Raw genomic sequence first — 143,401 nt, 5'->3', positions numbered from 1 at the left:
ATGAATGGGAAGGAGGCTCACTGAGAATCAGTGAGGGTGTGCAAGAAAAAATGGAAAAGTCTTCAGCTGCTGGCAATGATAGAAAAGGAGGAGGGAATTCCACAGTGGGGAGGGAATTCCACAGTTTTGGCACCATGACAGAGAAGGCCTTTTCTCAGGTTGCCACCTGGCTAACAGTGGGGGCACCTGAAGGAAGGCCTCTGAAGATGACCAGAGTAGATGGGTAGGTTCATATGGGAGAAGCGGTCCTTAAGGTATGCTGCTGGCACCATGTCATATAGGGCTTTAGAAGTCAATTCGAGACCCTTGCATGCTGATAGCTTTTGTGAAGTTAGACAAAATGCTGGTTTTTAAAATGACACAAGACTCCTATGTACTTTTCCTGCAGCAGATTATCAAGGGTACCGCTCTGATAAAAGGTGCTTGGTATTCCTTGAGGGGGCTGGATAAGTTGAAGCACTGCTTTCAGATATATTCACCCGGGCAGGGCATTACTACGAGAGGTCTGAGGCCAATGCCATCTTCCATTTCATGCACCAGAAGTGTGCATGGGAGCCAGCATGGTGTAGTGGTTAAGAGCGGTGGTTAGGAGCAGTACACTCTAATCTGGAGAACCGGGTTTGATTCCCCACTCCTCCACATGAGCGGCAGACGCTAATCTGGTAAACCGGGTTGGTTTCCCCACTCCTGCACATGAAGCCAGCTGGATGACCTTGGGCTAGTCACAGCTCTCTTAGAACTCTCTCAGCCCCACCTACTTCACAGGGTGTCTGTTGTAGGGAGGGGAAGGGAAGATGATTGTAAGCCAGTTTGATTATTCCTTAAGTGAAGAAGAAGAGTTGGTTTTTATATGCTGACTTTCTCTACCGCTTAAGGCAGACTCAAACCGGCTTACAATCACCTTCCCTTCCCCTCCCCACAACAGACACCCTGTGAGGTGGGTGGGGCCGAGAGAGCTCTAACAGAGCTGTAACTTGCCCAAGGTCACCCAGCTGGCTTCATGTGTAGGAGTGGGGAAGCAAATCCAGTTCACCAGATTAGCCTCTGCCACTCATGTGGAGGAGTGGGGGATCAAACCAACTTCTCCAGATCAGAGTCCATTGCTCCAAACCACTACACCATGCTAGCAGAGAGTCAGCGTATGCTGGTAGAGAAAGTCAGAATATAAAAACCAACTCTTCTTCATCTGCTCTGCTCCTTGTTTCCTTTCTCCTGTTTCTTGGAATGGCTTTCCTTCTGGAAGAAGGGTGTCAAGATCTGTTCTTAGGGCTTTGTTTGAGCAGCTGGGAGGCAGCATCCCCTTGCCTGTGTCTGCTCTTGGTGTTTGGCGTGTTTCACATTTGAAGGCAGCCACGTTTCTCTTGGGGTGCTGAGTGGCTGGAGATGGGAACAGGGTTTGCTGGTTTACACTAGTAGCCAGCCCAGAATCCTGTCTCTGAATATATGAATATAATTTTAACACACTTATAAGGGTTGCATATATTTGGTTGAATGAAACCTCATGGTCTGTGTGTATACACAATACCAAAAGCTGAGGGAAAATTTGCCCCATAGTCCAGAAAAAAGGTAAAATGGTTCCAGCTAGAGAAAATAATTTAATCCTTTCTGCCTTCACTGTAGATCAGTCGTATAGAAATTGTAGTCAAGCCCAGTTGAGATAAAGAGGGTCTGAGGTAGAATAATGATAATATTGGGGATTGTTACATGGGGAAGAGAGCTGGAGACCTAAAGTTGCTCCTAATTAACATCAGATGACCAAAAAAAGTCTGAATGAAGCCCTGAGTGGGGTAAGTGTAAAATAACTGTCAAGTGAAAAGCAATGTATGCGATCTGCAGCAAGCACCAAATCTTATGCAGAATTACTCGTCTAAGCCCATTGAGTAACTCTACGTAGGATTGCATTGTGACTCCCATTTCATAGCTGATCAGAAAGAACAGGAGTTAAAACAGGAGTGACACAAGTCTAGCTAGCAATAGAAGTGGCGGTAGCCAATAAGGTCATCCAGATCATAATCTACTAGCAGTGCTGTTCCTAATATTACTACCTTTGAATCATAAATCCAGGAGTTTTGCAGAAGTGTAATTGGCAGCACCCCTGACATGGATGACCCAGGCTTGCCCGACCTTGTCATCTCTCAGAAGTTAAGCAGGGTCAGCCCTGGTTAATACTTGCATGGGAGACCATCAAGGAAGTCAAGGCCTGCAGGCCGTGGCCGACCGCCTTTCTTCGTAACTCTTGCCTTGAAAGCCCTCTGGGGTCACCATCCACTTTCCACCATCACCACAATTGGCAACAACAATGCGATTTTAAAACACTGCGCAAAGTATTTCACTCGTTCTGAAAAGAAAATGTTGCATAAAAAGTGATTAAAGTTGGAAAAAAAGAGGGGGGAATCCTCAGGGAAAATGTGGCTTTTTTTGCTGGGGGAGGGCTCACATGTCTAGGAGTCTACAGGGCAAAAGAGAGCATGCATACATTACCTAGGGATGTTAACCTAATTATTTGTGGGGCAGAGATGCCCACTCCACCCATGCATTTTGTTTCCTCCCCCCTTTTTTCCCCCACGGGTGAGATTTAGTTCATTATTGTTGCTGTCCACTTTCTGGAAGGCTGTTTTAAAGGTTGCCTGACATTACCCTATCCAAGCCTAGAAGCTGTTCTGATTGTGGGGGAAATCACATGGACTTCTTAGGGCAATGTTACATTAGCTGGAGGCATTAGCACAGCACTGGAATTTTTGTTCTTTGCCAAAGAGCAGAGCTGAGCTGTACATGTGGACTGGGAAGGAATAAGTAGTGGTGTAGCAGGAAAGAGGCCAGGGCGATACAGGGATTGGAAACATGCAGGTTAGCCTGGTTGCCGAAACTTTCTGACAGTAGCTAATAGCCAAATCTCCAGCAAGATTTCATAAGAGAATGCAGTTATGTACTGTACCAAGGTGGCAGCTGGAGCTTGTCAATGGCCTCTCAAAGCCTCTCTTGCTACATGGAGATAATCTCAGAGGGGTGCAGAACTGGCCTGAGGGGCACAGCTTTTAAACAGATCAGTTTCTTGAAAGAAATGCAACTGACAATTTATATATTTTTTATTTTAAGATAAGTACCACAACAGTGCTATGGAACAGAATTAATTATAACATCTTCTAAAACATTTTGTGCTTTTATTTTTTCTACAAGACATCTGTTTTTCAAAAAATGGTGGGGGCACAAGTAGTTGGCCTTGCCTAGGGCGCAAAAATGACTGGCACCGGCCCTGGGTGTGAGTGGCAGCTCCTCGTTCCTTATCGACATAGCAAGAAAAGCCATAATTTCTTCTGGCATTGTGGTACACATACTTCTTACATGGAGACAATCCATGTAAGTCATTATGAAAAGTTGTCATGTATGCGGTGGCTCTCTGTGAGCTGATGGGGTTGAAAGAGCTATAAGTATGGCTGTTGGCTGAGGCAGTTCTTTGCGTATGCTTGTATGAATCTCCTTTGGAGACTAGGTGGTGGTGGTGGTGGAGAAGGAGGACTCAAGAGCATGGAGATAAAAGATGTAGAGTTGGTTGGGGCTGAGGGCTCAGGGATAGGGTTGCCAACCGCCAGGTAGTTAGAAAAAAGACTCACACCACTGTTAACCAGAAATGTAAGAACAAAACAGGGTCGGCCCAAATATCATATAACAAAAGCTATAGTCAAAGTTAACAAATACAAAACACAAGCAAATGTGAAAACAATAGTGCAACTATATACATAGATACATGGATGTAAGGCTGTGCAACAGGACAGCAATTGCAAACAAAAGCTCAATGGCAGTCTCCAAAAAATGGAGACTGCCATTGAGCTTCTCGTTCCAATCCTTGACTTACTTCTCATTCCTTTTTTGGAGACTGCCATTGAGCTTTTGTTTGCAATTGCTGTCCTGTTGCACAGCCTTACATCCATGTATCTATGTATATAGTTGCACTATTGTTTTCACATTTGCTTGTGTTTTGTATTTGTTAACTTTGAATATAGCTTTTGTTATATGATATTTGAGCCGACCCTGTTTTGTTCTTACACAACTGCCAGGAAGTAGCAGGAGATCTCCTGCTAATACAACTGATCTCCAGCCGATAGAGATCAGATCACCTGGAGAAAAATGGCCGCTTTGGCACTTGAACTCTATGGCATTGAAGTCCCTCCCCTCCCCAAACCCCGCCCCCAAAATCTCCCGCCAGTGGCAAAGAAGGACCTGGCAACCCAACTCAGGGAGGAAGACTATGTTAGCTGTTGAGGGTGTGAAGTGCTGCTCAAAATCTCAAAATCAAGAATAATCAAAGCAGTATTTTTATTTATTAAAAATTCTTCTGAACCATCACCAGATATTTGCGTGCTTCTGAATTATAGCTGGAAACGTTGCCTAAAAAAAGAGACGAGAGTGTGATTTCAGATGCTGTTGCAGAAGGAACAGAAAGCGGAAGAGCCTCTGACTTCCTCTGCAACACTTTCGTGTTTGCAATCGAAGGTTAATCTCTCTCCCTGACAGAGAAATGCGCAGGTGCCTCACGCAAGGACGCTATTCACATGCTAGGGGGGGCAGAAATTGTATTTCAAAAGTGATGGTGTCACCGAGGAACCAAAGTGTGAAGTGTTTGTGCTTGATGGCGACTACTCCTGTCTGAAGTGTTTATAATCCTGTTTGTTGAAAGAATGCATTAAGGTATTGGACTGCCATGACAGAAGAGACACTGGAAAATTATGGTTTGGGATCGTGTGATTCGTGAACAATAGAGTGGTGTGTCCCAGAGAAAATAAGTAAAGCATTTGCCTGCAATCTTCTCTCCCCTCACCCCACTTATATTGGTCTTTATATGGTCCCATTGCTGAATTCTAGGGGAAGCAGAAACAGGAAGAGGCCAGGCCTTGTGTTCCTGAACCATGGCTTCAGACATTTTATTTGCGTCAGCCTTGCAACCCACATCAGTGATGCTTTGGAATGGCTTGACGTGGGTCGTAAGGCAAAGCTGACATAAAACAGGCATTCATACCATTCAAATATAGGTGACATTAGTCCAACGGTTTGTGGGGCTGAATATATTGGGTGTAGCGCTCCACTAGGATTATGGTAGCACCTGCGAAAGGTCTTCCACTGAGCTGCTTTCCCTGATGTCTTGATCAGTCACTCGATCCAATGGGATTGTTTTGACTACTAGCTGTTTCACCTAGAGCAGGGATCCCCAGCGTGGGGGACTATGGGTGCCGTGGTGCCTGTCAAAACCTTTCCTGGTGCCTACCAAGGGTTTTTAGAAAGGGCCAGGTGGGGCTTTTGCCCAGCAAGGCTTCTCATTGGCCATTGGAGAACTGATTGGCTATGCAGATTTTTCAAATGTTGCTTCGGCAGCATCAGCCATCACAACGCAAGGCTCTTCACTACATGACTGGAGGTGAGCTGCGCTTACGCAAGAACATATTTGTAAGCCGTGTGTTCCCAGAGTGTAGCTTCCCGACAAGGCTTGTGGTAGGACCAGATCTCTGTGTGATTACTTTTCTTGAGGTACTTTGCACTGGGGTAGAGAGAACCAGCATGATTTGTGTGTATTTGATATTTGAGTGCAAGCAGTTTTTCAAAGGAAATATTCAGATTTGAAACATGCATGCTATCCTTGTAATCAGTAAATTCACGTTATTTTGTACTTGAGTGTTGTATACTTGATTACAAAATATTCCAAGAGGAGGCCTCCAGGGACATTCAGAGTCATCTTCCTTTTGGCTAAATATGTGTAAGATGACCCTCTACCCAAATCTTATATACACAATATTGCTTCTTGCTGTGCTTAACTTTAATTTGCATGTGAATTTTAAAGTGCCCTCTGTTCTTGATGTCTTCCTTATAGGGGCTGTGTCTAGAGCTGGAATACCGAAGGGTTGGCTAACAGATAGGGTCTGTGCTAAAGCCTCTGCCCCCCCCCCCAGCTTCTGTTGACATTTCAGCCCTCCGCTTGGATTTTGTGCTCCAACGTGGAGCTTTTAAATCAGCTGCTGCACGTCAGGGTGTGGGCCGGCGATGCCTGAACTGCTGGGAGAGAGGTTGCATCAGCTAGCAGGCAGCGCTCTGCTTTTCTCCTGGAGCTGATGTGGCTCGTCCTGGCGGCAGCTCTGCCTCAGGATTGGTGGCTGCAGAGGAGTCACGTTCTTGCTTCAGAGAGAGTTTCAGGAATTAACTCTCTGTGTCCTGCAGTTGCCTCTGTCTGAAACCGCCCTTCTGTCCCTGCCTGGTATTTTGTTCGTGAAGAGCAGGTACAGGCTCTCTAGCTGTCGGGACTGCTGAACCTTGTGCATGGCTGCTTTAAGAAACAGTTCCTGAACTGCATGTCTTCTCTGGGAAGCCAGTGCTAGGGGACGGAAGGTGGGAAGTAGGGCCCTCCATGTGCTGCTCTCCTGTACTCGGCTGGATTTCTCGTGCCCTCTCCTCTGCATCCATCATTCGTCGTCTGGACTTAGGATTCATCTGTATCTCTAGCTGAGATCACTTCATCACTATTATAGTAGTAGTGACCAGAGTGTTGACTTGGGAAGCCCTAAGTCAACCCTTCATCCTTCCACCCCACCCACACACTGGTAGGACTTAGTGTGTGGCCTTGGGCAAGTCACAGGTAAGCCTACGTCACAGGGTGGTTGTGATGCTAAAGATCTGAGCATCTTGATGGAAGGCAAGAAATAGATTTAGCAAGTAAATAAAATCTAGGCAACCATAACAGAAAGGGATGCAAGTTACTTACAATGTAACCCTAAGCAGAAGTGCACCGTTCTAAGTTCACTGGAATCGATCTTAAATGGGTATAACTCTACATAGGATTCCATGGCTAGTGTTGCCTAGAAAAGAAACAGAAATAGGGTGAATATCTTGCCCTGCTTCCTTTCTCTACTCCCAGTGCAATGAAAGACTCTGAGTTTGAAGTCACACCAGTATCTGGTTTTGCCATGGAGGGCTGTGTCATCATTGTGGAGTTTCCATGTGACATATATCACCAGCGTGCAGAAACTGTAGGAGATTCACTGTTCAGAGAGATTAATACAGGATTCATTTTTCTCTTGCAGACACGGTTAGTTCCGTCAGGCTGTTCACCATGCTGTGCCGAGCTGCTCTACTCCCTTCCCTGCGATCCCCAGGTCGATTCTGGCGGCAGTCTGATGTAGCTGGTTGCCATCCTTGTATGTATCAGGAGGGGACTTCAGGGGTCCTTCTGTTATGCTGAAGAGGTGGGATAAACTCAGACACTAAAGTTTGGGCAGGATCTGGTGCCTGGATGGTAGTGGACTGCTGGCCAGAATGGCAGAACGGTGGCCTGTGTGTACTCTGCCCCCTAGTGTCCTGCTGAAGCATTGACCCAGAGTGAAGAAATATAACAGTCTGTGTAGTTCTTCTGTCTTGATTGGTGTTCAGTCTAAGCAGTACATCCCTTCTCTGAAGCTGGAAAATGTTGAGCTTAGTTCCTTCTTCCCTTTTCCAGCTTATTGTCACTTGTTATGTGCTATTGCCCTCACATTGCACAAACAGGAATACTGGTCAAAAATGTGCACGAGGTTGAGGGACTTGCTGGGATTTCTCTTGTGCCTGCAAGCATTTATATAGGTTTTCATGCTCGCTGTTGAAGCAGCTGACACTGTGAAAGGATAAGCTCACAATGAGTAGAAGGAATCAAATGTGCTTTTCTTTGACAGAAGCAAGTTGTGGCACCACAGTTCCCAGAGATGTGACAAGGTGGCCCATACCCTTGAACATTTGTCGGTTCTCGTTTGGGTTGTGCTGTTCCCAGATTCTAGTCCCGCCCTTCACACAGTGGGGTGTATATGTTTGAGTAATATATTAAAAAACTCAACCCAAATCTCGCCAAATTGTCCTCAGAATATTGTGATCTCCATTAGTAATGGAGTAATTCCCTCAGCAAAGAAGCTGGCTACTCCCAGAAGTTACTTGGGTTGATGTTTTCTCAGACTTTTAAAAGGCTAATACTTGCCAAGCGCAGGATGATACAGATATTTTCAACAGGGAATTGGAAAAGGGAAGAAGGATCTACCGCTAGGTATGTTTACCTGATGATTTTACTGTGTTCCAATTATAGGTTTACTGGCTCCTAACCTGGTGTTAACGAATAAGTCTGCCCGAGGCTGGAGTAACATCCCATTTATTACCGTCCCTCTCAGTCGAACCCACGGCAAGTCATTTGCTCACCGCAGTGAGCTGAAGCACGCCAAGAGGATTGTAGTGAAGCTAGGGAGTGCTGTGGTGACGCGAGGTGATGAATGTGGCTTGGCCTTGGGGCGACTGGCATCCATTGTTGAACAGGTAAGTAAGGGAGACAGTTTTGTGGGTGGTTGGCCATCTGCTCTCATGAACCAAACCCTAATGGGGGGGATTCAGTGGTAGGTATAGGGAAGCACTTAGAGGGGAGCCAGTGGAGCAGGTGTTTGGTTGAAGAAAACACTCAAATGCTATTAGTAAACACAACACAAATGCTATCCGTAAACTTGCCTGTGATACCAGCAATAGTCAAGGAGAAACTACCACACCTTGGTCCCAAAAACTTGTATTGCTGTCTAGACATAGTAGCCACTGTCATGTAAAAAGGTAAAGGTCCCCTACGCAAGCATCGGGTCATTCCTGACCCATGGGGTGACGTCACATCCTGACGTTTACTAGGCAGACTTTGTTTTTACGGGGTGGTTTGCCATTGCCTTCCCCAGTCATCTTCCCTTGACTCCCAGCAAGCTGGGTACTCATTTGACCAACCTCGGAAGGATGGAAGGCTGAGTCAACCTTGAGCCGGCTACCTGAAACCAACTTCCGTTGGGATCGAACTCAGGTTGTGAACAGAGCTTGGACTGCAGTACTGCAGCTTACCACTCTGCGCCACGGGGCTCCTCACTGTCATGTAACCAGTGGGTATTATAAGGAGACTTATTCCAAAGCATAAAGTTGAGATTGTCCGTAATGCACTGAGGCAGTCTTCCCCCCCCCCCATTTTAATTTGCCTTAGGTTCTTAGGCAGTGCCAAATGCTTCTATCTGAAGGGAAGATAGAAAAGATGATATTCTTTGTGCTTTGTTGTATGTAGTTGTTCTGTGGAAAAGCTTTTCTGCAGTCTAAAAAAGCTGGGTGTGGTGGCCTTTAAAACATACAAAAGGAGGAGGGCTCAGAGACCAGTCTTACTTCGGGCTTCTTTTTGGCCTGCAGGTATCAATGCTGCAAAATCAGGGCCGGGAGATGATGATCGTCACCAGTGGGGCAGTGGCCTTCGGAAAGCAACGGCTTCGCCATGAGATCTTGCTTTCTCAGAGCGTGAGGCAGGCACTCCACTCTGGCCAGAACCAGCTCAAGGACATGGTGAGTCACCGAGAGTGATGCCCTTTTTGCATCAATGGCAGCAGCACAGGCACCATCATGGCTAGCTGACGTGTTCTCTGCCTTTTGACCCGTGCAGGCTGTTCCCATGCTGGAGGCTCGAGCCTGTGCTGCTGCCGGTCAGAGTGGGCTGATGGCTCTGTATGAGGCCATGTTCACACAGTACAGCATCTGTGCAGCGCAGGTAAGAAGCTTTGTATGTGTTTCACGATCTCTCTGTCTGCCTTCTAATGGCTGTCTCTGGATTCTTGACCTCCAGAATGGATGCTTTTGGGCACTGAATGGATTTTTTTTTTTTTTACATTCTTGCATCTGAAATCTGCGTGTTCTGCATTTAATTGAAATGTGTGAGCTTCTCCCACCCCAGTTCCATTTGGGAAGGGAGGAAAATGCTTCCTGGATCTCCTTTCCACTCTGATCTACTTGCAGCCAGTGCTTCTATTCTTTATCTGCCTTAACACACACAAACATGCAAAAGCATCAGCCAGTCCAGTCCATCTCATATGTCACTGTTGTAGGTATGGCATTAAAACCATGAGCATAACAATGGCTATTCAAATGCTCAAAGAAAATCAGTACAAATGATGTGGTTATGCATTTGCATCCCCAATTCATAATATACATCCTTAGTGGCTCTTTGCTTTGTTGACATTGGTGGTGGATATCTTTTGTCAGAACAGTTCTTTTCTTCTTTCCAGATTTTAGTCACGAACTTGGATTTCCACGATGAGCAGAAGCGTAGAAATTTAAATGGGACATTGCATGAGCTACTGCGGATGAACATTGTCCCTATCATCAACACGAATGATGCCGTGGTTCCTCCCCCAGAGCCAAACAGTGACCTACAGGGGGTAAATGTGGGTAACAATTTCAGTGGGTGGTTCGTGTTTGCTGGCTTGCGGATCTGCTAATGCACTAACATTGGACTGCAGTGCATGCTAACATCATCATACCCTGGATTTGTCCGAGGTAACTGTTACATTATGGTGGTGAGTGGACTCCAGTGGTGCCGGCATGCTTGCCTTGCTACTTGTGGATGCAGAGCATTGAGTGGGATTGTGTTTTTGGTGTTGCTTGCAAAGCTGGGTGTTGACTCGATGCTGCTAGCATGGTTCCACACTGCACATGCAAAGTGCCACTGGCATTATGGCTTGCTCTGCTGTGAACTGGTTGGGTATGTGGCCTTTCTTACCTGACCAGTTTTGCTGACTTCTGTGTGTATTCCAGGTGATTAGTGTGAAGGACAACGACAGTTTAGCAGCGCGGCTGGCTGTGGAAATGAAAACTGATCTACTCATAGTTCTTTCAGATGTTGAAGGTATGCAAGTTGTTCCATAACCATGCTTATTGCAGAATTCTACACTGCGAAGAAACTTTCCTGGGAATTATTTATAGGTGGTTAAGATATCTATGATTGCCATGTGCTCAGGTGTAAGGCAGTGTGCATAAAATACATCTGCAAAGGAGGGAAGTACTTAAGGGCTAACGCACTCACTGTTTGAAAGGTTTGTTGAGACGTTTTATTGATTCATGATCACACCTTCCCCCCCCCCTTTGGTGGTGGAACCGTTTCGCTGTCGCTTAATCCACGTGGCTTCCAGAAACACTTATAAGGCGATCTTTTTCCTTTCTCCGTTTCCCAGATGGCTTCCCCTGAGGTGCAGATAGCTTTAAGACGCTGTTTATTTCCCCACCCCTCTTCCATCCACACCCACTGTGAAGCCCATGTCCCCTCCCCTTTCCCTCCGGTGGCCATTTTCTGAGCCTTTAAAAAAAAAAAATGCACTTGGAGTAATGTTGGATCGTTCCTCTTCTTTTTAAAAAAGGGATCAGGATGTCAAGCATGGTGTTTAAAGCCTGCAAAGAAGCGACCCATTCTCCAGCCAGTCTCTTTTGTTTCTGTTGTTACAGAGGAGGCTGTACTTGTTGCTTTTGTTCTGGCCGCAGTAGAATGATTGTTTCAGTTTTTTCTCTCCCCCTCCCCCATTTTGCTCCTGGTGCAATATCCCCAAGGTAAGATGGGAATGATTTCCTGCTTTGAGCAGTCTTTTGTCCCTTTGAGTGTAGCTTTTTAAAAAATAAATCCTCAGGCACCCGACTGTGCCTAAAGTGAACTAAAAAAAAAAGTTACAGAGAAATTTGGAGAGCAGTTATGCAAGCTCTCTGAGCAGGGAAGACTGTGGGACTGCAGTTTTCAAATGCAGCAACGGGAGAGAGTTCCTTGCTTGGTCTTGCTGCCTCCCTCCTATACAAGTTCTGCCTGGCTTCTCACGCTGCTTGCCCCAATTTGTATGTGCTTGTGGACATTTTTATAGGGACAGCAGGGGGTCTGAGGGGAGATGCAGTCCCCAGGCTGCAGGCTGCCAGGGTGAAGTTTGCAAAAAATTAAAAAGGGGAGAAGGGGAGCTTGTTGCACACCCACGACGACATGAATTATGCGACGCTCCCCGGGGGGAAGTGCAGACAGGCAGTTGTAAATACAGCGATGAATTTAGCCAAGGTGCGTGGGGGAAATCTGACTGCGCAGCCAAGCCACATAGTTCGACCACGCTAATAATTTGGAGTAAATTAATGGTGCAGTAAGCCTCCTTGTCATCTTATTTCTGCCAATAAGAAACGTAAGTGTAGATTATTATTACTTGATTGGAATTAAGGTGGCAATTTCCCTAGTGTACATGACCTGAAAACAAGCAGGTATTACTTTTGCCTCAGTAGCATCTTGTTCATCCTTTTGGTTCTAAATTCAGACTCTTGCTTTTTGTTTCTTAATGCCTTGGCTTGTGGGGAATGGCTAGTACCTTGATACTGACAGTGCAATCCCTACTGTGCAAAGCACTGAGCTGTCTCATGTTTTTTCGTTGGATCAGTGTGAAGAAGCATAATTGTACCTAATTTCATCCTCCTGTTTCAGGTCTCTTTGATAGCCCCCCAGGATCAGATGATGCAAAACTGATTGACATATTTTATCCTGGAGATCAGCAGTCCGTGACATTTGGAACCAAATCACGGGTTGGGATGGGAGGCATGGAGGCCAAGGTTGGTCCAGCTTCTCTGTCTTTTGCTTTGATTTGTGTTTCTATTGATCCCTTTATTCCTGGGGATAAAACCATACTTTTGTTTCCTGTGCTTGTGGCCAAGAGAGACTGAGGCTGTAAGCTGGTTGGAATAAGGTTGCCTCTGGCTTTATGGTGTGCACTGGGAGTCTTGATCCTTGATGAGTGTCTAGATCCTTTTATATGTTGAGGTTTCTGTGTTATGTACTTTTAAGTCACTTCCAACTTATGGTGACCCTGCGAATTAACAACCTCCAAAGCATCCTATCATTAACAGCCTTGCTCAGGTCTTGCGAAATGAAGGCCAAGGCTTCCTTTATTGAGTCAATTCACCCTATGTTGGGTCTTCCTTTTTTCCTGCTGCCTTCAGCTTTTTCTAGCATTACTGTCTTTCCCGGTGAGTCTTGTCTTCTCATGTGTGACTAAAATATGATACCCTCAGTTTAGTCATTTTAGCTTCTAGGGAGAGTTCAGGCTAGATTTGATCTACAACCCACCAATTTGTCTTTTCGGCGGTCTGTGGTATCCATAAAACTCTCCTCCAACACCACATTTCAAAGGAATCAACTTTTTTCCTGTCAGATTTTTTTCACTGTCCAACTTTCACACCCATACAGGATACTATAGTATGAATTATCTTGATCTTAGTTGCCAGTGACACATCCTTACGCTTAAAGATCTTTTCTAGCTCCTTCATGGTTGCCCTTCCCAGTCTCAATCTCCTTCTGATTTCTTCATTGCATTCTCCCTTTTGGTTGATGATGGAGTGAAGGAATAGAAAATCTTTAACAGTTTGTGTGTTGATAACATTATATGAATTTAATTCTAAAGTACAGAGCCTCCCATTCTCCAGCAGGGCACACAAGGAAAGTTAACAAATAGAGATGTGCGTTGGTGACCATGTGGATTTTTGTAATGCCCTCCTTTGTAGGTGAAAGCTGCCCTGTGGGCTCTCCAGGGAGGCACCTCAGTAGTGATTGCCAACGGAACCCACCCCAAGATCTCTGGCCATGTCATCACAGACATTGTAGAAGGGAAGAAAGTTGGCACTTTTTTTTCAGAGGTGAAGCCTGCAGGTAAGTTGTAGTTCTCTGGGCTGCAGTTGCTGGGAAACGAAGAATGGTGCTCAGTCACAGTAGATAATTTTCAGGAGGCTACAGACCATGCAGCTGTAGGCCAACTTTGACTATCGATCCCAAGAGGCACGAAAGAATGACATGGAAGTTGAAAAAAATATGTCTGGATTTGTGGGCCTCTGAATTCTGTCAAAAATGATCAAAGGGGACTTTGTTATATTTCGATATCTGCCACATTTTTATTCCACCCTTCCTCTGAGGTGTTCTGGGCAGTGTATGTGGTTCTGCCGTGCTCCACTTTATCCCCACCACAGCCCTGTGAAGCAGGTTGATCTGATAGAGAGTGACTGGACCAGGGGTCACACTGTGAGCTCCCACGGCTGAGGGAGGATTGTAAGTGAGTGAGGCATTCATGTCAGTGAGGCACTCGAACCAGTACAACCCAGTGTACTGGTTCGACGGAAAAAGGGTTGTTTCTTAAACATGCATCTCTTGTCAGCGGGTTTAGGAAGGGGTTAAACCTTTGGAGCAAGCGGTGGCTGGAATCATCATAGCGATGGTGGTGATGTTATCTCCCCCCCCCCGTTTTTCTCTTTGTAAAGGCCCAACAGTGGAACAGCAGGCTGAAATGGCTCGAACAGGAGGCAGGAGTCTAGCAGCACTGCTGCCCGAACAGGTACCAGCCCACTGGCTCCCTTTGTATGTTTGAAGGCTTTAATATGCATTGCCTAGTTAATAACATATGCAAAAGGTGGGCAGCAGTCCAAGACAAAGGTCTACAACATCAAGAAATGTTAAAAAGAAAGCTTTTCCATTTATAGCAGGGTAAAGAGACATTTTGAGGAGAAATACAGGAGCATTTGCAATAGCAAACAGGGTTCTAGTGATAACTTAAAGACTAATAAGATTTAATTCTAGCATAACATTTTGTGGACAAGTCTCTGCTTTATTAGATGTGGCCACTACACTATCACATCTCTAGGGGAGGAGCTACTGTGCTGCATCTGATGAAGTGTTTGCTAGTCTAGAAAACAGTATGCTGGAATAAAATCTTATGGTACCTTAAGGACTAACAAGATGCCTATTTATTTTTGCTGAAACAAGCTAACACAGCTAGCTCTCTGCAATTATTTGCAATGGGAGCTTTTGAAATGAAGCTTTGTTTACTACTATAAGAGAGGATAGATTACTTATGTTTACTTTGACTGGTGAAAGCATACAACTTAGTATCGTTCTGAAATGTGTTAACATTTTTCCACTCAAAATCATAATAATCAATATCTAATGCTAGAGATGGTGTGCTATAGATCATTCCTGCACTGTTTGCGACCCAGCAAACTGAATGCAGGCATTCACACAGGCATGGTTGCTGGCAGGCCTTTATTAGTGTCCTGTTTTTCTGCTTACAACGGCAGAAGAGCTGTCCCATACTCAGCATGCCAAACTACATGATCTGTTTTTTGCCTGCTGGGTCATCAGTATACAGACTTGAAACCGAGTGTGTTTGGTGAGGTTCCAGCAGCCTACAGAACAACTCAGGAAGCAGAATCCATACCTTGAACTCTGCAGGCCTCTTGAAGCACAAATGGCTACTTCGGTTGCTGTGCTTTTTATGGCCTACATCCACTTCAGCAGAAACTGCTGACTGAATTGTCATGAAAACCTATTAGCAGGCAGCTGCTGGGGCGATGAGGCTGGTTTGGAGCAAATTGGGTTGCAGATCAGACTGTTTGGGTTACTTATTAGCAGTGTGACTGAGGACTAGATGAAGAACTTTGGGGTTAAGATGAGAAAAAGAATGGCCTGGCAGTGCAGCGAGAGAATGGAACATGCAGTGGAGAAAGCTGGAAGTGCCCCCTGTGCTACCACCTTGACAGGGTAGCTTGTCACACTTAAATGCTTTACATTTCATGTGTTTCTTCCTACAGAGAGCAGAAATTATCTATCATCTTGCTGACCTTCTGACTGACCAGCGAGATGAGATTCTTCAGGCAAACAAAAAGGATTTGGAGGAAGCAGAGAATAAAGGTACAGTGGTCATAATAAGGAAACTGAAATATACACTACACTGATGAATGTGAGGTGGGAACAATGTACTGTCAGGCTGAGGAACGATTTAGGAAGTGTCTGGAACTGCCATTCAGAGATTGGAGAGGGTGAAGAGGCTGGCAGGCTGGCATACATGTAGCCTGACTTCCTGGCTTCCTGCTTCAATTTCAGGGAGACTGGCTCTGCCTTTGTTGAAGAGACTCGCTCTGTCCACCTCCAAACTGAATAGTTTGGCCATTGGGCTGCGTCAGATTGCAGCATCTTCACAAGATAGCGTTGGCCGTGTTCTCAGAAGAACGCGAATAGCAAAGGATTTGGAACTGGAACAAGTGACGGTGCCTATTGGGGTCTTATTAGTGATCTTTGAGTCCCGGCCTGACTGTCTTCCACAGGTATGTGACATAAGTCAGCAGGGAGAGTGATCTTAATAAAGTTGGTGGGAGGGATTTATTATTTTGGGCATTTCTCCCTCTGTTATTGTGGGAAGGAAAAGACATGATATTAAAGTATTGGCAACCCAGGTCTGACACTGTGGACATGGTTGGCTTCAGTTCAGGGAGATCTAATTCCAGTCTCTCTCTTTCCTGACAGGTATCTGCTTTGGCTATTTCCAGTGGAAATGGCTTATTGCTTAAAGGAGGAAAAGAAGCGTCGCACAGCAACCAGATTCTTCATCAGCTTACTCAGGAAGCCCTTGCCATCCATGGTGTTAAGGATGCAGTGCAGCTGGTGAGTCTTAGAAGCCAAAAGAAGGGAGGGGGAAACACTGATGAAACAAACCAGGAAGAGAAGCAAGATTCAGTGTTCTTGAAGAAAAATTGAAAGGCCAACACGTCTTGATTTAACATGTTTCTTGGTGTCCAAGCAAAGAAATATCTAAGGTTCTCTCTGTGGAAAAAGGGCATTATTAATTGTTTGTGAAGATGGGTTTTCTTTTTAGTTACTGAAAAGTGTTGGGCTTCTTAGCACTGGCTTGAGAGTCTTCTCTCAGTGCTTAGAAACCATCTTTTCTGCTGGGTTCGCACCACAAAGATAGTTTTTCTGGTCAAGGCAGCAATCCTAGATCTGTTCGCCTTTTGAGCCTGTGATGTATTTAGGGTTCTTCCAGAACACATACATCTGTGACTGTTTGCCTGCTATTTTGGTGCCATTTGCCTTGTCCCTCTAGAGCAGGGGTGGGGAACCTTTTTCCTGCCAAGGGCCATTCGCACATTTATAACATCTTTCGGGGGCCATACCAGGTGTAGATCTCCCGTGGGGGGGGGAAGAGGCTAGGGTTGCCAGGTCTCCAGCCACCACCTGGAGGTTGGCAACCCCAGGGGAGGCCACCCAGAGAAGGCCTGCAGGGCACCCCCCCTCCCCCCTCCCAGGTGGGAGGGCAGCCAGCGGTGGGCCCCAGAAAACGAGGCGCCAGGGGGGCACAGCCCACAGTCAATTGGCAAGGGAGGAAGGGAGGAAGGAAAACAGAGAAATAGGAAAAGGGAGGGAGGGAGAAAGAGAGAGAAAGGGAGAAAGAAATGGAGAGAGGGAGAGAAAGAAAGAAAAGGACGGAGGGAAAGAAAAAAAAGGACGGAGGGAGACAAAGAAAGAGACAGAAAAAGAGGGAGGAAGAGAGGGAGAGAAAGGAGAAAGAGTGACAGAAAAAGAGGAAGAGAGAAAAGCCTCCCCCCACACACACACACCGGCGCATGCCGGCCTGTGCCACCGGGCCCCAGCCACCCCACCTCCCCTGCCCACACACACCTGGCGGCGCACGGAGCACCAAGCAACCGGGCCCCAGTCTCCATGCACTCCCCCCCCCCCAGAGCTCCGCGGCAGGGTTCCCATGGCAGGGTTCCTGGAGCTCCCGAGGGCCACAAAAAATGTCCTCGGGGGCCGCATACGGCCCCCGGGCCTGAGGTTCCCCACCCCTGCTCTAGAGTCCAGATGTTTAACAAATCACTTGTACTTGGTGGTCATGTTTTCGCTTGTGTACACAAGACTACTTGACCTAAAATAATTGGGCACCTTCTTGTTGTTGTGAATATATTGTGTCTTTTCCCCCCAACCTGTCTTCATTCTTCCATCTCATGGTTTTATTAATATGCTTTACTTTTGTTTTAGGGAAGATTTTGTAACTTACCTGACTTGGTCTTTACAGGTCAATACCAGAGAGGAGGTAGAAGACCTGTGCCGTTTGGACAAGCTGATAGACTTGATCATCCCGCGTGGCTCATCTCAGTTGGTTCGGGATATCCAGAAAGCTGCCAAAGGGATCCCAGTAATGGGTCACAGTGAAGGGATTTGTCATGTGTACGTGGACTTGGAGGCCAGTGTTGAGAAGGTCACTAGAATAGGTGAGAGTGGAGATAATTTGTTTCTAAAGTGGTTGGGTTGTGCAGTGAGCACGAATGGTCAGTAGCATAAGTCCTTTACAGACGTTACAACTACATGTGCCAGGAGTCTGCTACAGAGAGTGTGTGCTACTCACAATGCATTTGATGTATATTATTGCCATTTTGCACGAACAAGGCAATGTGCAAATTTTCCATATGCATTCAGCTTTGCTCCACATTTGCATGGAACAATGCTGTATGTGCATAGAAAATCTCTGTGTTGTCCTAGTCACACAAAATAGCAACCATGTGTATTAGAAGCATAGTGGGTAGCTCATGCCCCTGTTGGTAAGTTCCTGGTATGTTTAGTTATAATGCCTGAAAAGAATTTCAGTTCTCCACTAATTTGCTTATTTCAGATGCTTTGCTGCACTTTCATAAACTGCAGCTGCATGTAACCCATTGCCTGTTTTTCATCCAGTGAGAGACTCAAAATGTGAATATCCTGCCGCTTGTAATGCACTGGAGACACTCCTCATTCATCGGGACTTGCTGAGAACCCCTGTATTTGACCAGATCATTGACATGCTGCGAGTGGAGCAGGTGAGGGAAGTACAGATGGTTGATGGGTGTAACCTGAATGTGGGAGAGAAGTGGGTGCATTGTGAGGTGGTGATTAAATGGGGATGTTGCAGATGCAAACCTTGAGGAATTCACAGTCTCACTCGGCACAATAGAATTGTTTTGTGCAGTCTGAGGATAGAGCATGTTTGTCTGGTGCAGGGGCCGTTTCTCTAGTGAGTCATCCTAACTTTGGGCTCCGCAAAGCTGCACTTTGACCTACATCAGAGAGCCATCAAAGATGCATGTTTGGAAAGCAGAACCCTGTTGAGGCCATCTGAGTCTGCGGTTCCTGAAAAACAGATAGCTGCTTGCTAGTCTTCTACAGCAGGAATGGGTAGAACCTTTTGGTATAAGATGGCTCCTTGCTGTAATTAGTATTCTTGAAAGAGAAGACATGATATGTTCATTCTCTAGCTCATAAGAAGAAGAGTTGGTTTTTATACCTCGATTTTCTCTACCTTTAAGGAGCCTCAAACCAGCCTACAATCACCTTTTCTTCCTCTCCCCCCAATAGAAACCTTGTGAAATAGGTGGGGCTGAGAGAGTTCAGAGAGAACTGTGACTAGCCCAAGGTCACCCATCAGGCTTCATGTGGAGGAGTGGGGAAAGCAACCCGGTTCACCAGATTAGAGTCCACTGCTCTTAACCACTACACCACGCTGGCTCTCATAGTTCACAAGAGCAGTCCTCTCAGATAAGATGAATAATCTAGTGCAGCATCCAATTTCCCATAATGGCCAGTTACATCCCTCAGAAGGCCTATGAGCAGAGCAAAAAAGCCAAATCTTTGCCATGTTGATGCCCTGCCCCCAATGACTGGTATCTAGAAGTACACTCCTTCTAAATGTGGAAGTTCCATGTATCTATCATGGTCAACAGCCATTGATGTACTTATCTTCCATTAATTTTTTGGCCTGCTGGGTCATGAATTTGCTTTTTAAAATCACATAAGCTAGTGGACATCCCTGCATCTTAGGAATTCTTTAAGTGATCTGTGCAATGCGCAAAGATAAATGCATTCTTTTGACTGACCTAAATACACTGCCCCTCAACTTAACTGTGTGCCACCAAGTATTATGGGAAGAAAAATACTCTTTCTCCATAGCCTCTGTCATACCATTTACAAAATTATCAGAGCTCTGAGCCTCTGGCCTTTAAACAACTGGACTGAAAGGAACTGATTTGTCAAGTAGACCGCCTCTTCCTGTAGGAATCCTCATGGCACTTCTGGGTCATCCTAGCAATTTCCCGGTTCCATTCCTTTGCACAGGCAAGTCAGCATGGCCACGGATTGATCTCAAGCTTTTCCTGAGAGAGCCTCCACTTTGGAACTAACTACATCCCTGAAAACACTCGGAAGGCTTCCCCTCTTATGGCCTTCTAATGTGGGTGTGAGACTGAGCTGTTTTTGGAGGAGCTTATGAGCTCAGATGTGTTTTGGCAATTAGCTCCTGTTCCTTTAGGCTTCTGTGATTTAGATATATTCCTGTTTTGTAGTTTTTACGTTATTGTCGTCAGCCACTTTGGCTTCCTTTTAGGGAGCAAAGCACATTACCAAAGTTTTTAAATAAACAGAAATATGACTGAACAGTGCCAATAGGATTTTGTAAAGGAAATGCTAGAAAAGCTGCCGTAGCATATTTGCTTCAGAAGCGGAGAAGTGTTTACAGGGGAAGAAACCTGCACTTGCAAGAGCTTTATATGGAACATACTTGGAAGAGAAGTGTGCTGTGAAGGCTTTTGTCTCCCACCAGGTAAAGATTCACGCTGGTCCCAAATTTGCCTCCTACCTGACATTCAGCCCATCAGAGGTGAAATCCCTCCGCACAGAATATGGAGACCTGGAGTGTTGCATTGAAGTGGTGGACAGCGTTCAGGATGCTATCGAACACATCCACAAATATGGGAGTTCCCACACAGATGTCATCATCACAGAGAACGGTTAGTGGTTGAGCAGACAACTCTACCTCCGGCTGTGTGTTAGAGGCTCCAGGATTGTGTCCCGTGATTAGCTTTTAAAATGTATGGCATGAGAGCCCCTCCAGATTGCACCCTCCTCTCTTGCAGCATATTAGCATCAGAGGATCTAGGCCATGGGGGGGGGGGAGTGGAGTCTGTGTCGATTTCTTCCCTTGCCTGCATTGCTCAAGTATTTGAGAGGGAGGTGGAGGTGTGGCATGAGCACTTCCCATGTGACCTGGATCTTCTGATTTTAACCAATGCATTGTGGGAGGAGCATGATACAGTAGCTGGACACACCCCAAAAGGGGAGTCAGAAGTATCCCTAACACAGGCAGTGCTACTTCTTGATATTTTCTCCTTTACAAGACTTCATGTATTTAGGAGCATTATGCTACCTGCTTGTACATATGGCAGGCTTATATTATTAAAGTACTTAAGGACAGCATGCTTAGACTTTGTTTTTCCTTTCTCAGAGAAAACCGCAGAAATGTTCCTACATCACCTGGACAGCGCTTGTGTGTTCTGGAACGCCAGCACTCGCTTCTCGGATGGCTACCGCTTTGGGCTAGGTAAGAGAGTGTGACAAGTGTCTTGCTCAGCTTGAGGACAAATGACAGAACCAGTTAGAAGCTGAAACTTTATAGCTGCAGAGGGAAGGGTCTGGCCTTCATTTTGATTCAGGCTCACCGTTGTTTTAACGATATGTTAAGGGGGTTTCCTTTTTGTTCTGTTCAAAAGCATTCTGCGTTTTAGAAACATGTTTAAAATGGCTGTTCCAAAGGACAAGTCCTGATGTGCTTGTGGCAGAGAGCGAATATGTGGGGGATAAGTGAACAGTATGCAAGAATGAGCTGACACTGTAGAAGCCTGGTTAAGGATGGCAGTTTTGAAGGCAAGAGATGCCATTTTTCAGTGTTTATCTACATTTTATTCCCTCCCTTCCTCCGGCAAGGTCAGGGCAGCATACATCTGCTCTTTTGTTTCACCACAGCCCTGTGGTGTGGGTTAGACAGAGAGACTGGCTCAGGGTCACTCAGTGAGCTTCAAGGCCAAGTAGGGATTTGAACCCTGGTCTCCCCATTCCTGGTCTGACATTGCATTGGCTCCGAGTCATTAGCTGCTTTACTTTCAGCATGTATTATGGTGCTGCATTCAAAAGTACAGAACACGCAATTCTTAAGTAGGAAAGAAATTGGCAACTCGGCATTTAAGATGGAACAACAGAAGGGTGAAAATGTGGGAGAACATGAGCTGGGAAATGTGGTCTCCATCACAAGACTGGGGAAGTAATTCTTGCTTCCATTCGTCACATCTAACGCTTCTCTTTTAACCCATGTAGGTGCTGAGGTTGGCATCAGTACGTCGCGGATCCATGCCCGTGGGCCAGTGGGCATTGAGGGGCTGTTGACGACAAAGTGGCTCCTGAGAGGAGCTAACCACATTGTTTCTGACTTCTCGGAGCAAGGAAGTATGAAGTTCCTTCATGAAAATCTCCCTCTCCCTCAGAGGAACACCAACTGAGCACCCAGGAAGAGAGTGTGATGGTTATGGAGGCTGTTACGGTTTTAGGACTGGTCTGAGAAAGGAGACGGACCTTCATGGGCCCTGTGTCTGCACCCTGAGCTTCCAGGATACTCTTGTGCGGCTATAGCGGGGACACACCAGGCCAGGCCCTGTGCCAGAGTTCCTTCTCCCATTTCTTTTGCGTTATGCAGATACAGATGCTGCAAACACCGTCACCTGGTAATGAACCTTGGCTCCTGCAGCACAACAGAGAGAACGCTGGTCCTCCTCCACTGTGCTCCAAAGTGGGGAGCTTTTCGGGTTGGTAGCGGATCTATTTATTATGCCTCTCTTTCCATTCCAAACACTTCTGAACACTTCCCCCCTCTCCCTGAGGCTTTCTTGCTTTGAGAAAACATTGGGTAGAAATTTCTGCTTCCCTTCGGAGATTGCCATGGAAATGCTGTATCAATCTGTCTTATTTAAAAATGTTGAATCCGTTTAATAAATATTCCAGGTACATAATGAATGGTCTTCAGCAAAGGAATGCTTTTCATACTAAATTGCTTTTTAATAGCTGACTGATGGGCAACAAAATCACAGCTGTATAGCACTGTGGAGGCTTTCATTATCCTTTTATGAATATTTGTACCAAATATTTTTGTTCATGCATTTTGTATGGAATCTTATTTCCCCTGATAGATTGAAAAATATTTTTCAAACGTCATGGTTTTTCTGAATAAAATTTCCTTGCAGTATGACTCTGGATTCTACATCTTTGTTCAGTAATTATTCAAGTTGTGTGCCCCATCATGAGTACAGCCTCATACTCTGGATGGATGTTACTTAAATAGCAATCTTAATGTACAGAGTGTATGTGTGTGTAAAGTGCCTTCAAGTTGCAGCCAACTTATGGCGACCCCTTTTGGGGTTTTCATGGCAAGAGACTAACAGAGGTGGTTTGCCAGTGCCTTCCTCTGCACAGCAACCCTGGTATTCCTTGGTGGTCTCCCTTCCAAATACTAACTAATACAGAGTGTATAACCATCCATTATTCATTCCTTCAAACAAACAGCATCCTAATGAGTTAAGTGTCAGTTACTCCTGTTTTAAAGACAGGGTACACAAGCTGAAATGCTCCTGATAGTGACTACCAAGCTAACTTGTGAACCCAAGCTTCTAGCACATATGCGCACATATAAGACTCTATGTGATTTGAGGGCTTTAGTGTGTATATCTGTTAACTGCTGTCAAGTTGCTTCAGACTTATGGCAACCCTATGAATTAATGACCTCCAAAATGTTACTGCAGTTCAGCTAGCTAGACCAAATGGATGTGGTGTGTTTACAGAAATCAGGCTTTGAGCATTCAAAATATAAATGTTTAATAAACAAAACTAAAAAGAGAATATAAATGCTCTGTTCAAGCATCAGACTGAACAAGGATACAAAGAAAAGGTGAAAACACACAATCCTCTCACCCTATACCTGGTACTTATTCTAAATGATGTTTAATTAGGGCAGGCTAGTATTTCTTGAAGCTGTAGCAGATAAAAGTCCATCATTACCTTAATTTTTGGTGCCTGGACTTTCCCCATTGTACCTCTCCATGTGGGCAAGTTGGAATCCCTATGTAAAGATTTAGTCCTTCATGGCTAGTGCCCAACCAAGGAGAAGAGCAAAATGGGAATGATCCTTTCCTGTGTCCTGAGAATCTATAATCTCCCCTTGGAGAGCCCCCCCCCCCATCATTCTGATCTTTCTGCCTCAAGACGAAAACTATCTGGCCATTTGGCTATCCATGACTTTGTCCCCTGAGGTGTGACATTCTAACAAGGTATGAAATGTGTGGCCTGTCATTTGCATAACCAAGAGTTTGAGTGCACTGTGCTTGAGCTATGGATGCATCATTCCTGGTACTTGTTCTCTCTGCCCACTACAGATTTGCAGAGAGGCTCCTGTGACATGGATACAGTATAAGCCAGTGGTTGAATTACTGGGGTGAATTCTAGGGTGGAGGGCATTCCTCCCCACCTATACATTAGTTGCCCTCCAGCAGAATTCCATTTTCCTACCTCCCCTCTATGCAAATGCCCTCCTGGATAGTTCTATTTTGCACATTCTCATGCCTCGCAGATTAATCCATCAACCCTTTCATAGACAGCCTGCCTGGTTTTCAGGCATGGGAAGAGGGAACCTTGTCTACACTATGTTTTATGCTCTTCCTATATTATCCTTAATCTATATATGTGTGTGAAACATTCCTATTAGCTTTGAATATACTTTTAAAGCAGACTAAGTCTAAACATTATTCTCCCCCCTCCTCTGCCTATTTTAGATTCCCGTCTGCTACCATGAGCTCAGAACAGGAAACTCCTAGCTTAACCGCAGAGAAAGCAGAAGAGGCCCAGTCTAGTTTCACAGACTATGGACAAGTTCAGCTTTCTGTCCTTTTGAACTTTCCAGGCCTTACCGGGAGACTTTCTTTGGTTCATCTTAAAAGCCATTTTATATATGCTTGCCATATCTATATATGCTGTCATAGGTGAACAGGTAACTGTGTCCATCCACCCTTTGCAGGGTGGCACCTTCAGAAGGCTTTGCTCAGTTGAGCAAATCTATCTCAGTGGAACATGGAGAAGTGGTCCTGTAGATAAGTGAGTCTTAGGCCATGAAGCCAGCATGTAGATAAGTGAATCTTAGGCCATGAAGCCAGGATGGTCTAAGACTCACTTATCTACGAGCGGTGGACTCTAATCTGGAGAGTTCAATTCCTCACTCCTCCACATGAAGCCTGCTGGGTGACCTTGGGCCAGTCACAGTTCTCTCAGAAGTCTCTCGGCCCACGTGGAGGCAGGCAATAGCAAACCATCTCCAAATGTCTCTTGCCTTGAAAACCCTACGGCGGCATCATAAGTCAACTGTGACTTGATGGCACACATGCACAGAGGCCGGGAAGAGCTTTGTAGGTAATAATCAGGATCTCAAACTGAACTAAGGATCCACTTGGTAACCAATGGAATGACTTCAGAATAGGTATAATGTGCATACTCCACCTAACTCCCAATAGTACATGAGTAATGGCATCCTGCACCAGCTGGATGATGATGGGTGGAAGCATGCATGTACTCCATCAGATGAAGAGAAGATAATGGCAAGTGCATGGACTGGTCCTGAGACACTTGTTGCTCTTTTTGACACTAATGATCGGTTAAGTTTTCTTGCATTCTGTCTTCATGTCCCCCCCCCCAACCTGCAATGCATGTCCACACATTTTCCCTTGAAATACTGTATAAACTACATGGCTAGACATGCAACAGAATGAGGTAGCAAAGTGCTGAGATGATAAAATGGACTGTATCACTTCAGGCTGTAGGTGAATGAAAGCATTATTCAGTATATGGGAGCCAGCGTGGTGTAGTGGTTAAGAGCAGAGGTTTGGAGCGGTGGAGTCTGATCTGGAGAACCGGGTTTGATTCCCCATTCCTCCACATGAGCGGCGGAGGCTAATCTGGTGAACCGGATGTGTTTCCCCACTCCTACACACGAAGCCAGCTGGGTGACCTTGAGCAAGTCTCATTCTCTTAGCCCCACCTACCTCACTGGGTGTCTGTTGCGGGGAGGGGAAGGGAAGGTGATTGTAAGCCAGTTTGAATCTCCCTTAAGTGGTAGAGAAAGTCGGCATATAAAAATCTACTCTTCTTCTTCTATTTATTATTAATCATTCACCATAAAACAGAAACCTTGCACAGCATGCAAAGAGTGAGACTAGAACTTTCCCCCTTCTGCGCTAATGTTTTAGCTACAGGGAGAAGAAATGTTAGCTTTATGCCATATAGTTTGGAATGCTACAGACCACTCTAGCACCTGATCTGGCCTTAGAAAGATATAAAATGTGCAGACTGCAGTTATATAACTTTTCCTCAGCTGGCAAGAGTTGCCTATCAGCCTGAGCTTAGCACTATTGCAGTGACCATGATGTCACATGGATATGATTGGTACCTCTAAGCTCTTGTTCAGAATGTCTGTTTGCCCATCTGCTACTTTTGCTGGCTGGCTCATAGTTTCCGTGTATTCGTGTCAGCTTATTTGTGTCTTCTACTTCGTTATAAAATGGTACCATGAACAGCTGGATAGTGAGTTGCCTGCAGAAAAAATCTATCTCAGACTCACACGATGTATAACAAGAGGCAAGAAGGTTTTCTAGATAGCTAAGCATCCCTAACAAATCCTAAGATGAAAAACAGGGCTTTTCTTACATGTTATGTCTGTGACCACAATGGGTAATGACTTCAGGTTTTCCAATATATGACCGAAAAATGAAGTTCACATTCAAATGCTTACAGCAGATGCACTAATATTCCCTTTCCTCCACTCAGGGATGGGATCTGGATGTCAAAAATATGGGTCCATATTTCTTTACAGTGTTGCTGATGATATACCTCTAGCTACATAGTGGCCCCTTCTGCTGCTGCTTCAAGCCAATGTCATTTCTTTTAATCCTCTTTAAACTTTTGTAGATAGTATTATTGTAGTGCCTCTGAAAGGATTCACAATAAGACTGTCATTGCTTGTCTTGTTAAGCCTGGGCTGGACTGCAAATCCTTCAAAAGTTGAAGCTTCTGATAGACTAAAACCAAAGATAGCAATACAACAAAAAAATGCTGTCAGCTGAGTTTGAATATCAGCAAAGAGAAAAAATGGTATTCCCAGACAATTAGGGTTTTGTGAGTTAACAAGAATACCGTGAATTATGGGTAAACATTTTTCAATGGCTTAGGAACTTTGTTCTGTATCAGAAGATAGGCTATTGAGATTGTCCAGAGCTTTGAGGTCAATGTCCAGATGACACCCAACTGTATATCTTATTATCCAAGCCGATGCAGCTGTCTAATCTCTGAACCAGCGCTTTGAGTCAATGGTCAAACAGCTAAGCTAAAAAGGCTGAAGCTGAATCCAGACAAGACACTGGTGATGCTGGTTTGGAAGGCTTATGTTTTAAAGGGGTTGAATCCACTTGTAGTAGATGGCATGAGGTTGGCATTCGCAGAGCAGGTTAAGAGCTGTGGGGTGCTCATGGACCAATCCTTGCTGTTTGACTCAGCTGACAAGGTTGCCAGGCAGTGACTGGCAACTGGTAGGAGGGTTGTGGACAGGAATATGGGGAGGGGCACAATGCTGGCTGCATCACATCATTTCTGGCAAAAAAATGACATGGGCAGCTCTAAGAATTGCTGGAAGCTCTATGGTAAAACCAAAGTAGTCAGAGGGACCAGAAGGACAGTTTGGCCTGGGCTTCAAACTCAAAGAGGGCCTCAAATTAAGATATTGATTCTGGTGGCTTTCTCACTTGGCACAAAATTCAGAAATGCCTTAGCCAGTCATTTTGCCAAACCTAAAATCATACGTGGATGTAACTGTGTTAGCTATAGCCCCCCCTTTTTTTCTTAAAACTAATACCTTTCCCTAAAGGTCCCCTGTGCAAGCATCAGGTCATTCCTGACCCATGGGGTGATGTCACATCCCGACATTTCCAAGGCAGACTTTGTTTTACAGAGTGGTTTGCCAGTGCCTTCCCCAGTCATCTTCCCTTTACCCCCAGCAAGCTGGGTACTCATTTCACCGACCTCGGAAGGATGGAAGGCTGAGTCAACCTTGAGCCGGCTACCTGACAACCAACTTCCGTCAAGATCAAACTCAGGTCGTGAACAGAGCTTTGGACTGCAGTACTGCAGCTTACCCCTCTGCGCCACAGGGCTCCTTTCCCTACTTTATTGAAATTGGGGGGTTCCCCCCTCCCATCACTGGGTTTTTCTGCCCCTGCTTTGTTCATCACCCCTGTAACAAGTTTTCCAAGCAGCTGGCAGATTTTCTAAAAGTATTTTGCAAGGTGTTTTTTTTTTAAAGGATGAGGGAGTTTCGCACACCAGTTGTTGCCCTGTTCCAGTGTGCAGGCTCAGCCAAGTGAGCAGAGCTGCTGTTTTCACAGAAGGGGCTGGGACAGTCTGGAAACACAATCCTCCAAGGCGAATAAATATAGCCCAGCCACAGATGGCGATCCGACGCCTCCGCAAGCGGCCTCCTCAAGGGCCAAGCCAGCCAGCCTGCCGGCTTTGCTCGAGGTCTCCATCTTCAGCAGGTCCTTCTGCTGCCGCCGCAGCCGTCCAATGTCGAGCCTTTGCAAAGTCACGGACTCTTTGTTCATTAGCAATTCCCGGTCAGCCTGCGCGGAGGAGCTCCTCACCGGGGAGGGAGTGACGTTCTGCATCAATGTCTCCCGGCAGCAGCCCTTCCCGACGCTCCGGCGGCTGCAGACGCTGCGGGTGCCGGTCTTCGACGAGCCCGGCGAGGACCTCTACAAGTACTTCGAGCGCTGCAGCGCGGCCATCCAGAGCGCGGCCCAGGGCGGCGGGAAATGCCTGGTGTACTGCAAGAACGGCCGCAGCCGCTCCGCCGCCATCTGCACGGCTTACCTGATGAAGCACCGCAAGCTCAGCCTCAAGGAGGCCTTTGAGGTGCTGGGAGCAAATCCGGGGGTCTAGACGGGGAGGGGCCGTGGCTCAGTGGTAGAGCATCTGCTTGGCATGCTAGAAGGTCCCAGGTTCCGTCCCCGGCATCCCCACTCAAAGGGACCAGGCAAGCAGGTGATGTGAAACCTCAGCCTGACACCCTGGAGAGCCGCTGCCGGTCTGAGTAGACAATACTGACTTTGATGGACCGAGGGTCTGATTCAGTGTAAGGCAGCTTCAGGTGTTCGTTTGGGGAGGGGCTGTGGCTCAGTGGTAGAGCATGTGCTTGGCATGCAGAAGGTCCCAGGTTCAATCCCCGGCATCCCCGGTTAAAGGGACTAGGCAGGTAGGTGATGGGAAAGACCTCTGCCGGAGAACTGCTGCCAGCCTGAGTAGACAGTACTGCCTTTGATGGATCAAGGGTCTGCTTCAGTAGAAGGCAGCTTCAGGTGTTCATTTGGGGAGGGGCTGTGGCTCAGTGGCAGAGCATCTGCTTGGCATGCAGAAGGTCCCAGGTTCAATCCCCGGCATCCCCAGTTAAAGGGACTAGGCAGGTAGGTGATGGGAAAGACCTCTGCCGGAGACCCCGAAGAACTGCTGCCCGTCTGAGTAGACAATACTGACTTTGATGGACCAAGGGTCTGATTCAGTAGAAGGCAGCTTCATGTGTGCATGCGTTAGTTCTGTTGTTTCGAGAAGTAAGGCCAGAGAACATTTCAGCGTAGACATCAGGGGAGCTCTGGATGCAAAAGGTCTTTCTCAGTATCTCCCGAGTTGCGTGCGTGCATTTTAAAGAATTATAAAGACAGTGAGGCTGCAACCCCATGGTCCCTTTCCTGGGAGTAAGCCCCATGGAATAACCAGAGGCTGAGTCGTTCTGAGCAAACTGGTTTAGAGGCAGTGTTGCTGTGGTGGTTAAGAGTGTGGGACTAGGATCTAGGACACCCAGGTTCAAATCCCCACTCGGCCATGGAAGCTTGCTGGGTGACCTTGGGCCAGTCACCCACTTTCAGCCCATCCTATCTCACAGAGTTGTTGCGAGGATAAAATAGAGGAGAGGAGAAGGCACAAATAAATAAACTAGGATTGCTCCCACACCGTGCAGTCCTAACAGTGCTTTCTTGGGAGTAAGCACTATTGAGTACAATGGGAATTACCTTTAACGAGACCTGCTTATGATTGCTCCCATAATTATCCAGACCCATTACCTGATTTACCTTACCTAATTGGAGCTCCTTCTTTCTAGTGATGGAATTCACAGGGAGTTAGCGCATGGATGGCAAGTATGCTTGAAGGTAGCGGATCCTGAAATGAAAACCTTCTGTAAATTGAAATTAGGCAGCTTGGTACAGGTGTTTTGATGCTTGTTCCATGTGCTTCATCACTGGCAAAGTATAGAATCTAACTCACCTAGAGCAATCCTAAACAGAGTTACCCTCTTCTCTATCCATTGAAGTCACTGGGCTTAGAAGGGTGTAAACCTGTTTAGGATTGCATTGTTAATCTACTGGAAAGGAGGAGAGGGCTCCTTTTCCTTATGAGTGACATAGAAGAGAGAATCCCTATACCTGCATGTACCTGAATGCTGGCACAAATTCACCAATAAGTCTTAATCAAGATACTGTTTTCTTAGCTGCAAAATTGAGTTGGGGGGGGGATAGCAAAATTAACCTACCTTATAGGGCTATGGTAAGGATTCCTGAAATAATGTATGTGAAGCTATGGAGCACCTGAGCCTCACTGCAGGAATGCTAAGTAGTAGAATTAGTAAAGGTTTAAAAACTGTTACCCTTCTGCATCCAGTCACCATAAACATGCTGTCCATGAAACCCAATTGTCTTCTCAAAATAAATTAACTAGTATTCCATGTTCCCTCTTTGGGCAAATCTTTTAGTAATTTTTGTTCCATGCGATTTCACACATCTAGCTGTTTTCCTTTTATAATATGTATTCACATTTAATGCTATGTACCAGCTTTCAATGTAGAAACAAACAGGAGCCTGGTGGCACTTTAAAGACCAACATTTTATTCCAACATCAGCTTTCGTAGACTAGAGCCCACTTGTGAGATGCAAGCTACAAAGACAGTAGGAAGAGAGGATGTAAACTGACAGACCCATGACAGCCTTCTGTATGACGCCGTGTGTTTTTTCCCCTCTCTTATAGACCGTGAAGGCTGCCAGGCCAGTAGCACAGCCCAATGCAGGATTTTGGTCTCAGTTACAAAAATACGAAGAACATTTACATATGCAGGATCAGGTGGCTCCTTCTCAAAAAGAAACTTTAGAATAAATATTGGTTTGATATCTAGGGGAGCTTTCCTTAAAATGGTATGTGCTCCAAAAGAGCCTGGAAAAGACTGTGAAAACCAGCAGTATGCCATACCATTTGCCTCATCCAGGAAACGTTCTTCAGATCTGCACAAGTTACCCTGCTGCTGAAAAACTTTTGTTTTTAGGAAAAAATATGAAGTTACAAGGAAAATGTTTCAGATTTGAGACAAAGCAATCATACTATTTTCCTTGAACAACGTGAAAACAGTCTGTGGACAGCAGGTCTATCCTTGGGGGCAGATGTGACAGTGGGAGCTTTAATCTATTGTGGAAGAGAAGGCTGAAACTTGTTAAATACCCGCTTGAATGAAACACTGCTATGTATGTTTTATTTCACTGACAATTATTATACAGTCTGAATATGTTATAAACATGTTTAGGTATTGTCATGACAATCAGTCTATATGTATCTGCTCTCAGATGAATCATGTAATATAACACCATGTTCTAAAGATCTAGACAATGAAGAGCTGCAGAATACAGAACATCTTAAGATGGTGTGAAAACTGTATTTGCTGGAATATAAAAGGAAGAGTTAATATTGTCTAAAACAATAATATATTATGTAGCTGTTTACATCTGTATTTACAATGGCCAAGAAGCAATAAACTCATGAAAAGACTGTCCCTCTGGCTGCATTGCTTTTCTCTGGACCCAGATGGTTATGTTTCACGTGGATTTGGGAGGCTTGCCCTCCTTTTAGCACCCACACCTTTTGCAAGTCTCTTTTCATTCTGGATGGTGATCTTATGAAGTCTTCCCCTGCTGGCAAGTTTTCTGCTTCAAATTCTCTGCTCCCCAGTTGTTTCCATATGTAAAATTACTGTCCCAGAGCTGCTTTTCATTGGAGAAAAAACAGATAGTAGGGCTTCCTTCCATAAATTTTTGTGCAACATATAATTTATCCCCAAGAACCTGGAAATACAGGCCTGGATATTTAATAGTGAAAAGATGAATGTGGGTAAGAAAGTATTGCGATGAAGCTGTAAAATTCCAGTCTCACTGTATATATTTATTTATGTATATGTATTCACACACACACTTAAGAATCTGGCATTCTGCAGTATAAATTAATAAGCAGCAGACAGAAACCTTATAACATGTAACAAAGATTCTGCACAAAATGCCTTTTAACATCATTGCCCATTGAGCCATGTAGCACAGTTGCTCAGAGCTGTGAGCCAGAAAGTCCCTGGTTCAAATTTCGTCTTTGCCACAAACTCATCAGGGAGCATCAAGCAACTTTCAATGCAATCCTAAACAGAATTACACCTAATCCCATTGATTCAATAGATTTAGAAGGATGTAACTGTTTAGGATTGCTCTGTTACTTTCTTGTATGTAGCTCCCCACTTGCAATAATGAGATAATACTGGCCTAACTGACAGGACTGTTGCTGTGTTTTTAGGCATTGCACACAAAAAAAAGGTCCATCCAATCAAGGCAAGAACACAGCTTGTGCACTTCGTTTGCCTCTCCTCTTTCCCCTTGCATACACAAAAGACAAATGAAGGTTTCTTAGCTTAGAAAGCCCCGAATCAAGCCCCAGTTTGCTGGTAGCCAAATACAGCCATCAGGGCAAACTGGAGTTTGTCTCCTCCCCCCAATTCTAAATTTCCTAGGTGCTTCCATTCAGATGTCAAGGTGAATTGAGGCCTGACTTAAGGTTTACCAAACTCAGAAGCCTTCAACTGCACGCCATACCCAGATGGATGGAATCACAGAAGCTCAGCAACAAGTTGTGTCTGTTCCCATTACAGAGACAAACCTTTGTTGGTTGTGATGTCTCAGTGAAAACTGCTTTCTGTGTGAAGTGCTTTGAACCTTCTAAAGAACTACATAAATGCAACTATTTTAACATTGGTTAAAATCCATGACTACTTAGCATTTATAGTCAGATTGTGCTCATTAACCCATAGTCAAAAGCAGTTTTATTCCAGAAATAATTATAAACTTACACTGCTGCAGTACAATAAGATGCAACACATTTATCTAACCAAACTCTTTCAGTTTTGGGATATACAATATAACTTCATTTCCCCCTTAAATATGTTATCATACAGCCACTTCCTATGACACTGAACAGTCCCCAGAAGGAAATTCTGTATGCATATATTACATTCTGTGCCCAAAATGAAACATTTAGAAACATAAAAACAATTACAATTCTAAACATAATCTTTGGCAGATGTGACTGTCTCCGATACTTTGTTGTAAATAAATGGTTCATTAACTCTCTGGGTAGCAGCAGAATCATAACTGTAGTTTCTGTAATTAAAAAGAGACACACATGTTTGGTAGCATTCTCTCTGATACTTGTGACATACATAACTGATCTGTATAAGTCTGAGAAAATACAAATGCAATGCCGTACATTTTTTAGCTGTTACAGATCGATAAGAAAGTAATGGGCAGACTTCCTTGTATACAGCTGGAGCTCAAAGTTGATCACAATGAATACCACTACAAACATTAGTATCCTGTTCTAGCTACAGGCGTATTGTGTGTGGAAACACATCTCTGCATGTGTTTCCCAAGCTGATGGATTATGACACATACAAACAGGACTCTATATATTTGGTTTCCTGAATTCATCCAACAGCTTGTGTCCCCCACATGGCTGCCACGGGTTCCACTGACAGACATGAGTTCTGTGCTCAGAACAATTCCCAGGTGTATATGGGCCTGATTCAGATCAGAACCATAGCATGCAGGAGAAGGGTAAGCCTTCCCTCTGCACCATTATTCAGTCCTGTGTGACAGCAAGGTAGACTTCCCCTGACTATGGAAGATCCACTGATTTAGCAATTTGTAATAATCTCTTTTCCTTTCTGTAAAATGTATTAGGGCAGCCAGGGAATAGCTTGTTGCTGGGCAGAATCTCCCTGTGTGTCTGTGAGCTAGTAACTGGGGTAAGAGTCATGGAGGGTTACAGTAAACCATAACAAGAACTGGGTGAAACTATTACTCCACTGCCGCCTCGATGTCTGGAGTGTTATCAGCCTACCCTGAATGTTGATGGGTTGTCATATCTTGAATGTGGATAAATATCCCTTCCTCAGTATGATCGGGGCTCAGAGATTTTTACTCGGTAGAGTGCTCTGGGTCGCAGCTGCCAGAATAAACTGTTTTCTTGAATAACGATCTGCAGGTCTCTCTCTCCCCCCACGAACCCCCGTTTGCCGTATCACCTGAAATACCCCCAGGGAACCAGTATTTGCCCCACTGGAGAAACATCTACTGATGGGCTACATGTGTACTGAAAAGCTACACACAAGTTTCCCCCAATGGGGCAAACAGCAGCTCCCCACATGTGCCTGGGAATTAAGTTTCAAACAAGGAACACCTAGAGAATGTCTGTCAACAGTACCTGTGGGGGCATGAGGTCTCTGAAACATGTGAATCAGCCCTCATTCTGCTCACTGGATCTCTTTCAATGGAAGGTAAAATATCACCACTCAGGAGTTCTCACCCCTCCCAATCACCTTCCCCTGCCATTGTGCAGACAGGCAGAACATTACCTTTTTGGAAAGCATTCCACCATGCTGCTGTAAGCTATGGAAGGGGGGGATAGTCTTATCGCAGCCCACCCTGCAGTTCCACCTGCTTCTTGTACATTGTTTCCGGGCATATAAATTTTTAGGCGTACAGGAAGTGTACACTGAAAAATGTAAAGTGTGACCAATAGCTGTTTGAAAACAGCTATCATAGAAGCATATCCATTAGTGAGACAGGACTGGCTTTAGCTCCCTATTGAGTACACAGTCAGGGGCCAAACTAAGGGAAATGCTGAGGCATCCATTTATGTATCTTCACAGTATTTTAAAAGGGAAATCATAGCTGTGGTGTGGGGGTTCTCTCCCATGTGGTCTCACAAACTGAAACTGACACACACCAACCACACATGCTGCTGTAAGCTATGGGGGGGGGAATAATCTTATTGCTGCCCAGTGGGCTGGTTTCCAACAGTGAAACCATGCAGGGGCCAGGGTTAAATCTTTCTCCCATGCACTGCTACCCTGTTGCTATTTGGGGGCCCATACAGCCACCATTTCCCTTTAAAAACCACATCTCATCTAGTTGGCACTCAGTGGTAAGCCAGGATTTGTTCCTGAGTATGTATGAAAACAGCCCAAAACTTCTCTAGAAAGGAACTAACAAGGCTGACTTCTGGTGGAAGTCACTCTTGTCCGAGGCACAGGGCCAGGCCCTTTACAGCCCACAATGCTTTCTCAGAAGAAAACCCCAATGTCTTTCAGTATTTAATATATTTTATATTATTTAATTTGATGTGTTAAATGTTATGAAAAGTTTTCACATAAGAGTTCACTATTAGCAATTTAACATATGTCCAGGAGAAAACAAGCAGTCCCTTAAAATGCTATCTGAACCATTGAAAACTGTGTTCATTTCATTCACAAGTTTTGCTTTTCAATACGAACAATTCAAATACCTGTGTTTCTGTTTTTTGGTTCCTTTGCATGAGAATGTCAGGAGGATCCCACCAAGCATAGAAAGCAGGGAGCCAGCCCAGCCTATGTACAGTGCATGTCCTAGTTCATATCTGGAATAAAGAAAATTGTCTAGAAGCAGCACTCAATAAAATCAGAGACGATGATTTCTTCAGTATATGGCGGTCACTAGGACAAGGATGGAGAAAAAAGAGGGTAGGAAAAGGTCAGGAGAGAAGGCTATTGCCACAGTGTGTGTGTGTGTGTGTGTGTGTGGAGGTGTTGCCAGGTCCCTCTTCACCACCAATGGGAGATTTTTGGGGTGGAGCCTGAGGAGAGTATGGATGGGGAGGGGAGGGACTTCAATGCCATAGAGTCCAATTGCCAAAGTGGCCATTTTCTCCAGGTGAACTGATCTCTATCGACTGGAGATCAGTTGTAATAGCAGCAGATCTCCAGCTAGTACCTGGAGGTTGGCAACCCTAGCGGGGGGAGTGCTTAACATATAGAAGAAGTCTGCATAATTGATTGTGATGGAGACAGGGGAGATGGGGTCAAAGTAGGAGCCTACGCTACCCTAAACCTTGATCCCACAATCTGAATTATGCAAATGAAGTCACACAATGAAGGGGGAGCTATCTGTCTCTTGATCATGCTGGAGTGAGACCATGAGACAGAATCCAGGAATGGGAAAACAGGAAGCAATAAACTGTTATTCAAACAATAATGCATGCTAACATCACCTCATACTGGGTTAATCTTTCCTAAGAGAGTTGCAGTAGAGAAAATGAGGAACCAGATATTTCTTTTAGACAATCACTATGTAATTGATGATATGCTACCATTAATTAATGTCTTCAGTTCACACAACATTTAGCCCCTACGCATTCTGGCATTGCTTAAAAATGTCCGTGAATGACTGAGTTGAGCTAACTATACAAGGAGACCCATTAACTTACTTTGTTCCAGCATAGAATGAATCAAAAAACTGAGCTGTGATCATTGATGCATACCAAGAAATAGCCACCATTGATGAGAGACCTGGAGAAACAAAATGGTTCATGTGGGTACTCTTGAGGAGCCAGAAGCACCAATAAAGCTGACATTTCTGTGCACATCTCTTTGAGCAAGGGGCTGTGACTCAATGGTAGAGAACAAACACTGTATGCAGAAGGCCCCAGATTCAATCCCCAGCATGACCAGTTTAAAAGCTTTTTAGCAGCTAATTGGGTTCTTCTGCCTCAGACCCCAGAGACCCACTGTCAGTCAAAGTAGACAGTACTGATTCAGAATCAGAATAAGCATCATATATTCAAATGAGTTTGTGTGTGTGTTAGGGTTGCCAGATCCAGGTTGGCAAATACCTGGAGATTTTGGGGGTGGAGCCTAAGGAGGTAGGGTTTGGGGAGGGGAGGGGAGGCCATTTTCTCTGGGTGAACTGATCTCTGTTGCCTGGAGATCAGTTGTAATAGTGGGAGATCTCCAGCCACCACCTGGAGGTTGGCAACCCTAGTGTGTGTGCCGTCAAGTCGCAGCTGACTTATGGCAACCCTGTAGGGTTTTCAAGATAAGAGACATTCAGAGATGGTTTGCCATCGCCTGCCTCCGTTTCAGCTGAAAGAGTTCTGAGAGAACTGTGACCGCCCCAAGGTCATCCAGCAGGCTTCATGTGGAGGTGTGGGGATTTGAACTCAGTTCTCCAGATTAGAGTCCAACCCTCTTAACCATTACACCACGCTGGCTCTTTATCAAATGAGTTTACATACGACAGATTTCTTTTATACTATATGAAAAGTAATGTTTTTGCCAAGGCTTCTGGATGGAGGGCGGTCTGGTAAACGAAGCAAATAAATAATACGAAAAAAGATTCAATCAGAAAAATTGGACACAAATACAAAAAATTAAAACAAAACAGGGTTTTAAATAGTACTCTTGATTGTTCTAGCTATTAATTGCCATAGAGAGGGAACAATATGGTAACAAGCTTGACCTTCGGTCACAGAGGCTTACAGTGCAATCCTAAACAAAGTTACACATTTCTAAGACCATTGACATCAATAGATTTAGAAAGGTGTAATCCTGTTTAGGATTGCACTGTAAATACCATACATGACAAGGAGGGTGTTAAAATAGCTGCAACAGATGTTTGTTCAGTTAGTTTAATTGCCAGGAAATTGTTTGTTTTAGAGCCCATCAGAGTTGGAAGAGATTCTCACCCCACCAGCTGAAGGGCTGAGGTAGGTGTTTGTGAACAGAAAGCACGGCACTTTATGGAGGAGGCAGAACAGCCACTGCTGGAGTGGGCTGAATAACTGTGGAGTGTCTCCCTCCCCGCTCTGGATCTAATGCAGGGTAGCACATTTACTGTCCTGTAGGAGTGCCTCAGTGCTTCACTTGAGCTCTACATACCTGTGTATCTGCCCATAAAGCCAGTGTTTCAAAAATACTGTAAGACCCCAGTGCGCTCTCTTGCAAAGGAAGCAGCCTGAGCAAGGGCCAACTATTCTCACCCCTTGGAAAAGCATAACTATATTTCAAAGTTACAAAATGTCGATATTTTTTTCTGCCCGATTCCTGGCAAAGGCAGCCTCACCTAGCCTATTTCCTTGTAAACTTTGTTAGTCAGAATGAGAAAAGTATGCAATGATTGTGTTATACTGGATCCTCTCCATGTCAAGGAAATAAAATATGTGAAGGCGAATGACAACCCCATTTAGACTACTGCCTCTCTTCCAAGTCTCTTAACAATATTGCCTCAGGTGATCACAGGGTTGCTAGGTCCCTCTTGGCAACCGACAGGAGGTTTTAGGGGCAGAGCCTGAGGAGGGAGGGGAGGGACTTCAATGCCATAGAGTCCAATTGCCAAAGTGGCCATTTTCTCCAGCTGAACTGATCTCCATCAGCTGGAGATCAGCTATAATAGCGGGAGATCTCCAGCTAGTACCTGGAGGTTGTCAATCCTAGGTGACCAGTTTACAGGGTAATAATCACATAAGGAGAGCCAGGAAAAAGGAAATGGCATTCTGGAAATCCCATTTGCATAGGTAGTTTACAGCACTAGTGGGAAAAGCTATATAATAGTTAAAAGATACAGAATGTTTGTCAAATTGTTTCAGGGGATTTCCCCCCCCCCCTACAAATCTGGGAGAATCCCTCAAGTGTGCAGAAAAATCTAAACACTTTAAAAAGACGTGAGTGAGGTTTAAAATCCCCTAGAGATAAAGAAAAACATTAGGGTGGTAGTAGGTGGCACGATCTCAGCCACTGTGGATTGCCAGAGTTGGGGTCGATGACATGGGAGGGGCTGTGGCTCAGTTGGTAGAGCATCTGCTTAGCATGCAGAAGGTCCCAGGTTCAATCCCCAGCATCTCCAGTTAAAGGGACTAGGCGGGTGGATGATGTGAAAGACCTTTGCCTGAGACCCTGGAGAGCCGCTGCCAGTCTGAGTAGACAATACTGACTTTGATGGACCAAAGGTCTGATTCAGTATAAGGCAACTTCATGGGTTCATGTGACATGTAGGGGTGGTTCCTGAGCTGCTACCAGGAGAGGGAGAAGCAGTCAGCCAGTGGCAGTCAAGAAAGGTGGGCACCAAGCACCAGTGGTGTTTTGAGTTGGAAGAGGAAAAAGGCAGTGTCAGGGCAAGGAAGGAGGAGAAGGTGATGGCAGCAAAAAGGCAGGGAAGGAAAAAGGAAGGGCAGTGGGAGAGGTAGGAAATGGCAGTACAGAGGAGGAGGAAGAAGCAGGGTACTGGGGACCAACATTCAGGAAAAAGGAGGAGGCAGCTGCAGGAGGATATGGGAGGAAAGAGGTGGGATGAAGCTGTGTTATGAGGGAGAAAGGCACCAACAACAAAAATGACAGGACACAGGAGAGAAATGAGATGTGGGAGTAAGAAATTGGAGGGAAAAGCAGAGAATTTTTGCATGAGTTTCTAATGGGTTCCTACTTATTGTTCAAATTTCCCAGATAGAGATATTCTAACCATACAGGAGGACATCTTCCAAAAGATGAGGAGTGAATGGATTTTCCCTGGGGCTTCTGGCTGGTTCCACACTGAGGATGTTCTCTGCCGTCCTCTTGCCAGTGATACTATTTTGACATTAGCTGCATTACCGTGGAAGGTTTGCACCACTTTAGATTTTTTGCTGTTTTCACACTCTTATGCCAGATATTCCCATCCACACAGGGGGATGGGGATCATGACTGCAACTTCCCCCTTTTTTTGCAGACACCTGCAGGTGTATGTTTCTGCAGCTTTTTGTTGTGAGAGCTGATATGCACTATAATGTCATTGCATGATAAAAAATTGTCCCTCTCATTAGTTTTTTTAAGCCATTACAAAATGATCTGTCTGTCTGTCTGTCTTGTCTGTCTGTCTGTCTGTCTGTCTGTCTGTCTGTCTGTCTGTCTATCTATCATCTATCTAACAGATTTGTACCCCACCCTTCCCAGCAAAGACGTGCTCAGGGCGGCTTCCAACAACAATAAATACAAAGTAATGCTAACATTAAACCATATAACTACATAACTTTAAAACTGTAGACCTACTCTAAAATTACAAGAAGGCACCCTAAACTATGTAACTCGCTCATATAGATAAGCTGTCCTCAACAGAGGAGGTTGGCTTAAAGATGGCAAAATAACAGAGATGCCAACAGGCCACTGAGAGGCCCACAGGCCTAAAGAAGGAAGGGACAGGAGGGACAGGCAGAAGGGACTAAAAGGAAAGGGAAAAGAAAGGGAGGGGAAGGAAGGCAGGCCAGTTGATCGTCTTCAACCATATACCTGGCAGAACATCTCTGTCTTACATGCCCTGCAGAGCTGAACTAAGTGCCGCAAGGTGTGTGGATCTCATTAGACAGAGAGTTCCTCCAGGCTGGGGGCAGAGCCAAGAAGGCCTTGGCCCTGGTGGTAATACTTGTCACAGTAGCATTATAGTGCTAATTTGTTAGGATACCAATTAAACAAAAACAAAATGCTGATGATGGCAGCATTTGCTGCACAGCTTGAAGGCTGGAGGAGGAAGGAGGAAGTCCCACGTGACAGGAAGGAAATAAATATCAACCAGATCATGGAAGGAGTTTCTGCTTTGCATACCCCCCAGAGCTGTGTCAGAGCAACCACCTCAGCATATTATAGGTTAACAGCACAAAGACCATCCAGATGACTAGTGAGCTTCTGTTCCACTCAACTAGAAATACATTACAGAAAGGAACAAGAGAAAGTAGGAAAGCAACTCTGAAAGAATGGGAAAACATTGGATTGTTTGGGGCACGGTGTAGAACCTCCATAGTAAGTGTGTTAATAATCGATGGTAATCATCCTACAGTTGCCCAATGTGGAACCAACCTAGTTTGAGTCATCTAGTGCTCTTCACTTTGCAGTCATCCTCTGTGGGACACTGCTTGGGTCACACTATGGTCTGGCCTGAGTCACTTGATTTGCAAGGAGCTGGTAGATGGATGTGTTCCACCCTCACAGCAGGGGTTGGGGCTGGATGGCTCTTCATTCCCTTCCATCCCCATGATTTCATTCTCTCTGCTCTTGTTAAAGGGCCTATTGATTTCTCACCTGATAAAATGAAGACCATTCCTCCTATCATGGCAATCTTTGCTTTTGTTTTTTTAGCACTGTTCCCAAGCTGAACGCACTCTAACCCAAACACTGTCACCAGAATACCAAACAGACCCAAGACGAGGGAAGTGACCATCAGGGCTCGGCATACTTGAATATAAGCTGCAACGAAAGGAAAATTGACTGAAGTCAGTTTTTGTAATAAAAGCCAAACAATATTGTACTTTATAGTCTGTTGCCATAGCAATACTTACATAGCAGAGCCCGGCTTCCTTTGCCAGATTGACTTCAGGGATGGTAGTCATGTTGGTAATCTCTCTCCCCCACCCCCTGGCCCACTGCCAAACATCAGGCTTTCTACCCAGGAACTGGAACATGGCCCTTCAATTGTGACCATGGTCCCCTTTGAGTGGCCATTTGATCCTAAGCTTCTTTGCAATATCCATGAGAACTTCTCTGGTTTTGGAGCAGAAAGGTTCTGCCATCAAAATGTGACATACTCCATTAAGGCACGAATAGTTCCCATAATAGAAAGTGAGATGAAATGGTCAATCATGACAATATCTCCAGGCTGAATTTCTTCTCTTAGGGAGCCGCAGGCAGTAGTTGCTAACACATGAGAGCAACCTTCTTCCTTTAGTGCCCACAATTTGCCACAGTAATTTATATTTGAAGGCATAATAGTATGATGTCTTCCATGCCTGCCCAGAAGCACACAGTCAACATTTGTTATCTTTCCCAAAATCAAGGCATCTGATGGCTTTTCATATGGTGTACTGGCATATTTTTCTGTTCTGCCTTCCAGTCTGTCAGGGTCATCCAGACCAAACCCCCCAATAATGCCAGTCTTCACAGGCATAAAGACAGCCATGTTTGTCAGAAGTGGGCAAGAGAGGAAGTATGGTTTCTCAGCTTTTGGCTAAGATCAAGTGTGCACTTTATAATAATGCATTGGTCAAATAAATACTCAGGATCAAAGACAAAACTGTAAATTATTTGGATATCTGATTAAGTGAAGGCAGCATCTGGGATGCAGTCATTGGAAGTATGTAAGGAATTGGCCCCAGTCTCCGAGCCAAAACCTCTGGACAACTACTTAGGGATATTTTACACATTTTGTGACAATTTCTTTGCATTTCAGTGTATGTGAATTTTTCTCTGTCCTCCTGAACCTTTTTACTGGATGGAAGATGAAGGCTGAGAGGGAAAACTGAAAATTCTAAATTAATGTAAAGGACAGCCTTCCAATGCCCTATTATTCTATGTACAATAATGTCACTAATTTCACTGGCTTTTGCTAGCTTTAAGCCATCAATTGCCATTTATGTCAATTCCTATAATCATTTCATATGTTTGCATGCCCAACAACCAACACTGCTCACACTAAGGATCAAAAAGTGTAATTCTTAACAGGCATGGAAGTAAAGATGCAAAAATGAACGTGAGTAGAGGTGAGCACCTGTGAGTACAAATACTCTGTACGCATACATCCCCATCATTTGGTGGCCATTTTGTTACTTTAGTTTAATTTTTGAAGCTATCCTTCTTCTCCTCAATTCCATGATTTCTCTTGTTCCCCTTGCAAAATCTCTGCTTTTCATATCTTGAATCTGTCCAGCTCCTAGCACATACACCTGGATTATTAGTGAATTTTGTGAAAGTCCCATTGGGGTAAATTGCCCTTTTCCTCGGCATCAGTTAACAGAGACATAGAGCTTCTAATGACATCACCACCTTTTTGACCCTTTAGAGCAGGGAGACCAGACGTGGAAAGGCTGTCATGGGGAAGCAGGAAATGCTTGAGAGCACCGTCTCCCAGTGTGTATTGATTCACCAAGTCATTTATTAAACCAATTTACCAATTCATAGAAGTTGCAGCACGTGACAAGCGGCAAGAACCAGTGATGAGAAAATCAGTGTAAGCTGCATGATTTTTATGCTTATATAACACCTTCCGTTATTTAGCTGAATTATGAGCTATTATCCGGCATTACCATCCACTTTTGTTCTGACCTGGATGGCCCAGGGTAACCTGGTCTCATTAGATCTTGGAAGCTAATCAGGGTCAGCCCTGATTAGTAACTGGATGGGAGACCACCAAGGAAGTCCAGGATCTCTGTGCAGAGGAAAACAATGGCAAACCACCTCTGCACTTTACACACACCCCATCCAATTTAATGAGGCCATGATTCCATGTGCTTGGCTAGGTAGTTTCCAGCTTTCAAAAAAAAAAGTTAGTCCACAGGTAGCACCACACAGAAACAGTTTAGCATTTTATATTGCACTGGTTTCAGCTGGAGCGAGCACAAGCTTAGCTCTCCCATGAAAATCAAATCAACATGCTGCTTTTTGGCTATACTCTAACCATTTGTATGTGGATAGAGTGCAACAGACACAGAGCGGAAAGAGAAACTTCAGCTTTGGGCATACTATTTCCTTTTTTGTTTTGTTTTGTTTTATTATGCACTCTCTAGATTCTTCAGATTGAGCCCATGCTTCAATCTAAATGACAGGTTGGGAGAGTTTTGTTCAATTAAAGTTAAGTTTTATTTAATTGTCTGAGCATGTGGACATGAATGACAACAAGGGTGGTGAGCTAGTGAAGAGTTCACCCCATAGTTCAGACCCACTATCTTTGGCAAATAAATAAATAGCAAGAGCTCCACAAAACTTCCCACATGGCCCAAAGGGCAAGGGCTATACATGCCTGGCAGCAGAAAATGGTGTGCAGACCTCAGCCACTGGGGATCAAAGTCCCAGTGGCTGAAGGGAAACAAGCAGCCAGCTTCACCTCAGCAAACACTCCTGCTATGGGGTCAGGGCTCAAAGGAACGGGGACAATGAAAAGCTCAGTGCATTCCGGCTGAACTGTTGCAGGGAGGGCAGGCTAGAGTGCCTTGGACTCAAGGGGTGAATGTGACATTTGTTCGTCAGCCCAAGGAAAGCCCCAGTAACAGCACTACTGGGGCTGAGAGAGAGAGAGAGAGAGTTTCCCATGCTTTGACCCCAAACCCTCATGGCAAATATGCTGTTCCTGTACTTTATAAATTAGACACAGTATCAGCCAGAACTAGAAAGGTATTGTTTTTCTTTTATTTCTTATTGCTAAATATGACGCCTTGCTCAAATTTTGTAAAACATCTTACATTGGTAACTGTAATCTGTTCTCTTTCTGGATTTGAATGGCAGATTACTTGAACTAGCATACGTTTGCTGATTAACAATAAAAAGAGGGCAGGTAGCCTTTAAACAGGGATGGATTGGAATTATTTATCCTCCGTGGCTGTTCTTCTCCACGACCCTACACCCAGGCATTTCCACGTTTGCTTGGAGTCTTGTAACTAGGGATACCAGCCTCCAGGTGGGGTCTGGGGGATCTCCTGCAATTACACCTAATCTCCAGACTACATATATCAGTTCCCCTGAATAAAATGGATGCTTTGGAGGATGGCCTCTATGGCATTGTACCCTGCTGAGGCCCCTGTCCTCCCCAGGCTCCATCCCCACATCTCCAGGTGTTTCCCAGCCTGGATCGGGCAACCCTACCCCCATCCCCAAGCCGGTGGCCAGGAGGGACCTGGTAACCTTACATGTAACTGACTGGGGAAAACAGGGAGAAAACTGTGTGGGGAGGAAGAGTTGGGAGAAAAATTAATGGGTGGGGAAAGGGCCCACTCATGCCAGGGCTGCTGGAGGGAGGAGTAAAGACAACATTCTGGGGGGGGGGGGTCTGGGTCACTCCTAAGCCTCATACAGTTGAGCAAGTCACGAGATTTGTTTCACATGGTGTTTGGTTTGGGTCTGAGTGGTGTAAGGAGTAGCCCAGAAGGAATTTTTGTGTGGCCCAAGGCGGCTTTCAGCAGCTCTCCCTCCTGCCCATTGATTCTCACAGTTGTGGCATTGCACCAGCGATACATTCAAGAGAGATCAATTATTTTTGCTGTCCCTGGAAAGTTCCGATCTGAGACATGTACCCCCTGTGTGACATCACAGATGATGCTGGAGCACTTCTCTAGCTTTCTGCTCACCACAGCTGCTCATGCCATGCCAATGTATGATCCAGAGATTACATTTTAGTATCCTCTGAGATATTACAAGGAATCCTGCCATTATTTATTTATTTATTTATTTATTTATTGACACCCTGCTTTTCTCCCCAGTGGGCACCCTTACTGGCTACACATGTTGCATTTCCTTTCATCATACTGAAGGATGAGTTCATTCAGGATGCTTCCCTTGGCCACCTTGAAGTAAACAAGAGAGTAACCCACACTGCATCTTAGCCCTAAAAACACACTGTCCCAAATGACTGCATGCAATGGTTGCATGGTTCAGCTGGCCTTGGATGGACTTGGCCCCCACATTTCAGATAGGTTGCCATGTGACTTCTTGCTAGGTTGGTTCAAAGCAAGTCACCAGCACTCTCACCACTAGCATATCTTTTAAGTACAGGGCGCTACTGTTTTCTGTGCAATGACAGAACTTTTATTTCCTCTCTTATCAGACATATTCCCAGCTGACTAATCTCCTTCAAGTATAATAAAAACCACTTATAAAGTAATGAAACAAATGAAGTTAGCAACTAACTGATTGCCAAGTGTCAAATGTGTGATCTGCAAGCCCAGACGGCCGTCCATTCCTGAAGAGCAGCAATTGCTGATAGTTTTACAGAGATTCATCAGTCTGTGACCCAGTCCGTTTTGTCATTCTCATATATTTGCAGTGCCATCCTAAACAGAGATATACCCTTCTAAGCCCATTGAGTTCCATCCACAAATTGTACATTTTAGCTCACTTGTTTTAATCTGGGCGATTTCATCCTTGTTAATTGGATTTCTGTGTTTTATATTCTTGAAACTTGGTAATGCAATGTTATCCTCAAGACTGAGAAAATAGATGGGATACACACATTTAAAAATAAATAAATGGCTCCACAGGTCCTCGAATAAATGATATTCTACAGGCAGAAGGCAGGGGTTTGCCACACATCAGTTCAGTCAATAAGACATTTTAATTTATGTTTAAAATAAGTATCATTGTCTGCTGTGTTATGTCAAACACAGGGGATCTCCGTTTATTGGGGGAAATTAGCTGCAGACTAGATAGAGCTATGCAAGAGGCTGGCATGGGGATCTTTTAACCAGTTCTGCTCCAGGTGAGCAAACCAATGGAAAGCAACCCAGTAACAAGGCTTTTTTGAATGTTAAGGGTTTTATTAAAAAGTAATCAAATTCATTGCACACACACACACTTCCCAACACATACAGAGCTCAGAAAATAAAGGTTTAAGAGTCCCAAGCAGGTTTATAGTTACTTTCCTGAAAAGTGAGGTCCAGAATGGCAGCAATAAAGAAAGCTTGATAATGGCCAGCACTACTAGCAAGGAAAATGATACACACAAGTACCGTGGCTAACATAAGTGGTAGCAATTTTACTGCGGCGAATGGGGCTATACTTATACCCCAAAATGTAGCTGGACATTTCCAGTGACAAAAGGCTTGATTGCTCGCGATAGGATTAATTAGGTGCAGAGAATAAGAACATCAGAAAATGATGGCTGGGACATTTGGGATTAAGTGTCCAAGCATTGAGTGATAGACTTGGAGATTAAGGTGGGGTCTGGAAGGTGAGTCAGCGAGGGCTGTGTCCTGGCAACAGGATGAGAGTAAGGGTACATCTGAATAGGGTGAAAAGGTATGGCAGGATGCCTGCATTCTACTACAGGAAAGCTATGGAAATGTAAATGGATTGTCTTTTTCTTATTTTGTCTTCATGGAGAAGCTGTAACATTCCTTTCAGGGGAGGGTATGGCACAACGTTTGCTGTTCCAGCCCTGTCAGCTTGCTTCAGCCTTGCACAAACAAGATGGATGCCAAGAGACCCTTTATTGTCTCTGGCTACATTGCACTGTGCCATCCTTTGTGCACCAGCTTGAGTCCTGTATACCGGTACTATGCGGGGTGTCCCAGGTTTGCCCAGTGTCTGTTCAGGTACCATAACAACTAAACTCATCACTGTATACATCCAGAAACATCTCTTGAAAATTCACATAGCAAAACCTAAGCAGGTATAACCTCTGTACATTTTGAACTAGAAAAATACCCACAAATTAGCTGGTGCATTCTGAGGTAGAGGGGGGAAAGTGCTTAGAAGTTTTGTTTTGGTAGGCTGAACAGTTGTGCTGCCTGCTTAGAAATGCCTCTTTTCTTCCACTTATGTCCTGTGTGTGAGTAAATATTTCAAAGATACCATAACCTTCCATAGTGCTCTATCATCTGTAGAACTGCTCCTAGACTCTGGGAAGGTAAGTATCCTGAAAATGCAGCATGTGATCTAAGAAGTAAACCACAGGATCCAAAACAGTATCTCGGAGGATACTAACATAAATTCAGGATCTTGTGCTGGCATGGCATGAGCAGGAATGCAATGGAGTGCCCCAGAATCACCTGGTCATCATTTATCACTGTATCTAATAGCAATGAGTGGATTGTGTGTGTATAAAGTGCCGTCAAGTCACAGTCGACTTATGGTGACCCCATAGGGTTTTAAAGGCAAGAGACTTACAGAGGTGGTTTGCCATTGCCTTCCTCTGCATAGCGACCCTGGTATTCCTTGGTGGTCTCCCATCCAATTACTAACCAGGGTTGACCCGGCTGAGCTTTTGAGATCTGATTAGATCAGGCTAGCCTGGGCCATCCAGGTCAGGGCAATAAGTGGATTGTACTTATCACTAAACAGTAAAGCCAGGTCACCCTCAGAAAGGGAGGGGTTTCTGTATTTCTAGGGACTCACCATGTATGCAGAAAAATGTGCATTTTGTCTGTGGTTGAGCAAGTTTCCTTACTCAATTGATAGGCCCTACTTACTATTAGAGAGAACAAGCTGGTGTCCTGTGGAGAACTGTAGGAATTTAACCACTTCCCCTTAAGACTTTTAAAGGACTTTTTTTTGTATTTCCCTCTCCAGGAGCACTGTGGTGTTACAACGTGGCTTGGTAGGGAGAGAGAATGTGAGGGGAAAGGGGAGTTTCAGGGCCACATGGTATCATGATGCAAGTGCAGATACGACAGGGGAAAGGGGGAGGAGCAGGTGTGGGAACAGCAGCAGTGAGTGGTGCAGGAACAAGTGCATGTGGATGCCATTCCCACCTGTTCCCACTCCATTTGCTGCTGCTGTGGTGTGTGTACAGTTTTGCACCCCCATGGGAATGCAGTCATAGTCCGGGCCATGACTTAACACTAAGCTTAAGGAATAGAGGGATGCCTGCTCTTAGAGATCACATATTTGATATTTGACAATACCAGCTGTGGATTTGTTTCATTGTCTTAATAAGCATTTTTATTACATATAAAGTCAATTACTCAGCTAGTCATATATCTAATTGTGGGGGTGGGGGAGAACTGATGTATCTTTTTGTTACTGCTGATGTATCTCTTTGTTACTGCATACAAAATGTACACTAAGGTCGAAAACACATGGTTGTTTTGTCTTGCGATTTTCTGGTGAATGTAGCGAATTTCTGTTGTCTAAACGCATGATCGTCTCCTACCTGCAGGACCAACCCACTTCTGTGCAAAACTTCTCCTGATTTTCCAATCCCAGTTTTGTCCCGATTATAAATAAGGAATCGCTGCAATTGCAAGTGCTTGCTGATGAGTTTCAGTGTGCGGGTTGACTCCCCTTCCTTCTGACACTCCCCATTCCACTTTCCTCCTCCCACTCCTCCATTTCCCTCTTGGGGGAACTCTGGAACATGTCTACCATTGCCCGAAATGACCATACATCTCCAGAGTGCTCCTTTGTCCTTATTTTTTTTTTAAAAAGAAATGTTTTTGAACAGTATGTCGGTTTACCAACGAAATGGATTGATGTGTGGGTGGTGCTTCAGCTTTTGAGAAAACACAGCAGTAACCAGAAACACGGAAATGGAGTGTTGTGGCTGGAAGCTTTGCCATTGCTCCCCTATACACTCACATACATACACCCCTCTGCTGTAACAGAGGCTGGGCACAGGGAAGGGGCACACAATGAAATAACGAGAGTAGGGCTCCCCCCCCTCTCCAACAATAATGAAGAGGCTCCTCCAAGCCTCCCCCCTGCCCTCAGAGATCGTTCACTGGCCAGGGTTACCAGTGCCTGCCCATCCACCCACCTCACTGCACCCAAAAGTCATGATACCTGGCTGTTTTTATTTTGCAAAGAAGGGGGAGAGGTCTAAAACCATGCTTGTTTAAAAAAAAAGAGGGTTTAATGTTGAAATGATGATATACCGTATGCCATTTAAAAATATATATTAAAAAAACCCTTGGTCAGCCCTTAACTGGCATCAGCTAGTCACAAAGGGCTGATGAAAATGATGACCACTCCCCTACTGTCCCATTGCACTGTGCATGGGAACATTCCTCCCTGATCTTTTGTGGGATAGATGCAGGACGGAGTTCACCATGCATTCAATTTTTGGATTGCAGGATAGAAAGGAGTGAGACATGACAGGGACAAACCAATGATATCCTAGCCATGTGTTAACAGCCTAAGTAATGTCAAGAAATTAATGTAAAGAAAGAATAATCAATATATCTAATTCTCAACATGGCCCCTTATGTGGATACTTAAATCTGGAGATTGGGGCCCTAAACAGACAAGGCAGATCTTTCTACAAACCTAAAAAAAACCCCAGGTTTGCAGAAAAATCTGAAATCTTTTAAAAGCCCTCAAAGAATAGACGCAGTGTCTATAGCTTTAAGAGATTAATGTCCTCCTAATCGCCATTACTAGGCAACCACAAAAGTATTGCCAATCTTCAAGCCTTGATATTTCTCAGTAAAAAGCCAGGTGAGGGTGCAGGGTATTTTCCAGGGCTGTTTTGGCCTCTGAGGGAGAACTCATCGGGGCTGGGGCTGGTAGCAACCACCAGACAAACTGCCACTATCTAACTTCCATGGCTCACCCAGGACTCGCTGCTTGCTATGGTTCAACAGCAGCCCGCCACCCCATGAAAGCCAGTGTGGTGTAGTGATTAGAGTTTCATACTAGGATCTGGGAGACCCAGGTTTGAATCCCCAATCTTCTGTGGAAGCTCATTGGGTGATCTTGGGCCAGTTACACATTCTTTGCTTAACCTATCTCATAGGTGAGGATAAAGAGAATAATGTAGGCAGTTTTGGGGCCCCATTGTGGAGAAAAGTTGAGTATAAATGACATAAATAATAAATATAACCAAGGATGGGTGGCAGATAAAAGGTAGGTTGACTGGTGGATGGGAAGGAGAGATGGAAGCAGGGAAAGATGAGGATATGGGGGTCCTTGGAGGAGAAAGGAAATTGTGTGGGAAGGGGAATGAAGGGGAAAGGGAGGTGCCTCCTACAGCTTCTAGAAGATTCCCCACTGCACAGCTGGGACTGGCCTGACTGCTGGTATAGTGCAGTTTTCCCAGGGAGAGGCTGCCAGGGGAGGGAATGCAGGAAAACTGAAGATGGGAGGCAGATAAAGGTAGATTGGCTAGCTGGTGCATGGGAAGGAAAGAAGGAAGCAGGAAAAGGGGAGAGGCTATTTGGTCTTTCAGGGAAGGGAAGAGGAAATACAGGTGGGGAGTGGGAAATGAGATGCCCCCCTGCAAATCCTTGCAGGTCCCCTGCTTGTTTCAAACAGCAACAATAAAAACCAGATTAATGTAGTTCTAGAATGCTCAAAGAACAGTTCATCAATGGCTGCTTCCACATAAAGATTAATGTCTAAACTGGAGCAGGCTTTTTGGAATACTCACACAACGTTTTCCACTTTTTATCTACTTCCCCCACTCTGCTACAATCTTTCCCAAACCTAGTTTGGTACAATCTTTTATGAAAGATTTCAGTCAACATGTGTTTCATGTGGTGTATGTGGGAAGCTGTGCATTTTCGCTGGTCCTGTCCTCATTAGTGCCATTTGCTTTGCCTCCTGTGGCTGCCATCCCGCCATCCTCCACCACCAGATGGCTTTTCAGTAATCAAATTAATAATTGACATATCACTATAATATCAAGTTACAGTGATATATTGCAGTGATATATCAATGACCAATCTTTTTTTAAAGGCCAGAAAAAGGGAACGGTGGCTGCAGGGACCTGAGGCAGGGAAGTGGGGGCAACTATTGTATGGACATTCCATTACCACCCCTAATGCCTTTGCCTTCAAAGTGGCAATGGAAGGGACATGGAAATAGTTGCTGTGTGGATACAGCCAATGTGATATATTTATTTATTTTATTACATTTCTACCCCGCTCTCCCCAACCCGAAGGTTGGAGCATGGGGTATGGGAGCTGGATGGTATAAAGAGCAGAAAAGCTGAAATGCATTTGTGAAGGCGTGAATTTGACTTTGGTCTGTAGAGATCTGGGCCTTAATCCCTGTTACCTTGGGTCTGTCATTATATTATACAGGGCCTTGGCTACCTATCCAACAGGGTTATTGTGATGATAAAATGAAGGGGACTGTTTATGCTGTCCTGAGATCTTTCGGAGGAAGGGTGGGATAAAACAGAAGAAGAAGAATACAATTAATAACAATAATAAATAGTTGTAGCTAAGTGTCTTTTCAGATGATTGTTTTGTAGTGCGATAAATGTCCAAATGTTATTTTTTTTATGGCAGGAATATCTTTCTTCCAGGAAACAAGTCAGTTGAAGAGAAATTACATTGTCCTGGTATATAAACCACAATGGTCTGTTGCTCGGAAAGTACTATTTTCCTCTCATCTAGATTGTTTATTGCAATTGTAACTGCCATGAGGGATGAAATTATACAGGTCTCATGAGGTGCTATTCGATATAGACCGCAATTCGGTAAATGTTGTTAAATTTAATTTTGAAAGCATCTTTGAAGGATGAGTGCTTCTCCACCGACCCACTGCAAATACCAGAAAACCTCCATCTTGCTCACAAATCAGAATCCTGCCATCAAAAACCCATTACCCATTCTTTTCTTTTGTTGAACACTGTATGGAGCTACTGAGGTTCAGCTCTCTCCCTTGACAGAACTAGACAATCTCCCTGGTGCAAGGCCTCCGCCAACTTGATTGTCTGGAAAGAACCTTAACCTTCTCCAGGACAAAATGTTTGCTTATATCAATGATTTTGTGCATATGTTATACATTTCCAGCAGCATGGATAACCAACGACAGCATACATTATCATTCTTTTTCAAATTAGATTTATGTATTTAGCTTAGTTACACAGAAGTTATGGGCTGCAGATCTTTTCCACATTCCTCTCCCCTCAACAGTCCCTTCTGACCCCAGGAAAATTTACTCCAAGGGTCATGGGACCCACATTGCCTAACAGCCATATGGGTCAGGAGGCTCCAGTAGGGAGGCAGAAGGGGGTAAAATCTGCCTTCTCGTCCCTCTGATGGATCTCAGATTCCAACTTTCTGATTTTCCATATTTACAATTAAAGTCCAGTTGTTACTTCAGGTATTCAATGGCTTATTTTGAATTAACAGAAATGAACAGTCAATATGCAATCAACCATTTAGCAAATGCTTATCTGCTACAGTTGCCAATGCAGTATACAGAATGCTGCCAAACCTCCAGAAAGAATAATGACAAAAGATCGATTTTAAAATTACAAATGTCCGAACATACTGGCGTCTTTCAAAGGGCTGAAATGATACATTTTGTTTAAAAGGGTAGCTGCCAGAGTCTCAAGAACATTACTTCCTTTTCATAAACCAGTCTATCTTCAGTACAGTAGCACTGTTGCATGGCCTATTTTGCATGCAAAAAAATTATTTAGGAGGAAAGCCTCATTAATATTGTTTTCTATTGAGAAGTTTTTATATATATACATATAAAAGACGTTTTTATATACATTCATCCGACAAATTATCTCACTAGATAAAGATGTGTAAACATACATCAAAGAAAAACATACCAGGAAGAGCTAGAAGCGTGCCAAACTCTCTGCAATTGGAGACACCAGTACTGTCTTCTGCACAACTGTGCCACAGGTTTTCATATATGGTGGAGGTTGTAATCACACTCCCATGTGTAGAGGAGACTTTCCAGTAACTATTTGACAAAATGGCTCCAACCATCATCCATCCACTAACACAGAACAGAAAGCCAGCAATTTCTAAAATAACAGACATGGCTGAAAATATCCACAAATATCTATCTATGTTGTATTAATATGAAACATATATTTCTCCTTTAAAGGGTACTTGCTGTCTTAGCTCCAGTTTCACTCCAAAATGAAGCTACCTTTGCTCTTTGCTCAGTCAAGTAAATGATAAGATCTATATCACAATGCTTTAATAACTGGGGGGAGTGGTTTAAGAAGGCTCCTAATTGCAAAAGATTAATAAATTAATAAATATTGAATTGGATCTAGGCTATTGTGGCAATTAACACTTATTCCATCTTCCCTCTTCATGTCATTTCTGAGTAAGGTTGCCAACCTCCTGGTGGTGACTGGAGATCTCCTGCTATTACAACTGATCTCCAGGTGACAGAAATTACTTCACCTGGAGAAAAGGGCCGCTTTGGCAATTGGACTCTCTGGCATTCAAGTCCCTCCCCTCTCCAAACCCTGCACTCCTCAGGCTCCACCCCCAAAATCTCCAGGTATTTCCCAACCCAGAGTTGGCAACTCTATAAATCATCAGGGTCCCCTAGCACACAGGAGTATTTTGTGGAGACTACTGGGCTGCAATTAGGGTTGCCAACCTCCAGGTACTAGCAGGAGATCTCCTGCTATTACAACTGATCTCCAGCTGATAGAGATCAGTTCACCTGGAGAAAATGGCTGCTTTTTCAATTGGACGCTATGGCATTGAAGTCCCTCCCCTCCCCAAACCCTACCCTCCTCAGGCTCCGCCCCAAAAACCTCCTGCTGGTGGTGAAGAGGGACTTGGCAAGACTAGCTGCAATGTTCCATTCTGCCATTGGAAAATTTACAGTGTATTCCTAAGGGGCAGTGGCGGAAACTAATGAAGCTACTATGAAACTAATGAAGCTTAAGCTTCAGGGTCCCTAATCTCAAAGGGGCCCTGAAACAACTTTGTTTTTAATGAGTGAATTTTCAAAAAAAATCGATTGAGTTTTTTTAAAGTGTTTGTTAGTAAAATAAGGCTATTTTAGTGATACAATCATAAGCCAATGGGTTGAAGTACTTAATATTGACCTTAGAATATGCTCTAATATCCATTTCATATGGCCTCAAAATGTCCCTGTAATAATTACAGGGTCAAATTGGTCAATTGGTCAAATTTCAAAATTTTCTCAGGGGCTTGCAGGGCCCGAACCCCCAGCTGTATGGGCTCACTGAGCTCGCCAGAATCTATTCATAACATGCATTTGGGCAGCTGGATCCTCGAATCCTTTGTTGGTGCATGGCTTAATAGTTCTATAGCTCGGCCCTTAGGCTAGAGCCAATCAGAACCATAAAGAGACATCTGCATTCTCAATTCAGGCTGCACTCATCTCATTTGTGCATTTTAACATCAAAAAACAGATTTTCACCTCTTTATCCTAACAAGCCCCCTCTGATGACCTTCTACCTCTCTATTAGAGAATTAACCAATACATCTGCCATAGAACAACCTCACTGAAGAAGATAACAGTAGTTACCCAGACCTTGTTGCTGGTGGGAAGGGGCTCTCTGTATGGCCCATTTTCAAGGACTCCATCTCACCGCCCTGTTCTTCACCGTTTGGGCCTTGAGGTCCTTGCAAGGGCAGCAAGGCCCTTTGGACCTTGTTAGATGTTGCCCTATTGTTGCTGGTTGTGAAGGGACCCCCATAACAGTTCACGCTTCAGGGTCACAAAAATGTAAGTCCACCACTGCTAAGGGGTCCCCAAATTAGTTTATGGAGCTGAATTACCCTTTTTCTAGCATATGTCAGAGATATGCCAGTGTAAGGGTCAGTTACACAAGCACAGGCTGCCAGAACTGCTCCACCATTTGGGCCTTGAGGTCCTTGCAAGGGCAGCAAGGCCCTTTGGACCTTGTTAGATGTTGCCCTATTGTTGCTGGTTGCGAAGGGACCCCCATAACAGTTCACGCTTCAGGGTCACAAAAATGTAGGTCCACCACTGCTAAGGGGTCCCCAAATTATTTTATGGAGCTGAATTACCCTTTTTCTAGCATATGTCAGAGATATGCCAGTGTAAGGGTCAGTTACACAAGCACAGGCTGCCAGAACTGCTCCGCCGCTCTTGGTAGCTGCGCTGCTGCACAGTGGCTGTGCACTGGGGCAACTCAGGCATAGGGCTGTATACTGGGGTTGTTGTGGGTGATTGTGAGGTGTGGCTGGAGTTAGTCCACTCCCAAATGCCTTTCAGCCCAGGAACACCCCCTGACATTGGAGCAAAGTTGTGCCAAGAAAAAACGCAGCACAGCCCATAGGCAGCCACAGAGCGGGGAAAAACAGTGCCCCCCACTGCCACACCTAGGAGCTTCCAAGCAGCTCAGGATGCCGACTAAAGAGGCACTACCAATCACCTCCTGCCTTTCCTTCCTCTACAGCACCCAATCACAGCCCCCAGCCCTTCAAAACCCACAGCAAGGATGCCTCCCAACTCAAGAGAGAGGGTGCGAGACAGCTCCCTGCCATGCGGACCTAAAGTGAGCACAGAGGCACTTTGGTGGTGGGGAAAGCCCAGAGAGGGCACTTTGCACTACTGCACAAACACCCAACTGGGAAAGCAAAGTCCATACTCTGTGGCTGACTTATCTCATTTCTGAACCCAAACAGGTACCCCATCTCCTCACCCAGGACCCAAAGGGGTAGCCATGCACTGACAGATAAGCAGGGGACTGTTCCCCCAACTTCTTTCCCCCTTGTCTGTGGCTGGGAGCCACCTTGGGAACACTGCCTTCCGCACCTGAGCCCGGCATCCAGCAGGATTGGCAAGAGCTCCAGCCCCCCCCCCCCCATTGCCCCTGCACACAAGGGAGTTTGGTGCATGGAGACTGGGCCAGAACAGCTTGGGAGGTGGGCCAAGCTTCCAGCTCTGCACTGGACTGGCAGCTCAGGCAGTTGCTGGACTCCCCCTTGGACAGGGCACTATGGGGGAGGAACCTGTCAGCACCTACCATGGAGCTCTTGGTCCCTTGTTGTGGAAGCACATGTCTGTGTTTTATCATTCCACAGGTGGAGAACCAACAGGGAGAGCTCCGGCTCCAACTACTGAGCCCCCATGCCACACTGTGTCCTGGCCACAGAAGAAGCCCGCTTTCGGAAGGCATCAATTGTATGTAGCCCGCTGCTCCTCTTCGTCGTCCACCTCATTTGGAAGCTGCCCCAGGAGATTCACACTCATTTTCCCTGAGGTTACATGGAGGTGGATTTTGGTTCTCTCAGCTCCTTTGCCCCTGAAGCCCTCCAATAAAGTGTCCTCATTGGCCACAACTGTGGCATTGTGTGTGCATGTCTGCGTGTTGTTTGAGGGTGGTTGGGGAGGCTGATTTGCATCACAGATGCTGCAGTCTGGTAGCATAGTGGATGGTACTCATCTTGCTATCTATGCTTTAACACACCAAAGGGTCCGATGCGCTCGGCCCCTAAACTTTAGGCCCCCAGCTGATACCACTCAACATGCACGGAGGGCCTGCAGGGTGCAGTGAGTACTCCTTGCAAAAATAGTTCGATTCTTGGGGCTGGGGCCACATAGGAGAGGGAAGGGTCAGCACAGAACTAGGTTTTGCCAACAATTCCAAATGATTGGGAGGACACTTGGAACGGGCTCTAAGGGTTCATGGAACATAGTTGGACCCTGTCTGTCCTGTTCCACTCATGTGGGGCTGAAGCAAGTGGCATCGTCCAATAGAAGTGCCTTGCCACCAGCAGTTGCACTGAATAGCTGTCTTTTGGCGGTGGAAAGTAATGTTGGTAAGTTTTGGGGTGCCTAACACCTCGGAGGTCGGGAAGGGCCAAGTGGATCCCAGCAACCTCAGCCCGATTTGGGTATGCTAATGAAGGTGGAAAGCAAGAGAAAGAGTTTGGGCTTCATAAGAGGCTGTTAGCAAACAAGATGAGTGTCGTGGCCATTGTGTGCGTCAGGCCTCTGGCTGGTGCCCTTGGCAAAAATGATGATCATAATGAAAAACATGGTTGCTGTGGGTGGTGTACCAGGTTCCAGCCACCTCTATTTCATCCTGGGGCCTCAGAGCTAGAAGCACCCACCATTTTTGAGGTGGGTACCTGGGACTCCACCATGGAGGGATCAGCCATCCATACAGATGTGCAGTTCCTTCCACATCCCAAAGTGGCTGGGAAGTCAGAAAATTCTGCTTCTGTAGATTTCCTTAGTCAGCAGGAATAAATCCATATCATGATGAAGCAGGACATTTACTACTCACAGAATGTGGGAATTCCTAGCTCTGAAGTCACTGTTGTCCCATCCCCCTTTCAGGGGAACTAAACAAATGTATAAAAAACAGAACAAAACCCCCTGGAGCAGGCTTTGGAAAGCCCTTCTCTCTGCCCGCAGGGGTTCCAGCGGCCATCCCGCATCCCCCTGTGTTGGCTGGCTTAGGGTGACATATGGCCATACAGGGGCTTGCAGCTGCAGTGGACAGTGCAACAGCTTGCGGCTTCCTTCCCCCTAGGCCCTTGCCAACAAGAGATGGATTGACTCAATAAAGGAAGCCACAGCCTTCAATTTGAAAGATCTGAGCAAGGCTGTCAAAGATAGGACATTTTGGAGGACTTTGATTCATAGGGTCGCCATGAGTCGGAAGTGACTTGACAGCCCTTAACACACACAGGCCCTTGCCCATGTGCCTGCAGCCAGGCTGTGTGGACGCCAAACTGAGGGGACATTGACAGGGATTGGTCCTTGTAACCAGCCCGCCCAGCAGATGGCAACTTTTCCCAATTGTTGTGGGTGCAGCATGGGACCAGGAATGGGAATGGGGTGGGGGGAAACTGGTGTGGTGGTGGTAGTGAACCCCAACAAATGGTGGAAAGACAATGGGGCTATGCTCATCCTGTGGCTGCTGGGTCATCCCTCCCCAAGGGCCCCAGAGAGCGCAGCACCCCAAAAGGCAGCCTCCCATACCTGCTCGCTCTCAATGTGCCCCCTGACATCCTGCCTGGCCATGCTTCCTCTGGCTGTTTGTTGTCCTGCCAAGGACTTCTGATAGGCCCGCCTACAAAGTGTGGTGGCAGATGTTGCCGCACGGCCATGTTGTGGAACACTGCACCGTCAGCGAAAAGCTTGGCCACTGCCAAGGGCTGCATGGGCTGGCGCCCTCCCCACAATACCTCCAAGTAATGTGGCGGCATGGTTGCTGGGAATGCTGACATGGTTGCAGACATTGAAATCCACAAAAAAATTTTTTACTTTTTTCCTGCTGGCCTCTGTGTAATAAAACCCTACAGGGAGTGGATTAGCAGCACCATAGTTATGCCATGGCCAACTGCTGTGGCGGAGACACACCTTGGGATTGCTTGGTCAAGCTATAAACCATTATTTAGCATGGATAGTTTCACAAATCCACCTCACATCTCCTGCACTAAGGCTCGTAAACATCATTTTTACAGACTGTAGTTTCTTTTAAAGGCGTTTAATGCTGGAGCGGTGGCAATGAAATGATAATTAGTGCTGAAATGTGAGTGGGAGAAGAAAGCTCAACCTAATATTTACATTGCCCCCCTTCTGCAACAATGTCTTTGTCTTCTTCCTAATAGGGGCTAAAAGCAGCCCAGGGCCATTTTCGATCAGGGAGGCTGCATTGAGGGGACCAGTTAAACCTCTCTTTTCCCATCACTGCAGCCCCAATTCAGATTTCCATCCATTATCACGCCAAAGCTGTTTTTTTACAACTAAATTAAGTCAGGAATCTGATTATGGGTGTCACGTACAATTTAGTCCAAATGTGTTTGCAATCCCTTCATGGTTTGGTGTAATTCTTGAACCTATTGATATCTATGGATCATTCCAAGTAATTAAGGAAGATGTTGAACAGCTCCAAATGTACACCAGGGACAGGGACAGGAGAACTTGAGTACCGTTTGACAGAAGGGTACAAGGCACAGGGACAAGTCAGAGAATCAAAGTAGCTTGTTGTTTGTGACATTGACTTGAAATAGCTAATTTAATCCTTGTCTGCAGGGGCCAAATAACAGCTGAATATTGCAAGTATTTTGCAGCAGCACAGACTACCATACCATATGGTAATGGCTAATCTATGGAGTGAGGGTCTGCTACACACAAAGTACCTTCTATGAAGCAACTACCACATGGATACAACTTCAAGGAACATCCATATAGTGGCTATTTCCTGTAAAAGAGGCTGCATAGACAGGTCCCCAAAGGAAACTAAGTCAGAGACCGAGGACTGTGCTACATAAAAATTCAGGTAAGAACTGAAGCATAAAACATGGCTACCATCTGAATGCTGCTTTAAATTGTTCACCTTGGCAGCTATCCCCACTAGGGTTGCCAACCTCCAGGCACTAAGCAACAAAAAATAGGGCACCTCCATGCCTGTACCAACAGGTTTGGAAATTAGCATGGGATTATGGTACACAAATGCACATAAACAGGTAGTAAATAACAAATGTGTAATAAGTGCTGAAAAACAAGACAAGTGCAGAACATGAAAACTAAGCAACTAAGTATATACAAATTCACAGGTAAGTATGAAACAGTCCTTGATATGTATCTGAAGGTAACAGTCCTCTTCTGGATTTCAAGATAATCAATTCCACAGGATATCCAATATCGGTATTACCGATATTGGATATCCTGTGGAATTGATTATCTTGAAATCCAGAAGAGGACTGTTACCTTCAGATACATATCAAGGACTGTTTCATACTTACCGGTACCTGTGAATTTGTATATACTTAGTTGCTTAGTTTTCATGTTCTGCACTTGTCTTGTTTTTCAGCACTTATTACACATTTGTTATTTACTACCTGTTTATGTGCATTTGTGTACCATAATCTTGTGCTAATTTCCAAGCCTCCAGGTACTAGCTGGAGATCTCCTGCTATTACAACTGACCTTCAGCCGATAGAGATCAGTTCCCCTGGAGAAAATGGCAGCTTCGGCAATTGGACTCTATGGCATTGAAGTCCCTCCCCAAACCCTACCCTCCTCAGGCTCTGCCCCAAAAACCTCCTGCCGGTGGTGAAGAGGGACCTGGCAACCCTAGTCCCCACCCTTCAAGCCATATACAATTGCTTGCTGTACAGATGCTCTTCACCAGACTGAGTCTACTTATAGGAGTAGCATCTTCTTTCAGTAGAATGTCTGTCTTGTGTTGACGCAACTCCATGAACTGACTACTGAGTCATGTACTTGATACAGTCTTACAGAATATTTACTTTGTAAATATTAATGATTTACTGATAATTGATTTCGTGCTAAACTGATGTATTGTCAAGCCTCCATGTTTTAATTTTCAAGGGAAAATAAAAACCTGACAGCATTTGATTAATATGTTTATTTAATAAAGCACAAGGATCAGAGAAGGAGACAAAGTCTCAAAGATTAAAGTATAATAAGAAAAAAGAGATAGAAATAATGACTTACTTAGATTATTAGTGTATGCTGGGATTATTTTCTTGATTTATTGTATGAGTTAAGGTGATGGATAGAACTTGATCATACAGTATCTAAGTTCCATAAAAATACAATCAGTGACTATGTTGCTAATAGCCATCTTGTCTAAATGGTAAACACTTTCAGCCACACTCAGGAAAAGCAAACCTTATTTCTGGAAATGCTACAGGCTTAACAATTTCAGACAGAATTGTGTAGCAAAAAAGTATTTAAAAAGTCCAAGTGTTGGTAGCATATGAAACAAATGTAAGGATTGCATAATGGAATACATATTTGTGATGAGGCATTAAGGTGTGGTTTTTTGTAACAGAATTAGGAAAGGTAGTTTGAGTATGATCATAATCAGAGCCCATTCTTCAGAAAAATCTAGCTCAGAAAAAGCTACATGTAGAATGCAAGGTTCAAATGTGCATTGCGATAGCAAGCTACATTTTATATTAGTACATTTTATAATTTCTAGAAAAGTGCTTATTTATAACGTACGAAGCATTTTTTTTAGTGAAAATGTAGTGAACAGTTCTTTAAAAAATCTTAATGGGAATAGGCTGAACTCTCTTTACTAAATTGAATTATCATATAGAAAATATGAATTAAAACAGATTCAAATGGCTGGATCACATCAGGAGTGAAAGAGTTAAAATGACCAAGTTGTAATTTCAAAACAAGCTTGTGGTAGGAGGAAATTTAAGTTGCACAGGCTTCCTTTCCTTTTCCCTCTCCATATAGTACCGGCTTGACTATTTGGTTTTTAAAAATCTGAATAACCTGTTTCTTGAAAATTGGCAATCCTAATTTCCCAGTATTAGGGACAGGTATGTTGAGAATCACCCTGACCTGGATGATCTCTTGCCTTGAAAACGGCATAAGGGTTCACCATAAATCGGCTGCGACTTGACAGCACTTTACACACACACATGATGAGATCAACAGAAAAGGAAGGGAATTTGACCCTGGATATAGGAGCAGGGTTGCATATAGAAAAAGTAGGGCACTCAACTCCAAATAACAGCTACTGCCAGATCAGGACCAATCTATTTTCAACGGTTTGTTTTTCTATTTTTATTTAAAAGTCAGGCTCATTACAGGTTACATTGTACAAACACTTCACAGCCACAAATAACAGAGAAAATTACTCAACCAGGAGAGCAAAACTAATTGCTTTAGTACAAACAGTGCAAACCAACTTCTTTATAATGGTTATTTAAAATGTCAAGTGTTGCTTTAATTATTTTTAGAGTGTGTATATAGAATTCAGTGTAGCATTATTCAGACTCAGTTTCTGACTCAGAGTATACTAGAAAAGGAAACCACTTTTCTTGAAACCTATATGAAGGTTTTTCCATTTCTCTCAGTTAAGAAGCTGTTTTGTCTGCTATCATAATTTCCATATTTTGCAGGAGAAAAGTTGCAGGTAAACCTGTTGTCCAAAGCAAAATCCCAAACCAAAAGCCACATAATACCTTTTATTAAGACCAGTGTTATAAAGCTTAATTTCATATTCAAATATACAGCTAGAGCTTTCATGACTGTATGAGACTACTGCTGTGCAGATCATTCTTTTCTTTAAAATTTGTGTTTTCAACGTTCATTTTTTCCTACCTCTCAGATAGCAAAAGAAACATACCATATTTTCCGTGTATAAGACACCCCCCTGTATAAAATGACCCCTATTGTCGGGCGGGGTGGGCGGCAACTGGTTTGAACGCCAGCCACCGGCCAGCCAGGGCGATTGGCCTCTTTCGTTGCTCGCTCTCTTCCCCGCCCTACAGCTGATGGGCGGGGAAGAGAGCGAGCAAGAGGCCGGTGGCCCTGGCCGACTGGCTTCCAGCGTTCAAACCAGTTGCCACCCACCCCGCCCGACAGCTGATGGGGGGGTCAGCGGCAACATCTTTGGGCCGGGCTTCCAGGTATAAGACGACCCCCATTTTTTTTTTTTAGAAAAAAATCATTGTCTTATACACGGAAAAATACAGTACATGTGCAAAGGTAGCATAGAGTGCAGCAAGCTAACCCTACCAGACATTGATGGAAGTCTGGTGCCGCTAGTTGGTATCCCATGGTTATTCCACAAAGGGGTTATTCTATAAAGTGACAAACACCCCCTGCCAAGATTGAGGCCACACAGTGACCTCATAAGGGTCCACAGTGATCGCCACCAATTAAGGAGCTGCGGGACACTGATGTTCTCATGAGTAACGCACAAGACTTGGGTATTTTGACACCAAATTTAATCACAGAATGTCCTATTGTTATGTCCTGTAGTTCTACATATAAAACTGTTTTGCAATGTGTATGCATGTATCCATTGAATGCTGGAGAATCTAGGTTGCACATTCAGTCTGTTCAAGAAAAATCACAGTCTAGCATTTTATGAAAGAAAAAAAATGTATACTTACTGTCTATACTTAGGAAGAAAGAGAATTTCTTACACTGAACCATGCCCAAAGAAGTAGCTGCACAATTCATCCAGAGACCTTCATAGATCCAACTTGCGATAATAATTGTGTTTGTTGAACTGGAGGTTTTCCAGCTATTGGACACAGTGGCAGCAAGTAACATGATAAAACCCAGAGCAGCCAGAAGTAATGAAGAGATCTGAAAAGATGCCGATGCCATTCTTCGATAACAAGTTTTTGAGGAGTTTTACCTCACAGGTGCTGATACCAGAGGCCTATTCTAAAAGTCGATGGTCTGGCAATAGAGATCAAACAATATGTAAGGTACATTATTCATAGCTATGCAAGAAAATAAACATTCAACAAAGGAAACAATTGTTATTCTTATGTGATATATAATGCCAAATGTTATTTTTCGGGCATGCAGTATGAATTAGATGTTTAATGCATTCACATAAGATTAATTTACACATTTCTAATATATTTTGAACCAAATAATCTAATTAGAAGATTTAAATAATTCACCACATTTGCTGAAATATATTATGTAGATTCAAATTTCCTACAAACAGAATGTTATACTTACTGTCCTCAATGTTCTAGTGCAGAGCTGCATCAGCAGGTTGTGAGGGGTTAGTTCTGGCAAACAGAAAAAGTATTTTGTAATGCTTTAGGACCTTTCCCCTTATGCTAAAAATCAAGGCTTCCCATGACTTTGTTGGCCAGGAGTTTCAAAATAGAGTAGAACCAATCAGAATGTATCCTGTTAGTACAGAATCAAAACCCTTCCAAAACACTGCTTTCCTTACAAGAATGTATGTTGTCATCTCAGGAAAATAATGCTGGGGACAAATTAGAAAATTTAGAAATTAGAAAAATTTAGAAGTTAGAAAAATTGTTAGGAAGCTATTCTAATAAACATGGTCCAAGTGGAGTCAAACCAACCCTTAAAGGCTGCAGTACATTGGCTGAAAAAAATCAAAGGAAGACTCCAGCAAGAAGCTGCTGAGTTGGTTTCATGTGCAGATTTGGTACTATCAGACTTGGACTCAGTAGGAACTTTAGTTAACTCACTACAAAAAGTAATTGTTTCTCTTTACAGATTTTACTAGACTATTCAGGTCACCTGATGTAACACACTGTCATTGTGTCAGTGCACACTGACAGTATACTCCTGAAAGGGGGATGCTATGGTGGGGTACCGTACCTTGGAGATGCTGCTATGGTGGGGTACCTTGGAGATGCGCCAGTGTAGTGCCACATCAGTGATGTGCCATGGCTGGGCACCGGCATGGCAACAATATGGGGTACTGCCAGTGCAAAAGGCTGTGCTTATAGGGGAAGGGGCAGGCCTGGGGGCGTGGGAGAAGATAGTTGGCTCCCTAAGCAGCTCCAGTTCAGGAACGAGCCTCCCAGAACAGGCAGAAAATTACACCAGCCAAAACCAGCGTGCTCTCACAACTGCAGTCTGGCCTACAAACCCTGGTGTTGCACAGAATGCCAACAGCAGCAGCAGCCAATCACACCCTTCTCCAGCAGCTGCTAAACCACTGCTCTGCACCCAATCACAGTTCCCCTAGCACTACATAAACCTGAGCTAGCATGCACCATAGGTTAGATGGTAGGGTGCACACATGGGACTCAGTCTCTAATGAGCACACTTAAGAGTGCACAGCAAAGGCACAGAGAGCGCATTTAGCACCACTGAAGGAGCAGTAAGCACTAACACCCAAGGGGGAGAGCAAAGTCCATGCTGTGTGGCTAACATGTCTTATTTCAGATTCCTTACAGCTACCCCCATCTCCAGAGACACACACTGAAGGGGTGAGCAAACTCTGACAGGGGTGACCAAACTCTGACAGGTGGACAGGGCCGGAATCCAGCAGCCCTTAGGGGTGCCAGCCTCCAGGTGGGGCCTGTGGATCTCCTGGAATTACAGCTCATCTCTCCAGACTACAGAGATCAGTTGCCCTGGAAAAAATGGATGCTTTGGACTCTATAGCGTTGTAACCCACTGAGGTCCCTGTTCTCCCCAGACACCACCCCCAAATCTCCAGGAATTTATCAAACTGGATCTAGCAACCCTACCCATCTCCCCCTCACCAGTGGCCAGTGGGGATCTGGCAACTTTGTCTACTAAGCTCTACTGAGCTGCTGGCCAAGTAACCATGGCATCTGTTGCCTTGCAGGATTGGACCCCTATGCAGCAGCAGCAGATGGAGCAGTTGCCAAGCACTTCCTTATGGGACCAGTGCCATCTGGATGGCTGCAGCATGCACCTTGGGGGAGGGGGGTCCCCGGTAAATGAAGCCCCCCCCCCATGGAAGTGGAACCACAGACCTTGCTGAGGAACCACAGGCATGGTTGTTGTAGACTTTGCCATCACTGCATGTTTCTGTTTGGCATCCATGCAGGTGGTGATTGAATAGGGAGGACGCCTTGGAGGATGACAACTGCAGGCCCTATCGCTCTGCACAGTCACCAGGTCCAGCCCAGCTCATGCAGCCTCCTGCCTTGGGCAGCTGTCCATCTGGCAATTCCTTCCCACTCACAGGCATGCTGCAATTGGGACAGCTCAGCTTGTTTCCCCACGGTCCCTGGTAGCAGCTCACAGACACAGGAGCCATTCCAGACAGAGGGGACTGGCAACCCCATTCATTGGACCGCAACAAGATTTGCTGCTCAATAAAATTCAGAGTGTTTTATAACTCTGTCCCCGCTTTTGAGTCAATGAAACCTGCGTCTTGCCCTTCCACGTCCCACCTCCTCTCCCCATCTGTGACTGCACTTTAGGGCCTCCTGAGGTGATCTCACCTTCATAGGTTAGAGGGGGTAGGTTCTCACTCAGGGAAACTATGCTGGGATTGCTGTTGTTGGCCTTTATGGTTTATTTTGTAAGGCAGCATTAGAGCTGTACATAGTTGAATTCAACAACAAAAAGAATTTGTGTCTCTGCCTTCTGTCAGTTTAATTTTTGAATCCATTTATCATGTTAAATTTTAGCTGTTTGTGGTTATTATCAATCCGGAGAAACGTTTCCATTCACTCCTGTCAGCCCCGTCTGGCCTTCCATGTGAAGAAACCTTCTGTTTGCTAACTTCAGTGGCTTATTTTGTGAAGGCACTCTAAAAAGAAAATGGAACTTCAAATGAACTTATGATTATAAGAACTTACCATCACACTTACTGTTTGGAGAAGTCCAATTGAGACTCATTGATAGGTCCGCTGAGGATCTCATTATTCTTGTTGCACATTTGTAACATGTTGTATATGTGGGTTTAAGGATTGTGTATAATTTTCTGGTACAATTGTTGTATGTTGTCACAGTGAATTTTGCTTTTGTCGTTGTATATAGTTGTATTAAGATTGTCTTTTCCAATATATATTTGTTTCAGAGAGCCTAGTAATGGTATTTTTGCTAACCTCCAGGTGGCCAGATTGGCAGGCGATGATTGGCTGCCCCTGTGTATGCCACTAAGGATGTCCTTGGGTGCTGCTTGATTGGTGGGTGCTGCTGGGGTTGCTGTGGACTCCAGTGTGCTCACTACAGCATCTGTGGCTCACACCAAAGGCATGTGTTGTTATTTGTCCCTGCAGAATGTCCATAGGAAAGTACCGGCACTGTCGCTGTTGCATTGGTGGCTGGCCTCCTCCACCTTGGTAGCTCACAGAATTGGGCTGTCCATCCTGGGAAACCAGGCCTTCTGATCTTTTTTTTTTAAATTATGCCCCTATTTGTTTGTAAATCTATATAAATCTCTCTGACAACTGAACATAATTCTTCCTGCAACTTAGGAAGTAGGCTCATGAAAGCCTGTGCCACTATAAACTTGTTTGTCTTTAAAATGCCACAAGACTCTTTTTATTTGGGCTGCAAAAGATTAACACATCTTTATCTCCGGAATGTACATACATTATTTCAGCAATCCTTACAACAACTTGCATTATATCACGTTTTCATTCCTGGTATTCCCTGGAATTCAAGGCAGCATACACAGTGTTCCTATCCACATTGACACAATTGCTGTATCATCTGCCTTTGCACCATGACATTGCAAAGTAGCCAGGCTTATTGTTCCCACATTGCAGACAGAAAAATGAGGGGAAATTAATGTCATCTTTGCAAACACGTGATCCAGTTCCATGTTCAGTGGGGTCATTTATGGGTGGGAATTTTACTTGGGGTTCGTTGCTCACTGGACTCACACTTTTCTGTTGCGACTCCAAAAATGGCTATGCACCAGCTGTCAGCAAGCCCAAATCAAGAAGCATCTGAGTCCCCACCCCTTGAAATGCTGCTTCATGATTGGCTATGGTAGTGCTTACAGTGAGAGAAACATCAATTTTCCCTCCCCTCCCCCCCAGAAACCCAAGTGCCATGTTAAAAAGCATTCTTGAAGCAAAAAACCCCCAAGGTGTCTAAAAGGAACGGGGGTGGGGACGGACCCAAGCCTCATTTTAAAATCCTTTCTTGTGAGTCTGCTCAGAAAGAACTCTGAGAAAGCAGGAAGCATTAGTGTCCCCGCCCCATGAATCACTGCTTTGTAATTGGCAGTGGTGCTTACTGGGAGAAAAGCGTCTCATCCCCCCGCCCCAGGCTTCCCTGTCCCATGCTTTGGCTTATGCATGCAGATTTCACCAGGGCTGATCTCAGGGGAGATCAAAGAGTCAGGTTATCAGAGGAACGGGAAGTCCCTGGATTTGCGAGGGGTGGCCGCGAGTTATGCATGAGTTTTCCATCTCTAATGGATGGAAAACTCATGCATAACTCCAAGGAACAACCAAAACAGACCGGGGGAGAACGTGAATGAAAGGACCCATGCATAAATGACCGTAGTGGAATGACATCTTCATCACTAGCTGATGTTGTTGCAAGAGTTCAATGACATCTTCATCACTAGCTGCCATCCTAACAGTCTTTGATTACATAAGCAGCCATACTGGTTTGCTTAGCAGGTAGTTCTTTGCCTTTTTCATCACCCCGAACATGTTTTTCAATGTTTTCAGAGCTTCTCTCTTCCTCCTCTTTTCTTTTATTAAACTTGCACATGGTTTTGAATCAAAACACATTGCAATCGACTATTGACTTAATTTTCAGGTTCTTCTGGTGTGATGGTTCTTGTGCATGAGACAGCACAGCTCTAATTCCCATATTACATAAACTTTGTATTTGTCTCCAGCAACTGATAATAGCCATGGAATGAACTCAGCATGAAGTTTAACATCCAGCCATTGCATATTAAAAACTGTCCTCTTAAAAGACATCTTCAAAATGTAATTCCCAACACTCTGAGCCCAACCTTTAGGTTGGGGAGGGCGGGGTAAAAATGCAATAAAATAAATAAATGTTGCCTTTTACAGGAGTACTTGCCTGCCTGGCAACGTAAGAGCTTTCTGCGTTAGCAGATCAGCAACAAGGAAAGAGGTGGAGCTTAAATGCTTGCAGCCCATTTCTACAATCTGCAACAAAATTTATCATGAAAGCTACAAAATTAACACAACAACCAGGATATGAACAACATATAAAGATCCACAATCCATTGAAGAACAACAAGGTGCAGCAAGCATGTCAACCTAAGTTGTATGGATTTCTCAAGTCTCTGTAAGAGTACTTTTACCATTGTAGACAATGTAGTTCGCAACATGCACAGAATGATGCCAAATTTCACTAAACAAATTCCAGGATTGTCAGCAGTTCCCACGTAAAGAAGAGTGTGGCAGAGTGAAGCAGTATAGTCACTTTTCTTTACCCTACGTGGGAATTGCTGACAATCCTGGAATTTGTTTCGTGAAGACTATGTAGACAAATAATAAATTTCTGAAGGACTGATGAAGAATTTTCAACCAAGAATTTGAAACGGCCTTATCCTCCTTGTTAAATTTGGCATCATTCTGTGCATGTTGTGAACTACATTGTCTACAATGGTGAAAGTACTCTTACAGAGACTTTTGAGAAATCCATACAACTTAGGTTGACAGGCTTGCTGTACCTTGTTGTTCTTCAATGGAATGTGGATCTTTATATGTACATATCCTGGTTGTTGTGTTAATTTTGTAGCTTTCATGATACATTTTGTTGCACTTTGTTAACAATTTTCACTCCTGTACTGATTTTCTAATCTCTGTGATACTGGTACAGTGGTGCCTATTTACCCTTCCATTTCTACAATCTAGCAGAAACAGACAAACTCAGCTGCAAGCTTTATGTTTGGGAGGAGCAAAGGGGAGCAAGACCTTGATCTCTGTAAATTATGTTTGGGAGGAGCAAAGGGGAGCAAGACCTTGATCTCTGTAAATTGCAACAGGAGCAGACAAACCCCATTTGCAAACTGTATTTTCATAGTGCACTGTGGAGGGTGTTTGTTCTCTGTGCAATCCAACAGCAGCAAAATTCATGTACAAACTTTTCACGTAATTCATCTCTGCATTGACTAGAGGCAAAAGCTTCATCTCATGTATATCATTCCCTTCACAAGCTCAACACATGGAACTGTGTGCTTAACCTTATATGTAAGGTCAATGCAGTACTGGCAGGAATGTTCTGTTCCAGTGGACAACTTGCAGGTTACCCGCAATTGTGTAATTGTCTTGTGCTGCAGCTAGTGGGTACTCTTAATAAGGCCCAGACTGAGTCAGGTTGACTCAGAGTGCAACCCTGAATCTATTTTTCTGGGGGTCCCAAGCAGCTTTCTATAGTGCTGTTTTTGCCCCCCCCCCCTCCTTGGGTACTCATTTCACCGACCTCGGAAGGATGGAAGGCGGAGTCAACCTTGAGCCGGCTACCTGAAACTGACTTCCGTCGGGATCGAACTCAAGTCGTGAGCAGAGCTTTGGACTGCAGTACTGCAGCTGACCACCCTGCGCCACGGGGCTCCCGTGACCTTTGAGCATGTACGAAAGGGGTTTTAATGAAACGGGGTCACGATGACCCGAGCGAATCACAATCACCGCAACATGGCGTCAGAGAGACCGAGGCCGCGGTGCCGTCGCGAGCCTGACAGACGCAAGCAACTCCCCCCCCCCGTCCCCATAACCCCTCTGGATCTAGAGCAACGAGATTCCCGCCAGCAGAGGAGCCGACCGCACGGGAAGACCTTCTAGGCGGCGGCGCGGAACCTTTCCGAAGGCAGCCGGCAACGCGATTGGCTCGTTCGTTTTCCTGTGACGCGTTTATGCCGCGTCAGTGCTGCCGCTTCTAAGATGGCGGCCGGAAAGGTTTGGCGACCCGGAAAGGTTATTTTAGGGGGCTAAGGAAGATGGCGTGGACCTGCTGCGCCCGCGTTTGGGTTAGACAGGAGTTATGGAGTAGCGGGATTCGGGCACGTAGGTACGCTGATACACTTCCTTCTGGAGGAGGGCGGTGGAGTTCTGGGGAAAGTGCTTGGGATAGGGGACGCTGCGGGGTTGGGGCCTTCAAAAGAAACGCGGACATAAGTGTTCCGCGTGCGGATTGTTAGTTGCAGCAAGATTGATTCATGAACACATGAAGCTGCCGTATACCGAATCAGACCCTTGGTCTATCAAACTCAGTATCGTCTACTCCAGTGGTTCCCAAAGTGGGCAGTACCATCCCCTGGGGGGCGGTGGGATTACCTGGGGGAGGCACTAGAGGTGGGTCCCCTTCAACTGTGTTGTTGGATAGGGTAGGGGGCGCAGGGGTTGAGTTTGTGGAACCAAGGGAGGGGGGTGGCCCGAAAAGTTTGGGAACCACTGCTCTACTCAGACCAGCGGCAACTCTCCAGGGTCTCAGGCTGAGGTCTTTCACATCACCTTCTTGCCTATTCCCTTTAACTGGAGATGCTGGGGATTGAATCTGGGACCTTCTGCATGCCAAGCAGATGCTCTGCCACTGAGTAGCAGCTCTTCCCCCTTCTTCTGATTCTAGCATTTCCTAGACGTCATGTTTTTAAGCAAACAAGCCTGTGGTCAGGATTCAGATTCCACACCTCTCTCCCCCCCAAAATATGTATAGCTCAGCATACTGTTTTACAGTATGCTTTGTTTATAAACATAGAGGTTTCCTGAGGACCATCATTTGAAATGCAGGATTACAAGTGTATAGAGAGGTCTGCCAACCACCAGGTACTAGCCGGAGAACTGTTATTACAACTGATCTCCAGCCGATAGAGATCAGTTCCCCTGGAGAAAATGGCTGGTTTGGCAATTGGACTCTATGGCATTGAAGTCCCTCCCCAAACCCTACCCTCCTCTGGCTCTGCCCCAGAAACCTCCTGCCGGGGGTGAAGACCTATCAACCCTATGTATAGATAAAGATAATGATAAATAGTGCTAAGACAAATAGAGTGCTGTAGTATCAGCTGAAACCAGAAGATTTCCTTGGTAGCACCGTCATCATTTAAGACAACTGTGAGTGCTTAAAAAAAAAAACCTGACATACACACCCAAAGTTAAAGAGGTAGACAAAGCAAAATCTTAAAGAAATCTTTGGAGTGCTTGAGAATATTGTTGTTTTTGTCTGATAGACAAAATGATATTTTTCAAATGCAAGAAATATTTAAAATGCGGCCCTTTTGTGTTTGCCATGTATTTTCTGGTCAGGTCTACTTTGTATACACAACAAAGAAATGGATTCAGAAGACCAGCACAGAAGAACGATTTCCAAAGGCCTAACTCAAAAGCCAGTCCCAAACCACAGAGAAGTGGTTTGTCTCCTCCGGTAGAGGATGTAATCTTTCCAACAACTTCCCATGCAGTGAAGAAGCTTGTGAAGCCATTCTTCTTCACAATTGGGGTAATAATGCTTTTAGTGTGTTAAACATTAGCTATCTATCACTGACACAACTGTTTTATTAAGAAGAAATATATAATTTGATGCAGAACATGGTTTCCTAGTTATACAGAGTTTGGATTTTGGCAGGCAGAGCCATTACAACACTATGGTGTACAAGGATGTTTATCAAAATTATCCAGTCTCTGGAAAATACAGGACACTTGTATCATACAGTATCTGGCAATTATGGAGGTTGTAGTTCATACTTAAAGGGCGGAACAACAATTCAGTAGATAGAGAACTATTTAATGTTTTTGGTAATATGCATTCTGTTTAGTTGGCCATACAGGCTGCACAACTGCTTCTTTGATTCTGTTGTGAACCTTGAATGTTTGCAGTTTTTAATTCTATACCTACTTCCCCCATGCATCTTACTGGCTTATTACATACCTTGATTATATTTATAGTTTTCAGGTTGTGCTTTTGGCTCAGCAGCTATTTGGCAATATGAAACTCTCAAAGCAAAGTTCCAGAAATATTTTGAAAATACTCGAGCAGACTGGATAGATAGGATGAAGCTACGTACAGAGCTGGACATCAGAAGGGAGGTATGAGGGACTTGTTCTATATGTTAACACAAATTCTGTTCTTGAGAAATCGTGCGTTAAAACACAGGTGCTTTGTGCTGACTGGTAAATCATCTGTTCATTGTTGTAGAAAAGTTCATTAACACTTTCCCAGTTATGTCCTTATATCCAGGGACTTGACAAGGCACCTTCACTTTACTAGTGAATCTCAAAGAATATAATTTCAGCTTTGTATAATATTGTATTGTATAAAGGGTTCTAAAAGCTGCATGGATGTGAAAGTCATAAACAGAATGTTTATTTGAATTTATGGCATTGTGTTTACTGTGTTTTGATGATTAGCAGTCTCCAAGATGGCCTTGGAACTGTAATAGGGTGCTTGTATATGTCATGAGCATGTTTCCTGCCTTCGCAGTTTACATTGTGCAGTTTGTTTGTTTATTTAGAAAACATCTGAGCCACCTCCATGGAAGCTACTGCAACTGGCTAATAAAATAAAGTATGATAAAAACACAAGTTGTTAACAATTTAAAACCTAGCCAGGGCATAAAAATAGCATAAAACATTGAGTGGCTTAAAAAGAGTCCTCAGTACTGAACTGATGTGCAGGATCAGGACTGGCAGGGTGGTTTTTTTTTTTTTAAACCATACTCTTAGCCTTGGTGGTGGAAAGTGCTGTCAAGTCATAGCTGACTTATGGCGACCTCATAGGGTTTTCAAGGCAAGAGAAGTTCGGAGGTGGTTTGCCATCTGAGAGAACTGTGACTGGCCCAAGGCCACCCAGCAGGCTTAATGTGGAGGAGTGGGGAGTCTAACCCTGTTCTCTAGATTAGAGTCTTTTCTTAACCACTACACCACTCTGACTCTTCCTCTTAGCCTTATACCCACAGAATGTTTGATTTTTAAAAAACAAGAAAAAATGAAAAGAGAATTGTCTTGTTTTCACTCCATGTGAGCATTTAATAACTTTCTGTTCTTTAGGCATTTGTGTGCTTTAATAAGCTAGATAAGAACTACAGTGTGATCGTCCATTCAAAATAAACATTTTTGTATAGTTTTATTTTTGGGAAATTCTAGGACAAGAGTATTAATTGTCTGAAATCCTTAAATTCTTCTGTACATTGAAAACTGAATGGTGTGTTGACACACAGTATGCCTCTCTCTCTCAAACACATGTATGTTTAATTCCTTGAGGTGCTGTGTACTTTGGGTATCCAGATTATGCTTTTGTGCATTCTCTTTCAGATTCACCTGTGGTGGAAATCATTGAGTGAAGGGCAGCGTGCTGTGTCAGGTTTGTGTTAGCTTACAAGTATTAGACATTCTCGGGAAGAGAGATATGGCAAAAAGGTACAGTATGTCACTGGATGGCTGTTAAACCAAGGGCAATCTTGCCTACCTACATGTTTATTTTGCTTCTCTAAGTATTTATTTTGGGATTCATATGCTGCTTTTGTCTCTGCTCTCAACCCAAAGCAGCTCCTCCCTCCCAGCCACAACCCCCCCAAAATAATTTCAACAAATGAAAAAGAGGAAACAAAAACATACAGCATGAATTCTGGGCTGGTCCTAGATCTGCTGGGGTGCTAACTCACAGCCACAGGCTGGAAGCTGTGGGTTTAAGAGCCAAGGCTCAGGAACCCTTTGGATCTTGCTAAAGGGCTCGCGTCTCTGACTTTGGCTAGGCTTTTAGTACCTTCAAGCAGGAGGGGGAACAGAAGCTCAGCTCTTGAATGTTCTAGCATAGATGTCCCCAAACACTCCTGGCCTGTATCCTATTTAATGTTATGTACACTTTTATTTCACTTGCACGTTTCTGTGTGGTATGGTGGCATATTGCAGTCAGATTACTCCTAGAGGAGTATTACTTATATGTTCAGATGGAATAATCCTTTTTCTAGGGCACTTGTACAGTTGTTAGTGCTGGTGTCAGTTGTGTGCTTAGAAAGATGTATGTATTACTAGAATGTCAGAAATTATTAGCTTTGTGTACATTAAATTTAATAAAGTCCGTAACTGAAAAATTAGCATTCCAAGAAGAAAATAGTGATGACTGCAGGATATTCCCTTTCTATTTTTTTTAGACAGCTGATTTTTTGTTTTCCTCCTGTATTTTCCTAGCCATTAGGGGGAAATTCAAGGCTCTATCACAGTCATGACTCAGATCTCTAAGCTTGTGGTTAATTTCTTAAAACTGTCATATAAAACTGAATATAATCAGATGGTGTTCTTATTTATAATCTATGCATAATGGTTTGCAAGAGACATAAATAAAATATATTTCTGCATTTTGTGCATCTAGACATGAAAGCCTTAATAGAATAATAGTCATTTTATGGTGGCTGTATTTATAAAAACTAATTAATTCTTAGACTGTATACATTGTAAACTGAATCATTTTCCTGATTGACTGCTTTATCGCTAAACTCTTTTTAAATTTGTAGGTATTATAGCAGCAAATGTCTTAGTATTCTGCTTATGGCGGGTACCTGCTATGCAGCGGATAATGGTCACATATTTTACATCTAATCCGGCTTCTCGTAAGTGTATTGTAATTAAAACATACACATTTGTGTAAATTGTGTTTTATATTGGTTTTTAATTGACACTTACATTGGTTGTATAATTTGTGGATTCGGTATCAAGGGAAGGGATTCAGCAATACACGCAGCTTAGGAATTCAGCAATGATTAAAATAATACCTGCACAGAGGTATTGGTATAGTTACTGGTATTAACACTCAAAATGAATACCTTATACATTTGAATATGTCTCCTTGACTTATGATGTATTGGCCAGGTTAGAATTGTGCATGTTTGGTATTCCTTTTACACTTGAAAGTGTAGAACTCTTCATTTCTTGAATGAACAATTCTTTAGTTGAAAAGGCAGATATGATGGAGACCCATGACCTCAAAATTGGATAGATTGCTTTCCAGGTCCATGGAACACTAGTTACCTACACCTTTTTATGGGTTGGGACTCCTGACAGCACCTCTGGGTACAGCCCTGAAAATACTGTGGAAAAGATTCTAGTTCTTATTTTAAAATAATAGTAACAAGATATCAGTCACAAGTAGTAGGATAGATTTTCTGAAGGGAGGGGTGGGCTGTGATGACAAGTGCTTGTAAAGAAGGCAAAGGCATATCTCTTATTTCTTGTTCTTGCTTGCGAAGTGCAGCCAGTGTATTTGTGCTTTATGTGAGGATTTTGCAATAAATATAAAGTAGCTAATCCGTCGAGCTTTAGTGCAGCATCTGATCCCTGCTCTTTCTAAAGAGTGTATGATATCATGAAATTTTTGGAACAGAAATTTTTCTGTATCCATACACAATCTGTCTCTTTTTACCCTAGGATTGCCCTAGGTTTGCAAAAGCATATGTCATATCCCCTGGGGTTTTTTTATCTGTACAGGAGGGCCACCCATTGCTATTAAATACATCGTAGAGATATTTCTTCCACTCCACACCCACTGTCATATAGGAGTTGGAATGCTAGTCGGTTTTTATTTTAGATGGACAACACTTAATAGTTTTGGAAACCCAGGTGTGACACATCTACACTTTCTCTTGTCAAGTTTTCTCCAACAGCTAAGTTTGTAAATTAAGAATAGGTATAGTAACAAAATGATCTAATAGCATTTCCTCTCTTTTACCTAGGAGTTTTGTGCTTTCCCATGGTGCTGTCTACCTTTAGTCATTTCTCATTTCTGCACATGGCAGCCAACATGTATGTTCTGTGGAGCTTCTCAACCAGTATAGTCACTCTTCTGGGACCTGAGCAGTTCATGGCAGTATATTTCTCTGCTGGTAATAAACTCAGAAGCTTGGTTATATTTAGATGTTTAATTTTACACTGATAAAATCACTTTATATGTGTCTGATATATAGAAAATAGTGTGTATTATATCTCGGGGAGGGTCTCTGGTTTAGTGGTAGAACACCTGTTTTGCATGCAGAAGCAAAGAAAGGGGAGCCGTAGAAGTTCAGAACACTCTTTAAAGTCCCAGAGTAAGGTGATAAGGGAAAGGAAAGCATTATTCTTCATGCGATAAATTGAGGCAACTTTAGGAGCAGGATATGCTTATCACCTTGTACATACATTCTAGTAAAGCAGGTCTTTGGAGAGGTAGCTTATAAACTTTCTGAAATCATCTGGAAGAGGACTCTGTCTCTTTTAAAAATTGCTTCTCCTTAGAAAAGTTTTAGCTGGATAAATGAGAGAGATGGCTAGTACAGAAAACAGGAATATTCAAGAACCTTAGGTTCCTCAGTGATGTTGTGTTTCCTAACTACATCTTAATTTTCCAGGTGTTGTTTCCACATTTGTAAGTTATGTCTGCAAAATGGCCACAGGAAGGTTTGGACCATCACTTGGAGCTGTGAGTCTCACTTCTGAATTCAAGCTCATCTACCTGCTTTTCAGAAAGTATTCTGAGCATAGTGTGTTAAACAGAATAGAGATATTGGGGGCGGGGGTATCAACGGGAGAGATTAATTAAATCTGGGGACTTTTCTGTAAACTCAACCCAACATCAAATAAAATACTTAGTTAGAAAAAAAATTAGGTAATTTTTTTTCTTTCCAATATATACCTTTTAAGCTATTTTCTAAAGGAATATTGTAGGAAATTTAAAATGTATGTAGCTTAGTTCTTTAGGCTTTGTTGCAGAAGAAGAGGAACTGGTTAGGCCAGCTACATTGATGACCTAGGCTTCCACAAACCCTTATGTTGAATCAAGTTCCACTGGTTTTAATTAAATATCTCCGAAGTAATGGTCACAGAGAGTTACAGTTTTACTGCTCGATTGATCCTGTGTATGCTTAGTCTGTTCTGCCCCTCTAAGTTCAAGGGGATTTATTCCTAAACAAGGCATCAGTACTGTGCAAACCTAAGACTGAACTGAACTTGGTGGGACTTACTAAGTAAACTTGGATAGGGTCAGGCTACAAGCTGGCACAGAGCTGGAAACTTAGTTGGGTTTGTCAGTGTTGCAAATAAGTTGGATATGTTGTAACTGCTGTTACAGTTTTCATGACAATGTTTTGTTATTGCACACATTCTTGGTGGTGGTGGAAAGTGCTGTCAAGTTGCAGTCGACTTAATGGTGACCCCCCCCATAGGGTTTTTAAGGCAAGAAATGTTCAGAGGTGGTTTGCCATTGCCTGCCTTTGAGTCATGACCCTAGTATTCCTTGGTGGTCTCCCATATGAATACTAACCAGGGCCTAGCTTGCTTAGCTTCCAATATCTGATGAAATTGGGCTAGCTTGGGCTATCCAGGTCAGGGCAATTTCTTCCTGACCATTTTAGATCAAAGAAGCTTTGTATCTGAGTAAAGATGTTCTGATTTCTTACGCGATTTGCCTCGAACTTTTCCATTGAAATAATTCCTTTCAAACTGCTGTGGAATACTACTGTGTTCGGGGACTTTGAAGCTAGAATAGCTGGCTCCTGCTGCATCCTTTCCTCTTCTTACATATATTCTGACTTCTTGGAGCTAGAATGGGAATTGGTATATTTCTAATCTAAAAGGAAATTAATATACTTGTCTGATGTTGCAAAATACTAATATATGGTTATGTGTTAATGTTCTTAATTTAACTTGTATTTTAATGTAATTCTAGTCAGGTGCAATAATGTCGATCCTTGCAGCCGTATGTACAAAGATGCCAGAAGCCAAGCTCGCCATAATATTTCTCCCAATATTCACGTTTACAGCTGGAAATGTAAGTACCTGTAGGAGTCCACTTTTCCTGTTTCTGCCTGTCAGTTACCTGAGCACACTTTTGTTTTATCAGTATTCCAAAATTGCCTGCAATTGTAGAGTTATTAGGGCCCCCTTGCCCTAATTATGATACAGCTTGTTGCTAGTTATTTTTTCAGTTCAAGAGACACATTTAGTGTTGCACTGTGCTCTGTGAACTAACGAGCATTGTATATTGGCATTACATTGCGGCATTTCACTTTTGAGTTGGCAGAATTCTGAAATTTCTAGCTGTTTAACAAATATGTTGCCAGGATCCATAACCCTGCTTTGGGTGTAACAATCTGCATTAGGTTGAACTATGAACAGCAGATCCCCTTGCCAGATCATAAACTGCTTTTGAAAGCTCATACCCTGCCAGAAAATATTTTTGTTAGTCTTTAAGGTGCTACTGGACTCTTGCTCTTTTCTACTACTGCTTTTGAATGTTTCCCTCATTTCTCCTCCCATCTCAGTATCAGTATCTTAGTATCGGAGATTTAATATTTTAAAATGCTGTTTTTTTTTTAAAAAGAACCATTGGAGGAAAAAGTTTAAAATTAGGGGCTCTTTCATAAGTTAACTAATGGCAGCTTTGGTACAGTTTTAATATTCCAATAGTGAGTTGTAGATTTTTTGATACAGTTTGGCTGCCAATGCTGTGCTTTCCAAAATAAAAACATAACTCTTTAATCTGCTAAAATTGGCATATATTTTGTCATGCATCTAGCACTTAGTTAGTTGGGGGGCTTTCAATCTCTTGGCCCCATTGTCCTAATTATGATACAGCTTGTTGCTAGTTATTTCCCTCACCCCCCATAATTCTTCTATTTTACATGTGTTGAGCTAAGGCTTAGAGACATCATTGTCTTAGCCCACTGAATCTGAGGTAGAAGCTAATGCTATAGTTAACACTAGATTGCAGTCCAAATCTAAGTGCAGTCCTTACACTCTTTATAAAATTATACATAGGATAGAGAAAGTGTGAACGGAATCACCCATCTGTCTCCAAGATGCCCTTTGCCTCAGAGGGAGAAAGCCTTTTCCCATAATAGTAGAACTCAAGACACCCAATGAAGTTGGTGGGCAGTAGGTTCAGGACAAAAAAAGGGAAATACATCTCCACTCAACAAATAATTAAATTGTGGAATTTGCTGCCCGTAGATGTAGTGACGGTCATGATCACAGATGTCTTTAAAAAAGGGGTAGACAGATTAATGAAGAATAGGTCTATCAATGGATACTGGCCATGGTAACTAAAGGCCAGTAACTAAACTAGAGGCAGTGAACCATTGAATTTCAGTTCTGGGAGGCAACATCAGGAAAAGGCTTGGCTTCTGTGCCTTGTTTCCTGGCCATCCAGGGCAACTGGTTGGCTGCTGTGTGAGGCCGGATGCTGGACTAGATTTGTCTGAGACAGTAGGAATCTTATGTTCTTAAAGGCTATTGCCTATGCATGGCAGAAGAGAATATTTTATGAGGAATGTCGTGTAATTTTCTTGGTTTTGATCTGCTGAAACATAAAGTTAATGTTGTTGTCTCCTGGAGTCTTCCAATGCTATACTTGTTGTTTGTTTACTTCTAGGCTTTAAAAGCCATTATTGCAATGGACAGTGCAGGACTTGTTTTCGGTTGGAAGTTTTTTGACCATGCTGCTCACCTTGGGGGAGCTCTGTTTGGCATGTAAGTTTTTAAATATATATATATTTTATGTTATATTGCTATGGCAGTGTGACACTGCTTCATACTGAAAATAGTGCTGAGAAATATAACTATGCTTGTGTTACAGACACTAAGGTATTGCTGAGATGGATTTTCAGCCAATGGCCTCATATTATTTATCTAGTAAACATTTGTTACATCTATAATGCATCACATGATGGAATTTCAGTTGTGTTTGTGTTGCTTTTAGGTGGTATGTAACATTTGGGAATGAACTTATCTGGAAGAACAGAGAACCATTGGTGAAGGCTTGGCATAATATAAGGAATGGGAGTTCAAAGAAGTGAGTCACCGTTATTGGATTTTAGAAGATGCTTGTACAGCCGCAGTATGCTACTTGAAGATCTGAAAGTGGACTAATTATTGTGCTGCCACCTAATATTGGGTACTGGGACCTTTAGATTCTAATGTGGTAACCCACACTTGAAAATAGTTGCATTTAATAGTAAATGTGGCAGAACTTCAACAATAAAGGTTTACTTTATTGCTTTATACCTGGTATTTTCTGGACTATTTTGGAGTTCCCTGTCAAGGAACTTAGATCAATGGCCCATTAGTTTAATTTTATTTTTAATCAAAAGATTATACAGTTGTAAATAATAAGCATATTATTTTCAAACCAGCAGAACAATCGCAACATTTTAAAACATGGCAACAAATGACTGCAAATGGGCAAATTGGATTATCGGCATACAGGGCTAAAAAGGATTTTTCTAAACTCATCTTTGATGTGAAAAAAAAAATCAGTTCTCATATAACTCCTGTTCTCCTTTTCCTCACCTTGTTCTTCTGCAAGTTGTGTGTTTGACTTGAGTAGTGGTTTTTGTACTAAAACATATAGCCACACATTTATACAGACCTAATGAATCGATGAATATAGGTGTTGGGCAGCAGCCTGCATTACAGTGTGATGGCATACAGCTTTAATTCCAAGCTGGACATGAAACGCAGAAATTGGTATCTTTCACTCACTTTAAAAAACACAAAAGCAGCCTTGGGTGGAAAAGTTCAGAGGAAAGGGTGAAGAAGCCTTTCAGTCCTCGTCTTAGGAGGCTGCTTTTAGTTGGGGGGAAAAAAGATTGTGGGGGAGGGAGATGGTTGTAAACTCATGTCATATCTAGTTTGACTTAGTGGGATTACACACCAGGCATTAAAATTCCGTTATAGCCTGCCGTAGTCCTAAATCTGAAAATGATCTAATGGTGATCAGATTAAATCCCATGAGAGTTACTTGAGCTTTCTGGCAACAGGTGATAAGTCTTGCTTGTGGCTGTATCCATCAGTAAAATAGAGGCAGCATTTCATAGGTAAAATAACAAAATGTAGTGAAGTGCACAAGAGTTGTGCCAAGTCGTCTATGGAGCACATGGAGAGATGGTACTCCGTTGATGTGTGCCGCACACCTAATGTCTAAAACATTGAATGGGGTCTGCTTTGAGCATTCCCAAGGCTTTCTCCATTCTCAATTAGGGTGTTTTGTTTTCTTTGGACAGCAGAGACACAAATGGCTTTTGAGATGCCTCTCATTTTTTAATAGCGGTTTCCAGTGTGGCAGGGAGGGCTGCTGTTCAACAAACACAAGCTCCAGAGCCTCCTTGCTTATGGAACTGGTTACATACATGTTGGGCTCCTGGCCATTATTGGTAAAACACCGTGACATCCTCCAGCTGAAGGGATTACCGAAAGTAAATATGGACAAATACTTCAGTCACTCAAATTGTTGATTTATGTAAACTGTGTCCGCAGTTCTAAAATGCACTTGTTTTACAAAAAGCCCCCTGACTTCCTTGGAACAACTTTGTAATAATTGGTTCTGAGATTTTCATCTAAACCTGAAATACGTCATTTGTAACTTGATTTGGCAGTGTTCAATAAGAAGGGGGAAGAGAAAAACCAAACCAGCTTTGAGCAAGAAAAGGAACACATGAGTGGGTTTTTCCTTCACTCTAGTTAAAACAGAATGCCACTTACGCAGCCTTTCCTTCCAAACCTTGCTCAAGAATCTAATGATTTCTGAAAATTAAATCCTGAAGGTATTTTTCTGCTATATCAGTAATATTTTCACAAAGCACCCATCCCAAACTGCCAAGAGGCCATTTGCCTACGTCAGATTGTTAAGAGAGAGAAATTTATAGTTTGAGGCTGAATAGACCTTCTGTTGTGTAGTTTTGATTGTCCCTACAATTAATGTTTTGCTATTATAGCAAGAACAATTTCTTCCACCTTCTCAGAACTTTAGAGTCTATTTTTATTTGTTTGTATTATACTCTCTTAGATTGGGTGTTCATGAACTGATTCATGAAAGCTGTACAGGAGTTAAAGTTACACAAACTCATTTAGGAGAAGGCAACTGCTGCAGTATAACTCATTTTCCAAAGAGTTTTCCCACTCTCTTGCTTAGTAAGTAATCCATGCAGTGTAACGTATGTACAGGAACTTTGTTCCTTTTAATACTCAGCTATTTTGCTGCTGCCAGTTGGCCCACTGAAATTGACCAACATAGGCTTTGAGATAGAAAAATCACGTCAGAAAATGTTAGCTTTAGAGTTCAGGAGGAAATCATATCCCATAGTTTTGCCCAATTAATAGGGAATGGGACAGATGTCTGCTTTTATAGTGCTCCTTTATCCTTACAATCTGGATGCAGTGGAACACGTAGAAGGAAAATCCTAATGTGTGTACTTTTTGTGTGTCACAATGAATGTTACGTATTCTTCTTTGGTAATATCAAATGATCATTTGACCAGGAATTTAAAACCAGACCTCTATTTTATGGATGGCATTCTGCAGGTTTTTAAAATAAGTTGATTGGAAGTAGCTTTATTAAGGATTAGTATCTCACAGTTGTGTATATTATGCAATAGGGGATTTTAATTATTAAAAAATCACTGAAGCTGACAGTAAAACATAATACTGTGGCATTACAGCCTTTAGTCATCTGTTAAGCAAGACATTAAACTGCAACGGTCAAGTCTCACTTCCAGTGCTTTTCTTAGAAGTGGTGACATCGGGGATGCTCTCATGTTAATACTAAAAAAGTTTGATAAACTGTAAACCATGTGAATTCTTTTGCCAAGCTATTAAATAGCAGGTCTCTATACCTTTTGTGTGGATTGTGTTTCTCATTATACTACACAGCTTGCAAAATGCATTTTCTGTAAAGTATTGTACTTGAATATAGCTGCCTAACAAAGACAAAAAGGAATGCCGATCTCTGCTTTGAGGAGGGTGCATGTGTAATTCCTGCAGTCTGCGCACATCACATTATCAGGCGCACTTCTTGTTTATTAATACTGATTCCCCTATCACAGATTACTATTTCTAGTATGCCTTTCTCACGGAGACTCATGATGAGTTACAAACCACGCAAAGCAGTTCCATCAGACAGCGCTCTACCTTACTAAAATCTCTTCGGGAGCGTGTACGTATGCATATTGAGCCGGGTCGCTTTGATTCAGGCAGCAAGCAACGCGAGGGATTTCCTAGAGAGCAGGTGGGAAAAGTCGGATGGGATGGCTGAAAGGTCAGCGGCTGGTGCTATGCCCCCCCTCCGATCTCTTTTTTGCATCCCTGGCAGATGCTGCTGCATTAAGCTCCATCTGTTAGCCCCGGTGGGGGGGGGAGTGATGGTGCACAAGGGGCATCACGTGTCTGGCAACCCCAACGAGGGGCTGATATTGTCCAAAGGGGCGGGAGGACATAAGGTGAGGAGGGAGGTGCTGCTCCTGGCAAGCGACGGGGCGCGCTGGAAGTGTTTACTAGGCGCAGGGGGGAGCGCTCCGCTCTTGCTGCAGCCTCCCTCCCTCCATCCCTCCAGCCATCCCTCTCTTTGCATGGTGCTGTCGCCATGGCCTGGCCCTGCATCACTCGCGTCTGCTGCCTGGCGCGCTTCTGGAACCAGCTGGACAAGTCGGATCTGGCGGTGCCGCTCACCCTGCACAACTACTCCGACATCGAGGAGGAGGGGGCGGGCGCGGGGGGCGGGGGACGGGTCCCAACAGGTGGCGGCGGCCGCCGCCCCCCCGCCCCTCCCCGCACGGCCGCCGCCCTGCCCGCCTCGGCGTCCGCCCCCTCGCTGCAGGGCAGCCTGGCCGGCGGCAAGCGGCCGTCGAGGAAGGGGCGAGGCAAGGAGCCCTTCGCGGCGGAGACCCAGTACCAGCAGGACTTCGGAGCGTGGCCCGTGCCAAAGCGGGGCGCCCTGCCGTGGGTCGGGGAGTGCAGGAGGGGGGGCCCCGCCGGGGCGCCCCCCGCCACCGTCCGCCCGGGCTCCCGCGTGGCCGCGCTGCCCACGGCGGAGCCAGAGGCGGGCGGGAAGCGCGGCGGCTTGAAGCAGCTGCGCTCCTCCGCCTCGCCGCCAGGCGTCGCCAAGACCACCTGCTACAGGTAGGTCCTGGGCTGCACCGCCGCGGCTTGGTTGGGGTCCAGGTGGAGCAGGGTGGGGTTTTGTTGGGGCGGTTGGGAGGGGTGTGCCCAGGAAGAAATCAGAAGGCGATTGAGACTGGGAAGGGCAGCCGTGAAGGCGCTAGAAAAGATTTTGAAGTGTAAGGATGTGTCACTGGCCACCAAGACTATTCACAGTGGGTAGCCGTGTTAGTCTGTTTGCAGTAGTCAAAAAGGGCAAGAGTCCAGTAGCACCTTAAAGACTAACAAAAATATTTTCTGGTAGGGTAGGAGCTTTCGTGAGCCACAACTGTGGCTCACGAAAACTCATACCCTACCAGAAAATATTTTTGTTAGTCTTTAAGGTGCTACTGGACTCTTGCCCTTTTTGACGACACCAAGACTAGATTCATTCGCGCCATCGTATTCCCTATTATTATGTATGGGTGTGAAGGCTGGACAGTGAAGGAAGCCGATAGGAAGAAAGTAGATTCCTTTGAAATGGGGTGTTGGAGGAGAGTGTTATGGATTCCGTGGACTGCCAAAAAAACAAATCAGTGGGTTATAGATCAAATCAAGCCTGAACTGACCCTAGAAGCTAAAATGACTAAACTGAGGCTGTCGTATTTTGGTCACGTCATGAGACGACAAGAGAAAAGACTGTCATGCTAGGAAAAGTTGAGGGCAGCAGGAAAAGAGGAAGACCCAACAAGAGATGGATTGACTCAATAAAGGAAGCCACGGCCTTCAGTTTGCAAGATCTGAGCAAGGCTGTCAAAGATAGGACATTTTGGAGGACTTTCATTCATAGGGTCGCCATGAGTCGGAAGCGACTTGACTGCACTTAACACACATACACACCTGGTAAGAATAAGGAAAGGTGGTGGCTCTGCGCATGTGAAGAGTGCGTTTGCTTCCTCATTATTCCCAAAGATCACCTCACACTTCCATGTAGAAAAGAAGCATGAAACCTGCCTGGTTTGCCACAGGTGGAGTCTGCATGACCTGTACGTGTGCCAGAAAGCTGGGGATGAATGCAGCATCCTTGCACTTGAGTACCAACAGAATAGAACATGCACATCACAGTATACATTTAGCTGTCCCTCTTATTGGTGGCAGGTGGGGAAGTACCCGGAACAGAATGTGCTTCCTGTGTGGGAAAAGAGTAAAGTGAAGTAAACCAAGTAATGATAACCTGTCACCTGTGTCTGTGGGACCAGGGGGAGGATCTTAACACTATGCTAGGCATAGAAACCAAGCGCTGCCATTTATCTCTTCCTAGTAGGGTTGAACTAGTAAGTGTTTGGATGGGAGACTACCAAAGAATACCAGGGTTGCTATGCAGAGGAAGGCACTGGCAAACCACCTCTGTTAGTCTCTTGCCTTGAACACTCCGTAAGGGGTCACCATAAGTTGGCTGCCACTTGATGGCACTTTACACACACACACAGTAGGGTGGGAAGGTTTCCTTATTTATTCCCTCTGCCACCACTGATCTCCTCCCAGCGCTTTCCTCCCGCTTGCAACACTCAAATATAGTGCCAAAAATAAATGTCACAGCTGTTGACGTTTTAAAAACACTATTTATTAAAAGGGAATGTTCCAGGAAACTAATTCCCAAAGATTACTTAATGCTCATCCCTTTTGCTTGTCCCAGTAAGAAGAGCACAGATCAGCAATGCATTTAGTATATTTTACTATATATAGAAAGCAAGTAGAACATTTCTTTCTTGCTGTTTTTTCAGATAAGCTCCATTTCCCCCATCCCCCTTTTTGGGGAGGGATGCCAATACATGGGAGCTCTATATTTCTCCAGGTTACTCCAGGTGGGCACAGCCTCCTTTTGAATTTCTAGGGTTCCCTTGCAAGGCCCTCCCCCCCAACAACGGTTGAGGCAACCTGCAATCCAGATCTTTCTCCGTCAACTGAGATTTTGAACTGACGATTTCAAAAAATGTCCTGCCTTGACCTTCCTTTCTTTCCTTTTTTAAGTGCAGAGTGGCTCATTGGGTGCCTCCTTCCTTCTATGACAATATCCTAGATTACTCATCCCTGTGGAAATCTGGCTCTTAAAAAGGAAATCTCATTTTAATTTGTTTTTAATCTTGACTCAGTTTGTTCCAGGGCAGGACAGCTGTTCTGTGCACAGCATGGTTTTGTATGCCAGCCAAGAGAATCAGGGAGGCATGGGGCACAGAAACACAAAGGACTTTATTGACAGAGCCATGGTCTTGTCTCTGGTTGGTACCAAGGATAGGAGAAGGATGTGTTCCTAAAGGACATTTGCCAGACAAGGAATGTGTTTAGGGGTGTTACAGTGCCCAGGAAGTGGCTAGGTGTTGTGATTTTAGTCTGAGTACTATGGATTGGGTTCAGCCAACTTTTTAACGCAATCTTGCCTATTTCCCTTTTTACCACAGCACCTGTCCCACATGGCTTTTGTCCATGCAGCTCCCATGATCTCCAGTCCTTTTTTTGCAATCAAAGGGGATCTCTCTTTCCTTCTTCATCAGATGAGATGTCTGATTCATAGTGGTACCAAAGTCCCTGTCTGCATTGCTTTAACAGTATTGATTATATTCCATACTATAACGACCTTAGTCTTTTGGATGGCAGAGAGGCAGCTATAAAATGCATTTAGTATATTTTTGCAGTTTACTGTTTCCGATAGTGCAAGAATATACAATTGCCTCCTCAGCTTCAAAGTGTCACTGTCCACATTTTTGTATTGATTTGATCTGCAAACTCATTTTAGGCAAGAGTATCGCCCATGGACTGGAGCAAAACGATCCAGGGCCTCAAAGACGAAACAAGGGTTCATTATCCCAGAGGATCACTTTGTGCGAGAAACTAGCTACAAGGCAGACTTTAAGGTAAATGTACTTTGCAAAACCTTTGAAATGTAGCAGTTTAATAATGTAAGTAAGATGCAACTCATGAAAACAGCTGCGCACCATGAATGATTATTTAAGTTCCAAGAATTGTTACATTGGGCTTTTGGATAAGTAAGGGATTTGGAGCCTGATTCTGCAAGGTATTTTTTGCTCCCTTTTTTGTTTGAAACAACTCAAGGCAGGTGACAATATTATTTTTTAAAATACATGTTAGAATAAGCCATATAAAGATTCAAATATGGAAAAACAACAAGTAAACAGAATCAAACAACCAGAGATCAATCAATATACAATCCAAACACTATGCAATGCCTCTTAGCTAAACAGAGTTCTTAATCCATCCCCCAAGAAGATCACTGTTCCCCACCAAGGAACCCCTTGGCTGTTCTGGTTACTTCGTCACAGAAGAGGTTTTGGAGCCCTTTGTTGTGCACGTAGACACATCTCAGAAGCATAGGGATAGTTCTTCTGCGGAATTCTTCATTGTTGGGGATATTTCTCATGCAGAGTGAGCCGGTTAACTCTGCGTTTCATCCAGTGCTGGGTTACCTTTTTCTGTCTCATCCTAACTCCAGAGGACTGTTGGGCTGAAACAACTGGTAGGACCAGGAATTGTAACCTCTCCTGGACAAAGACCTGGCTTCCACAGAAGCGTGTTTAGTTCAAGTGGTGGTAAATAGATGCACATTCCGTTGTACACCAGCGTGGTGTTGTGGTTAAGAGCAGTGGTTTGGAGCGGTGGAGATGGGTGTGCAAATCTCCAAATGGGGCCTCTAGTTGCAACTAGAGCTGAATTGGGGGCAGAATTTGGCACTTTAAAGATTAACTGATTTTATTACAGTCTGAGCTTTTGTGCACATCCAGTCAAATTTATTCATACACAAGACTGCATCTTTAAAAATAAACGAATTTTAAAAAGCCATAAGAATTCAGTTGATCTGCTAGCTACTTCTCCTCAGGGCTTAATAAACTTGGCTGTAATTCTCCTTACTGGAAGGTCAAATGGGGCTCCGCATCTTGTAACTCTTACATTGCTGTCATTTAAAAGATAGGCGATTTTGGCAAACAGACCAAGAACTAATTTTGTCTAGGACAAGAGACAGCCATCTGATTTGAATGTCTGAGTAAAGACAGCAGCATAGCAAACAATGCTGTATCTTCAAAATCACAGATATGCTGATGGCAGTCAAGACTAATCTTTTCCCAATCACCTTCAAGCACCTTTTTAGGCACCGATTGATATCTAGCAGAACAAGCCAGCCACAAAGGGTGGTAAATTAATTTGGGCAGATTGTTTCCCATTATGAAGTCCTTTTTGAAGAAGTTATGTCAAGGAGAGAACTGCTAGATCCTTCCAGAAACTGAAATCTGACTTCCCTCCTTCATTGACAATCCTGTGAGCATGCTGGATGAGGGAAAAATTAATTTAGAGCATATATACATTTATTTATTAATTTAGAGCATATATACATTTATTTATAACTGCCTCTACAGAGGTTCTTTCAGGCCTCTATTATTCAGGCCTCTAGAGATATTGCCTTAGCTGCAAAATGTCAGTGTGGACAGAGACCACAAGATTTTCAATTCAATCCTAAACAGAGTTACACCCTTGTAAGCTGATCGATTTTAGTGGGTTTAGATGGGTGTGACTCTTTTTAGAACTGCACTGTCTTTTTGTGCACTATCCAGTACAAATTGGGACACTTGCACCTCATTGATTTGTGGGATTTAAAAGTGGTTCCTTTCGGATTTTTAAAAAATCAACATTACCTGGTAGCAGATTTTCAGAAACAACATGATGCCATATTTAAGCCACCATTTAAAATAAAATAAAAGGAAATTGGAGGGTTTATTTTGTAAGGCAGCATGGGAGCTCTTTCGTAGTTGAATTCAACAACAAAAAGAATTTGTGTCTCTGCCTTCTGTCAGTTTAATTTTTGTATCCATTTATCAAGTTAAATTTTAGCTGTTTTGAGTTTTATGTGAACACGCAGCCATAACAGGGACATTATGCTGTGCATACAAACAACTGTTTAATTATCACCATATATAAGGAGCTGGTAGGGTTGCCAACCTCCAGGTACTAGCTGGAGATCCCCTGCTATTATAACTGATCTCCAGCCGATAGAGATCAGTTCACCTGGAGAAAATGGACGCTTTGGCAATTGGACTCTATGGCATTGAAGTCCCTCCCCTCCCCAAACCCCAACCTCCTCATGCTACACCCCAAAAACCTCTCGCCAGTGGCAAAGAGGGACCTGGCAACCCTAGGAGCTGGGATGCGAAATGGTTGTGGGAAGGCCTCCTGGGTTTTGGAGAATCATGACTTCTCATTTCACCCTATGTAAGAATGTTTACCTCTCCCATTTTCACCACTTGCGTGTAGCCCCCAAAAGGTCAAGATCAGTTCAAGAATACTGCTCTGCCATTGGTTGTTGTTGAAAAGACCTTGTCCATTATGACAGCCTACCTGCGGGGGCTAACATTTGAATGCTCTTCAATGTGATTGTCCCCAGTATAGTGATCCATTAGTTTTGCATATCCGTGGAGACCTCTGATGTTGGCATGCTAACACTGCATATATTTGGACAAACACATGGGGAAAGAAAAGTCCTCACACTTGAACTGCAGCATGAGTAAGGGATTTTCAGCAGCAATTGTACACAAATGAGGATATCCTTCAAAGACACTCATTTTGGCATAATGTGTTAGTATATTCTTTCCGAACCACATTGCTGTTGTCTTTGTGTGTGGGGAAATCCAAGTTCAGTTGTCTCTTGGCAATGAAGCACACTAGGTGACCTTGGGCATTATTTCTCAACCTAACCTAAACTTAAAGGAAAATGTAGCCTCTTAAAGCAAATAGTATACATGAGCTATATTCCTGCAGAACATGCATGTTTTACTACCTTAACAGAGAGATGAATTCAGTCTACAGCTCAATATAAACACTGGCTGTAACTCCAGCTACAGACTTTGAGTAACTTCTGCATGGCAAGAGACCCTTGGAATACATCACAGTACCAGGGATCCCTTTGTGGTCTTAATTTGAAGGGTTACTGGGCTCCACAACATTTATGTACATAAAAATGGGGCTAATCTGTGTCTTTCCTTTTTCTGCTCTAGATACCTGAAAGGAAGGCTAATTTCTCTCCCAACCCTTCTGCAGTTTTCCAGGCTCCTTCTCGCATCCTCAATGTATGAATCTGGATCTCATACATTTCCTGTCCAGGCAGCTTGAATGTTAAAATTGTAAAAATGTACAGCTATGCAACTTTCATGAGTGGTGTTGAGATAAGAGGAAGTATAATTCAGAGCAGCTACAGTAATTATCAGAATGTATGCATCTGTTATGAACATGTAAATCATAAAAGCACTTGAGTTGGAGACAGCAGAATATACTGTGGAGAATGACCTATTTTCATAGAAATAGGCTCATTACTGGTAGGCTGGCATCGTGTTTAAGGCACTGAATCTGGGTAGCAACAGTAGCATTTGAGATGTGCATCTGCCTAAATACACAGGTGGCAGATCAAGGTTCATAGTAAAAACCAAACCCCATATCGTTTTATGTCTGTATTGACAAAGCGTCAGTATTAGAGACTCTGAATGGCTTTTGTTCTTCTTTTACATCTGGGAACCCATCTCAGAAATTCTCTCCTGTTGTTGCAGGAACTATGGTGTCTCAAGGTCAGTAGTATGACCCTTTACCAATTTGTCCCTCAGAGCATTGTTTGTTTTTCTTGCAAATGCTGAATGGAGTTTGAGAATGTCTGGAAAAAGTAGAATTGTTATGGTTAAGCTCAAGACCTTTGGTCAAAGGAGCTAGTAAATAAATGGAATGGAATGGAAAAAGTAGAACCAAAACTCTGTCTTTCCAAGACTTCCCCAGACTAGATACTTTCTTTGTCGAAGGCTTTCACGGTCAGAGTTCATTGGTTCTTGTAGGTTATCCGGGCTGTGTAACCGTGGTCTTGGAATTTTCTTTCCTGACGTTTCGCCAGCAAACGTCAGGAAAGAAAATTCCTGGCGAAACGTCAGGAAAGAAAATTCCAAGACCACGGTTACACAGCCCAGATAACCTACAAGAACCAATAGATACTTTCTTCGTTCCCGCTTTTATCCTGACTCAGCGCATTTCGTAATGTCCTTTGGTAAGGGATGTAGCTCATGTCAGATTCTTTTTCTGTTGGAGAAAAGTACTGTCAGCATTATTAGCCTCTGTACAGTTCTGCATCATTACCAGCTGGGCTGGCCAAAATCTTTGTCCAGTCCTTTGTATTTCAAGGGTAGGTAGACATTCTCTTTATATAACAATTATTTTCCCCTCCCCTGCTGTTGAGACATTTCTGCCACACCAGAGTACCCCCGGCAGGAAAGAACTAGTTGTTATTTTGGATGTGAAAAATCTAGGATTCATCCAGAATGAATTATCATGGTCATAATGTTTCAGTAAACAAAAGAACAACCCCCTAATTTAATTAGGGGAGAGCTGGTGTGGTGTAATGGTTAAGAGCATTGGACTAGTATCTGGAAGACCCAGGTTATAATCCCCACTAGTGCCATGGAAGCTTGCTGGGTGACCTTGGGCCAGCCACAGTGTCTCAGCCTAATCTACCTCACAGGGTTATTGTGAGGATAAAATGGAGGAGAGGTGAATGATGTAAACTTCTTTGGGTCCCCACTGTGGAGAAAGATGGAGTATAGATGAATTAAATAAAGTAGAAAGTTTAGAGGTGAGAGTGACCATTTATTTTGTATCAGTGAGCCCTGCAGAGTCATACATTAAAGCATCCCAACAAAATGAAGATTCTAATCATACAAATACAACTAAAAGCACAATCTACAGTCATTAGACTGCAGCAGCAATAAATCTTTCCTAACTTCAATGGCGAACATCCAATGGACTCTGAAAGGCCTGTTATAACACCGAAAAGCCTACAAAAAGAAATTTAAATTTACTGGCAGGAGGAGGATGTATGCACTTTTTCAAAAATTGTATTTCAAAACCTTAGGACTGCTATTCTGAAGGCTCAGCTCTGCCTTTAATATCGACTGTGTGTCTGTGTGGGAAGAGTCATTAAATTTTGGAAAATGACAACAACCCACAACAGCAACTACATAAACAGCAATATTCCTGACAAAGCACCAACATTTATTGGGAAATGATAGCGCTGATGGTTTGAACTTAGATATTTTAAGTGGACCACTCTAAAGCAATGACCAACTTAAGTTGTCACAGGGCAATTTAATGTGAGTGTAAATACTGTATATAAAAGATTTTTAAAAGTATGCTTATGATTTTAATTAAACCTTTGAATGCAAGGTAGAAAATGTATTGCCTTGAAAAAATCTTACAATTATTGCTTGTACATCAGTAATGCTAGTACTAGAGAAATGAATATTGCATACAGGAATCATTTTTAAGTTACATTATTCTACCAGTGATTTAGTGTCAACACAGTTAACTTTTGTCTAGGATCTTTTGAGAATCCATTTCTTAGTGATAGTTCAGTTCCTCATAGAGCGTACATTTTTTTATCTGAAGGATTGATAAAATATGAGCTGCCAACTTACCATTTGTTTTCATTCATGTTGCCCTGACCTCAGAGACTCCAGCGCACGCATATGGACTGTCTGATATGCATGTGGATCTTCTGCTGCTCATACATGAGTTCCACTGGACTGCAGAACTGGGATGGCTCCATATGTTGCAAAAGAGCTTTGTGTATGCCTTGGAGTCCCAGTGAGATTTGGGCTGGAGCTGTCCAATCTTACACTGCCCCCCCCTTAGAATGAGGAAAATATTGCTCATAATGGACTGTCAATCCTTCATTCTTAAGAGGTTAGCTATGCACTGAACAAGAAATTATCATTAAGTGTAATTGAGAGAAATTTAGGCGTGCCCAGATTCCATTGATTGACAAGGCTAAAGTGTGTATGGATGCATGCGTATGTTGTATTGTTTTCAGTGGGCTTTAGATATGCCAAATGTGATTGAATCCAGCAACCAGGATTCCAAGAGCTACTTTAGATATGCCCAAAGGCTTGGGCATACTCAACTGGATTTGTTGTGAGTTTTTTCTTTGAACACCAGACCTACATGCCATTTTATGAACTACTTTGCAAAGTCTGCTTTAAAAGCAGTTTTTCAGGCAGCGCGATAATGGGGGTGGTCTCCTTTTGGAATGATACTTGTCCAGTCCAGACCCTCTAGCATGTTGTTCTTTGGAGCCTAGCCATCATATTTTTTAACTGGAAGAATGACAACATTGTTTCTTGCAAGTTTCATAATGTGACCATTTGTTTTCCTGTGGGTGGGGGAAGAATATTTTTTTTCAGGAACTTGGTTAAAATATTCTTGTTTGCATGTTGAATGCTGCTGAGTAAACAAGGCTGTTAGTACTGCTTGATTGATCTATTTCTGATGTCTTTATACAGCTTTTAATTAGTTCAGTTACATGTAGTCTGGAATTTTACTAAACAAACAAATTACCCTCCACACTGCCTGTTTGGTTTAAGTTGTTAATTTGTTTTTTAAAAAAGATGAAAGCAACAGTTATACATAACGTTTGTATTTTATGGAGTAAAAATAATTTAATAAAATGTATTTTGGCTACAGGTTCTTTTCTCAATCTTTAGTCTAATAGAAACTGTTGGAGTGCTAAATGTACTCAGGAGTAATTACATTTGTAATCTTTATAGATGTGCCCTGATACAGGGAACCAATAGTTTAATCAAGAGTTCTCAGTGAGAAAGGTAGGTTAAAAATGAGTTAATTAATTAATAGAAAGCTATACATCCACTGATAGTTCTTTTCTCTCCTTCCCTTGAAATGTGATCTGCTTTTGAGAAGGATGTGTCTGGTTCTGAACTTAGCCTGAACCTGCTAGTACTGATTCCCACTGCACCCCTCCAACCAGTAACAATATTGTGTGTTCCTGGAAGTTCTCCATGGGAAACCCTTTTTGCATAATAGATCTCTTGCATTAGATCAGGGCATTGATTTTCACATGGAATATGCTATCATATGTCTGATATGAAGCATAGCCCCATCCAATCACGCCCATGCCACTTTAAATAATAACTGAAGCAACAGCTGGAAGACTGTAGTTCTAGTAAGACTATGGGAAGAAAGCACAGTGGTATGGGAGGCAAGATTTGGAGTTCTATTTGCAGCATACATATAGTTTTCAAACATCGTTCTGATCAGATCCAAGCTTGTCATGATGGAGTCAGCTTGGATGTCTGCACTTCCCCCAAAGCTCCCTCTTTTTTCTTCTAGCCTTTGCATGCCATTAGTCCTCAGCCAAAGCTATTTAAAGACTGTTAAGTTTTTGTCCTTATGTTTGTGGACACTGTGCATCCTGGAATATGTGCTTGGTGGCACCACACTGTGAATACATCAGTGAGCAGGTATCTGTTATCAGATTCCCATTGCATGTATTGGATGTGAAGTGAACATTTGTTCTTCTGTGGCACTCATGAGGATATGCTCACATTGTATAGCGCAGTGCGTAGGTATAAACAAAATTAAGGCGGGGAAATGCCCTTGGAAGTCTTTCCAAAAATGGCTTCATCAACATTGTACAGAAGTAGGATTAGACAAGAGTAATATGATGCAACCCCAGTAGTGCTTCCTGCCACAGTAAATCAAAACTATGTAAAAGCATTTAATTTACGAAGTAAAAAACCCAAAAATGAAGAGGCCACTTCATACCTGGATATCACCTTCATGTATCAAATAACATTAACCTGTGTATTTGACTGTGTTCTTGTAGATGCCATAATCACAACTTCTCAATAGGTGTATAAACTATAAAGAGCTATAAACTCACTATGCCCTGGTTCTCCTTATTTTCAATGTGTGAATCAGTTCTAAGATTCTTCTCAACTCATTGAGTCTGTTCCCCCCCCCCCCCAGCCTTTGGGGAAAGGAAACAAAGGCCATAAACCACCTGGTCACTATAAAGCAGAGGAAGGTTGGACTGTGATGTGATGCATTCCCAAGTGATTGTGACATCTGATAAAAGTGCATTTAAAACTGGTTGTTTTCCATAACTGCAAAGTGCTCCAGTTGTCCCCTGTGAATTTGGTCTGAGGCTAACTCTCATCCATTTCTTTTGTTCCACCTTCCTGCTGGCACTGACACCTCTGTAACAAAGTGTGCTGTTTTGGAATAACATTGTCTGACTCTGTTCCTCTGTGTAAAACAATGAATTACTAATAGAAGTGGGAATGATGACTGATGGTCCATGTGGACAGAGGCATGATGTAGCAGGGAAGAGCTCTGCATGAACATGGCGCCTGTCAATCCTTTCCCCATTGCAAGACAGCAGAATTGGCTCAGAGCAGGAAAAAAGCATAACCCCATAATATTTAACAAAGAAAATTTATTGTAAAATGTATTTTACACAATTATACATTATAGTACAGGCAATGCAGAAGAGTTAAGCAATGGACCAATTTGGACCACCTTTTGTAAAGTAGTCTTCAACTGACTGGAAGAGTATTGCTCTGATTCAGCAGAAGCAATTTGTATATGCGAAAGTCACTTTCATCAAACTTAACCTTTACCAAAAGCAAGTCTTTAGAGTATCTGCTAGACAATGTTTCTATTTTCCAGTGAAAAGGGGAAAAAACTTAAATAAAAAATAAATTTGATGCATGTTTAATTTTGACAGAACAGATGTTCTCACGTCCAATGAGAATCAGCATTTTCATTCCCTGAAGGGTCAACAACCACTTTTCAAAAAGCAATCTATATTGTGAGGCTGAAGATCACTGTTGAAAGGATTATTAATATATGATAAATTAACTTTCCTACACGAAAAATCAAAAGATTGGCACTATAAATTATACGATAGGGCTACATGCTAATTAAGCAGCCTGGGAGTTCCATGAACTGGAAGAGGCTGCATATGGACTTTACGGCTTCTGTGTTTTTCAGAAATCTTTGTTAGTATGTGGAGTGTTAAAGTTCCTAATCTCTAAAGATGCTAATCACCACAAATACAAAGCTAGCAAAGGGCTCGAAGGAAGCAGATTCCCCTCCACTCTATTTTGTCCCAACTGCCTACTTTAATGTGGGTTCATCATTCCTATGATCAGGAATTCAAATGAAGGGGCTCTTCCCTCTTCAATATTTTCAGTCAGCAAGCAGAGTAAGGTTGGCTCACAATCAGCAAAAACGGGCAACTCTCCAACTATTAAAGCTTAATTTCTTGGCCAAGAAAAGGATCTTAGCCAATGGTAGCCCATAGGACAAAAAGGCAAAATATTATCACAGCATGAACGACAGCATTTATTGCCCAACCAAGTGACATCAGGCTGTGTGACTACTTCCCTATAGCAAATGATTTCAGATTACTGATTTATCTTGGACAATCTTCCAGATGACTCTAAACTAAACTCCCATCAATGAAGATCTATTCTAAGAGTTTACCTTGTCATCTTGCACCACAATTGGATCACTGTTCACAGCTTTAAAGTACACTTGTCCGACACTGCCATCCTAAGAAGAGTTTTACCCTTCTAAGTCCAATGACTTCTAAGGGGGTATCTGCACTGTAAATCTATGACTATGATTTTCATCTCCATACCAGGGCTGTTAACTTCCCAAAGCATCACTAGATTATTCACAATGTAGCGAATAATTTTCATACTAGAAACACATCCCCAATAACCCAGGCCATGATCTAACGGATTAATAAGAACTGTCACAGAAAGCTGATTTAGGAACAGCTACCAATTATATCTGACAGCAGTATTTGTAACTTTTTTTAAAGTTACTTTTTGTTTCTTTAATAAACTCCCCTCACAATTAGAACATTACTTTGTAGTATTCAAGTACCTTGTTACTGCAAGGTAACCTAGCTCCTCAGAACTAAAGTACGCATTCAGACACAAAGCAATTGTGCCAAGGTCCTCCTTCTAGAGTTCCTATCACTTTTCAGCTCAGATCACTGTTCTTCACTCAGTATTCCCATATGCTTGTTAGTGAGGAAGTCCAGAAAAGGAATGTTACAGATGGCTTGGTGGATATTCATCACAGTTATCTCTCTTGGTGTCCTGTGGAAAAATAAACCAAAGGAATATAAGATGACAAGCATCTGTGTAGCGCTCTGTAAGCAAATGGTAACAAAATCTATATAGGATAAACGTAGAAAATAAAATATTGCCATGATCACAGGGTTACTAGCTCCAGATTAGGAAATTCCTGGACATATGGGAGGGTGTGTGTGCATGGGGAGGGTGGAATTTGGGGAGGCAGCTTAGCAGGAATGTGATTTCACACGAGGACTACCATTTCTCCTAAACTGCATGATGAAGTCTGTCCCCCAAAGCTGCCATTTCCTACAGGAGAATTAATTTTTGTAGTCTGGAGATTAGTGGTAATTTTGGGTAAATTCCAGGCCATACCTTGAGGCTGGCAACCCTGTATGCACATGTTGAAGAGTGTACGATATAATTTACAAAATTCTTCAGTGTTATGAAATAAAAGTACTTAGGATCTGAAAAGTGCATGTGATAGGAAATCAAGTTTACCTGTTGTGAGGAGCTCTTTGATAGCCGACAGCCATTGCTTCTCTTAATATATCACTTGCTAATTGTTCTGTGGCCTGTTGAAGTTTCAAAGAGAGAGGGAGGGAGAATATAAACACCAAAGGAATATTTCTAATAATACTGTCATGTTTTATTTTAAAAAACACAGAGTATCGTACTTCCCAGAATGCTGTGTATAAGGTCACTGACCACAGAACAGCAATAGGTTTTAGATTTATTTCCTCTGTCAAGTTGAAAGCTCTACAACTTCTGGACACATCTTTAGTAAAAGTTGCCTTAATCCTACATAGTTACGACTTAATCCTACATAGTTACGACTTTGCGCCTGCAGCTCCACAAACCCCATGGCTTAATTTAAGTTTTCTGCACTTCCCTCAACAGTTTATACTTTTGAGTATCATAGTTGTGCACTGCAGAAAAAAGAAAAAAAAAGTATTGCTTACCTTTAAAAGCATATCTTCTATTACTGAGGCATAAATGTTCTTGTGCAGTTCTACAGGCTGACAAGAAATTCCAATCTACACAGCAAGAGAGAAATAATAAAATACTGTTAGTCTGGATTATTGAGCCACATCATTCCACATTTTCTTAAAAAGCTAAGCAAACTGCTCCCTGAATAACTTAAAAACTGGCTACAGAAAAGTGTTAGCATATTATTGGAATTATGGCAGAATCGTTTGCAAGTTTATTCAGCCCTAACTACTAATGAGATCTACGGGAGTTAGGCTGTAGTCCTAAATACTCATACTAGGGAGTAAGTCTCACTGATCCTAATCATAAGCATGAGTACACGTGCTTATTATTGCCCCGTTGCTCCCTAAGGAGTGTACACAGGATAACCACCTTTAAAAGGTTTGATTGTTGTTCAGAAATCCACTCAGAATTTCAGAAAGTCTGTTGCTGTGTAATGAGTTGATGCTAAGCTCTGCCAGAGAAAGGGGGTGGTAGGTTTTTCCTGCCTTCCCCAGAAATGCCCTGTGAGTGCTGAAAAGGAAGTCCCACGGGTCAGGGGGTCCATCTGGGCAAAGTAACGAACAACACAGCTGACTTAGTAACAAGAGGAAGCAGGAGAAATTGCTTCTTCTCGGCTCAGAGGGACAAAGGGCATCTTTATGATGGGTGTTTCCTTTTCCTCTTAGCTCGGGAGGCAGGAATTAATATTTAATTTTTTCCTGGCTTCCTAGGGTAAACGCCCCCTATAGCCAGTTCTATTTCCTGCCTTGATCGGGAGAGCAGCCTTTTGCAGCTCTCAGCTACTAAGGATATAGAATACCGAGCCTTACTTCTAATCTTTACTAACTTATACCTAATTTCTTTTTCCTACTATTCTCTCTACTATTATTGTTAATAGCCTTTCCTTGGGGTAGTAGGAGATAAATTTATTTTAAAAGGGATCCCTTCCCGCCAAAACAAAATGGCGGATCGACAGAACGACAATTACATTGCCTCAGCCGATTTGGACCCTAGCCTGCTATCGGCTATACCTCTTGCATCCGAAGCCATCCAACCTTCTACAAGTCAGCAAATTGGCTTGAAGGTAAAAAACAAGAAAAAATGTTACAGGTGGCGGCGGCAAGCGCAAACAGGCTGTCTCGGCCAGCAACAAGCGCGTGAAGCGCCTCATCGAAACAGCCCGCTCAGTAGCCGCGCCGCAACGAAGCGGCAAAAAAATAACGGCGGAGAGCGGCGCAAAGAGTTCAACGGAGACTGCCGCTCCCTCCTCAAATTTATTTCGGGTGCAAAGCCAGGAGTATGGCGGCTCACCTTCGCCTAAAAGCACTCCGGCTCCAGGCGCAGAGCGCGCGCCGGCACCAGACGCCCACTCCCTGCAGATTCACAGGGAACGGGCCCAGGAGGCTGGCGGCTCGCCTTTGCCTTGTGCCACTTCGTCCCTAGGCGGCTCGCCTACGAATCAGGGATGACAAGCGGCAACGGAGACCTAATCTGACGGTAGGATCTCCCTTCCCCTTCTGCAGGACGGAGGTTTAGCCTTCCTGAAAGTGGAGCTATCTTCCCTTATTAAGGACGCCTTTACTGAAGGCTTAAGAGCGGCACAGCCCACCCCTGTACAGAATTTCCCTGTACAGGGTCCACAAAGCCAGGGTTATTACAACCTACACCCCCATCCAAACCAACCCATTACAGGCACTGCTTCTGGGGCCTCATATGGGGAGGGTAAATGGCCCACTAAAGCGGCTCTTAAAGACAGTTCTGTGCAACAGACCATGCAGGGGGAAGACGGGGATGATTCTGTATATTCAGGAGATGATGACAATGACAGGGAAGATGAATTCAGCTCTGATGGGGAGGATATTATTGAACAGCCTAAACAATCCAGAGTATTCTGCTCAGAGGAATTTCCTCTATTATGGTCAAAAACGCTAGCTGCCCTCGAACTTTCAGATGACTCTGAATCCCTGAACTCTTAGAGTAAACAGGGAACCAAAGAGTTTTTTCACATGCACGACACTCCTGACAGAGTGGTACCAGTACCAGAATATTTTTTGTCCCTCATGAAGTCAAGGACAAACTTCACAGAACATCAGAAGCCATACAGCACTTGTTGGATATCAAAGCTATAGAGATAGTGCCTCTATCGGAACGCTCATCGGGAATCTATTCAGTATTCTTCACAGTTCCCAAGAGAGACGGCGGATGGAGAGCCATCCTAGATTTGAAGTTTCTGAACAGATTTGTCCCACTGAGACGTTTCCGAATGGAGACACTGAAAACTGTAACAGAGGCATTGCGACCTATGGACTTCCTAACGTCCATAGACCTCACAGAGGCATATTTACATATACTCATCTACACGAAACACCGTCACTTCCTGAGATTTCTGTATCAGGGAGTACACTACCAGTTCAGGGCCCAGGCACCCATGGTTTCCCACCTTAATTCAGATGTCAAACAACATCACCTGGAGACTTCCGGACAGACCGGATCTCCCAATACAGGGCCCAGTGTGTCATCCAGATCCAGGATGGTACAAAATGACCGTATGGGTATTGAAAGGAACAGATTGCTCAGATTAGGATACTCTGAGGACATAATTAACACTATTCAGGCCGCACTTAGACCTTCAACACAGAGAATCTATAACTCAACATGGAAGGCATTCACCAGATGGTGCAGGCGCAAAAACATCAATCCACTCAAACCACAAACAATAGGTATTTTATCCTTTCTACAGGAGGGCCACAGAATCGGATTAGTTGTCTCCACACTGAGGAGACAACTAGCATCAATAGCTACCATCGTCCCACGAGTGGCAGGCTATAGGGTGACTAAGCACCCTCACATAAAATCGTTCCTTAGAGGTATTACTCTCACCGCTCCTCCTATAAGACACAGGTTCCCCACTTGGAGCCTACATACAGTCCTGACGGCACTTACAAAACCTCCCTTTGAGCCTCTTACACAGGTCAGGATGAAATGGTTAAGGATGCAAGTCCTATTTCTCACGGCGGTAACTTCAGCACGCAGGGTATCTGAGCTAGGAGCTCTTTCTGTCCGCCCAGGACTCATCATTTTTCACAAGGACAAGGTGGTACTTAGACATGACCACTCTTTCATACCAAAGTGTAACACAAAGTTTCATAGGGAACAGGACATAATCCTTCCATTATTCTGTCCTAACCCAAAGACACCTTTAGAAAGGACTTGGCACCTATTAGATGTCCGCAGAGCACTTCATGTGTACATATCTAGAACAGAGAGTATCAGAACATCTGAGTCTCTATCAACATTTCCCAACCAAAAAAGGGTAAACCCATGTCAAGAGCATCAATTAGCTGCACCATTTCCTTGTATAAAGACAGCTTATATGGAAAGCAAACTTCCCAAATATTAATTCCTGCCTCCCGAGCTAAGAGGAAAAGGAAACACCCATCATAAAGATGCCCTTTGTCCCTCTGAGCAGAAGAAGCCTTCACGGTAAGTAGCCAAGGCTCTTTCCTCCTCACTGCAGCCGTCACACTGCACAGCTTTCTGTTCTCACTGGTTCCCCTACCTCGGTTGCTGCCTTTTCTGGGCTTACAGGGGGGCTCCTGAGGGAAGGTTGGAAAAATCCACCTCTGCAAATGCCTTCTGTAGATGTTCACAGGGCTGATCCCAATTGCTTCTGATGTGTGGGTATTCCTTCAAATTCTATCTATTGAACAGTCTCCTGAATAAAGAGGGCTGATAACTTCCAGCTCATTTCTATCAGCAATAACTGCAGAGTAAAAAACCTCCTCTCATTCTAAATCAAAGTCACAAATAATATACCAGATATATATTTACTGCACTACAACGGATTCTGACAAATCTGCAGTCAATTTTTGCCAATTTAATAGTTCTCGGAAGCAGTGGTAAATCAGCATTTTAAAAGGAGGTTTGTTAGATAAACTCACGGACAGGTCTATAAGACGTTATTAGTCATGATGGCTAAATGGATCTCCATTTCTACAGGGAACTTCAGCGTCTGGATTACAGGAGACTAGAGATGTACAACCAGGTACAGTCATTAACTCGTGATTTCCCAATAAGCACCGCTTGCTACTGATGGAACTGGAAAGCTGCACTAGTCTCATCCAGCAAGGCAATTTTTATATTCACTGTGAACTTACGTACACTCAAGGTAGCATCAGTACAGCACAATTCTAGGCGTTGAATCCTATAGACTTTTCTGCAGATTTACAAGGGAGGAGAGGTGATTTCAAACAATTCCCCTCCTCACTGCAGTGGCTTTTTGTCTACGAGGGTCCCAATCACCCCCAGCATAGCCTTTTTGTGGCTCAAACGGGACACTCCTTCCCTTGCATCTGCATGAAAGCTAATAGGATCCAACCCTAAGCACAGTTATGCAGGAGTCCGCAGTCCCATTGTGTTAAATTATGCTTGCTCCCAAGTAAGCTTGCAGAGACGGCAGCCTGCTGATGGTAAACTCAATATAAAGGCACTTTGTAAATATTAGGGCATCGGACATATCAAGGTCACAATTGTCTACTGTGATTGCCTGATCTGCTTCACCAGAGATGCTGGGGATTGAATCTGGGACTCTTTGCATGTAAATGCTCTGTCCAAGGTCCATTACTATCTTATTGTTTATAATTGGTTCTTTAAGTGGCCCAAATCTTTCAGCACAGGTTCTAGACCTTGGGAACTATATTAGGCAGCATCCTCTAGTAAATTAGGTTCCTGGAAGAGTTCTCCTTCCTGCCTCTGAATGTCTGCATATCCTGCTCATAATATGGGAGGGGAAGTTGCTTCTTAAGCTCACTTTCAATTGCCTGAAGCCTCTGTCAAAAAACTGTGATCACCTTATTTATAGCAGAGAGGTAATGTCATTTTTAAATACATTACTTTTAAGACATCAAATATTTTAACATTTAGACTTATAAAGTTGTACGTAATATTTTAGCTTCAAGTACAAAACATTTTGTTCTTGAGTCCACAACAACAAAAGGGGGAAAATGGCTTTGTAAACCTGCATTCTGCTAACAGCTCAAAACAACTGCCTGTAAGCACCAGAAGCTAAGATTTGCAGAAGTACATATCACATGGAAATATTTGGATCAGTGCTGCCAGCTCCATGACAAACCCCATAATCCTTCTGCAAAGGCCTTGGAATTTGTGATCCTGACTTTCTACGTCTACTTTCCAACTATCTAAAAGAACAGTCTTCTCCTTGTGAAACTCACCACCTGAGACCACTGTCAAACTACCCCCCCCCCCATACACACACCTTTAGAATTACAGTTGGCTCCCAGAGACAGGGCCTTTTCTGTGATTGCACCCCAAGAATGAAATACCATCCTCAGGCACATTTACCTATCCCCCAAAGTCTTGATGAAAAATAGCACAGATCTGCTTTTAACTGCTGCTCTCTATATTTTGGAATTTATGTTATGTTGTTTTACGATGGTTGTGTAATGCATATTTTTATATTGTTTACAATTAAGTATAAGCCTGTTTTTGAGGGGCAATCCTGGTGGAAACACAGGAGAGACCATTTTAAAATAAATAATAAATATCAGTTTGACAGCAAACCTTAAAAGAAGGGCACTCTTGAGTTGCCAACAAATTCAGACCTGCTGTGTCAAGAAAAAGCTAATACACTACTAACAGCTCAAGGCAATGAATAATTTCCCTTTCTCTTCTAAAGCCTTTTTCTCTACCTGTTGCGCTGTCTCGCTCACAAACTCTGATGCCGGCTGAGAAGGTAGGTAGAATTTTGCCTCCTCTTGCTTCTCCTCCTGCTCCTTTTTAATGTTTATTTTCACAGGTTCAGTAATGTTGAGAATGTCCACTTCCTCATCATTTTCCGGCTCCTGCTTGAGGAAACGCTCCAGCTCTTCAAGCTTTCGACACAACTCTTCACCAGTGGTGTAAGAAGATGAGCATTCTTTCCCAAGAAGCAATCAGTGAGAGGAATTAGAAAGAGGATTTATAAACAAATCTATACCAAGTTACAGATGTATACAATTACAAGATGTTCGGAGTTCACGTGTTCTGCAAAAAGCCCTAGCCACTACTATGCCAAACTAAAAAACATGGTCTCTACTGATAACATTTTTGCTGTCCCTCTAGCCCCTATCACCACCGTTGCCCAAAAACGATTCCTTTAAATGGAGACTCACAGCACAGTCCTAAGCAGAGTTAGAGGTCTGCTTAACATTGCACAATAAGACTGTTCAGACTAATATTTTCAGAGCATTAGACTTTAACTGTTCCAGTGGAGCTATTTCAACTATAATAGTTGGATAACCAGAGCAACATAATGCAAAGGAAAGCCATGCTTCTGTGGGTGGGTACTCTCTGTTGTGTGGAAAACAGCCTGTTTGCTCATTTTGAATAGATTAAAAAAAAAAAACAACAACCTGTAGAAATGGAGAATGGAAACACACTGTTAACTCAAAACGTTTTTAAAAGTGAAAATGATATTTAAATGCTTACATCATTCTCTTCTCCTCCTTTTTATCCTCACAGCAACCCTGTGAGGTGTGTGATGGGCACATCACCTAGTGAGCTTCCATGGCAGACTGGTGATTTAAACCTGGGTCTCCCAGACCCTACTCTGAAGCTCTAACCGCTACAACATACTGGCTGTAATAGGGTGTCTGCTGTTGGAGAGTAGCAAGCAGCCAGGCCTGGGTGAGTCATGCAATTAGGTGGTATCAAGTCACCCAGTGGTTGTAGCCAGGCTTGGCCCTGAAGAGTTCACTCTCAAAGGCCAAAACAGCCCTGGAAAGGACTCTGCCCCCTCCCCCTGCTTTTTACTGACAAAAACCAAGGCTAGAGAGCCAGCGTGGCGTAGTGGTTAAGAGCAGTGGTTTGGATCAGCGGACTCTAATCTACAGAACTGGGTATGATTCCCCACTCCTCCACATGAGCGGCAGACTTTAATGTGGTGGACTGGGTGGTTTCCCCACTCCTCCACACGAAGCCAACTGGGTGACCTTGGGCTAGTCACAGCTCTCTTAGAGCTCTCTCGGCCCCATCTACCTCACAGGGTGTCTGTTGTGGGGAGGAGAAGGGAAGGAGATTGTAAGCTGGTTTGATTCTTCCTTAAGTGGTAGGAAAGTCGGCATATAAAAACCAACTCTTCTACGTCTTCTAGAATGTTGTGAATGCCTAGCAACTGCCACTGAGGGATTCTGTTTTTTAAAGTAAGAAGTGTTCCTTTTATCGTTTTGGGATTTTTTTAACCCCCAATGTATTTTTTATTGGTTTTCAGATTTTTCTGCAAACCTAGGGCATTTTTGAGGTTTGTAGAAAGATATGTCAATTCACAGAACCAATCACTGGATTTAAGTATCCACAGATTTGGCTAACTTTGCTATTAGAATATACAAGTGGGGACCCGCAAGAAACTTGTGGAGAGGGGGCATTCTTCTGCCTTTGCTTCCTTCCCTCTCCCCCTTCTCTGTCAAAGTTTCCTCCCCTCTTTCTCCTACACCCCCTTCGCTAGCAATCCTCTCTTACCCCCCCTTTCCCCCTCATCCCTTTTATGCAAACCTCCCCCCTCTTAACCCAGCCCTTCTCAGATAATGTCCCCCCTCTCTCAGACAATTCCCCCCCTTTGCCTCCTTGCGGCAGCCAACAGCTCTACAGGTAAGTGCATTGTCTGTGAGTGCGCACACAACACTGCTATATTTTTCAGGGAATTTAAACTCCCCATTGTGTTTTTTTTTTTTAAGTTTTCAGATTTTTCTGCAAACCTGGGGAGTCCCTCAAGTTTGCAGAACGATCTGTTTTTGGTAAGTGTGGCCCCCACAGATGGGGGGCACACTTGAGAAATATATAGATGATAATTCTGCTTCCTTTTCTACTGCCCCACTTCAGGTTTCCCACAGCCTTTGTGTAGGGGATGCTTACTACAAACATGGCTATGAAATGCTCTAGACCTTTGACTACCAGATACACAGGGGTATTTTCAACAAAATCACTGCAATCTCTCCTTGTATCAAAGCTGCAAAATAAGAAGCAATATACATAGCTTTTTTGTTTTTTACCTATCCCTTAAACAAAAATACTGCATACATTGTGCAGAAATCAAGTACAGCAATATCCTGTGTGAGAATGTCCTTTTTCTGCTCTCTCCTATTCTTTTTAAAATTAATTGTCAGATGCTTTCTAATCAAACCACATTTTACTTCTGTAGCTTCAGCTGGAAACAGACAGAGGGAAACCCCAAAGTCCTTTGCTGCATTGCAAATGCTGAGTCTTTCTATTAAAATCAAATTTCTACTTCACTTACTTTAACCGCACTGACATTTGAAACCTACTTTTCCCAAAAAACTATACACTTAGGTTAAATACACACCCAACATTATGGTAAGAATGTATAACAATATATGCTTCCAGAGAATAGGTGGCTTCTGAACTACTTGTTTTGGGGAATGTGTATGTGAGGCAAAAGAGGGTGAGGCAAGGAAGTAGACTTATTTCCAGCCGACAATATAAACATATTTCTTAACAATTCAGCCAGCTTCTAACCTAACCTAACAAAACCCAATTCAAAACAACAATAAAAGTAATATATATGAACAACATTTCTTAAGTATAACTCCACACGGTCAAACAAACAGGTTGTCGTGTATTGGTCAAATCTACATTGGCACCAGAAGACTGGCACCCCCCCACCAAGGCAACTCTGAGAAAGTTATCTCCCATCCAACATAGAGAACTTCCATGGTTCTGGAATTCCTTTCTCTTACCTGGTTCACTGTCTATTTGTGTCAGTACATCCTCTATGGAGTCTTCACTCCTCAGGGTTTCTGGATCAGGTGGTGTATAGCCACGGGAACGACACCAATGTACAACCTGCTTAGTTTTCAGGGGGCTAATACTATGAAATTTCGGGTGTTCTATTATTTCTTGGAGGATTTTCCTTACTGTCAATGCTCGTTGCCACTGCAGAAATAAAAAAAGCAACACAAAACTAAGGTTTGTTTTAATATCAAGTTTTATACTCATGTTTTACAAGATGAGAGTGATAATGATACCACCAATTGTGGTAATTTAGGGAAACAGGAGCCTGAATGTTCTTCCTCAGAGAGCCAAGCAAGAGTTATGGGTTCTGTTGCAGGATTGTTATGTGGAATTACATTCTTCACAAAATATCTTAACTGTATATATCTCATCTGTAAACCAGGCTTCTTCTGTTTCTCTTACTGTACTTCCAGACCATTCCAAACAGAAGAGGTACTTCTTTTTTGGAAACTTAAAGCTCCCCTCACAGATCACTGTTTTGGCATGTTGGTAGCTATGCAACTTGCTTGTCTAGGTTGGCTTGTAGGCACTGACTTTGGATCAGCACCTTAAGAACCAAACTAAAAGTAACATGAATGGATCTTTCGTTTGTTTTTTAAGTATAAACAGTAGACCCTGCAGAGGACTAGGAGGAAGGAATTTGGAGCAGGGCTCAAGTTTAGTATGTGTTTAACTCTTCATCTACACTTTCCCCCCCAACTTCAATCACACACATACTTGTTTTAGAGAGAAACATATAGGCACCATACAGGTATTTACATGTACCTCCTTGCCATGAGGCGAGCAGCTCCAGAGGACATTGGAGGCAGAAATATGGTATATTTGTAAGAGATGGAGAGGGAAGGATTAACCTTTCCAGTGTGTTGGTACCTGTCCAAATCAGGCCCCATCCATGAATGCTATATACCAACATCCCATCTGCTCTAGCTCTAAATGCTTAAGTTTCAGGTCCAGAGCACAGGTTAGCCCAAATCCATTATATCTGGGAGAACCTTACAGGTCTGATATTTAACTTGCTAAAGGTTTGCGAGTTTGTGATGACTTTCAGAAGAAACCCCCATTTAGTTTTAGCTCATGTCATCTGAGAACAATGCCAGTCTTGTCTGGGTGCCTGCTCTGCCTCTTCACATTCTGCATACAACAGAAGGACAAAACAGAAAAGAGCAATAGCACAACAAATAAGGAAAACCAAATGAACAGCGATTTCTCAGACCTGAAGTCCAGGCAAAAACTAGGAGAGGACATTCTCTTTATAACATGATGAAGTAATAATAGAGCGGGAACATTAAATTGAAGGCGGCTTCAATCTGTTAATGCTACAGGCCTTTCTTGCACTTCAAGGGAGCTTTTGTACTCCCTGTGCAAGACCCATTAAATATTACTATGTGGACACAGCGTTACATATTATCGAGACTGAGTGGGAAAGATATTTCAGTTGATTGTTCCCCCAGCATGGTTAAGCTTACAGAGACAAAACTGATACCACTGAATTATGAAGGAAACAAAAGCACCACAACTTTTGCGCAGGGCTTTCAAAAATGTTGAAACCACTTCGCATGTATTGGCTTGGGTCCAAACAACCATGTGTGGAAGGTGTATGGATTTACCCTGTATTCTCTCCCTCCCCAAGCATCCCTTTCTACTGCTGGACAATGGGTCAGCTGCAGTGAGGAGGGGGAAGGGAGTCCCAATTCTCCCTCATTTGCAAGCACAGTTCTACTGATAAAAGAGGATGGGGGGGCAATTTCCTCCCCTTATTCTCAATGCAGCCCTCATTTGGCTTTTTGTTAATACAAGCTCTTACCAGCTTTCTGGTGGTCAAAAGTGTGTGTGTGTGGGTGGTGGTGGGGAAACATGGAAAATCCACATCCACCAGTGCCTTCCACTGACAGTTGAAACTCTAAAAGAACAATGCTGCCATTTAAACAATTATTCACATTTTAAAATGTTAAATACAACTAGAAATGAAATTCAAATTTATTTACATTTTACCGAACTAAAATCTTATAAAACAAATCTATTAAAAACACATAGCAACTTCTCGATAGACAGACAAAAGGCCTTTAGAGATTTTAGAAACCAAAACCATCCCAGCATATATGTGCCAAGTTCTCAGTCAGCCATTTCTCCTGGTTTTTAATTTTGTCAGTAGAGCAAACGAAAAAGATTACCTCAGCAGCCCTCCGTTTCCCAATATTCCAGCTATAATATTGTTCCACTGAACTGGCACAGAAAGAATTACCATCTTCAGCTAAACAGCAGGGGGGAAAACACACACACATCTCAAATATTGTCTTTTAAAGGCTCTGAAAGAAAATTCATTTTGTGATTAGTTCTTTTTGAAATCCTTCTCAAGAGAACCCCCCATGAGAGTTGTATAATGCATTTTAAAGGTAAGGAAATGAATTTTAATAGCGATCTCAAAGTGGTCACACCTCTTAATTCTGGGTGCTTTAAAGGGAGGATTAGCAATTTTCACCATGAAGATTAATCAGGAAGAACACTATATGAACAAAAAAAAGGTAAAGGTCCCCTGTGCAAGCATCAGGTCATTCCTGACCCATGGGGTGACGTCACATCCCGACGTTTACTAGGCAGACTTTGTTTACAGGGTGGTTTGCCAGTCCCTTCCCCAGTCATCTACATTTTACCCCCAAGCAAGCTGGGTACTCATTTTACCGACCTCGGAAGGATGGAAGGCTGAGTCAACCTTGAGCCGGCTACCTGAAATCAACTTCCGTCGGGATCGAACTCAGGTCCGGAGCGGAGCTTGGACTGCAGTACTGCAGCTTACCACTCTGCGCCACGGGGCTCCTATATGAACAAGGGAGTGCTTTATAGCTGAACATCCCTCAGAAGATGGGAGTCTCGTGTGACAGTCTGGCCACTGGAGAGAATTGGAAATCATTGTGGAAATGTTCTGGGAATAGAAGGAGACTTCTTCACATTTGGACGTACTGTGAGAAGAGGGCTGCCTGTGAAGGTAAATGATGACTCGGACACAGAGAAGTAGCTTGCAAAGATTTCTAGAACCAATGCTCTGGGAAACAGGAGACTGACTGAAGCAGTACTGAAGTTTGGGCGTATACTTCTTGGACAGCCAGGAGTGGTTCTCCATTGCCTTTCCTCAAAGAGAGGATGTGTAATAAGACCAGACTCTCTTAGGGGTATCATATATATACACATCATATGAGCAGCTACAAAAATTGTCAGATTTTAAACAGTAGGCATTTTGCCATAGCCAAGAGGGAGCCAGATTTTCTAATTGCTCAAAAAATGGAAACTCGTCAGCAGTGCCAGAATAAGTCACTGCACTCATTTGTAAAGTTAGGCAGACAAAAAATACTTTATAACAATGGTTTTAAACACACTGGGGGAAAATATGGAACTTTGCCCATAGAATTATCCCTTTCCAGCCTGCCATTTGGTGGATACAAGAATCCACAAATGTAATACAAGAGAAAAATACAATACTGTGTAGAGGTTATAACAGATATGTTGATAGTCATATGCAAAGACAGTGCTATTTCTTCCAAGCAGGGGGCCATGGTGATTACACAGTTTTTTAAAGAGGCAATACATTTATTTTATTTATTTAAAACATTTTAATGCTGACTTTCCACCCAATCAGGGTCTACAAGGAGGCATCCTGATCTGTTTTGTATGTTATTGCTAACTGTAAAACTTCCAAGAGTAAATCTTAGTCTACCCATAATTTACTGCTTTATTGCGATTCTTTAGGTTCTTACTTTTTTCATTAATTAATGGAACTTTCTTCACTATTGCTGTCAAGAGTTGCTGGAGGTTGTCTAAATATTCTGTCCTGTAAAGAATGAAGAGTTAGCATTTTTACAGAGTGATATATCACATGGATCTACAAACAGCAAGCATACACACAGATTGCCCGCAAGAGACCTTCCTAGGTCCATGTCTAGTTAGCAAAATTCAAACGCACGAAGGACAACCATAACATGCCTAGCTCCTGCAGATCGTTCTGAGACAAAGGGCATTTCTGCATGGATTATCTTCCCTGAATTCAATGCTTTTGGGAAGTGGCTTTTTTCTTGCTTCCCCAAAACACTGTGGTGCATTTATGCACCTCTAGGGGTTTCCTGGCTTTTCTCTGATCCTTTTCAAACCTGCTTTGCTCTGTAGTTTTGGGAAAGATCTCAGTAAAACCTAGATGCCTGCTGCGTGGGTGGGAAAAATCTGGATTTTTTTGCCCACATGGCAGTCATTTCCCTGAACCTGTCCCTGCTGGAACCTCCCCTGCCACTATGAGGCTTTACTTTTTAAAAAAATAAACAAAAAACCAGGCCTCGAATCTTTTCTGCGCCCACATTAATGTGGGCGGACTGCAGGGCATAGCTGGAGTTAGTCCACTCCCTAATAATGCCTTTCAGCCTGGGAATGCCCTGACAGTGGAGCAAAGCTGCGCCAAGATAAAAGATGGCGTAGCCCGTAGGCGGTCATAGAGCAGCAAAGAACGAGTCTCTCCCCACTGCTACAGCCACACCCAAGAGGCCCCAAGCAGTTCTGGATGCTGACTAAAGGTGCTACCAATCACCTCCCTCCCCTGTGGCGACCAAGCCCCCTCCCCAGCTCCCAATCACAGCCGCCCCCCCAGCCCTACAAATAATACTGCCAGGATGCCCTACAACTCATGAGGTAGGGAGGACAGCACAGGACACGATCTGACAGCTCCCTGCTGCGAGGACTTAGAGCAAGTGCCAGGGCACCTTGGTGGCAGGAAAAACCACAGAGTGGGCACTTAGCACTACTGGGCAAGAACTTTGCACAAACACCCAACGGGAGGGCAAAGTCCACACTCTGCAGCTGACCTTTCTCAGTTCTGAACTCAAACAGGTATCTCATCGGCTCAGACCCTACTGGTGGTGGAGTGGGTCTTTGCCCTGGGACATGCCGCCTGGATGGAGCTGTCCACCTGGAAGCACTGGAACGATTCTTTTGGCCCTGTTTGGAAATACGTGCGTACCCTCATGGCCCAGGGTGTCCCTTACAAGTGGGCAGTGACGGACGGTTTGTCTGGAGCTGAGGCCACCATGCAGGCTGTGATACTACTCATGGTAGTGAGCAGCTGCGGCACTGACGTATTGTGTGGTAACTGTGAGGGGTTCTGCTGCCCCCTCGACCCTGCAGGTGGGTTCTCCCCATGCAGCCCCCCATGCTTCCCACACCCCCATCATTTAATGACTCCTGCCATTCCCCCTGCTGGTGACTCTCAAAGTGGGGACACTGCTGTGGCCAGTGACCAAGGCAACCAGGACCCAGGTCAAGTGCTGAGGGAGGGTGGCGGCCAGGCCAACGTGGCTGCCCCTGAGCTCTGATGGGCTCTTGGATTGGCCCATGTGCCATGTGACCCAATCGGTTCTTGCTGCCCTATCTGTCATGGCCCCGCCCACCTTGCCACAACGCCTCCAAGGTAAGCTGCTGCATAGTTGCTGGCGAAGCTGACAGCTACTGACACTTGTTTCCTGCTGGCCGCTGGGTGAACAAACCCTACAGGGAGGGGACTAGTGGTGCCACAGTTATGCTGCGGTGACACAGGCACTGTCAAGATTACAAGTCTGTCAGATAGTTTGACAGGTGCAGGATAGATCAGTGAGATCTAAGGATGATGTAATCAGCCTGGAAAGTACCTGGGGAGCTAGAGAAAGCTGGCCTGATCCAGTTAGAGCCAGGTGGCTGATGCAATGCAGTAGCAATACCAGGATAATTGGATATCTACTGTGATTGGTGGCTGCGTCCACCAGGTGTATATAATGAAGTGAAACCGCAGTTCTATGCGGGATGTTATGAGCGGAGAGTGTGAAAGGAGTATCTGTATATATTTCTGCACTGTACAAATAAACTACACTTTTTCTATGTGGCCGTGGACTTTCTGATGGGTATCCTGGACAAGACTGCTAATCCGCTTGGCTTCCGCGTCAGGCACACCTCAGGATTGCTCTGTAAGTCTCTAGCCACTTCCCTTATGAAGAGATAAGGGGAAAGACTTATCTTCATAAGGGAAGGAGCTAAAGACATCCTTTATAAAAAAAAGAAAAGCAGGAAATTCGGAGAAACTGCTACAACTATGAATGTCAATATAACAATATTTTAGTGCCGATTTAAAAAAATTGCAAAAGCCTTAGTGGCCCGGGCGGCGATAGCCACTTCCAGGGGAGTTGGGGCAGAGAAACTGTGCAGAAACCTGCCATGTGGAAGCCCCATTGTGACTGTGCTTTATCTGCAGCTGCACCAGCAACGAGGAAACCAAATCCCGTCCCTATGTGGAAGCCATCAAATATGATTCAGGAAAACACGATTATTTGTTTCAATGCCCTGTTTCACAACCATATGAAATAGCTTCCAGCACCACACCCTGCCAGTAGCTGACACTGAGGCTGCAAAAGCAAACAGCATATTATCAGTGGGCCTCCTCGGATTTTTGCCTCTGCTCGGAAGGATGGGATATCTGACAGCGTTGCCTACTGACCAAGGGCCTCTGCACAAGCATCCACTCTAAGTAGTCTTCTGACATTTAGGATTAAAGCTCAGTTATTTCACCTGGAAGGAAACTTCATTTCATGCCAGCAGGGCTTGTTGTATTAGAAGTGTTGGCATAAGGAGGCTCTAGCCACTTCCCATCCCCTGAAATGTGGCCTATTAGATGGTCACCTTACTCATTCCACCCTACAGCACGGTCCCCATTGTAAAATATGGTTAGCAAGAACAAATTACCTGATGATGTAATTTCCAAGTTCAGAACTCTCTTCGGCTTTTACGGTCACCTGATTATCTTGGGAGACCACGGTGCTGCAGCTCTGTCCTGCAGAATCAGGCTCCAGCTTAACTTCAGAAGACAATCAATAGTTTAAAAAACTCTACCAGGAATTGTAAAGCCCATCAGATAGAGAAAAGCAACTCTGAGCTAGCCTCGTCCTTCAGTTGATTAGCAAAGGCTTCAAAATGCGGTGAAGCTTTACATGTATTTGTAGGCACAGAATGGAACCTGGTACTAGATGCTTACAAAAATTACTCTCTCCAGGGACTGTTTTAGTAAGCAACCAGCAACATCTGCTCTTGCCCTGGAAACTGGTGTAAAATTGGACAAATGACTGAAACAGTTTTAAAACTTCTGAACTTTCCTGTAATGACTCTGTCCAAGGCTGCTTCCACATGGGTATCTCCCCACCCCCACACACACACATGGGCAGCAGGAAGCCCCTTTAAACCAGATCGAAAATAAGCCTTCTTCAATCCAGTTTCAAGGGAAACCACAGGGTGGCTGCAGGTGAAGCATTCAAACGGATGTTCTGCCTGCAGCCACTACAGCAGGCGGGGTGGCAATGGAGCTAAGCTCTGCATCCAACACGGTGCGGGCCCATGCAACCGTCTCCCTCGCAGTCCTGTAAAGGGAACACTTCCTCTAAAGAGAAAGTGAGGGATTTCGGACTGCAAGGAGGCCTGGTGCAGCCACTGTCACATTATGCTTTTAGGCAGCTATGACAGAGGAGTAGGGCAGGGAGCAGCAAGAATGAGCCTGCGTGGATTCCTTCCCTGTCCATTTGTGCCCCACTTGCTGCTGCCACCATAGCAAGGGTGCATTTTTGTACCGCTATGTAGATACAGCCCAAATCACAGAAAGAAGACTGAAAACAAGAGGGGTGAGGGTTATGATGAACAGTAGTATGTGGAGTATTGGGGAATTGTCTTTTGGGACACATTGAACAAAGTCTCTCACACAAGCACATTTCTGTCCTATTTATTTTAGAAAACACTTTTGCTGGGGACAGCAGTTTTTACAGAAAGGCATACATTAAAACCTCATTAGCAGTATGTCTGGGCTCCCAAGCAAAGGTGTTGCTATAATTAGTGCATACACAGAAAATGCGCCACCCCAATCATCTATCTACTGTGTGTATAGCAGACTTCATCTTTAGTAAACTCTAACAGAGGAACAGGACCACAGAGGTATGACCTCTTGTCGACATCCTGTTCTAGCGGCTTTATCTGTTACTTGGGCCCTTCTGACAGAATGGCACATTTCTGTATGTGCATTTGCCAGGAACATGCCAGGTTTTGTTTTTCTCTAATGGAAACTCCACCATGGACTTGAGCCATGCTCAGTCACAGCCAGGGAACACTAAAGGATCACTTTATTACAGCAGTAGGCATTCCACAATCATTTCATCCCCCGAAGCCTCCAAGAGGTCTGATCACAGCAACAAATAATTTTACCTTTCGCAACTGGCACCACAGCAGGGCTGGAAACTACTGAAGCAGTGGAAGTTACAGGCGTGGCAGAAGACACTTTGCTGGAAGAAAGCGACTGTATCACTGGAGGGGGGAAAAGAAGAAAACTGGAAACATGGCTAGCTAGGTGCTTTTCCATACCCGGACCCTGTCTGTGTTTGACAGTTACTTTTTAAATTCTTGGTAGAAGGTTATAGTTTATTTATTTCAGAGATTTTTATGCCCCCTTTCTGGAGAAAGTTGCCACCTGCTCAAAGCCTTTTACACATAAAATCATCATAAATTATCACTACAAAAACAGAACAAACCGTTACAAAACAAGCCAAGCAACCGTGACACGCCACTTAGAACAGAAGGTAAAACTAGTCTGTGGCCTTTTTAAAACCTGGGTTTACTCAATATTAATGAAGTGCCGTATGTACCCACATCATATCAGGTCAAAAGCATTCACATATACAGTTGCCGTGTCATATTGCATTTTACCTTTGTTCACAGGCATCAGTATAGTCTGAACTCCTCCAGAAGCAGCACTCACACCCAATTGTTTGAGTTGGCTAGGCATGGTCAAAACAGCCTGCTGTGGGCTGTTCTGACCGGAGTGGATTTTTAACAACCCTAGGATGGAAGCGGTATTTTTAAAAAGTGCTTCAAGGTTATGAAGTCTGCTCTCTACTCATCAGCCCTGAAAACTACTGCCCTCCGCCCCAAAGTGGTACTGGTATTACAGTCAATGCTACATGCTGATAGTCGGAGCCAAGAAAGAGGATTTATACCTGATACTGCAGTTTTCCCAGACACAGGAGCTGGGGTCGTCACCCAAGAAGCAATGCTAACAACTGCAGATGCACTCGTTTTATTTGGAGCAGCAGAGGCTGTCTGTGCTTGGTTGAGAGAAACTTGCTGCTGTTGCTGCCCAGAGGCCTTCACTACAGAGCTCGCAGCTGGAGATGAACTGGAGCTTGCGTTGTCTCCTTGCTGCATTAAAAAGAGGAGAGATAGCAGTCAATTTCCCCCCATTTTAATGGATTCACACATACAAAATAAGAGCAGAGAAGACCAATTGGTACAAATTAGGAGAGGGGCCGTGGCTCAGTGGTAGAGCATCTGCTTGGCATGCAGAAGGTCCCAGATTCAGTGCCCAGCATCTCCAGTTAAAGGGACTAGACGAGTAGATGAGTTGAAAGACCTCAGCCTGACACCCTGGAGAGCTGCTGCTGGTCTGAGTAGACAATTCTGACTTTGATGGACCAAGGGTCTGATTCAGTATAAGGCAGCTTCATGTGTTCAATGTGTGAATTCATTCATTACTAAAGAGCAAACTGTATATTATGTGGGAGATTTGAGATTACCAGTGTAATATTAAAACACAGTTACACCCTTCAAAGCCCATTGATTTTACAGTGGACAGAAGGGTTTATTTAACTCTTCTTGCGTTCCCACTGTAGATCTCCCAACAATGTTAGCTTTACTGAAGGGGTGGGCAGCAGTTCTGAATTTAATTGATGCCCTGTCTGAGGATGAGGGGCTATTTAACTCTTTCCCTCTTACTGTTTTCTTCACTTCAATCACCCTCCACCACCAAGCAGATGTTAGCCCCGTGGGGAGAAGGGGGAAAGTACACATTGTGACTAAGACTGTGGGAAGCAGGAGTGTGTGCTTGAACGATGACTCGAAGCAACAGAAGATTCTGATTTGGTTGTATGTACTTCCTTGCACAATCCTTGCTTTTTTGAATAATTGTGCCTGCAAGTGAAGTTTAACAAACACATTTCCGACCAATGCTGCAGCTCACCTGCGCAACTCCGTTTGATGGAAGTGTCACGGCTGATGTTGTTGCTGTGGTAATCACGCCACCAGACACTCTTAGCACAGTAGTACCTGGCTTTGAGAGTGGCGATGATGCCGGCACGGATTTCAGCGCATTGTCTGATATTTTCATCAATGATGCTTGCCCACCAGAAGCTGCCTGTGAAATTAAAAAGAATGGAAATCAAAATTTCGGCAAATCAAATTTCGGCAAATTTCAGCAGATCAGCTGTAACTTGGATCCAATAGAGTATTTCTGCAGGTTGAAATTCTGTCCACAGAGCACAAGTTTCTAGTCTCTCTCCCGCCGCTGAAGCCCAAAATGCCTCCCTGCCACCACTATGTAGGGCACGACGTTGAATTAGATGAACAACTGGACAGATCAAGCAGGGCTCTTCTGATGTTCTTAGGATGGCTGAAAAACAGTCGACTTTCCAAATTAATGTGCCAGTAATCTAAGAGGTAATTCAGAGGCCCTGCTTCAGATGTGCCTGCCTTTACAGATGTGGTAAGCAGGAACAAGACTTTCTTGGCAGCACAATGCCAGCTGCACAATATACCCCAAGGACCCATGGTTGTTGCCCATTTATTCTGTACTTTTGGCATTTATTTTTATACTTATTTTTGTTTGTGTGTCTCCCCCCCCCCTTTTTTTTTTTTTTTTTTGCTGCTTTGGGAACTTAGGCTGGAAGGCAGGACAAAAATTCTTCAATAAACTAAAAATGGTACTACGAAATCAGCATGACAATCTTAGCAATTACCTGTGCAAATAAAGTAGCAGTTTTGTGTCCAGTTATTACTTTCAATGCCTGATGTCCTTGCGTAGATGATGTTCCAGTACTGGTATTACTTAGGACTACTGTCCCCGTTGCCACTTGCTTTGCAGAGCTTGGCTGAGATGGCTGGCCAACTAAAAATGTGCCCTGGACCAAAAGCAGGAAATAGCTACAGTGAATTCCCACCTCTGGTGACAAGAAAACTGTGCAGAAGTGGATTTGTGATAAAGGAGACTGATAAAGCATGACCCCTAAGACATGATTTCTGAAAAGCATTTCATTCTTTGAGTATCCCATAGCACAATCATTTCGGGTAAACAGCACTCTACGTTAAGAAAGCTGACGCAACTTGGCAACGTCTTTAACGTAAGGTGTATTCTAACTTATAGAATCAACAGCTTCTTGATCCGACGACATCTGTCACGCAACTACAGGTCAAGGCTTCGCTAAAAAAAAGGGCAAAATACAGATCTGAGACCACACCTCCCAGCCACCTCATGTGGTGCACAGAAAGAGGTAACTCGGCCTGGACTCAGACCAAGGAGGAAGTCTGCTCCAAGCTCCTTCTTGTGAGTAAAGGGGAGGTACTGTTGATTTCTGTTGCCCAGCAGTCTTTGATTTCCTCATCCCACCAGTCCCCCTCTGATGCGATCTGTTACATAAAAAAGGCTGTAGGCTAAAGTTATAGGTGCAAAGCAACATTAATCAGAGAAGTAAAGCAATACAAAGCACTGACATTAAGCTGCTTGAGATGCTTGCTACGTAAGACAGACCTGGGGAAGGGGGGAGAAGTTATTCTTTCCATGATCAGAGGCCCTTGTTTTTACCCATTGCCCAGCAATGTGAAAGAGATCTTCATGATGACTGACCTGAGGCGTTTGTTTGAGGATGTAAGAGGTGTAGGTGAGATGCTGAGATAAGCCAGTGCTTGTGCTTTGGGTTCCTCCACCTCCACTTGTGGAAGATCCTGACTGGAGATCTGGACCAAAGAACAAAACAGTCATACATACAGTGCAGCTTAGTCTTGTTACTAATTCCAGTGATGCTACAATGGAATGTTATGTGAAAAGGGTTGTTTTTTTTAGAGTAAGACTACCGCAATGCATGGGAGAGCCACAATGGAATCCCCTGATATTTTCTTATTGTTAAAAAGGAATGGCAAAGAAAAATTTAGATTGACTCTGGGGGAGGAGACAATTTATCCCTCTCACCAGCTATTTTCCTAATACAAAACTGCCTCCCAGAGCTGCAATTAGCCACACTAGGGAAAAATAAAGGTAGAATATAGATACCTGTCCTTTCCCTCCAAATGTGACTGATCAACAGCTCAAGGAGGGAGGATGGTTTCTATCAAGGAACTGGTTACTTCCCCTCACAGCTCCGCCCCAAATCCACCCCGCCCCCCACAACTGCTTTTTAATGTTAATGAAAATATTGGAAAAATCTGATCATGGATCTGTCACACAACATGCCGCTTGGCCCTCAGATGATGTGATCCCTGTTTAGCCAGACTGGACCCCCCCCCCCAAGTTCTATTAGTATGAATTATGACATTGCTACGTTTATAGCTCATTATTTCCCCTTGAATAAGACTAACTGGCGTTATTTGTAGCTCGCAGAATGGCTCCTTGTGGTATAAGCAGCAGTTTTCCTTTCCCAGAAGGATTCTTGCTGTTTGTAGTAAGGTAGAGTTTTGTGCCAGGTGGTAGATTTGCCAAGTTTGCCAAGTTAGTGGCCGGTAACTGCAGTGTTGCCATCACTAGAAGGAAAAAAAGAAAACATTTTCCAGGTCTCCAGAAACCAAACCTTTGCCAATACTCTCTCAGTAGGGACAAAAATCAGTAATAGTAGCAGCAAATTTTCAATGATGTTTTGTACGAGGGGACAGCTGTGTTTTGTTTCCCTGTTACTGTGCAACTGCCGATAAAATGCGACGGCAATGGGGGCTTCCACATGGCAGGTTTCCCTCTAGTTTCCCTGTTCCAGTCTCCCAGCAACAGCCATTTTCCCTACCCTAGGTTTCCAGGACCTTTTCAAATACTGGCAACTGAATATCATTATATCAATACAACATTACAACAGTTTGTGCATCAGGTTCTCTAAATTCCCAGTTTTTTTTTTCTAAAAAGGTTTCTAGCTCCTTTTGTTGCAGGAATGTGCATTTCTCCTTATATCTCTGCAACAAAAATGCTTACTGTTTTTAAAACAAAAACTGGGAATTCAGAGAACCTGTTACACATGGTGTTATAATATTATATGAATATAGTGACATTCAAATGCTGATTTTTTAAAAAGCTCCCCAGTAGCAGAGGGAAGAAATGGCTTCCATGAGGACAGGGAAGCTGAACTTTCCCACACACTTGGCAACCAAGAATTTTCTCAAAACTTTACAACAAAGCATGTTTAAGAAAGATCGGAGAAAGCCAGGAAAACCCTGGAAGGCGCATGAATGCTGTGTGAAAGCAAGAAAAAACCTGCTTCCCAACAGGCCTGAATCTATGGCAGACAACCTGCATGGACACAGTCAATATCAGTGATTTTGTATTTACTATATTTTACAGTACGTGCAAGTTTAATCTGTCAATCATGCTGTGATGACCACCACTTTGATAACGCAGTTTTTATATTTGGATGAATGTGAATGTTCATTTAGCCATGGCAGAAAGAGAAGCAAATTGTTGCTTTATAAAACTCTAATGGTGCAATCGTATGCAGATTTTCTCTAGTCTAAACACTAAAGTCAATGAACTTACACAGGAGTAACCCTACACAGGACTGTGTTGTAAGCATGTGTACCACATGTCACTTGCAATAACGGAAGATTCTATAGAGAACGATCTTGTAGCACAACAAGACAGGAGGTCAGATCTAGAGAATAAGAGAGGATACATACCAGAGAAGCTCCTTGTCCAAAAACAGTAGAACAAAAGGAGAAAATGGCAAAATGGATTTAAGGAGCAAAGATCTTTAATAGCAGGAGAGCCACAAAAAGGCAGCAAGCAAAAGCTCAAAGGAAACACAAGGGGTCTGCATTGGGCAGAGACAGTTGAAGAACTGGAAGATTTGCTTAGGGGAAAAAACATTTTTGGACATGGAATTCATGCCTCTTACACTTTTAGTGGGGAAAGATACAGAAACATACTATTACATGGGTGTGACCTGGTGTTCATTTCATATGATCCACTGTCCCTAGGCAATAATGACAACATAGCTAGGCTAGTGCAAACAGGCTCTTTCGTAGTCCCACCTAGCAATTAATGCAGATCCCCTCCTAAGCTCCAAACACTGATGTATTTAAAAGAACCATCACTGCTTAAAGGTAGTTTCCCTGTGCAAGCACCAGGTCATTACTGACCCATGGGGTGATGTCCCATCATGTCGTTTATTAGGCAGACTTTGTTTATGGGGTGGTTTGCCATTAGTCATCTACACTTTACCTCCAACAAGCTGGATACTTATTTTACCGACCTCGGAAGAATGGAAGGCTGAGCCAACCTTGAGCTGGCTACCTGAAACCGACTTCTGTCAGAATTGAACTCAGGTCATGAGCAGAGCTTTGACTACAGTACTGCATCTTACCACTCTGCGCCATGGGGCTCCTTAATCCAGTGTATTTAAAAGGATCACCGCTGCTTAATCCAGTGGTTTCCAAAGTGGGTGATACTGCCCCCTGAGAGTCAGTGGGATTACCTGGGGGGAGCTAAGAAGCAAGGGGCAGCAGGGGGGCACTGGAGGTGAGCCCGTTCAACCACATTATTCACTTTATATTTGACCGGGCCATGGCACAACGTTGGCAAATGGCACTCCAAGTTTCTGCCTCTGCATATTGCTGAAATCGGTTGGAAACTATAGGAATTTTTAGTAAATACATCACCAAAGTAGGTGTGTGCATATCAATAAACCCGAACAGAAAATAAACCTGAAATTAGCCATTTCAGTAAATTTCCAGTTCAGGTTTACCGAATGCACAAACCTGGGGAGAAAGCTGAAGCCGAACAGGCAATTCCGGAAAAAGCTGAATAATTATTTGGCTTTTTGCAGGTCCTGGGTGTGTGTGTCATTTTTGGAGGTAGACCCCCCCAAATTCACAGCGTAGCTTGAAGGGACTGTTCTTGCACAAACCCCAAAGTTTGGTGAAGATTGGGTCAGGGGGTCCAATTTTATGGGGTTTGGAAGGGGTCACCCCCCCTCCTCCATTGACAACCATTGCAAAGTCTTAGTGGGTTGTGCAAACCGCTGTTCAAAATAATGCTGTTTATAGGGTAGCGTAGCGGGCACTGGGGATGAGTTTATAGAACCAAGGTGGTGGTGGCCTGAAAAAATGTGGGAACCACTGGCTTACTCCTTACTAGTTAGTCCCATAAAATCATTTGTGAACATTAAAAAAATCACTTTACCTGATCCTTGGGATCCACTTTTTGGAACTCCTGTTGATGTAACTTGAGCCTTTGTTAAAGTCTGCACAGGCTGGGCAAGAATGGTTCCCCCGCCGCCACTCACAATTGCTTTGGCTACTCCTTGCGTTACAACTTGTTTTGTGCCAACTGTCTTTGCGACTGCCGGGTTGGATTTTGCCACTAATATCTGCCCACCGCCAATAGCCACAGCTTGCTTGACAGTTGCAGGTAAAGCAGACCCGACTGGAACACCAACGACCTGCAATAAAATATATACACTGTTTATATGACAGTAGCTACTGGATTAAAGAATCTGAATGATTAGCTCCACAGGAAGGGCCTAAAGGGGTAACAGTTATCTGGGAACAGAGTAAACTGTCTTGACACAGAACACCTCTTTTGAGAGGAATAAACTGATGTGACACAGCCCTGTACTGATTCTGCCCTCGAACACTCCTATAGCCCTAATTTCATCAGCAGTGCAGACAAGTATAGAATGGAACAACATCTTCAACATACACCAGACCTGCCTTCAGTTCACTGGTTGGAACCCACACGTAGATTGCAGGCATCTCAGATGAGCTGTATGAATACTGATCAAGGAGAAAGACTAACACACACGCACACACAAACAAAATAATCTCTCTCTCTAACTGGGAAAACTATGTACGTTGCTGTGGATGAATGGCAGCATAATAATGTGATGGAAAAATTAGATATAGTCAAATACAGCAAAAGGTATAACCGCATAAAAACAAAAGTCCCACCTCGCAACTTGGAGTTAAAGGGGGTCTTCTGGGTGCACTAGAAGCCAGCAGCTCATCTTAAAATACTTGGAGAGGCTGCTGCTTTCCCCACTGCTAGATGTGCCAATTATACTCAGAGTTTATTTCACAGTTAGATGATGAGTTCCCTCCCTTAACAGAACCATCAAGCGCATAGCTGTACTAGAAGAGGCAGCATGAAACGGCTACAAAGCAAAAACAGATACACACAAAAAAAAATCTACCTTGGATGGTGTGGAGCCTTCCCCAGTGCTCACTATCTGCTTCTGAGGTGACAAAGCAATCATGTGACTTCCTTTTACGGTGACATACTGCGGCACAGACGTCTGAGAAGCAGCCCCAGCGGGTGGTGCTGGAGATTGCTGGGGAAGTTCTCCAGGCTCTTGCTTTATTATCACCTTTAAATAATAAAAGTGCAAGTTAAGAACGTTAAGATTCACCAAAAAAGGACATCCGTCTTTTACAAGAAAGGATGAGGATGCCAGATGGAGCACGAAGTCAGTAGATGATAGGAACAACTGTTCCTCAAAAACCCACACTATTTTTCTTTCTTTCAAAGAGAAGCCACCATGAAAACAATCAACTGAACACATCAAATAAAAGTAGGCTTGTTTTGCACTGAAGAAGTACATATTAGTAATGAAAGCATTACTGAGCTCTGGCCAGATTGGCAGCCAAATATGTCCTACAAAATAATAGTAACTATTTACCAAAAGAAGTCAAAGCAAACTCAGAAGATCATTCATTTTATGCATGGTATAGAAGGAATAATACAATATCAAAACAGTTATACACTTTAATGAAATAACCTAAGTATAAGCAGGTCTAGTAACAATAAACTAAGCAAGTTTACAACTTTGAAAATTGGGTCTGTGAGGCATTCAGAAACTAATTGAACATTTTATTAGACATAGAAGAATAGTTGGTTTTTATAACCCGATTTTCTCTACTGCAAGGAGTCTCAAAGCCTTCCCTTCCTTTCCCCACAACAGACACCATGTGAGGCAGCTGGGGCTGATAAGAGTTCGGAGAGAACTGTGACTAGTCCAAGGTCCCCCAGCAAGCTTTACGTGTGGGAGTGGGGAAACCAACCCGATTCACCAGGTTAGAGTCCGCCATTCATGGGGAGGAGAGGGGAATCAAGACCGCTTCTCCAGATTAAAATACGCTGCTCTCAACCACCACGCTGGCTCTCACCAGTGACTACACCGGTGATTATTACACCAATGGCTTAAAAAAATTACAACTTATCTTAATGTCAACCCCAAGCAGCAAACATCTTAAGATTCTGCAACTACTGAACACAAGGAGATGGGGGGGTGGGGTGGAGAAAGCAGTAGAAAGAAAGCAATAATCTGGAAGGGAAGGCAGTGGAATGTCACTGCCAGAGCCCCACAGAGCTACAATAAAGAAACATTTTCTCCAAGTATACATTTAGAATGCTTTATGGCAATTGTTATTGTGAGATGGAGGCTACCCCGTTGCTACACACTGGAAAGGGAATAAAGGACTCCCCATACCTTTGTAAATGTTCCAAGTCCTCCTGCCACAGATTTAGGGCTTTGTACCTTGGAGTGACTCCCAATTGGACAAAGAGGTGGCATGGTTGCAAAGAGCGAATCCTCTTGCTAGAATGTTAAAAAGTTTAAAAAGCTAAGTTAAAAAAAACTCAGTTTAAAACCTATTTGGTTACAAGAAATGAACTCTGACAAGAAATGTAAAGCAACTTTGCAAAACTCTTGCTTTCATTCCAGTCCAGAAAGCTAGTGAATGTCATTCACTGCACTAACTATTCTATTTGTGCATAATACATTTTCAGTGTAATTCTAAGCAGAGTTATATCTTTTTAAGCCATTCACTTCAATGGACAGAAGGGTGTGACCCTGCTTACGACTGCATCATTATTACTTTTTATTTCCAATTGTGAGGTGTCTGGTAAAAATGTAGAATTTAAGTTAAATTGACCTTTTTTGAATAACCAATAGAGACAGGCACATTGATTTTAATGAGCATAGTATTAAAGATAGCCTTTCCTATGTAACTGCTCCCTGTGCCCTACTAAGAACTTACAGAAGTGCCCGATTCAGCTAGAAATCCGTCACCCTGAGAATTACTATCATTATCTGGAGCTGGACACCAGCTCTGTGTCTGCTGAGAAAGTAAACGAACGGCTCCCAGCACTTTGCTGCTGAGGATGTTTCTAAACACCACCAGAGCCTTGGAATCCTCTTCTCCCCTCCCGCACAATTACATAAATATTATTCTGGTAGCTATGAAGTTGTCAAGTGCTACCTGCCTGCTTGCTTTCAATACTTCTATAGCATTATAAAAATGACACATCTGCTGAAAAAAAGGCTACAGTTAACCAGAAATGCACTTAAAAGCTCAGAGGAACATTTCTCACATATTGTGACTGCTAAAATGAGCATTCTCCACCAAATTCCTTATTTAAAAGGATGCATCCAAACTGATTATCTTAGGTGATTATCTTAGGTGCTGTGGAACACAGGCAGGATGCTGCCTCAGTCATCTTGCTTGTGGGCTTTGTAGAGGCACCTGATTGGCAGATGTGTGAACAGACTGCTGTACTTGATGGACCTTGGTCTGATCCAGCAGGGCTTTTCTTATGTTCTTATGATTTCCTCAGGCTTGAAAACGGCAAGCTGAAAGGTACACTAGGGGCCGAACTGCACATTACATTTAATTCTGTGATAGTTTTTCTGTTTCAAATGCAGCTGCTGGTCCTGTTTTTGTTTTTTTTCCAAGGGGGAGAAGGGCTTTTAAAAAGTTTGTCTCCTCTGTTACTTTCCTTTTGAAACATGGCAAGCCGGAGCTGCTTTTCTCCAGCAGAGTAATAAAGCCATCCCATGGATAGTGTCCTTTAGTGGGAAAATGGCTAAGGAAAGTAGTCCTGGCAGTTGCTTTTGGAAAACAATTTTTAAACAGTGATCTCAGAACTGTCTTGATCAATCAAACCTTTGCACATACAGAAGTGAGAACAAACTTTACTGAGAGAATTAATTATAAGTGAATACACAATTGTGCTGCAGACATATATTTGGGCTCCTGCAAACTCCTATGAATGCAAAAGAGTAATACACGAGGCTCTGAGAAACCTGTGGCTTTTGGTGGGAGAATCCTGAGGGTAGACCACATGCAAAACTCAGTGGAAATTTCTGGAAATGGATCTGGAGGGAGGTTAAGCGTGCTTAACACCAACAACTTTAACCAAAACTCCACTAATGCAATACCACACAATTGCAAATGTTGTGGAATTTTGACAAAAGAAACAGCACAGAGTATATTGTGCACTGCTCTATAGGAAGGTTTTCAAAGGAATAGAAAAAGCCAACCAAATGAATGTCACCTTGACAGTAGAGGTTACAGAACTGCTTGCGTGGCTCTTTGAGACCGGAGACCCAGTTCCATGAGAGGCTTGGGAGACACTGGTGGCCTTACTTGCAGGGCTACCTACACAACGGAAAATACAGCAACCATCAGTATAAACACATTCAGCCACTCTCTGTGCTACCTGTAATATATTTCACCTATTGACACGTTACAGGATGAGAAATGGGATGGCATAGCCTGCTCTCATCAGATCTTGGAAGCTAAGCAGGGTCCGTATTTGGATGGGAGACCACCAAGGAAGCCTCTGCAGAGGAAGGCAATGGCAACCTACCTCTGCTTCCCACTTGCTTTGAAAGCCCCTTGCTGTGGTTGCCATAATTCGGCTGTGACTTCACAACACACACATGCATATTGACATATTATAGCTCCTAGAAAGGAAATGCCTTTTTCTTGCTAGACTGATGGTGGAACATAGCAGCAGCTGCTACGCTGTGTATTCCCAGAAAATATGTTTGAAATGGATGCAGTCTTCCGGCGGGAGGGCACTCTTAATTCTGTGGCATACACCAGTGGCAAGAAAGGATGCTCATGCACTAATTCAGACTGTCCCACTACTGAGAAGCACAGAAGAAAAACTTATTTCTTGCCCACGTGGATCTTCAGTGCTGACTCCACCAGGCCCATGAAAAGATACTGTCCCCACCCCCCATCCCATATCTTTCTTCATAATGGTGCTGACCTAGTTCTTGGGTGAAAAAGTACTACCCACCTCCAGGCTCATTCCAACTTCAGGCTTTAGATGGATGGGATGAGGTAGGGAAGCAAACATATGCTGAACAAAAAAAATATATTTGAGGAACTGCCTTTGCTGGAAAGTGCTGTATTTGAGCTGACATAAAGCAACAGGAAAACTCTGCCCGTGACAATTACTCCTGCTTGTGATGGCTTATTTACTCACGCAACAAAAAAACAACAACTTGATGCAGTCACAGAAAATACATACAAGCAAGAGGTCAACACAGTTCTCTTGGCAACAGATTATTTGGTGTTGGAAAACTGATCAAAGGAAATGAAGGGCCCCTATGACTATAAAGCAGGCAGACAATCTGCTTTGAAGATCTGAGGGGAAGTGGTCTCAGGGAACCATTTTTTTAAAGTAAGAAAATGGTTGTTTCACTGGCCTCCAACCATGAGAATCAACACAAGGATGAAGGAAACAAATCTCTTTTGTTGGTCTGGTTAGAGAAGGGCAGCTTGGTTTTCTGGCCCCACATCACCGAGAATACATGCTGTATAATTCTAGAGAGGTAGCCATGTTAACCAGCTGCAGCAAAAATAAGCAGGAGTTCTACAGAACTTTAAATGCTGACACAAATTCTAGTGGTAGGGGTGTGTGTGCGTACATGAAGTCATGAATGTTAAAATACAGCATGGTCCAAGAGATATGAAATGCAGGAAGTACAAAGTGAGATGTTATGATACAAAATTCAGATATAACGACAAGAGCATTCACACACACAAAGTACAGAGACCCCAAAAATACGTACTTGTGCTGGTGACAACTGCTCCGATTGGCTGGCCAGGCTTATCCACAATAACATAAGGGTTATTGGCCACAGGAGTGGCAGTTCCTTGCTTCATGTGCACTGGTGTAGAGGTTGGAGTACGAGGTAAAGGAGAAGGACTTGGAGTTGATATTGGAGAACCTAAAGAAAACAGAAATTTCCCTATTATGTATCAGACAGACACCCAAAGACAGGGTCAAAAGCAATTTTGTAGAATGGTAAGTTATAGTTCAAAGACAGAGCTGAGTCACCTGACTCTAAAGGCAGAAACAACCCTACGAAAACCAAGCAATTGCCATGTTTTCCCCAGAAACTGGCACCAGTAGTAGTCACAGCACCAAAAGGGGTTACATTCTTTTCCACATCGTTCCTTCAGCAAGCTGTAGACGACCTTTACACATATTAGACTTCTTTTAAACCAAATCTTTTCTGTCTCCATTAGGGATAGCCCAGCTTTGTGATAAGACAAACCACCGCTGATATCCAGAGGCATGGGCAACGGGAGTGTGAGTAGTTTTAAGGGCTAGTTCAATGTGATACTCCTGAGAACACTGGCCACCTCTGGTATGTAGCTTTTCCACTAAAGTTCACAAGGATGGAAAGAATGTACTCCAAGACAAGGCCAACAAGTCTACTCTTATCTTCCTTTATGATATAATTAGATGCATAAACAAAGCAATACCTGATACAATCTTGCAGCTCATTGTGATTGGCTGGAAGGACTTGCCAGGTGATTCAGCAGGGCTCGGGATTTGGCCTTGAGGCACTATTTTGCAACTAGCTGCAATTGGCTGGAAAGCCGAGTTGCCACGGGAGCCAAAAGTAACTTTCTGCGTTGCCAGCTTTGTGGGAGTCCGTTCTAAGGACGATGGCAAGGAGTAAAAAGTCGTATGTCTTTCAGCTTCAGCACTGAACCCTGATTGAGGACATTAAGAAGAGTTTCTCCAAACAGGCAAATTAAAAGTTTCACAGAAGAGTTAGAAATAATTTTACCCTCATATTTGGCACTTCCCTATTCTACAAACAAACAGGGAATGTATTCCAAAGAACGCTTTCTGTACAATCATTAAAGCCACATTCATTTAGGATATGTCCCAAAAAACAACTTCTAGTAACAAAAGTTATTAAGAGTTATGGAAAACTATCCGTGGCATAACTGACTTCGTGTTCGTGTGTACAGCTACACTCACCATGCATGTCTTTTTCAACAGACGCCTCTGTAATGGATTCATGCATTTGTTTTATGGGTGAAGATGCCTTAACTGGGGCTGGCATATTTAGTGGCAATTGCAGCGAGGTAGGGGCATCAGAAAGATCAGAATCTGAAGACTGGGAGAACAGATACTCTTCTCGAAGGGAGTGCCGATGCAACTCAACATCCACTACCTTTTAACAAGACAAAGAAAAACCATAGTAACATAATCCACAGCAATACATAAGATAGTGAAGATCCAAACTGGTTGTTCTGATTACATATCTTGTTACTACAGACAAGAGTTTCCCAGCCCTCTTCATCCGTATGAACAAATGAAGCAGAGTTAGACTGTGGCCCATCTAGCTCAATTTTTGTAAGTTCTGACCCAATATGGGCTTTCATTGACTGAAGACTATGGAGAGTGAACTGGATGCATGCATACTGTGTGGTATATCTACCACAGTGTATTTTTGGCAATTGTGCTGACACAGCTAAAATCCCACCTGAACTGCACCCCACAGCTCCATAAGCAATCACCCACATGGGTAGCAGAACATACAACACATGCTTTACTCAAAGTTCATTGGCTGGCACAAGTATGGATTTGATCCTGAACTCTGACATCCAGCCCCTCTCACAATCTGCCATTTTTACTTCAATTTAAATCTCACAATTTTAGGATTCTGACACAGTTAATGCACTTGGAATCATGACAGCAGAATTCTTGGTTGCTCCAACTTGCACACAGCATACTTGGAAGAATATAAGAAAAAAACATGCTCATTCCACACAACCAAGCACCCTTTACATCAGGGATTCTCAGGCTCCTCTTCAGGGCCACATCCCCCTTTCTATTAGACTCACTTGCTCCCTACTCAGCAAAATCAGCTCAAGTCCCCAAGCCTCTATCTCTTGCCTACTGCAAGAAGTCAGGAAAATCTCACGCTAGACCTTCGTGGCAAGCATATATATCACCATCACACTGACTGCCTTCCAGCTTGACATGTAAAACCAGTATAAGTGTAAGACAGAAAAGCATCACAGAAATTTTAAACACTTTCAAAAAAACACAACATTTTTGCAAGGAAGAATTACAAACCCTATTTTACAGTTTTAAACACATAAAAAAATGAGATTTTTTTAAATCCTACCGTTTCAGCTCCCAGTGTCTGTAGACCAGTGTATGTCCTATCCAACTGTGTGAAACAATTAGGTAAAGTAAAATAAAACTGTTTTTGCAACAAACATTAGGAAAAACAGTCACATGTTATTTAACAGTGGAATGTAAACATAATTCCTGTTTTTGACTGTGCATGCAGAAATTGTAACCCACCATTTCCCAAAGGTAGGAACAAGAATCATACAAAAGCCACCTTTGTGTAATTCTAAAGATTGGGGTGCTCCTACTGCAAAGTGTTACTCTTCTGTGTGTTCTTAACGAGAAATACAAAACAGGTACACTACAATAATATTTTTAAACATATTCTGTTTGGGGTTATGCAAAAGCTAGCTTGATAAGACAGGGTCATGCCACCAGCTTTGCACATGAGCTGAATAAATGCCTAGTATAACTCTTCATATCCTTATAACTTGGCCAGTTTTTCTATATTCTGAATAGATGGATTTTTTCTCTCTCAGTATTAAACAACTTTGATTTTATCCTGAGGAAGTTTGAGAGAGAGGAACAGTGCAGTCTTAAGTGCAATTCCACAAGCCTCCACATGTACATCACAGCTGCTGGATCAATTTTACATAAGAGAACATACGCACTCTGCACAGAAAGAGACACAGCAAACAAGGGTTTGGATCCAGACTAAATTTCCACGGGCACAAGGACTTCTGCCCACAGAGCACAATTTCCCTCCCTTCCCACACCTGTGGCAGTCCAGAATCTCCCCTGGAAGTCCCTCTTCTCCAGGAACAAGATGGCAAGGAACTTTGGGCTTCTGCAGGAAAGGGGAAGCAGGGAAACTGCACACTGTGGTCCTTGCACTAGCAGAAATGTTAGTCTGGAGCCAAGCCAAAGTCTACTGGCTTATCACTTGGGCAAGTAGAGAATGGAGCTTCGTTATTCATGCATTGTTGCTGTGGCCAAGTTACCTTTAGGTGGTGTATGATATCAATCCTTTTGTTCCGAATATCCTTGAAGTGGATCTGAACCCTCACAGGAAACTCACCCCATCCCCGCCTTGTAAGGTGGAAAGGAGGCTCTCTACAAACAAAAACATTGCATTTGTTTCCGTTAGTCTTCAATGCAAGTTTTCTACTTCACAGAACACAGCAGAAAAGACATTTCACATGCAAAGAATTTCTGGCTGTGAGGGTGGGGGAGGAGTGAAGAAAAATTAGTCCAGGCTGCGTTAGGAGAAGAAGCACAGGTACTTGTAAAGGTTGAGACGATGCCAGAGAATCTAAAAGCATTCTTTTGTGCTAAATAAATTTAGCTAAAACTTTTCAAACTTCCCTACCCTTGCAACCTAAGTGATTATTTGATTCTAGGAAGGATTTTGTGCCCCAAATAGTTCCAAGTTACTGAACTACCAACCTCAAATACTTGAATATATTACAAAGCAGTAAACTGCACATTACACACAAATGCATGTAATGAAGCCCTGGCTACTGCTTGTCCCTCGTTCAGAGACAAGGTCAGGGAACATGTACAACAAAGAAGTTACAAGAAGATGGCAAGCTCCCAAGAGCCTGTCACTCAAACCAGGAAAAGCTGCAAGCATCGATGAGAGATCTGTTACCTGACTTCGACAAGATCATTAGGTTTATAGCTGGGATGAAGGAAGAACCAGACTTTCTTAACAAAATGGTTGATGCTGGGCTCTCTTCGGGACCCACGTACATACACCATCCATTTATGAGTGGATTGGTCATTCTCTTCTCTTTTATCAGGAGGAATGTACCTGGCAAGAAGAAAAACACCACCAAAATTAATTCTATTCTTTTTGCAACAGACAACAAAACAACAAACCCTGATGCTAAAACACATTTTTTGACCACCTTGATCTTATTTTCCACTTTAAAATCCTTTCCTCCAGATATAAAAATTTAAGACATTTCAAATTTCTTTAATCTTACCCCCAATTACCTCACATTACTTACTGGACTTATTTTCTTTACTTTGACATTAAAAGCCAAATTAGGATAGATGGAACTTATTTTCAATAGTATAGGAGAATCCATTTACCACCCATAATAATTTAGACTTTTGTCTTAGTTATCTTGGCACATTCATGGATATCAGATGCAATCCCAAAAGTATAGAAAATACATGGAAGTTGGATACTAACTTGGAGACGTTGCCGACCACTATGGTTTTCTTCACAAACAGTCGCAAATTCTCATCATTTGAGAGACTAGCATTTCTCACCCCTCCTTTGCGATCACTTGCAACACCAGAAGTGCCCTGAGGGTAATTTTTTAAAAAAATTCACTTCAGTATAAATTTATTTAAAACATTTTCTCCCTGTGCTAGAAAAACCAGCTACAATTTTAAAGGAAAAAACCCAACAACTCCCAAATGCCACCACCCCCCAAAAAAACCTACAGTAAAGATCAACGCAGAAGTACCCTTAGAAAACTACCAATAATACCCATTTTTAAATGGTCTCTTGCTTAGGGCATTTACAATAACTCACACCTAGCGGCTTGGATCCACTAGAGCTTTCCTGTCCATGGTGGATTGAAGCCTTTAAGAAAGAATTCTTCTGATTGTCAGAATGAGAGCACAAGACAACCTTTTCAAGCTCATGTAGAATGAAGCAGGAGACAGATTGGACAGCAAAGGAAAGTTCCTCCCAGTCGATCCTCCTGCCTCTGTTGAAAGACCCTGCCTCCTACTGAATGAAGCAGAGAGCCCCCTGTATCCGTACCACTTGCCAGCTGTAAGCAGGGCGAAAGATCTTTGTTCTGTTTTCATAAAACTTCTTCTGCCGGGGCAACCTCTTACCTCGTATCTTCCCCAAGCCTCTAAAACAGTCTCCGTGTCTAAGCAAGGGCCAAATTTGATTTTGGGTATGGTGCAACTTAAGCCAACAGCAGTAAAACAGGATCATCCATTTAAGGCTTACTTACCCAGAGTTAACTTATGCTAAAAAAAGAGTGGCAGGGACAACTACTTATGGCAAGTTGTGATGAATGGATAGATGGTTTCATGTGGATATCCAAACTATTTAGATGCATTAGTCTGGACTGCCACTGGGTAGAGTCTTTGTCAGAGAAATCTAACAGGGTACTGCAAGGGTGCCATTTGATAGCTTGCTAGCATACTAATATATATTCCTTGCAATCGCAGATGTGATCACAAAGACCATTAGCAGACTGCAAAATTAAAGTGACAGGAAAAAGTCATTCCAGCTATAGTCACATTTTTTCTTAAAGAGAGCTCTCCCTATACTGCTCTGAAACAAAGTTTCCTTCTGCAAAAAGATTTTTGCTCCTAAACAAAATGAGGCCCAGGTCTGCTAATACTGGAGGATTAACTTTGTTCTCATTCCTCCGCGGATAAGGAACCATTCTCTCACCACACTGAAAATCAGGGTATTTTTATTGGAAAGAAACTACTTCCCTCCCTTAATCTGCGTTTAAGGTGCTACAAGTTGCAGAAACATGCACATTGGGAGCCATATGATGTTTACAGAAGATGAAGCTACAACCAGGAAACAGCAATTTGGAAATTATCCCTGCAAATAACACTGTGTCCACAGGAAATAAGTAGCCAGGAGCCCTTTCGAATAAAGCTTTCTTCTAACGAGGCATGATGGAACAAGCTTTGTGGAACTTTGAAAGCAGAGAAAAAGCCAGGAATTTGTTTCTCCCACTTTGAGGTGTAAAAACTACATTTTACCTGTCCAGAATTTTTCCTACGTCTCTGTTCCAGCTTGCTGGACAATCTCTCTTCTACATCCAGATTTCCATTGTCTTTTCCCATCAAGTAGTCCATCTGTTGGGAGGACTCACATTCTGAATGGTTAACTGACAGGGTTTCTGAACCCTGATTGGCTGGAGATGATGATCTGGATGGAGAATCCACAAATTTCTTGATGGATGGGTGGTTGAATACCATGGGGTCACATGTCTTGGTACCCTGAAACAACACAGTAGGTAGAGCATTTCAGCCTGGGTCAGGATTACAGCTATTATGGAATGTACATAGCATAACCACAAGCAGATCAACTACCTCACAAGCTTTAGGGGATGCACAGTGCGCCTGCAGGATATGTGCACAGAGAGACATAGCATCCTCTGTAGGACATCTGTCCATGAGGAGTAAACTATGTGACTGGGGAAGGAAGTTTTGCCCTCACCAGAAAAGTACCATGAACAGAATCTCTATTAGTCATTCAGTCCTATGGGGAAGATGCAAGTCTGCACACAGGGATTTGTAAACCCTCCCTGCTACTAGTCACCCAAAGTCTGAGAGAATCATTAGGTATCTCCCTCCTATCAACTTTGTCCCAGAGTGCAAATGTTAAGAATCATACTGTCTCTTACTTGCATATCCCCATCCGGGATTTGTTTCCTGGTAATGTTACAGAGAGGTGGAATATTAGGGACAGGCCTTTTCATATAAGAGATCAGATACTGTTATTAATGGGCAAAAGAAATCTAACTGTTTGATCTAAAGCAGGTCTTGTGCATTCAATCTAGTGGAAGTACCATTTTCTCTGCAACTTCTGAAGGACGTTACAAAATCTGACCAGCAATTAGTTGGAAATAAATCAGCACCGCCCAGGCTAGCCTGATCTCGTCAGATCTCAGAAGCTAAGCAGGGTCAGCCCTCGTTAGTATTTGGATGGGAGACCACCAAGGAATACCAGGGTTGCTGTCCAGAGGAAGGCACTGGCAAACCACCTCTGTTAGTCTCTTGCCATGAAAACCCCAAAAGGGGTCGCCATAAGTCGGCTGCGACTTGACGGCACTTTACACACACACACAAATCAGCACCAAGGTTTTTTTTGCTAAGTCTTGCTTTGCAAATGTGCACACAATCTTTCCATTGACATAGTATTTACCTCTCCAACTTTAAGGAGACCAGCAGAAGCATAATAGTTTGCAACAATGCAAGCACGCAGTTTATCCATCATTCTTCTTGCTTCAATCAGGCGCTAAAACAGCAGAAGAGGAAAATACTGTTGTGAATTACAGTGACTGCAGTTCACCCCCTCCCTCCACAAATAAATCAATGACAAGCAAGAGATCTGTATATACCTGATCTATGACTTCAATCTCATGCTCTTTGTTCTTCATTTCTACCGAAAACTGCTCGTTAATTATGTCCTCAATTTTCTGTACTGCAGCATTTCGAGCTGTTCAAAGGAGTTCACAAATACAGGAACTTAAGTTACTTGCAACAGTACATTCCTCTATCCACATCTTAAAGATGTTTTGTAGGAAGGAGCCAGAATAAATATACTGAACAAAATGGACCAATGGTTCATCCATGTGTAGACAACACCACGTGTCCAAATCCAAAGTACATGGATGAGGGCTCAGACATCGAATTGCTGGCAGAGCACCTGTAAACTGCAGCCAGCCCTTTGATCAGTTCCAGATCTTTATGAAGAACCAGTGTGGATACAGACTTCACTAATCTGCATCTCATACAAGAACAGTAAGAACCCACAGCATCTCAGCGCTGCTGAATGAAATTACTTTTAAGAGATTCAAAATCACATCCTGTGATTTAAAGTTTTTTTTAAAATAACAACAATCAAGATCTGTAACAGAGATCTTCAAGGGACATTCTTCACAGATTCAGGTCTGTGATTGAAAAACTGAGAGCCACAATACCTGAAAAATTGAGAGCCAAACAGTCAGCTGGACTGGGAGTTCCTTGAAGAAGTCAAGCACAGTGATTCTTGAGGCCCTGTGAGATTTTTTGGTCACAGACTGAATATTTGTAAACAGTGTCCCTTGAGGAATGTCTTCATTATGACTTCAGGCATTTTTTTCAACAATACTTTTAACCACAGAAGGCATTTTTAAACTTCTTTTCCATGCATCTTTAAAGAGGTCACAAAGTGATACCAAAGAACCACTCAAAAAGGGATTCTTAGCTGATGTTACACAATGATTAAAATTACAAGCTGGCCCATGTAAGATCCCCAGTTCAAACTGTAGCTCTGTTCTAAGCTGCTGAGCATGTAGCCCTAAGCAAACCTGTTTGTATCTGCTGTCTTCCCTTATGCTGGAATAATAGCAGTTACAACAGTTAACAACAGTTGCCTAGTGCATTTATTTAAAACATTTATACTCCAACCCTCTAGAGCTCCACAGTTTGCAACCAAATAAAATTGCAATAAAGCAAATTAAAAACCATAATCAATATACGCAATGGAATTAACAGCGACAACAATCCAGGGCCACAACACCCACTATAAGGCCGGAAGTAAGAAAGGGTGAATTTACATCTTTACCTAAGCTATACCAACCCTCATCAAAGAGGTCATTCTCCAACCAAGGAACAAGTGCAGAGGAAGCCCTGCATCTTGCCACTGATAGTGGTGCATGACACAGAGTAGAGGCCACCCCAAAGAATGTAGGCAGTGGCCGTGCACATATGGGAAGAAGTGGTCTTGGGAGGTATGTGGGTGCCAGACCACAAAGCGAGAACCGGCACTATGAGCTGGGCTCTGTAGCTCACTGCAACCAGTAAAGTAGCCACAGAACTGAAAGGAGGTCAGAAGATATCCAGGCATGCATTAAAAAGCAGGCAGCTGAGTTCTGCACTAGCTGAAACTTCAGAGTCATCTTCAAGGACAACCCCACATAAAATGCATTACTGTAACCAGCCCCCCCCTTCTGGATGCACACCTTAACGTGGTGAGGGGGTTTGTGAGTGTCAGGGAAGCTGAGAGCAATACCGTAAGGGGTCTAGACTCTATCAAGAGACTAAACTCCTAGCAGAGTCACTCAAGACGGAATGGTCACAGCTGAGACACCAGACAAAGATGCATCCACCCCCTTAAGGGATCAATGGCCACATCCGCAGAACAGAACAGGCAGTTCCAATGGGGATGGGGGTAGAGGAATCCCTGAAGGTTAGCTACTGGGCAGCAGCAGTAGTGGAAGGTGACACTGGCGGAAGATCTTTCGTAGACAACGGCAGTGCCACTACGGCTAACTCTGGTTAGTACTGCGCAGAAGAAGGCACTGGTAAACCACTTCTGACCAACCTTTACCTTGAAAACCCTATGATGAGACAATCCAAAATGAAAAAAGATATAGTGCTGGAAGATGGGATCCCCAGGTCGGATGGCACTCAATCTGCTACTGGGGTAGAGCAGAGGACAAGTACGAGTAGCGCTGTTCTTAATTATGCGATTGGACTAAAGCCGAAAGGACGTTCAGTGGTTGACATGAATAGATGCAAAAGGAAAGTCCGAAGCTGTTCGACGCATATAATAGGAACATGGAATGTGAGAAGCATGAATCAGGGTAAGCTTGAAATTGTTAAACAAGAAATGGAACGTATGGACATTTCAGTCCTGGGAGTAAGTGAATTAAAGTGGACTGGATTAGGACATTTTCAATCAGAAAATTACAGTGTTTTATTCAGGAAATGACAAAAAGAGAAGAAACGGAGTTGCTTTAATAGTGAGGCAAGATGTAGCAAAGGCAGTCAGGAGCTATAATGCAAAGTCTGACCGAATAATATCAATCAGACTTCAGGGAAAGCCTATCAACATAAGCATCATTCAAGTTTATGCCCCAACTACAGATGCTGATGAGGAAGAAATTGAAAGTTTTTATGCCAGTGTTCAGGAAGAAATTGATCACACACCTAAACAAGATATGCTGATAATCATAGGTGATTGGAACGCAAAAGTAGGAAACAAAGCAGAATCAAATGTTGTTGGCAGATTTGGGCTAGGAGCACAGAATGAAGCAGGAGAACGCCTCGTAGAATTCTGTGAAGACAACAATCTGTTCATTGCAAACACATGTTTCAGGCAACCAAATAGACGATTGTATACATGGACATCACCAGACGGCCAGTATAGAAATCAAATAGATTATATAATTGGAAGCAGAAGATGGAGAAGCTCTATTCTCTCGGCCAAAACAAGACCAGGAGCCGACTGCGGTACAGATCATGAACTGGTAATATCGAAAATCAAGATAAAGCTTAAGAAAAACACCAAAACATTCATAGCACCAAAATACAATCTAAGCAATATTCCGGAAGCGTTTAAAGACCATGTAAGGAACAGATTTGCATTACTAAGTTCAAGTGAATGTAAACCTGAAGAACTATGGGTGGAAACTAGAGATATTATCAAGGAAGAATGTGCAAAGACTATTCCTGTAGCCAAAAGAAAAGAAAAACCTCAATGGATGTCTGAGGAAACTCTTAAAATTGCCAGAGATAGACGAGAAGCAAAAGTAGAAGGTGACAGAAATAGAATCAAAAGTCTAAGTGCAACGTTCCAGCGACTAGCACGTAGAGACAAAGAGACCTATTATAATAACCAGTGTAAAGAAATAGAAGAGAACAACAAAAAAGGAAGAACAAGAGATCTGTTCCACAAGATCCAAGAAATCAAAGGGAAATTTAAAGCACGGTTAGGCATGCTGAAAGATCAGCATGGAAATACATTAACTGAACAGGACAAAATAAAGAAAAGGTGGGAACAATACACTGAAGAACTATACAGAAGAGATGAAAGGATAAAAGATTCTTTCCAAGAAGAATCTTTTGAAGAAGAACCTACAGTTTTAGAAAGTGAAGTGAAAGCTGCATTGAGAGCAATCGGGAGAAACAAATCACCAGGAGCAGATGGGATATCAATAGAGCTATTTCAAGCCACAGAAACGGAGTCCATCAAAATCTTGACAAGAATATGCCAACAGATATGGAAAACAAAACAATGGCCCACAGACTGGAAACGATCCATTTACATTCCAATTCCCAAGAAAGGAGACATCAAAGATTGCAACAACTATCGGACCATTGCATTAATTTCTCACGCAAGTAAAGTGATGCTCAAAATCTTACAGCAAAGGCTGTTACCATATATGGAACGAGAAATGCCTGATGTTCAAGCTGGTTTCAGAAAAGGAAGAGGCACTAGAGATCATATTGCAAATATACGCTAGTTACTGGAGCGTACAAGAGAATTTCAGAAGAAAATCAGCTTGTGTTTCATAGATTACAGCAAAGCTTTTGACTGTGTGGATCATGAAAAGCTATGGCTGGTTTTAAAGGAAATGGGAGTTCCACTACATCTGATTGTTTTGATGCGCAACCTGTACTCTGGACAAGAGGCCACAGTTAGAACAGAATATGGAGAAACGGAATGGTTTCCAATTGGCAAAGGTGTCAGACAAGGATGTATTTTATCTCCCTATCTCTTCAATCTATATGCAGAACATATAATTAGGAAAGCAGGATTAGATTTAGATGAAGGTGGAGTGAAAATTGGAGGGAGGAACATTAATAATTTGAGATATGCTGATGACACTACATTATTGGCAGAAAATAGTGAAGATTTGAAACAACTACTGCTGAAAGTTAAAAGAGAAAGTGCCAAAGCAGGACTGCAGCTGAACATCAAGAAAACAAAAGTAATGACTACAGGAGAATTACACAACTTTAAGGTTGACAATGAGGAAATTGAAATTGTTCAAGACTTTCTATTCCTTGGCTCCACCATCAACCAAAAGGGAGACTGCAGCCAAGAAATTAGAAGGAGATTGAGACTGGGAAGGGCAGCCATGAAGGAGCTAGAAAAGATTTTGAAGTGTAAGGATGTGACTCTGGCCACCAAGACTAGATTAATTCATGCCATCGTATTCCCTATTACTATGTATGGGTGTGAAAGCTGGACAATGAAGAAAGCTGATAGGAAGAAAATAGATTCCTTTGAAATGTGGTGTTGGAGGAAAGTGTTGCGGATTCCGTGGACTGCCAAAAAAACAAATCAGTGGGTTATAGATCAAATCAAGCCTGAACTGACCCTAGAAGCTAAAATGACTAAACTGAGGCTGTCGTATTTTGGTCACGTCATGAGACGACAAGAGTCACTGGAAAAGACCGTCATGATAGGAAAAGTTGAGGGCAGCAGGAAAAGAGGAAGACCCAACAAGAGATGGATTGACTCAATAAAGGAAGCCACAGCCTTCAATTTGCAAGATCTGAGCAAGGCTGTCAAAGATAGGACATTTTGGAGGACTTTCATTCATAGGGTCGCCATGAGTCGGAAGCGACTTGACGGCACTTAACACACACACAACCAGCCCCATCCCATCTATCAACATCTATGAGCCAACATTGGGCACTTTCACACAGCCCAAATAACGCACTTGCAATCTACTTTCAGGGCATCTTAACGCTAGTTTGTAAGTGGATTTTGCCAGTTCACACAGTAAAATCCACCCTCAAAGTGCATTGAAAGTGCATTATTTGGGCTGTGTGAAAGTGCCCACTGTGTAGTGGTTTGAATGCTGCACTAAAATCTGTGAGACCCAGGTTCAAATCCCCCCTCTGCCAGGAAAGCTTGCTGGGTGACCTTGGGCCAGTCATACTTGCTCAGCCAATGTATACCTTACAGGGTTGGTGTGCGCATAAAAAGGGGAAGGGGACAACAAAGCTGCTTCGCAAGAAGAGCAGAATATAAATAGCCAAATAAAATAAATAAAAAAGTGAAATCCTCTGAAAATGTGAGAAAAGTGCTACATAAAATAACAAGTGTTATTATTTCAGATTAAGTGTGACTTGGAGCTATTGCCTTGCTGCAATCCTAAGAAGTCTTCCTTGGGAGCAAGCCCCACTGTACAGCATGTAACTTACTTTCAAGTAGACCAGCTTAGATAATTATTAAAATGAATCAGGAGAAACCTCTCATCACATCAACCAAACTGTTACACATCACACAAATGGATGTTTGTGAATATTTACTCTTGTGCAAGAGAAAACCAGCAGCACTCTGCAAATTCTGGAGGTTTTACAAAAAGTACACCTCCTCCCTGGTGTCCATCCCCCATCTGAATGTTAAAACTGAATTTCTACCTGACTGTTCAACAGCTTTATGACGTTTGTTTGTATGCACAACTGAGATCTCTTCATAGTCCGGGTCCTTCTCTTCTATAGCTCTCTTGATTCCTGACATGCTTGGCCTCTTTACTGGAAAGAAGGGGGGAATCAAATGTTAGGTACAACCATCTCAGAAAGAGTTCCCTTCTAAGCGGGAACACAGGAAGGCTATGCCTAAACACTTTCCTCTAATGCTACCAAGTTGTATAAAATAATTCAGATCTTTCAGACATAATTCTGAGTTGTGCTGTTTTGCAGTAATTTGCAAAGCCTTTAAAAAACGTCACCTCCAAAATACACTCTGGGACTGGGTGATTAGAAGGGGGCCATTACTCATCATAGGCACCTTCAAAAATCCACCAGCAACAGCCACACAAAACGTGTATGTATCTACGGCAGGAATGCTTCTGTATTTCTCTTGGCTTTTCAAATGAACAACTGGAAGTGCTAAAATAATCCTGTTAAATGGCTGAGACGGCAGAAATAGTTTGTCTGCAGCCTCTGAGGAGGCCTGTAAATAATGTGTTCAGCCCCAACACAACCACTTTAGGAAATGGGTGCAGAATTACATACATGCTCTCTGCCAATACATCCTACACAGAGAAACTCTGGAAGTATAAGCACTATGTAATGTCTTACCTTGAATGCGAAAGAGATGTGAAGTTCGATTTCCCCCCCTAGCCCCACCAGGAGATCTCAACGTTTCTCAATTTCTTTAGCTTTTCCTGTTATATTTAATAAAACCTGTTGTAAATAGGGGCAGAAACATTTTTTCCAGTTTAGTTTCCCAACATACTCTATTGCATAAGTTTATCTACTTCCTCTTGGCACAGTAATCTTAGCAACCGGTATTTATGGTATCAAAACCACTGGAGACTCAAAAGTAAAATATAACGCTGGCATCTCTTCTTTCAACCAGCACATATTTAGAATGGGATGCTGTCCTAAGACATGACTTTGAAACATGATGTTACTCTGGCACTTGTCATTAGTGTGGTGGTGCTGCAGAGATTGTTAGAACAGATGTTCAAGATCAGAGCAGCTATCTGGCACAGCAGGCTGCAAAGAAGTGACACCCAACTTCCCATCCTCACCCAAGGGGACTCAACTTTGTGCCAACTTTGCAAGAATCTTCCAGACAAGCTTGAGCACAGGAAGGTGTACATCAAGATGATCGCACTTACTGTTTATGTAGTTGTTGTGTGTTTCATTTAATTTAAAATAAAACCAAGGCACAGCATACTGCCCATGGATTTTAACTCACATGGCTGACTAAAGTGGATGCTGGGATTGGGCCAGAAGCATTAAGACTGTGTTCCGATGCTTACATACTTGGACACGGTTTCCATTGAACTCAGCAAGCATACAGAGGACCAGGCTGCATGACTGCAACCCTGTGCTAAACAGGCACACCCACTGATTTGAAGAGATTTAGGCGCCCCTAACCCTGCACAGGATCCGGATGCACGTGTCACTTATTCAGAAGCAAGTCCCGTTGAAATCTACAGGGATAACTTCCAAGTAAACAGGGCTAGGGCTGCCCTACAAGGCTGAACGCACATTCTGGGGATCAAGTTGCCCGGAGCCGATCCATGAACTCACTTCCAAGTAAACATTGCCAGGATGGGCGCGTCACGTGGCCCTGGCCAGGGGCATCCCCTCGCTTCTCGTCCCCGCGGCGAGCCGGGCTCTTGGAGGCTTCTGCCCCGAACCCACCCGCACTGGAGCCCACAGCAAAGACCTCACCAGAAAGGCCGCTCGCCCCTCCGGCCCTCCTCCTGCCCGGGCGACCTCCAGCTCCGGCTCCACCCGCGCCGCTCAGCGGCTGGCGCCAGACGCCCCGCAAGGCCAGCGCTCAGCAAGGCCGCCGCTCGCACCGCGCAGCCGCCGTCGACGCCCAGCGCTCCGGCCTCTTTCGCCCGCCCGTCACGGCGACGAGGGGGCGCGGCCGCGCAGGCGGAGAGCGGGCGGGGGGAGAGGCTTAGCCGCCCATGGAGGCGCCGCTGCCGCCGCCGCGGCCCGTGGCTTTTTTGCTTCCAGCTCTAGGGCGCCTGCACGCTCCGATCCACTTTCAATGCACTTGCAAGGGTCCGTGGCGAGTGGGTTTTACCATCTCGCTGTTCTGCCTGGGATTTGCCGCTCTCTGGATGCACGTTTTCCCCCCATCTGAATTCTGAAGACTCTGCACGGGGGCTGATGATTGAGTTTTGAGCATCCGGGTGGGGGGAAACGTGCCTCTGGAGAGGGGCAAAACCTCCCGTGCATAAACGGCCACCGTAAAATCCAGCGGCAAAGTGGATTATTCGGCATGTGTGAAAGGACCCCTAGGTGGGCTCTCGGCAGTCACAGTTTCCCGCAGAAGCTAGAGAAGAAGCCGTCTGCAGGGCTCTGGACGGGTAGACTTGTCCTACCTTTAGGCGTGATCCGAGATGTTTTCCGAACGGAGTTTTTAACTGTTGCAGAAACTCAACCGATGCAAGCTTCTCAGGCAGAGGGATGTGTGGTGCTGGAGTTGCTGTCTTGCGCTCCTCCCGTCCGTTCCGGCACAGGCTCCGGTGTGCGTGCACG

The 143,401-nt window shown here is 43.6% G+C and overlaps 6 protein-coding genes across 7 annotated transcripts; 4 read left to right on the top strand and 2 right to left on the bottom strand.

The window, feature by feature from the left end:
* The first annotated feature begins 7,070 nt into the window (after positions 1-7,070).
* On the top strand, positions 7,071-22,041 carry ALDH18A1 (aldehyde dehydrogenase 18 family member A1). Of its 2 annotated transcripts, none has more exons than XM_056849597.1 (17): positions 7,071-7,178; positions 8,090-8,313; positions 9,202-9,351; positions 9,449-9,553; positions 10,068-10,220; positions 10,597-10,687; positions 12,281-12,405; positions 13,354-13,498; positions 14,101-14,174; positions 15,427-15,526; positions 15,719-15,939; positions 16,139-16,276; positions 17,688-17,883; positions 18,344-18,465; positions 20,241-20,427; positions 20,922-21,017; positions 21,788-22,041. In XM_056849597.1, exons 1-17 carry the CDS (start codon positions 7,094-7,096, stop codon positions 21,967-21,969), a joined length of 2,394 nt encoding a protein of 797 aa, XP_056705575.1. In that variant the 5' UTR covers positions 7,071-7,093; the 3' UTR covers positions 21,970-22,041. The 2 variants fall into 2 exon arrangements, with proteins under 2 accessions (XP_056705575.1, XP_056705574.1); XM_056849596.1 differs by having other exon boundaries at positions 10,068-10,226.
* Positions 22,042-28,117: 6,076 nt separating this feature from the next.
* On the top strand, positions 28,118-30,751 carry DUSP28 (dual specificity phosphatase 28). Its single transcript, XM_056849603.1, has 2 exons — positions 28,118-28,465; positions 30,626-30,751. Exons 1-2 carry the CDS (start codon positions 28,118-28,120, stop codon positions 30,749-30,751), a joined length of 474 nt encoding a protein of 157 aa, XP_056705581.1.
* Positions 30,752-32,960: 2,209 nt separating this feature from the next.
* LOC130478284 (claudin-10-like) lies at positions 32,961-62,990 on the bottom strand. The gene is made up of 5 exons (XM_056850433.1): positions 62,771-62,990; positions 40,818-40,982; positions 36,203-36,284; positions 35,246-35,356; positions 32,961-33,060 (listed from the first exon to the last, which is right to left on the bottom strand). The coding sequence occupies exons 1-5, from the start codon at positions 62,988-62,990 to the stop codon at positions 32,961-32,963; spliced, it is 678 nt and encodes a 225-aa protein (XP_056706411.1).
* Positions 62,991-69,942: 6,952 nt separating this feature from the next.
* PARL (presenilin associated rhomboid like) lies at positions 69,943-79,873 on the top strand. Its single transcript, XM_056849601.1, is given in 10 exon segments — positions 69,943-70,097; positions 71,330-71,522; positions 71,969-72,109; positions 73,334-73,382; positions 74,533-74,628; positions 75,748-75,897; positions 76,399-76,469; positions 77,715-77,816; positions 79,419-79,516; positions 79,746-79,873. Coding segments are annotated over 10 exon segments (1,152 nt in total). The 3' UTR covers positions 79,843-79,873.
* Positions 79,874-83,402: 3,529 nt separating this feature from the next.
* MAP6D1 (MAP6 domain containing 1) lies at positions 83,403-90,269 on the top strand. The gene is made up of 3 exons (XM_056849602.1): positions 83,403-83,938; positions 86,691-86,808; positions 89,956-90,269. The coding sequence occupies exons 1-3, from the start codon at positions 83,403-83,405 to the stop codon at positions 90,031-90,033; spliced, it is 732 nt and encodes a 243-aa protein (XP_056705580.1). The 3' UTR covers positions 90,034-90,269.
* A 6,478-nt stretch (positions 90,270-96,747) lies between these two features.
* Positions 96,748-141,532, bottom strand: YEATS2 (YEATS domain containing 2). Its single transcript, XM_056849604.1, has 31 exons — positions 141,473-141,532; positions 140,810-140,923; positions 135,007-135,104; positions 134,811-134,903; positions 133,643-133,882; positions 132,087-132,202; positions 131,538-131,699; positions 130,888-130,999; positions 129,939-129,983; positions 128,783-128,978; positions 128,275-128,508; positions 127,575-127,733; positions 126,044-126,147; positions 124,197-124,304; positions 122,901-123,074; positions 121,892-122,150; positions 119,092-119,253; positions 118,364-118,473; positions 117,480-117,641; positions 116,705-116,878; positions 115,686-115,887; positions 115,396-115,527; positions 114,898-114,996; positions 113,398-113,509; positions 110,403-110,476; positions 108,825-108,904; positions 106,599-106,794; positions 103,557-103,783; positions 97,839-97,913; positions 97,378-97,451; positions 96,748-96,900 (listed from the first exon to the last, which is right to left on the bottom strand). The coding sequence occupies exons 2-31, from the start codon at positions 140,907-140,909 to the stop codon at positions 96,792-96,794; spliced, it is 4,188 nt and encodes a 1,395-aa protein (XP_056705582.1). The 5' UTR covers positions 140,910-140,923; positions 141,473-141,532; the 3' UTR covers positions 96,748-96,791.
* Between the last annotated feature and the right edge of the window lie 1,869 nt (positions 141,533-143,401).

This window comes from Euleptes europaea, chromosome 5, assembly GCF_029931775.1.
Source record: "Euleptes europaea isolate rEulEur1 chromosome 5, rEulEur1.hap1, whole genome shotgun sequence".
NCBI lineage: Eukaryota > Metazoa > Chordata > Lepidosauria > Squamata > Sphaerodactylidae > Euleptes > Euleptes europaea.
Note: the sequence above shows the minus strand (reverse complement) of the source record. Positions and strands in the feature narration are given on the sequence as shown.

Excerpts from the sequence above, each read along its gene's own strand:
- MAP6D1 (XM_056849602.1), top strand. The coding sequence starts at position 83,403 with ATGGCCTGGCCCTGCATCACTCGCGTCTGCTGCCTGGCGCGCTTCTGG. Across the intron at positions 83,939-86,690 it reads GCCAAGACCACCTGCTACAG|GCAAGAGTATCGCCCATGGA; the intron begins GTAGGTCCTGGG and ends AACTCATTTTAG. Across the intron at positions 86,809-89,955 it reads GCTACAAGGCAGACTTTAAG|ATACCTGAAAGGAAGGCTAA; the intron begins GTAAATGTACTT and ends TTTCTGCTCTAG.
- ALDH18A1 (XM_056849596.1), top strand. The coding sequence starts at position 7,094 with ATGCTGTGCCGAGCTGCTCTACTCCCTTCCCTGCGATCCCCAGGTCGA. Across the intron at positions 14,175-15,426 it reads CAGCACTGCTGCCCGAACAG|AGAGCAGAAATTATCTATCA; the intron begins GTACCAGCCCAC and ends TTCTTCCTACAG. Across the intron at positions 15,527-15,718 it reads GGAGGAAGCAGAGAATAAAG|GGAGACTGGCTCTGCCTTTG; the intron begins GTACAGTGGTCA and ends CTTCAATTTCAG.
- DUSP28 (XM_056849603.1), top strand. The coding sequence starts at position 28,118 with ATGTCGAGCCTTTGCAAAGTCACGGACTCTTTGTTCATTAGCAATTCC. Across the intron at positions 28,466-30,625 it reads GCCTCAAGGAGGCCTTTGAG|ACCGTGAAGGCTGCCAGGCC; the intron begins GTGCTGGGAGCA and ends CCTCTCTTATAG.
- LOC130478284 (XM_056850433.1), bottom strand. The coding sequence starts at position 62,990 with ATGGCATCGGCATCTTTTCAGATCTCTTCATTACTTCTGGCTGCTCTG. Across the intron at positions 35,357-36,202 it reads TCATTCTATGCTGGAACAAA|ATATGAACTAGGACATGCAC; the intron begins GTAAGTTAATGG and ends TCTTTATTCCAG. Across the intron at positions 33,061-35,245 it reads ACCAAAAAACAGAAACACAG|AAACTACAGTTATGATTCTG; the intron begins GTATTTGAATTG and ends TTTTAATTACAG.
- YEATS2 (XM_056849604.1), bottom strand. The coding sequence starts at position 140,909 with ATGTCAGGAATCAAGAGAGCTATAGAAGAGAAGGACCCGGACTATGAA. Across the intron at positions 123,075-124,196 it reads GACTTGGAACATTTACAAAG|GTGATAATAAAGCAAGAGCC; the intron begins GTATGGGGAGTC and ends TATTATTTAAAG. Across the intron at positions 110,477-113,397 it reads CTTGGAAATTACATCATCAG|GACAGAATATTTAGACAACC; the intron begins GTAATTTGTTCT and ends CATTCTTTACAG.